The sequence below is a fragment of the Sminthopsis crassicaudata genome, chromosome 1 (genome assembly GCF_048593235.1).
Source record: "Sminthopsis crassicaudata isolate SCR6 chromosome 1, ASM4859323v1, whole genome shotgun sequence".
Lineage (NCBI taxonomy): Eukaryota > Metazoa > Chordata > Mammalia > Dasyuromorphia > Dasyuridae > Sminthopsis > Sminthopsis crassicaudata.
The window spans coordinates 616,288,432-616,432,610 of record NC_133617.1 but is presented as its reverse complement, the minus strand read 5'-3'; the positions used below and the strand labels follow the sequence as shown (position 1 = coordinate 616,432,610).

General features: G+C 33.9%; 1 protein-coding gene across 2 annotated transcripts; it reads left to right on the top strand.

Moving 5' to 3' along the window:
- The first annotated feature begins 36,844 nt into the window (after positions 1 to 36,844).
- On the top strand, positions 36,845 to 137,706 carry NNT (nicotinamide nucleotide transhydrogenase). 2 transcript variants are annotated; one of them, XM_074282560.1, is made up of 22 exons: positions 36,845 to 36,943; positions 47,995 to 48,178; positions 50,503 to 50,732; positions 52,674 to 52,891; positions 54,704 to 54,791; positions 58,515 to 58,603; positions 69,193 to 69,380; positions 78,140 to 78,273; positions 78,932 to 79,123; positions 79,357 to 79,510; positions 83,094 to 83,255; positions 86,056 to 86,166; positions 87,441 to 87,586; positions 91,765 to 91,960; positions 93,508 to 93,741; positions 94,970 to 95,130; positions 97,802 to 97,981; positions 105,077 to 105,236; positions 108,032 to 108,113; positions 133,701 to 133,819; positions 134,647 to 134,762; positions 136,630 to 137,706. In XM_074282560.1, exons 2-22 carry the CDS (start codon positions 48,028 to 48,030, stop codon positions 136,777 to 136,779), a joined length of 3,261 nt encoding a protein of 1,086 aa, XP_074138661.1. In that variant the 5' UTR covers positions 36,845 to 36,943; positions 47,995 to 48,027; the 3' UTR covers positions 136,780 to 137,706. The 2 variants fall into 2 exon arrangements, with proteins under 2 accessions (XP_074138661.1, XP_074138660.1); XM_074282559.1 differs by lacking the exon at positions 36,845 to 36,943 and adding an exon at positions 37,365 to 37,513.
- Positions 137,707 to 144,179: the final 6,473 nt, after the last annotated feature.

The window sequence follows — 144,179 nt, the reverse complement described above, 5'->3', positions numbered from 1 at the left end:
CTTCTTAGCTTTCCAATCTTCTTATACCTTACTGCCTGTCACTTCCCCCTATCCTCTGCAACACAGTAATAATGGCTTCCTTTTTATTCCATGAACATTTTTAAGTTCCTGACATTTTCAGTGATTGTCCCCGTGCCTGAAATGCTTTTCCCTTCATCTCTATCTCCTATCTTTTCTGGCTTCCCTCAAGCTCCAGCTATAGGAATTGCTCTACATAACCCCCACAAGAAGCTAATGCCTTCCTTCTCTTAAATATTTTCTATTAATCTTATATATAGCTTGCTTGTACATAGTTGTTTGTTTTCTCCTGAATCAGTTGTGAACTCCTGAGAGCAAGAACTGATTTTTAAAAAATCTTTCTTCATATCCCCAGCATATTGCACAGTACCTGGAAGTAAGTACTTAATAAATTTATATTGAATGGATGTTTGAAGGCAATAGGAGAGGAGTCAATTAATTGGTAAGTGAAAGACAGAAAATGATTTAGGATGGATTTTGTTGTAGAAAATGGAACGGAATAGATAAAATACACATATTAGCCTTGGCAAGGAAAAGAGAGTAGGTAATGTCAAAGGGTTTTGAGATGCAAAGAATGGGAGAAAAAAAATTCTCATCCAATGGATTCTATTTTCTTAGTAAAATAAGAGGTGATGTCACTAGTCCAGTTTAGGTGAGGGGGGAGTGGTGATGATAGCATGAGATATGAGAGGGTTGATGAGGGTAGAGAAAATTTAAAATCATTTCTGAGAATAGTAAGTTTATGAATCAATTTGGGAGGAATAAAAACACTATCTTATTTCCTAGGACCCAGGTGACATGAATTTGTAATGAATCCAGTCATCCCAGCTGTGAGAATTCCTCCAGCTGAGCTAGGAAGCAGGAATGGAGGAGGCAGATGATGGGAGAAAAAGGCAGATGGTCAGAATAATATGTGGTTGGGGTTTAGAAAGAGATGGGAATTGATAGGATATAAAGCAAGGAATTCAAGGATAGCATATTATAAAATTTAAATGGCTAACTATTCAGCTGACTGGAGAAGGAGTAAAAGGAAATGGAGCTGATGGTAATGGTTTGAAAAGGTGCTAAGAGGTGCAGGGGCTAGAAACTTTAATGAGGACAAAAAATGATGTATAAGAATTCAGAAGGTGAAGGGGGGAAAAGAGAGAGAGAGACAGGTGTAGGAGGTTATGGTAAGATAGGTAAGAAATATCAGAATTTCTAATAAGAAAATCAGAATATGAATGGGCAATGGTAAAATCTAGTTTAAAGATATTCCTATGAATAGCCAAGGTAGAATGAAGACATAGTATATGAGATTTAAGGAGGCTAAGGAATTTTTGAGACAATATCTTATGTGAACATTAAAGTCCCCTAGTATAAGAGCAGGAGCTGAGGAAGATAGTAAGAAGATGGTAAGCCAGGTACTGAACTCCTTGAGAAATGAGGAAGAACAACCTAGGAGTCAATCCACTATAGATACCATAATTTAGATGGAATAAATAAAAAGATTTTTTTCTGAATTTTGAAATGAAACTGGATGAGTAGTCTCCTGATAGTCCACTAATATATTTATTCAAGCATTAAAGAAGATGGACAGTTGAAGAAGATGAACCCAGAACTAAACAGAAGAAGGAAATTAGGTTGAATTCCATTTGCAAAATTGCTCAGTGTTTCAATGATCACAAATTATTTTCTGCTTCCATAAATTCCTGTCTCTAAATACTAATGTTCTTCTAGAAGTTCTTTTTACTGAGATAGTGCTTTTCCTTGATATTGGAAGAAAGAAAAAAAAATACTAAAAGAAACTCAAATGGCAAGGAAATTGCACATAGTGTGTGCAAATCACAAGCATGTTGCCAGTGTTGACTTGCCCAAGATATAAAGATATATCTTTCATTGCTAATTAAAATGGATTACTATAAAATACATATTGATCTGCTTTACTTCACACCTTTTTTGTTTTTCCAATTTCACCTACAAATTCTTTAGGGAAGAGCTGGCTTGGATCTCATGCGAAGATGAAGAACTCTATGAAGAAAGCAAGTGGTACAATTTTTAAAAATCTAGAATAAATAAGACCTGAATTCAAACAAACCTAATCACTGATAACTATCTGTATGATTTTAAGCAAGTTACCCTCACTGGGCCTCAGTTTCATTATCTGTAAAATGAAAGGTTTCAATTAGATGGCCTTTGAGTCTCCTTCCAAATATAGATCCATGATCCTATGAAAAGTTAACAGGTACTCAAGTAAGGTAACAGGTGGTACATTGGTACCTCCCAAGGTAATGTAATAAGGATGGATCATGGGGATCTCCTGTTCAGTTAAGTCCAACTTGATGAGGTTACAAGATTTAAAGGGCATTTAATAGACAAAGATTTTGCTTCTTTCAGATTTGGAGCAGAGTTTGTAAAGGATGTTTTGCTCTTTTAGGAAATATCAAGAAGAAGTTCCTCAATCAAACTTGATGGAAATATAGGGTGATTAGCTGTTGACTGATTGAAGAATGAATTTGTATCCATAATATCCCTTTTTAAAGAAACAACTTAGTGAGCTCTAGAGACATTCTTTCTAAGGGAATATCTACTAGTATAAAAAGTTAGTTTTGACAGCTAAGAAGAGAGCCAGCCATGAAGCAAGAATCCAGTTCTTGATAGGGAATTACTCTTTATTTTTTCCCTTGAGTCTCTTTCTAAATGAAGCAGATAGAAAGATTTAATTCAGAAAGATTTCTTTCCTTTTGCATCCCCTGTCATCAAAATGGCATGTATACCTCTGGGAGATAATACAAATAGTGGAGATCAGATACAGAGTATTACTTTGAACAGTAAAACTGATTATGAGGAAATCTTCATTTCGTAACTTGCCCAGCAGAAATTCCTTATCCAAAGAGAGCAATGTGAGAATACTATGAGATTAAAAAAGACATTAAGGTCCAAAGTGTGGGTTGTCTTGACCATATGTGTTGCCAAATGAGTATTTTTCTACTAGTATATTTTGGGTATGTGTTTCCATTTTTCCCACTGATTTTGTGTGTATTTGTGAGAGTATCTCCCTGATTTATAAGGAAAATTTTGCTAAAATTATTCACATTATGACACTTCAGGAAATGCCTTTGTTTTGAGCTAATTGTGTCAACTGGACTGTTTATACTGGTATACTGGTCGAGACTCCTGAATTACAGTTTTAGAAATGTGGACCTACAGTATGCTCTGAGATAGTTGTCTTCTGGAGAACCAGAATATAAACTAGATGGGGCCCTATAATAGTATAGATCAAAGCAAACAAAATATCTAAATATAGAGAGGTGGTTTTTTTTTGGGGGGGGAAACACAGATAAGAATCCCATAGGCTATAAGGATGGAAGGGTTTTTTTTTTTTTGATTGAAGTGAAGGTCTGTATCAATAAAATCACAGAGCCATCAAATTATCAGAATAAAATACCTTTCCTAATAACAAGGCAGTGTGAATATAGCAGCAAAAGCATTAGAATTGCAGTCAGACCAACTTTATTTTAAATTCTATTTCAGATACATACTGGCTATTTGGCATTGGCCAAGCCACCCCCACAGCTTAATTTCCTCATATGTGGAGGAAGCCGAAATCAATGACTACTAAAGATCTTTTTAGCTCTAAAATCATGATCATTTTAAGGTATTATGCTGGCTTTTTTTTTTTTTTTATCACATTATATTAGGTTGACAAATTCTTTAATCTAGTGACTTGACAATTGCTTTTCCTGAGTTATAATTTATCATGTTAAGTCCATCATCCTTTAAGTGCATTATCATCATTTTTTATTACATTTATTATCTTACTTTCCCTTTCTGAAGCTCAGCTATCACTTTTCTAACCACTCATATAACCTTTAGAGATCATTATGTAGTGGTTTATTTCTATAGGCTTGGCATATTGCCACTCTGAAGAGCTTGGAATTATATAGAAATTTAGAACTTTTACTCAATTTCACTTACTTTAACAAGCATTCAATAAGGCCTGAATATGTGCAAAACTCTGTTCACTGCAGGAGACAAAAACAACAATAACAAAATGTTTAAAAATAATTTTTTCCTTCATTAGAAAAATCTTTGCAGCAAATTTCTCCAATAAATATTTTATTTCTCACATATATAGGGAGCTGAGCCAAATTAATAAGAATAAGAGCCATTTTCTCAATTGATCAATAGTCAAAGCAGGTTTCAGAGGAAGAAAGCAAAGCTATCAACAGCCATATGAAAAAATGCTTTAAATCTATAATAATTACAGAAATGCATATTAAAAGGACTCTGAGGTATTTCTTCACACCCATCAATCAGATTGGTTAGGATGACAGAAAAGGAAAATTATAAATGTTAGAGGACATATGGAAAAATAGGGACATTCATGTACCTTTGATGGAGCTGTGTATTAGTCCATTCATTGTGGAGAACAATTTGGAATTATGCCCCCAAAGCTAAAAAATATATGCTTACCTTTTGATTCACTAGCTTAACCCCTAAGAAATAAAAAGAAAAGGATGCACATCTACAAAAATATTTATAACAACTCTTTTTGTGGTGGCAAAGAATTAGAAACAGAGGATGTCCATCAATTTGGGAATGGCTGAACAAGTGATTCATGAATGTGATAGGATACTATTGCATTGTAAGAAATAATGAAGAGGATGGTTTCAGAAAAAGCTGGAAAAAGTGAAGTGAGCTGATCCATGAAAACTACTTACAAGGAGTCATATTGTATAATTAAATTGTGAAAGACTTAGTTACTTGATGGATACAATGATCCATCATAACTCCAAGGAAATCATGATGAAAAATATTAACCACTTCTAGATTGGTTGGTTGTTGTCCTTTCCTTTCAAAAGAACCAAAATGACATCATTATGTTAGAGGTACAGTGTGTCCAACTGTGGCTGGTCAGAGGACAAATGAGCTTGCCACAGGTCAGACACAAATAGCCCAGGTGAATATTTGGGGTGGATTTTCTAAATTTGCTTATCTCGAAGTTTGGGTTTTTGTTTTGTTTTGTTTTGTTTGTTAACTACTTCAATTCTGCTTTGGTCTTAGAGCATAGTACCTTCTCTGATGAGGGTATGCCATACTGGCGTGGGGGAGAGAATCCTCCCATGCCCCATAATCAATTCTAAAATTCTAAAGAGATAGATTTTGAGAGAATTTTTTTTGTATTTGAGCTTATTTTATTTATTTTTTGTTTTCATTTTCCCCAATTACATGTAAGAAATTTTTTTGGGGGGGTTATACATATACATTCATTTTTTAAACATATTTTCTTATGAATCATGTTGGGGAGAGAAAAATCAGAGTAAAGGGAAAAAATCACCAGAAAAAGGAAAAAAACAAGAAAAAGGGAAAAAATAGTTTACATTCAGTCTCCAGAGTTCTTTTTCTGGATGTGGATGGTGTTTTCTATCCAAAGTTACTGCGATTGGCTTGGATCACTAAATCACTGAAAAGAATTAAGTCTGTCATAATTATTCATTGCACAAGCTTGCTATTACTGTGTATAATTTTTCCTGGTTCTGCTTATTTCACTTAGCATTAGTTCTTGTAAATCTTTCTGGGCCTTTCTAAAATCAGCCTGTTCATCATTTTTATAAAACAGTAATATTCTATTACTTTCATATATCATAACTTATTAGCCATTCCCCAGTTGATGGATATCTACTCATTTTCCAATTCTTTGCTACCACAGAAAGAGCTACTATAAACATTTTTGTGTATGTGGGTCCTGGGTCCTTTTCCTTCTTTTATTATTTCTTTGAAATCTAGACACAGTAGTTTGCACTGCTGAATCAGGGGTATGCACAGTTTTATAGCCTCTCCAGAATGGTTGGATTGTTCAAAATTCTACCAACAATATATTAGTGTCCAATTTTTCCACATTTCCTCCATTTATCATTATCTTTTCCTATCATCTTAACCAATCTGATAGGTGTGAAATGATACCTCAGAGTTGTTTTAATTTGCATTTCTCTAATCAATAGAGATTTTGAGCATTTTTCATGTTTATAGATGGTTTAAATTGTTTTATCTGAAAATTGTTCATATCCTTTGACCATTTATCAAATGGGAAATGACTTGTATTCTTATAAATTTGATTCAGTTGAGGACTTTATCAGAAATACTGGCTGTAATTTTTGCCCCACAGCTTTCTGCTTCCCTTCTAATTTTGGCTTGTGCAAAAACTTTTAAATTTAATTTAATAAAAAGTGTCTATTTTGTATTTCATAAGTTGTCTAGTTTTGCTTTGGCCATGAATTACTCCCTTCTCCAAAGATCTGATAGGTAAACCATTCCAGCTTTCTTATTTGCTTATCACCCTTTACACCTAAATCACGTACCCACTTTCACCTTATTTTGGTAAGGGGTGTGAGATGTAGTTCTATTCTGAGTTTCTGACATTAGTTTTCCCAGTATTTTTGATGAAATAATAAGTTCTCATCCCAGAAGATAGAGTTTGGGGGGGTTATCAAACACTAGATTACTATAGTCGTTAATTATTGTGTCATGTATATCAAATTTATTCCACTGATCCACCACTCTATTTCTTAGCCCATACCATATGGTTTGGATGACTGCTGCTTTATAATAGAGTTTTAGGTCTCATACTGCTGGGCTATTGTCATTTGTATTTTTTTTCATTGACCTTTTGTTCTTTTAAATTAATTTTGTTAATATTTTTCTAGCTCAATAACATAGGGTTTGGGTTTTTTTTTTGGCAGTTTGATTGGTGTGACACTGAACAAGTAGACTACTTTAGGTAGAATTGTCATTTTTATTACATTAGCTCAGCCTATCTATGAGCAATTGATACTTTTTCAACTGTTTAAATCTGACTATTTTTGTGAAGTGTTTTGTAATTTTGTTCATATAGTTCTTGTATTTGTCTTGGTATGTAGATACCCAAATATTTTATTTTGTCTACAATTATTTTAAATGGAATTTCTCTTTCCTTTAGAACCTCTCAAACACTGAGCTAGTTCTGACAATGATGTGTCAACCTCATTATTCTTTGACATATTAAGGTACATAAACTTAGCCACTGCATTCAAAACTTATTCCTTTGTTGTAATCAATGGATAGTGTGGCACTAGTTAATGGAGCACCCATATTTTCTTTCTTTCTTTTTTTAAAATTTTCTTTTCTTTTTTTTCCCTGGTGAAACAGGGTTATATGACTTGCTCAGGATCACACATCTAGTAAGTATTAAGTGTCTGAGACTGGATTTGAATTCAGATTCTCCTGACATTAGGGCCTGTGCTCTATCCACTGTGCCATCTAGCTACCCCCTAACACCTGTGTTTTCTTGGGGGTTAGGAAAATTGGCACAAATAGAGAATCAATCCATATTTTGTGGCATCTCAGCTTCAGAAACTACACTGAGTGTACAATCATCTGCAAACAAAAAATCATGTACCAGCATCCCCTTCACTTTAGTCTTGGCTTCTTAAACCTTTCAAGTTGAAAAATTTACCATCATTTACATCATTTACATTTACCATCAATGTGATAATTGTGTGTTTGTTTTCATTGAAGGTGTTTGATAATGATTAAAACATCATGCTAAACAGCATGGAACAAACGCACCTTCTTGGTTTATTCCACTGGTGACTGGGAAAGTGTGACAGCATTGTCCATTATCCAGAACCTGATGTCATGAAATTGATGTGCAACATTGACGAACTTTTTTGGGTAACTGAATTTTGACATTATTTTCCATAAGTCCTTATGTATCAAAGGCCTTAGTCAGATCTATAAACATTGTGTACAGGTTTCTGTTTTGCTCTTGGCATTTCTCCTGGAGTTGCTGGGCAACAAATATTGGAAGCCCCACTGGCTCTCAGGTAGATGACCATCTTCCAGGTAAAGCTACAGGCTGTTAAGGAGAATTCTGGCAAGAATCTTGCCAGCAGTGACTAAGAGAGAGACTTCCCCCACCTCCATGTGACTTGCTCAGAATCACATATCTAGTTAGTGTCTGAGGCAAGTACAATCTATTCCCTTTGCCTTTATAGAGATGGACAATGGAGGTATCCTTGAACTCCTGCTGAATGATCTATTCTTGCCATATAACCCAGAAAATTTTGGTTAGCTTTTGTTTGAACAGAGAATCCTCACATTATAACTTTCAAGTGGAATAGAACCAGTACCAGGTGCTTTCTCACATAAAAGGAATCTAATAACATTCAAAACCTCTTTTTTAGTTGAAAGTTCAGGTAGGGAGAGATTGAATTTAATCTTAAGTAAGTGGTCAGTGGTTTCAGAATTGATTGCTGATGGTCTGTTAAGAACAGTATGGAAGTGTTCAGCCCATCTCTCTAGGATATTGTCCTTATCACTAATCAATGTGATTCTATCAGCACTGAGTAGTTGAGATACACTATAGGTCTTTGGCCTATGAAAAGTTTTCAAGAAATCATAAAAAGCACTTTTGATTGTCACTGGATTTCAACTATTTTCTTACTGAGCCAAGAATCCTGCATCTCCCTAGTTTTGCTTATACTTTAATTTTGGTGAAATTAAATATTGTATTCTTAGGAATGGATGAACTATCCTGCTGGTACCCTGTGGAGTTCTTGTTTTTTCATTTAGCAGTTTTGAATTTCCTCATCATTTTCATCATGCTCATCTTGATATTTTCTTGATGATAATCTACCTCTAGATAGAAAACTGATGGACTCAGAGTGCAGATTCAAGCATTTTTTTCCTCTTTTTTTTTTTTCTTTGCAATATCAATGGATATTGCATTTCTTGTCTTTTCCATGAGTGGGTGAGAAGGGTAGAAAGAGGGAGAGAATTTGGAATTGAAAATAAAATAAAATTGAATTTTGAAAAATTCTGCCTTTAAAGAACTTATGCTTCACTAGAATAGTACATCATTAATACATGTAAGTAAAGACAAGATAAATAACTAGAGGCAATAAAGAACACTCACAACTGGGGACATCAGAGAAGTCTCCCTAGAGGAAGATACTTTGAGGAAATGAAGAGGGAACATTTTTTAAGCATGAGAAATAGTTTCTGCAAATGCAGATCTGAGAAATAGAATGTTGAGTTAAGAGAATAGCCATCAGTTTGGTTGGTAGAACACCCAGTGCATTGTTTCAATAGAATTTTAACAAAAGGTTAAATTGAGGCAGATCACTTAGCAAGATAACATTTATTAGCAGTGGCATGCTACCTGTTAATAAATGGGTCTATTGCTTGCCTCTGTTAATACCAGTGACTCTAAACAAGAAGATAGTCTCGCTTATATAGGTTATTGGGGAATTTAGAACAAAGAACAGAGAAAGGTTGATGACATTGGAATTAAGAGCAAAATGACTGGTTACAGAGCTGAGGTTCAGGGAATAACATGTTTGGTTCAAAGTTTGGTAAGGGGTTTATCAAAGACTTTTCTTCTCTCATGAGACTAAGAAGACTCTTTGTTTGAGTCCAGGCCCAAGGAAGTGGCCCAGATTTTTGGACAATAAATTAGAGATCCTCGATAGCTTGGTGGGGGGAAAAAAAGATATCAGGCACATTCGTCAAGATCAGTTAAATTCCTTCAGCAAGAAAAGAAAATTTTTAAACTTTAACCATTACAAGCCAGTTGAATTACAAACTAACTTCAGAAATAAAGAACCATGATAAAAAAGTTACAGGATAATATCAATTAATTGTAAATAGGATCAACAAGAAAATGAAACAGGATCAGTCTTAATCTTCTCAGCATAAAGAGGAATAGCCTACTACCAGACTAGGAGGAAAGTTAGTACTAGATTGTCTTGAATGATTAATAAGGAGTTTTCACTTTATCTCAGAAATTATTGTGAACCAGAGTGGGGAGTGATAGCTCAGATAGATGATTTAAGTTGGCAACAGGATAGAAGATAGAAGATGGAAAGGGAAAGGTCTGGAAACATGGAAACCAGTTATAAGGCATAATAATATTAGCTAGCATTTACATATTACTTTAAGATTTGCAAAGTACTTTACAAATATTATCTCACTTGGTCTTCATAACAGCTCTGCAAAGTAGGTACTATTATTATCCCTAGTTTTAAAGATAAGGAAACTGAGTTAGGCAGAAGTTAAGGAACTTCCCCAAGTTATACAGCTAATAAATATCTGAGTCATATTTGAGCATTTTTGAGGTGGAAAGACCTGTAGGTCCAGTACTCTATCCACTATGCCATCTAATTGCTTCCAATAAAGAAATACCCCAAGTAACAGATGATAAAGGCCCGAAGTAAAGTGTTAACCATATCAATAGAGAAAGGCAAAGATATATTTTAAAACAAAAGTATAGAGACAGAATCAATTGTTCTTGGCAAACGATTGAATATGATGGGTGAAATAGAGGGAAGAGTAAAGGGAAATTCTTCTTCCTTATTCAAATCTAGCCTCAGATACTTGCTAGCTGTATGATCCTGGACAAGTCCATTAATTCTGTTTGCCTCCTCACCTGTAAAATGAGCTAGAGAAGAAAACGACAAATCACTTGAGTACCTTTGCTAAGAAAATCCCAGGATCGAATAACAACAAACTGGAAAGGTGGCAGTACCCTTAAGAGAAAAACAAAGCAGAAAACGAGAAAGTTCCTTTGAGCTCAGTTCCCCTCAGAAACACCCCACCAAAGATCTGAAAGGATAAAGTTATGATACAACAAATTCAAAGAGACACCAATAAACTCTTTCAACCAGTCCAGGACTAGACAAGAAACTGGCTGGAAGCCTAGGAAACTTGCCAGTGGGGTTGAAACTATTATGATCTATGATATCATATAAACTCAACCTGAAGGAAACCCAGCCTGTCAGAGCCTCAGGAGGGGACTGTGCAAAGAGATGGAAATGGAGATATGGCAGAGGTGTTCTAGGCAGCCTGTACTGGAATCCTCTAGGAGTCCTGAAGCCAGAGCCATGTCTATTTTCCAATATTCTGGCAGATCACAGTGAAGGAAAAATCAATTTCTAATTAATGATTGACTTTGAGGAGGATACAGAGACAGGGAAGAGACTGAGGATTAAAAAAAAAGGCCAGGAATAAAGCAGAAGGGACCTGATCCTAGTTTAGGGTCCAGCTTCCTGGAAAGGATGGGTTTGAGAAACTTCTACCCCAATCAAAACTTTCTGAAGGCAGGAGAAGTGGTATACAGAACCAGCCCTATCCACCTTATTCAGGACTGAAGGATGGAACAGAGCCTGAACCCAGTGCAAAGTCCCAATTCAAAAACTGAGGCCTAAAATATAAGCGAACTAAAGAAAATTTCTAACAGTGGAAAATACAATAACTTAAGATAAGTCCAAGAGATAAACCTGGAAAATGAGAGTATTTCCACGCAACAAATACAAGTACAGTCTCTAACAACAACAAAAAACTTTGACTATAAAGACTCTTAAGGTAGATGGGTTTAATCAAGGAAGATATTTTATTTTTTTCTTTTTTATTATTAAAGCTTTTTATTTTCAAAATATATTCATAGAAGATAATTTTCAACATTCACCCTTGCAAAAACTTGTGTTCTAAATTTTTTTCACTCCTTCCCCTACCTCCTCCCTTTGATGGCAAGCAATCCAATATATGTTAAACATGTGCAATTCTAAGAAAGATATTTTTAAAAATGAAATAGAGCACTTGAGGAAAAAAATTCGGGATAATAAATTACTTAAAACCAAAGGTAGAAAATATTCTAGTAAGAAACTTCCAGAAAAAATAGAATGAAATGAACAATTTAATGATATAACAAAGCCAAAAGTCTTTATCATTATATAATTCAGTGGGGGTTGGGAAGATAGGGGTATTTGGGGTTGGATGATTCCCTAAGGAATCTTATTCTACTTAAGTGTAGGGAAATGTGAGTCCTAATTGACAGAGGCTAACTAAAGAGAAAGAAATGGAGTTTGAGAGACGTAGGATATGTTAGGCAAGGCATAAATTCTGAATGGTAAATGATAAATGGAAGAATGGAAGGGTACCACTTTCCACCCCTCCCAACATCTCCTTTAATTCCTAATCCTGCAAAACCAGAGACTTCTAAGAATGGGCTTTTTGGATGAATTTTGGATGAAATTATTCTCCCCTTGGCTGATCTGTGATATCATCTCACTCGAGTCCAAAAGTCAATTTACACCATGTACTTTATTATCTATACTGATCTACATAAGTTGCCTGATTTCTGTTTCACTTTTAACTTTGAGAGTTAGGCTTGCTCACTACCCATTACTGCTTTCTTATAGTAACAAGTATTTGGTAGAAGGGAACCACATTGATCAAGAGTTTGATTATAATTACCCTTTCAATTTGAAATGGTAAAACTTCCCACTCTGAGTGACCAGGGAGTGGCTTTTAGGGCATAGTACTCCTGGAATTAAAATATCTGACATGTATATAATATAAAATGTATATAATGTAAAAGTAAATGTATATAATTCTAGCTCTAATATTCTTCTTTTAAAAAAATAACATATTGAATTTATTATGTACTTTAAAAAAAAAGCTTATATAATAGTCACATTCTGACATGTAACCCTTTTTTTCTGTTCTACTTTGTTATGGAAAAGCTTTTAATTTTGGTATTCATTAAATTTGGAATTTTTTTTCTAATACTCTTCTAGAAGATAGGAGAGAAAGAGTGATCTCCTAGTTATGGATGTCTTCCTGTTCTCCATTTAAATACAAATCACTTTTCTTTGGATCTTATACATTTAAATTTATCCATGCTACATAGGCTGTCTCAGCTTATATGGAAACATAAGTAAACTGAAGAAAAATTCTAACAATGAAAAATACAATATATTAAGACAAGTTCAAGAAATAAACTGGAAGATGCGAACAACTGCACAGTTGCTGTGGGGCAATCATAAGTCATAAAATATAAAACAGACCCAGTTTTTGTTGTTATTCTGTTCAAGTCTGGTTAGAGCATAGACTAACTCATCCATCAATGCATCCCTGAAAACAAGGACTTTACTCTAAATTCCACTTTCTGCAGGATTTCCACAGGAATACTTCTATCTTTAAACTTTTTAATTTGTTGTAGTTAGAAGACCCCATCATTATAGGCCCCATGTCTCTGACAAGTCACTAATATAATCTGTTACAAATGAGCCTGTCAAGACTTTATAACAAGTCTTTCTACTATAACATTCCTTCTATCTTCAATAGGGGTCCATAGCACATTTAGAAATTAGAAGAACATATGAGGTTTCCACTCTTTGACCTAAGAAATAGGTCAAAGAAAGATAATTTAAGAACTATAGGATTTCCTGAGAAATGACTCAAAACAACAAAAACCCTGGATATTATATTTTTTGAAATCATAAATTAAGGCCTTACTCCATTTCATTGGGAAAAATGAAAATAGAAAGATTTCACCAGTCACCTGCTGAAAAAATCTCTCAAAAGAAAACTCTCAGGAATGTCATAGCTAAATCCATAGTTTCCTTTATCAAGGAAAAAAAGTAGTGCAAAAAAAAAAAACACAGAAAAAAACTTCAAGTAGTCAAGAAACCAGTTTAGGTTCACACAGGAACTGAGAACTGCTACTATTACCATTGCTGTTGTATAATATAGGTTCTGGAGCTACTTTCCCCCAACTCCCACTGGTAATGGCAGATTGAACCCCCCAGGATTTCACTCCCCTGAGGGTTCTAAGGTTACCACAATCAGAATAGTAATTCTCTAATATTATCACTCACAAGGCCCTCTCTGGTGTGTTCTCCCTAAAATCAATTAATTAGTTGATAGCACCCTACTATTAATTAACCAATTAATATAAATTGGCTTTAAAAGGAATACTTACTAAGAAAGTATAGTAAGGATCAAAGTGTATCAAACCTAGACTCCACATACCTACTTGGTCCTTAGGGATATTGGATTTAAACTTAAAGGAATTGCTACAAAATATTGTCTCCCCACTCTTCCTACCTTGGTGGGGGTGGGGGGTATTTCCTGGCAATCTGATTCCTTTTCTCCCTTCCTGGAAGAAAATGTTCTAGTTCTAATGAATAAATTGCTCCCCTGCTTAGTTGGGCTGTTTCCTAAGTGAGCTGGGTCAAACCCCTCAGTGCTGGCTCCTCTTCAGTGGACTTGGTCTCTGTGACTACAGGGAGATTAAATTCTACAGTGACCAAAGCATCTTCATAACTGTGATAACTGAGTGGGGAGACAAGGCAGCTATAGCTTTTTAAAAATTGCTTTTTCTCTTACTCAGGAATCCATAGCATTTCTTTTTCTATTTGAAAGACTTTAGGGAGGAGAGTCCATGTGCCATCAGTTTCAGCTCAGCAGCCAGTAAAAGGTTTCTTTTTGTTATATGAGGAACAAATCAGAGAATAAGAATGTTCTGAGATGGTTCACTGAGCCTCCATGGGAGTTCACACAAAGCAGGGCATATTGTACATGCTCTAAGGACTGTACCTTCATTGGCCATTACATTATAAAGTAGATAGATGCATAGTAATGTGCCAGGCACTATTCTAAGTGCAAGCAACCAAGACAGTTTTTGTTCTCAAGAAGATCTGTTGTAATAGCAAAAGATCATAAAGAGGACTTAGAGAGAGCTATAGGGTAGGCAGGCAGTGGCCTGGTATGAAGCTGGCTAAGAAGTATCATGGTGGTCTTATTCAGTAAAAAATGAGGCAAGAGAGGCAGCTAGGTGGTGCAGTAGATAGAGCACCAGCCCTGAAGTCAGGAGGACCTGAGTTCAAATGTGACTTCAGATTCAACACTGCCTAGAGCTGTGTGACCCCTGGCAAGTCACTTAATCCCAATTGCCTCAGCAGAAAAAAAATGAGGCAAGAGATCATTTAGACTCTGAATTCTCAGGACTAGAATGTAAGGTTCCAATGGAAAGGCTATGAGGATAAGAATTAGAGTGAAAGCAGCAGGATATGAGGAGAAAATCTTAGGAGTGCATTATTCCAAAAAAGAAAATATGAAGGCTTGAAATCAAGGATAACTTTCTCAGAAGGACTGATCATAATTTTACTGGGAGGGGGAATGGGCCTTTAAATCTCTAACAGATTTTCAATATTTCTTTATGAAAAAATCAAAATTGAGTAGAAATTTAAACAAGTGGAAGTTAGTAGAAAGGGGAGAGATTTTGGTCAGGCATTGTGTAAACTGCTTTTCAAATATCTCATCAAACAAGAGTCAAAAGCAATCTAATTAGAAGAGACTAAATTGTAGTGCTTATATTTTACTAGAGGGATAAGAGACACTAATGTCTTCAAGAGTGACAGAGGGAGTTGATCAAGATAAAAAGAGGGATGGGAGGTGATTAGTATTTTTTTTAATTTAAAGCTTTTTATTTTCAAAATGTATGCATGATAATGTTCAACAGTCATCCTTGCAAAACCTTGTGTTCCAAATTTTTTGCCTCCCTTCCCCCATCCACTCCCCTAGATGGCAAGTAATGTTAAACATGTTAATGTATGTATGCTATGTTAATGTAATGTAATGTAAAATACATTAAACATGTACAATTCTTCAATATATATTTCCACAAACATCATGTTGCACAAGAAAAATTGGATCAAAAGGAAAAAATGAAAACAAAATGCAAACAACAAAAAGGTTGAAGATATTATGTTGTGATCCACACTCAGTTCCCACAGTCCTCTCTCTGAGTGCAGATGGCTCTCTCCATCACAAGATTGCTGAAAATGGCCTGAATCATCTCACTGTTGAAGAGAACCATGTCCATCAGAATTGATCATTGTACAATCTTGTTGTTGTCATGTATAATGATCTCCTGGTTCTTCTCATTTCACTTAGCATCAGATTATGTAAGTCTCTCCAGGCTTCTCTGAAGTTATCCTGAAGTTATCATTTCTTACAGAACAATAATATTTTATAACCTTCATATACCATAACTTGTTCAGCCATTCTTCAACTGATGTGCATCCACTCAGTTTCCAGTTTCTTGACACTACAAAAAGGGCTGCCACAAACATTTTTGTACATGTGAGTCCCTTTCAGAGGTTTTGTTTAGTTTTGATGTTCATAAGAAAGAAAAGAAAATGGAAGGAAAAGGGAAGGCATTAAGAGAACAAATAAGAAAGAAGGGTTGACTCCCATGTGCACTACTAGTAAAAGTAGCATAAATCTCCAAAGAAAAAAATCAGACAAAAAACAATGATACTGGACAAGCTTCCAAAATATTGCCCATGGAATTGAAACTGATCTTGGGCATAATAGACTAATTTAAGTCTTGGAGGCTTCTCTCTCATAATAATCTCTATGATTCATTCATCATTGGACACAGGTTCTTCCTTGGAAAAATAAAAATCCATCTATTTCTTTCAAAAAATCCTCAGCTCTCCTAAAACTAAGGCTAACCATGTAAATTTAGATAACTGAAACATTAAGCAGAACATGTTTATCTAAGGAATGATTAACTCAGCAAGACCCATAGCAAAGCAATTTCTGAGCCCTTTCTGATTAACCTCATTTCCCTCCCTAGAAATTAAGCTTCTAACTCTAAATCATAATATGGTTTAGTAAGTCCTTACAATCATGAGTTGAATCAGAAGGCACTTCCATTCAGTCTCTGGTGAGTCAACCATGGATTCAGATTTCTGTTCTCTTCCTCTGGATAGACCAAGCTTCACTCCTACACTCTCCACACATAGCTCTCCATCTGCCACACAAGCACCCAGTTTCTCCCACATAGCATCCCAAACCATCCCAGTTTGTACCAAGTTTCATTCCAGCATAGATGATAATATAGAACATTTAACTACCTTTTAAGGAAAACAACATCAACAAAATTAATCTAGCCAACTTGGTACATGTTGTTTCTACAATAGCAGTGTTTCTGGAAGGATTCTTGGAAGATGGAGGAGTAGGCCAGTAAATTTAATGCTCTCCAGATTTCCCTCACAAATAGAACAAATTTATGCCTCAGGATGAACATAGACTGGTGAAAAATAAAGAAGATTTGGGGCAAAACAGGAGTCCTCTTGGTACACATCCACTAAGATCCAAAGAAAACCCTAGACCAGGGATTAATCAGTGTGAATGGCAAACACCTCCAGGGTAGCTCTGCAGAAACATTAAGTGGGATCCCCTGGGGTGAGCTGGGTTTGGCTGGAGCCTCAGGAACTACAGAAACTTTTACCTCCTGGACTGTGGAGTCCAGGAAGACTGAGTGAACCTCAGCTGATTAGGAATTCCAGGCCCAGCTGTGCTGCAGGGATTCAGCCCTGGGTGAGAAGGAGCTAGTACACTACCCCAGGAATGCAAAAACAGTGGGGCAGGGATACTGTTGGCTGCGGACACTTGCAGGACTGTGAAGCTCTTGCTATGGGTTTCCAGATCAGAGAGGGGAACTGAAGTGAAGCCAGAGGCCCCAACCCCCACTCCACATTTTGAAGGCCTTATACTTATACTTCTCATTAAGAAAAAAAAAAAGTGAGCCATCAAAGAAGAAAGAACCTTACCATAAAAACTTACTTTGGGAACAGGGAAGACCAGGGTTCATCTTCAGAAAGGAACACTGAAGTTAAAAAAAGTTTCTTCTACTCCAAAGAGTAATGTTAAATGGCTCCCAGCCCAGAGAGAATTTAAGGGAAGAACTAAAAAAATTTTTTTAAATCAAATGGGAGATACTGAGGAAAAACTGAAAAAAAAAGATAAAAACCATCCAAGAAAATTATGAAAAAGGTTCCAATTTTAAAAAGAGATATAGCATCTTAAAGATGAAAATAACTCTTTGAAAATTAGAATTGAGCAAGGGGAAGCCGATCAAGCTATGAGAGACCAAGAAATAACAAAATATATTATAAAGAATGAAGAAATAGAACAGAATGTGAAACATAAGGAAAAAAAGATTTGGAGAACAGATCAAGAAGAGAAAATACAAGGATAACTTATCTCCCTTAAAGCTGTGATTAAAAAAAAAAAAAAAAACTTTGACACAATAATGCAAAAAATAATCCAAGAAAATTGTCCTGGAGTGATAGAATAGGAAGGAAAAATAAAAATGGAAAAAATCCAACAATCATCATCTCAATGTGATTCTTTGTGGAAAACACATAAGAATATTACTGCCAAATTTTGGAACCCCCCCCCTAGATCAAAGAAAAATTTTTGCAAGAAATAAGAAAAAAAACAACACCAATTTAAATATGCTGGAGTTACAATTAGATTTGTAAAGGACTTATTAGCAGTTACAATAAAAGACAACAGGTCCTGGAATCATACATATTAGCAATCAAAAGAACTAGGCTTGTGGACAAAAATATTATATCCAGCAGAATTATCCATAATATTGAATGGAAAAAAATGGACATTCAATGAACTTGCAGATTTTCAGAATTTTTTTTCATTCAAGCCCAAACTCAAAAGAAAATTTATTCTAAAAGTCAATATCAAAGATCAATTTCAAGGAACTTAACATGGTCAAGTTGTTTATGTTTTTTACATAGAAATGTATAATACATGTTTAAGATTGACGCAATAGTGTAGCTCAAAAGAAAGATTGGGGCAGACTTAAGGTAAAAATAGTAATTATGTTATACAAATGAGGTGCAGAAGAAAAATAGACAGAACCATTGCAGGGGGGAGGAGGGCTCATACTTCTGAAAACCTCACATCAAGAATGAATTAAAAAGGCAACACTACCTACATATAATGAAGGGTATAGCACCTTCCAACATTTATAAAGAAATAAAGGGAAGGGATAGGCAGATGGGGAACTAAAGCGTGAAGGAAGAAGACAAGGGAGAGATCTATGGATGGAGGGAGATTAAGTAATAGCAAGGCAAGTTAAGGAGCAGAATTAAAGCAAAGTCAGCAGAAATAGGAAAGTGTGTGTGTGTGTGTGTGTGTGTGTGTGTGTGTGTGTGTATCTTTATATGTATACATAAATATAGTCTTGCTTAACTATAGCTTGTTTGGAGGAGGTGGGGGAAATGGAAGGGGAGAAAAAGATTAAATTTAAAAATTTTTGTAGTAGAGAACAAAAGAATAACTTTCAAGGAAGGAAAGAAAAGATGGACACTCATGAATATAATTTCTTCTATTATGTATCCTTTCTTGAACTAATAATATATTGTTATATATATTGAATCCTCTCTGCTGGGCACATGACAATATTCTGTTCTGTTTTGTTTTATTTTGTTTTGTCTTCTTTTTCTGTTTTTCTGTTTTCTAAAATACAAATCAAAGCCATACAAAACAAAACCTAAAAACCAATAATATTTCTTTTCCCATAATAATCTACTTGGATTCATATCATTTACCACATTATACATGATTTTGGAAGGGCCTCCTTTGCTCTCATTAACATCTATGGAAACTCCAGTTCTACACTAAACCTAAGACAACCCCAAATAAGGAGAGATAAAGCACTTCTTTGCCATGCCACAGGCTGCCTGGGATTAGAAACCTCTTTTATGGAACACTCTGCAGTAACCATTGTTAAATTGTACCAGCCACTATTGCTATCCATTCTCTCCTTACCTCTTCTAGTAAATTGGCATTTTCCTGATTCTGTGGCTACTACATTTCTGCCTTCTACTCTGTCCCTACCCTATTCAAAATTGCCAAAGTGAAAGAAAACTCTCTTCATCTGATATATCTTCCTCTATCTCATCTCTATTTAGCTTACCTGCCTTTTTTCTCAGTTCTTATCCTCTTCTACTCACTCCTTTTACTGCAACTTCAAGAAATGTACTCATTCTGTATCATTTAACCACATTTCATCTCAGCTCTCTTCCTCTCACATTCTTTTCATCTTTTGGAATCCTTGATAACCTAGTTATCATTAGATGTTTTATTCTTTATCAGAATCTCAAGTGCTATTCACCTCCACTCTTAAAGTAGATTCTTGACTGAAAAGAAATATTTTATTTTATAAATATTTTTGTGCATATAATTTCTTTTCCATTTTCTTTGATATCTTTGAAATACAGACTGAGCTAAAGAGTTTGCAGAGTTTTATAACTCTTTGGGAATAGTTCAAAATTGTTCTTCAGAATGTAGAATTCTACCAGCAGTTCACTGGTGTACCTATTTTCCCATATTGTCTCCAGTTTTGCTATTTTTGTTAGGTATGATGTAGTATCTTGGAGTTGTTTTAATTTGCATCTCTCTAATCAATAGTGATTTAGCATCTTTTCATATTATATGAATATATATTAATATAGATATGGATACCTTCTATTGCTTCTCCTAAAAAACTTGGAAACTGCCTTTTGAGATTCTTTCACTATTTATCTGTTGGGGAATGGCTCTTATATTTATAAATTTGACTCAATTCCATATATTTTTGAGAAATGATGTCTTTATCAAAGACACTTGTCAAAATTTTTTGATATCATTTCATTGTTTATGGTACCTTTTAGCAAAATATAGATTCTTTTATTATCTCTTTTAATTAGGTCCATTTTTGCTTTTGCTTTATCTGAGATCATGATTGCTCTGCTTACTTTTTAAAAGTAAAAAGTAAAAAAAAAAAACAAAACAAAACTTCATCTGAAGCATAATAGATTTTGTACCAGCCCCTTATTTTAACTTTTTTTGTGTGTGTGCTTTCTGTTACAAATGTGCCTCTTGTAAACAATATATTGTTGGTCAGTAGTTTTCTAATCCATTCTGCTATCTACTTCCCTTATATGGGAGAATTTCCCATTCCAATTTATAGTTACAATTATTGTGTATTTCCAGGAGTGTATTTTGCCTCTTTCCTTTATTCATTCTCTTTTTTTGTTACTCTGCCCTCTAATTTTTTTCTCTTATTCCGTTAGATAAGATAGATTTCTATACCCAGCTGTGTGATTGTATGGATATGTGTGGGTGTGTGTATTCTTCCTTCTGAATCAATTCCACTAAGAGTAATGTTCAAACACTACCTCCTCCATTTTCTCCTCCATTGTAAAAGCTCTTCCTTGCATGCCTTTTATAAGATATTTCCCCTTTTCTCTCTCTCCCTTCAGTTATTTGCTAGTGCATTTCTCTTTCTCATCCCTTCATTTTTTTGAGATTATCTCAACATAATTGACACACTCATGTGTTCTTTCTATATAGATTCCTTTTAAATTCCCTAATAATAATAAAATTTCTTAGGAGTTATATGTATCATTTTTCCATATAAAAATATAAATCATTTAACCTTATTAAATCCTTATGATTTGTCTTTTATATTTATCTCTTAATGCTTTTCTTGAACTTTGTATTTGAATATTAGGTTTTTAATTCAGTTCTGGTCTTTTCATCAGGAATGTTTAAAAGTTTTTTTTTATTTCATTAAAATCCTTTCCCCCACCTTAAGGATTATACTCAATTTTGCTGGATAGATTATTCTCGGTTATAATTCTAGCTTCTTTGCCTTCCAGAATATCATATTCTAAATCCTCTGTTCCTTTAACATGGAAGTTGCTAAATCTTGTGTGATTCTGATTTTGACTCTACCATATTTGAATTATTTTTTTCTGGTTACTTGCAATACTTTCTCCTGGGAGCTTGGGAGTTTGGCTATGATATTCCTAGGGATTCTCATTTTGGGATATCTTTTAGGAGGTAATTGGTAGATTCTTTCGATTATTATTTAGCCTTTTGAATCCAAGACATTAGTGCCATTTTATAGTTTCTTGAAATACAATGTCTAAAAATCATTTTTTAAAAAATTATGATTTTCAGGTAGTCCAATAAATCCTAAATTATCTCTCCTCAATCTATTTTCTAGGTCAGTTATTTTTTTCTAATTAAATATTTCACATTTTCTTTTCTTTTTTTCATTTTTGACATCATTTTGTTGTTTCTTGATGCCTAATGAAGTCATTAGCTTCCACTTGCCCAATTCTAATTTTTAAGAAATTAGTTTCTTCCTCTTTTTCCATTTGGTCAATTCTTCTTTTTAATGAGTTGTTTTTTTTTTTTTCCTTCAGACAATTTTTGTGCCTCTTTTACCATTAGGCCAATTTTGTTTTTTAAGGTTTCTCTTTTGTACTCCTTTTACCAAGTTGCTAATTTCTTTTTTTTTTTTTTTATTAAAAAAAATTTTTTTTTAGACATGTGTGGTACGGAAATGGTGAGGAGTCACCATTTAATAAAAAAGCTGGAGAGATCTCTAGAGAAAATCAAAGTTTATTGTACATTCTCCAGAGAAGGGCATCTCACCTTCTAGCAGACAATCGAAGAGAGGAAGTGCCTCCTGTGGGCAGGACAGCACCTTTAATCCCTAACACAAAACACCCCCTCCCACCACTGACTCTCATCCTCATTGGCTGAGAATCTTACATTCTAAACACGAGATCTGCCCATGAAATTGACTTGACCAATAAGTACATAGTTGCCCATATTTGACTGAAATAGGGAGGAGATATCACGAGAGGGGAACGAAATTATGCCCTTGACTTGATGTTCAGAGTCCTTCAGGATACTCAAATATTGAAGTAGATGAAGCTTTACTCGATTTTCACAACTGTCTTGAAAGATCTCACCTCATCTCATTCAGACATATTTTAATGATAATTTATGTGTAAAAAGAGCAAGATAGTCACAGTTATCATTGAGGACTGTACTTTAGCATGTGTTATGTAAATAAGAAATAATAATACCTATTACTTGATGAGAAGCAAAGGTTCTCACTTCAGTGTTATTTCTTTTTTTTTTTTCAAGTTGCTAATTTCTTTTCATGATTTTCTTGCCTCATTCTTATTCATCCCTCCCCCATTTATTTTCTTTGCTACTTTTATGTCTTTAACTCTTCTAGAAATTCTTTTTGACCTTGAGTCAAATAAGCATTTTTCTATAAGACTTTGCTTATAACTGTTTCAATGTTGTTTTCTTTTGAGTTTGTCTTGATCTTCCTTCCAACTATAATTGCTTTTTTATAGTCAAGTTCTTTTTTTTTTGTTTGTTTCCTCATTTTTTTTTCAGTTTATTTCTTAACTTTGAACTTTATATTAAAGTTGGGTTCTGCTTACCTGGGGGTGAGGAAGTATTGTCCCAAACTTTGAACTGTGACCAGGTTCCCTACCCCCTTACAAACCCTAATATTAGTGTTTCTTTCTCTTGAAATTATGAATAGGAAATGTCCCCTGTTCCCTTGTTATCCACCATAAGTGCTCCTTTCTGTCTTGGAATTGTGGTCCAGAACTCATATGGACAATAGAGTTGCCAACTAGTGAAAGGCCCTGTACTTGATGCCAGTAAAAGGTCCTCTGTAATTTCTTTCTGTCCAATTATCTATACTTTACCATCTATAATCTGAGAACTCCCAATGCTGCCACTGCCACTATTCATGGCTGCTCCTAAAACCTACAGCTAGTATCACCAAGTATGCTTCAGGGTAATCCCCATTGTGTTATCACAGACTCTCCTTCCAATATCCTATATTGTCTTTGTCTGAAAAAATGTCTCATCTGGACTGGCCAGTCCAGAATTAAATTTAAAGTATTATTTAAAATTACTTGAAAGGGAATGTTGGGAGAGTTCAACTGGTTGCTATCTCTACCTTGCCATCTTGGTTCTGCTTCTCTCCCATTAGATTGTAAGCTTTTTGAGAACAAGAACTGTCTTTTGCTTTTTTTTTTTTTTTTTTTTGTATCCTCAGTGCTTGACATATTCTAAGTATTTAATAAATGCTTATTTAATGACCAAATTAACAATTAAAAATCATATTTTTATTATTAACTTAACAATTATCCATTAATGTGAATATTTCAGTATTCAAAAACAAGAAATAATGATTGTATTTGAAAGCATGAACTTCTGTTACAGTAATTTTTTGTTTTATTAACATAACATAAAAATAGTAAAATTGTATGTTTGTAACCCCTTCTGAAATTGCATTTGCTTTTTTTCTGAGCATTTTAATGTTTTATTAATATTCTTTTCTTTCACTCTCAATAATTTTTAACAATGTAAAAGGCCTAAGATGTTTGAGAATCATTGTTTCAGACAATGAGTAAAGAGTGTAAGAATAATAATTAATAACCAGTAAAGTTGTAGTAGACAAAATAAATTCTTAGCACTGCTATATTGTACTAACAAAACTAGGAGGAAATAATAAAAAGAAAATTCTATTTAAAATAACTATAAAATACATAAAATATTTGGTAGTCAACTTCTAAGGACCTAATAAGACACATAAATAATAACTCTAAAGTATAAAATATATATATTGCATATACTGCAATACTTTATGCAATACAATACACAATATTTGCATGTACTGCAAAAGTAAAGTACAAGAAATTATTCCTCTAGTCACCCAATGATCACCATTTAATGGACTTTCTTTTAATTTTACTCTCAACGTCTGACCATAGCAGATGTTTGTTGATAGATGAATGGATGAATTGATTGATTGATGGCTACAAGAGGGGAAGATTTTTAGAATAGTTACAAAAGCTTCAAAATCAGCCATCTGCCTCCCTCCCTTTACTTAATCTTCTCCTCTCCTACTTCCTTGTCAGTAAAACAGATTTCTATATTCAATTAATTATGTATAATATTCCTCTTTGAGCCTATACAGATGACAGTAAGGTTCAAGTGATACTCACTATCCAAGCTCCCATCTTCTCTTCCACTATAATAGATCTTTGGGGCCTTTGTGTGTGAAATAATTTACACCATTCTCCCTCTCCCTTCTGCATCCAGTGTGTTCCTCTTTCTCATCCCTTAAATTTTTTCAAGTTATTTCCTCAAATTCCCCTTATACTTGTATTCTCCCTCTATGTATATTCCTTCTAGCTATACTACACGTGATATAATTATTAAAAATTACAAGTATCATTTTCCCATGTAGGAATGTAAATAGTACCTCTACCGAATCCCTTGTGTTTTCTTTTCCTTTTTTTTTTTTTAAACCTATATATATATACACTTCTATTGGATATTGTTGATATTAGAAGTCAAATTTTTTTTACTTAACTCAGGTCTTCTTATGAAAGCCTGAAATCCTATTTTACCGAATAACATTTTTCCCCTTGAAGTATGCTTGATTTTGCTTGGTTGTAGTCCTATCTACTTTTCCTTCTGGAATATATATTCCATGACCTCTAATCCTTTAATGTTGCTGCTACAGGTCCTGTGTAAAACACTGATTTTGACTTTTTCTAGCCACTTATAGTATTTTTTTCCTTGACCTGACAGTTCTGTGAAATTTGGCTATAATGTTCCTTGGAGTTTCTATTTTGAAATCTTTTTTATGAGGTGATCGATGGTTTCTTCCAATGACTATTTTCCCCTCTTGTTCTAGGACATCATGGCAGTTTTCTGTGATAATTTCTTGGAAGATGCTGTCCAGGTCCTCCTTTTGGTTATGGCTTTCAGGTAGTCCAGTGATTCTGATATTGTCTCTCCTGTATCTATTTTACAGGTCAGTTATTTTTTTCATGAGGTAGTTTACATTTTCTTCCACGTTTTCATGTTTTTGAATATGTTTGATTCTTAATGTCTCATAGAGTCATAAACTTCTACTTGCCCAATTCTAACTTTTAAGTGTTATTTTTCTCTATTCGCTTTTGTATTTTCTTCTCCATTTAGCCAATTGTACTCTTTAAGGATCTGTTTCCTTCAGTGGATTTTTGTATCTTCTTTGCCATTTGATCAATTCTAATTTTTAAGCAGTTGTTGTCTTTTTTCAAGCTAGTCCAGTGATGCTCATTTTAAAAAATAATTCTCTTGCATCACTCTCATTTTTCCCCAGTTTTTCTCCTCTCTCTCTCTCTCTCTCTCTCTCTCTCTCTCTCTCTCTCTCTCTCTCTCTCTCTCTCTCTTTGTCTTTCTCTCTCTCTGTCTCTCTTATATGGTTTTTAAGCTCCTTTTTGAACTCTTCCATGAGTTCTTTCTGAGCTTGAGATCACATTTCATTTATCTTTGGGATTTACCCTTAGATGTTTCGACATCTTCTAAGTTTGTGTCTCTGTTTTTCCTGTCACCATAATAACTTTCTATGCTCAGTTTCTTTCTTTCTTTCTTTCTTTCTTTCTTTCTTTCTTTCTTTCTTTCTTTCTTTCTTTCTTTCTTTCTTTCTTTCTTTCTTTCTTTCTTTCTTTCTTTCTTTCTTTCTTTCTTTCTTTCTTTCTTTCTTTCTTTCTTTCTTTCTTTCTTTCTTTCTTTCTTTCTTTCTTTCTTTCTTTTCTGTTTTTCCTTTGCTTCTTACTTTCTTGCTCTTGCTTTCCTTTTCTCTTTCTCTTACATTTCTGCTCAGCTCTCCAGGTGAAAGGAATACTGTCTCAGTTTCTTGTGTGAGAGTCTATAGGCCCTGCTTGTTTATCAGTGCCTTACTGATGTTTTCCTGAGGCTCAGGGGGTACTTTTGTGTCTGGCGATGACAGAGGGCATGGGATGAGGGGTAGCTGGTGGAGCTTGAGTCTGGAGGAAACTGGCAGCTTAACTGGTGCAGAGCTGGAATCTTAGTGGTATCGTCCGATATGTCCTGAGTCCAGGTAGAGAGTTTCTGTGTTTCCTGGGGGTTACACCCAAATATGGGGTAATCTGGATTCTGGAGGTCTGGATTCTGGAGGATGTCTGCTTTCCTGGGGCTGTGCTAAGGTTCATGGAGATCTGACCACTGGGGGGATGCCTATTTAGCCAGGACTACACTGGAGCATCTAGTTATTCCAGGAGCTGGAATCTGTTGACTTCCTTGGTTTTGCTGGACCGGTCCTTGGTATTAGCCCACTCCACCATCCTGGGGCTCAGGATTTCCCACTGATTTGCTAGGTGGAGTTTGCTGCCTGATTTCTGGGGAGCTTCCTATCTTGAACTGTGCTCCCTTCACTTACTCCCTTCCTCCCCCTAATTGCTAGTACTCTTTTAACTTTTTGAGCTAAAAGATTATTTCATCGTCTCCTTACTGGTTCTGCAACTTTAGGATCAGTTTTGGGGTGCTATTTTATAATTGCCTGGAGATGAATATGGGTTACAACAATTCACACCATCTTTCCCAGATAAGAAGAGATAACTATGGGGGGGGGGAGCAAAACAACCTGGAATACATAGAGTAGAAAGTGAGAAGATTGAGGATTTGGCATATAAATTAGTAGATACATTCTCTGAGATACTAATGGGAGCAACTTCAGTTCTTGATCTGTAGTAATTGCTCCTGATCCCTACTTGGAATTGAGCATTACCCCCATGGCATAGTTACCTTTTCTTCTGCTGATAACTTTTTCTTGAGGGAGATGATTGTTTTGTTTTTTCCTTTGCCTGATGAATTTTTGTGAGGGAGGTATACAGCTTTGATGACCCAAAAAGTCTCTGATGTTCTTTTGAGGAAATGTCAGACTCTCTGGGGGATGAATTGTCCCTTCTTATTTCTTAATGCAATGAAGATGAAGGCTGCTAGATCTCAGATATGGGATCTTGTAATTCTCAAGTATTTTTGGTGAATTCTTCTGTAATTTTGGACTGATCCTCTTGGTTTGGCTTCAGTCATTCAATAAAGAATTTATTAAGTGGATGCTAAATGTTAGGCCCTGTCCTCCCATGTTGGGAATATAAAGAATAATAAAAGTTCCTGTTCTCAAGAAGATCACAGTTTAATTGGGGAGACAATGAAGAAATAACAATTTTCAATTAAGTTTTGTTTAGTATGAATTGGAAATAATCCACAAAGAGGAGTCACTAGAAATAAAGGGGATCAAGAATGTCTTCCTGTAGAAGAATCTTTGCTGGAACTTGATAACCAGGTAAACTAGAATGAGGAGGTGAAGAAGAGGATCAAATCAGTCATTGAAAATGGCAGGAGTCAGAGCTTACGTGTCTTGTATGGGGAAAAATTAAAAATTACTGTTTTTTTTTTTTTTTGTTTATTTGTGTGTGTGTGTGTGTGTGTGTGTGTGTGTGTGGTATAAGAAAACTGGAAAGATAATAGGGGGCTAAGTTATAAAGGCCTTTGAATACCAAGAGAGGATTCTACATATGATCCTTTGGGGATAACACTGGAATTTAATGAATATAATGCATGTGACATAGTCAGATTGTACTTTAGAAAAACCACTTTGACAGCTGAATGGAGGATAGAGTAGAATACGGAAAGACTTGTGGTAGGGAAATCAGTCAGCAGTATTGCAAAAGATCAGGCATGAGATCATAACTGTTTGTACCAATGTAATGGCAATATCAGAGAGAAGGAGGCATTATATCAGAAAGATGTGAAAGATAAAATCAACAATCCTTGACAATAGATTTATCTCCCCATTACGGGGAGTTAAAATATACGTGTGTGTGTGTATATATGTATTTATTTTAGACTCAGAATTATTCCACGAAACCACTGAAACATTTTAAATTACCTCAACAAACGTTTGTAATTGACTCACTTAATGTTCACAATGCAAGTTCAGGTAAGACAAATTGGGCAAGGAAAACTTTACAGATAATACACTAGTGCCACCTTATGGTTAAAAATTATAACCTCAGGAAAGGAAAAGAATATTGCCAAATACTTATATTTAATCCAGATTTGAATAACTAAGGAGAAAAAGGACCCGTGCTAAAATAGAACTAGATGTACATGCTGTTCTTGTCCAAATCTAGGATAACTCCCTAACCCGTTTGCCAAAAGGCATCAGTACTGAGAAATCCCCCCGAAATTATGTCATTTCTTTATATTTCAATTCAACAAAAATCTGCGTACAAGACCCTATGCTAGGTGCTAAAAACAACAACAAAACAGTTTTTATTCTTAAAGAACTTAGATTCTTTTGGAGGGTATAAACTGTAATAGAAAATAGGGAGGTTTCTGTTTTTTAATTAATCAAACAAGTCAAATTATACCATTTCTAGATGATCACTTTACCTCAATCATTCAGCAACTTCTCCTTTGAAATTCACTTTATCATTCTATACAAATCATGTAGTGTTGTCTATTAAACCCTGGACCGGATTTTTGCTGGAACTTGATGAAAACCAGATCATGCTCCCCTTCTCAACTCTTATATTAAGAAGCCTTTTACATAATGATGATGCTTCCACAAACCCACCTGAACCTCTTACTTCCTAAATCTCTTCACATTCTTTGACCTATTCTTTTACTCTATTTAGCTATTGCTCTCAAGAGTCCTATTTCCTTGATCAAAAACTGGCATTTCTCTACTTGACCATATTCCTCTTTATTTACATTTCTCTTAAGCCTCATTCCTCTTAAATTTATTCTAGGGCATTTTTTCATATGATGATAGATGGTTTTAATTTCTCATTGGAAAATTGTCTGTTCATAACTCATGACCACTTATTAATTGGTGAATGATTTGTATTCCTATAAATTTGAATCAGTTCTCTATATATTTTAGAAACGAGGCTTTTACACTGGCTGCAAAAATAGTTTCCCAGTTTTCTGCTTCACTTCTAATCTTGGCTGCAGTTATTTTGTTGTGCGAAAACTTTTTAGAGCCTTTTTATTTAAAATTTTGAGTTCCAAAAAATTATCCCTTTCTCCCTCCTCCTTCCCTGAGATGATAAGGAATAAGATATAGGTTACACATGTACAATTATGTAAAACATTTCCATATTAGTTTGTATAAGATTAGAATAAAAGAAACTAAATGAAAGAACAAAAGTAAAAAAATAGGATGCTTGAGTTTGTATTCAAACAATATCAGTTCTTTTTTTCTGGAGGCTGATGGTGTGCTGCATCATCCATCTTTTGGGATTGTCTTGGATCATTGTAATGCTGAGAAGAGCTAAGTCATTCACAAATCTTCATTGAACAATATTGCTGTTACTGTGTATAGCATACTCTCCAGAATGGTTGGATTCTTTCACAACTCCACCAACAATGTATCAGTGTCCCAGTTTTCCCACATCCCCTCCAACATTCATCATTATTTGTTCCTGTCATCTTAGCCAATCTGACAGGTGTGTAGTGGTATCTCAGAGTTGTCTTAATTTGCATTTCTCTGATCAGTAGTGATTTGGAACACTCTTTCATATGAGTGGATATAGTTTCAATTTCATCATCTGAGAATTGTCTGTTCATATCCTTTGACCATTTATCAATTGGAGAACGGTTTGGTTTCTTATAAATTAGGGTCAGTTCTCTATATATTTTGGAAATGAGACCTTTGTCAGAACCTTTACTTTTAAAAATATTTTCCCAATTTGTTACTTCCCTTCTAATCTTATTTGCATTAGTATTGTTTGTACAGAAACTTTTTAGTTTGATGTAATCAAAATCTTCTATTTTGTGATCAATAATGATCTCTAGTTCTCCTCTGGTCATAAATTCCTTCCTCCTCCACAGGTCTGAGAGGTAGACTATTTTCTGTTTCTCTAATCTATTTATTATCTCATTCTTTATGCCTAAATCATGGACCCATTTTGATCTTATCTTGGTATATGGTGTTAAGTGTGGATCCATATCTAATTTCTGCCATATTAATTTCCAGTTTTCCCAACAGTTTTTTCCAAATAATGAATTTTTATCCCTAATGTTAGTATCTTTGGGTTTGTCAAAGATTAGATTGCTATAGATGTACCCTTTTTTGTCCTTTGTATCTAATCTGTTCCACTGAACTACCGGTCTATTTCTTAGCCAATACCAAATGGTTTTGGTGACTGCTGCTATATAATATAGTCAAGCATCATCTTTGCAAAGCCTTTCCTGATCTCCCAAACTTTTATTACTCTTCTTTTAAACTATCTTTTATTTGTTTTATATTCTCTATGAATTGGACTAACCCTGTTGGAAAGTAGTTTATATTTATTCAAATAAAGTGCCCTTTGATCTAGTAATTCCACTGCTACACATATAGCCCATAGATTTCAGAAGCAAATAAACCCCATATGCATTAATCTATTTGTGGTAGTATATTTTATACTAGTGAACAACTGGAAATATGTATTTATTAAATACCTATTATGGGTCAGGTATTATGTCTCTATCTTCTGTGTCTAGATTTCCCAAGTACAAAGTAGATGCTCATTGATTGAAGAATGGCTAAACAAGTGAGAAATGATGAATTTAAAGAATACAGAGAAGCATGGGAAGATTATACAAATTCATGCAAAGTAAAATAAAAAACAATATGTACAACTATAATATAAATGGAAAGAAAATACTATTGGAAAATTAAAAGGACAACTTTTGAGAAATTTCTCAGCCTGTATTTCTGGAATTGCTAGAGATCATCTTAGCCCCCAGGAGGATCCACTAAAAAAAGATTTATTAGTATGTTAAGCATGACTATGTGCTGGTATTAACTTCAGCATCTTAGGACACTGATTCTGTTTTTATAACTTTTTAGGCTCACTTAGTATATATTGCCAATCAGCAGCATTCTGCAGCAGTTTAGAATAACAATTTCTATGGAAGAGGAAAGGATAGAGGAAGAGGGAATCAAAGAGGGAGAAAAGAGAGATTGTGTGGAAAACATTTAAAATGCAACTGCCAGTATTTGTGTGAATGAGAAAACATTCCTTGTTCAAGGGCTAGAAAGAATGAAATATTTTTATAAATATTAAAGGGGTTCTCAGATGATGAAATTGAAACTATTTCCACTCATATGAAAGTGTTCCAAATCACTACTGATCAGAGAAATGCAAATTAAGACAACTCTGAGATACCACTACACACCTGTCAGATTGACTAAAATGACAGGAATAAATAATGATGAATGTTGGAGGGGATGTGGGAAAACTGGGACACTGATACATTGTTGGTGGAGTTGTGAAAGAATCCAACCATTCTGGAGAGCAATTTGGAACTATGCCCAAAAAGTTGTCAAACTGTGCATACCCTTTGACCCAGCATTGCTGTTATTGGGATTATATCCCAAAGAAATACTAAAGAGTGGAAAGGGACCTGTATGTGCCAAAATGTTTGTGGCAGCTCTTTTTGTTGTAGCTAGAAACTGGAAGTTGAATGGATGTCCATCAATTGGAGAATGGTTGGGTAAATTGTGGTATATGAAGGTTATGGAATATTATTGCTCTGTAAGAAATGACCAGCAGGAGGAATATAGAGAGGCTTGGAGAGACTTACCTCAACTGATGCTGAGTGAAATGAGCAGAACCAGAAGATCACTATACACTTCAACAACAATACTGTATGAGGATGTATTCTGAAGGAAGTGGAAATCTTTAACATAAAGAAGATCCAACTCACTTCCATTTGATCAATGATGGACAGAAATAACTATACCCAGAGAAGGAACACTGGGAACCGAATATAAATTGTTAGCACTACTGTCTATCTACCCAGGTTACTTATACCTTCGGAAGCTAATAATTAATGTGCAACAAGAAAATGGTATTTACACACATATATTGTATCTAGGTTATATTGTAACACATGTAAAATGTATGGGATTACCTGCCATCGGGGGGAGGGAGTGGAGGGAGGGAGGGGATAATTTGGAAAAATGAATAAAAAAACAAATAAATAAATAAATATTAAAGGGGATGCAGGCCTCCATGTTGTACAAAATGGGGTATCCAGAGTAGCTCTGATTGCATAAGCATAATCTTCATAAAATTATTTATTTATAACTTCCTTCCAATTGCTACACAGAAGCCAAAGCAATTAGACAAAAAATAGTGTACCATAGTCCTACCAACAATGGGAAAACTCACCATGCTAATAAAAAATATTTAGTTCAGAGTTTGGAGTTTATTGTGGCCTTTTAAAGCTATTGGCCTATGAGAACTTTGAAAAGAAAGGACAGTCTCACTTAGATGAAAGAGGAGCACAGCCCAATGGCAGGGATGGTGGGGTCTCTTGGCCACAGCACAGATCAGCAACCGATATACTTGATTACTACCTAATTAGGACTTTAGCACAGCAAACCAGTTGTGGAGCCTCCAATACCAAAACAGAAGGCAGATTGTTTACTCTGGAAACCAGATAATAGACAAGACTAGATTGGGTTACCCTTCAGTGGTGTAACAAGTTACCAGCTATCAGAGGCTATTACACTCATAGCCAAAGCTCAAAGTACTCCCAAACTCAAAGAAACTCAAAAAGCTTGGGACAATATCTCTTGTGCCCCCAAGAGCAGAGTTCAACTTTAAATAAAGCTATGAAATAGGCCCCCCTCCAAAAAAAAAAAAGACAGAAAGAAGAGAAAGAAAAAAAGAAAGAAAATGAACAAGAAACAAAAAAGAAACTTGACCATAGAAAGCTATTATGGTAACAGAGAAGATCAAAATACCAACTCAGAAGAAAATAAAATGCCTGCATGAGAAACCTCAAAGTGGGATATTAATTGGTCTCAAGTCCAAAGAATCTTCTTAGATGAGCTCATAAAATATTTTAAAAGTCAAATATGAAAGAGAGAAGAAAAAAGTGGGAAAAAATGTGAGAGTCAACAGCTTGAAAAAGAAATGAAAAAGTTGACTGAAGAAAACAACACTTTAAAAAATAGAATCAGCCAGATGAAAAGGAAATACAAAAGGTTACTGAAGAAAATCATACATTAAAGACTAGAATTGGGCAAATGGAAGCTAATGACTCTATGAGACATCAAGAATTAGTCAAACTTTTAAAAATGAAAAAAAATAGGAGAAAATGTTAAATATCTCATTGGAAAAACAACTAACCTGGAAAATAGATCCCAGAGAGACAATTTAAGAATTATTGGACTACCTAAAAGCCAGAACTAAAATAAAGAGCCTGGGCAGCATCTTTCAGGAAATCATCAGAGATATCAGTCTAATATCCTAGAACCAGAAGAGAAAATTGTCTTTGAAAGAATCCATTAATCACCTCATGAGACAGAACCCAAAAGGAGAACTTTAAAAAATATCATTGCTAAATTCTAGAATTATAAGGTCAAAGAGAAAATACTAAGCTGCCAGAAATAAAACAATTCAAGTATTGAAGAACCACAATCAGGATTATCCAGGATTTAGTAGTTTCTACACTAAAGCATCAGAGGTCCTGGAATATAATATTCTGGTGAGCGAAGGAGATTGGATTACAACCAAGAATAAACTACCCAGCAAGACTGAACATAATCCTTCCAGGAGAAGACATGAATCTTCAATGAAGTAGGAGACTTTCAATCATTTCTAATGAAAAGACCAGAACTAAACAGAAAATTTGATTTTCAAATATAAGACTGAAGAGAAGCATAAAAAGGTAAATAGGAAAGAAAAAATGTTATTTAAATGTTAAACTGTTTATATCCTTACATGGGAAGTTGACACTTGTAACTCTTGAGAATTGTATCTTTATTAAGACAGTTATAAGGGGTACACATAGACAGAAGATAGGGGTATAAATTGACCTTGATGTGATGATATAAAAAATACATTAAGGGGTAGAAAAAGGATTGTACTGGAAGAAGAGGAAAGGGGAGGTACAAAAGACCTATCATGGTAGAGGGAAAGAAGAGAGGGAAATAAGCACTGTTTAAAGCTTAATCTCACTGGATTTGGCTCAAAGAGGTAATGACATTCACACTCAGTTGGGTGTAAAAATTTATCATACCCTCTAGGGAAGTTGGAGGAGAAAGGGGGAAAAAAATGGAGCTGCTGGATATAAAGCAGGGCAGAAATAGTAGGAGAAAGAGATAAGAGAAGAGAGGAGAAATGATAGAAAGGAGGGTAGATTGAAGGACAGAATAGTCAGAAACAAAACACTGGTGAGGAGGGACAGGGTGAAAAGAGAGAAAAAAGGTATAAATAGGGAAGAAATTAGGATGGAGGAAAATACACAACTGACAATCATAATTGTGAATGAGATGAACTCTTCCATAAAATGGAAGCAGATAGCAAAGTGGATAAAAAAATCAGAATCCTATGTTTTACAAGAAACACATTTGAAACAGAGATACATATAGAGTAAGGGTAAAAGGTTGGAGCAGAATATATGCTTCAGCTGAAGTAAAAAAGAAAGCAGGGGTAGCAATCGTGATCTCAGAGAAATCAAAAGCAAAAATAGATCTAGTTAAAAGAGATAAAGAAATAAACTACATCTTGCTGAAAAATAGAGATAATATAGTATCAATAGTAAAAATATATGCACCAAGTAATATAGCATTCAAATTCTTAGAGAAGAAATAAAGTCAGTTAAAGGAAGAAATAGAAAGCAAAACTATACTAGTGGGGGACATCAACCTCTCCATTTCAGAATTAGATAAATCTAACCCCAAAATAAAGAAGAGAGAAGTTAAGGAGGTGAATATAATTTTAGAAAATTTAGATATGATTGAGAAAATTGAATGGGGATAGAAAGGACTATACTTTTGGAGAAAATTGAATTGGCGTAGAAAGAATATACCTTTTCTTTGTAGTAGATGGCCCCTACACAAAAATTGGTCATGTATTAGGCATAAAAACTTCAGTCAAATGCAGAAAGGCAGAAATATTGAATGCCTTTTCAAATCATGTTTAGACATAACAATGATTTTGCATGTATAACCTATTTCAGATTTCTTGCTGTCTTAAGGAGCAAGGGGGATAAGAAAGGAAAGCAGAAAAAAATTTTGGAATTCAAAAATCTTACAAAAATGAACGTTGAAAACTATCTTTACATGTAATAGGAAAAATATAATACTATTAAAATTACAAAATAATATTTACTCTGTGAATTGACAAATTGAGATTCAGGGATTGGAATGTTTCTATATATGGGATGTTTCTCCCACCTGGGACAAAACTTGCCCAGACAAAATAGTTAATGATCCTGATGATCTGTGCAAAATCCAGGTTAGTACAGATGCATTTGGCATGAGGTTGAATTTGAGCAAGAAGAGAATTATTTTTAACCATCTCATAAAATCTAGCCGCAGTGAAAATGGAGAGAAGAAAATGGAGCCAATCCCCATCTCATAGGCACTGCAGATTTTTGGTTTAGTTGATAATATTCAGCTCTAAATTTAAATGAGAGATTACCAATTTCCCCTGAAAATTTAAAACTTATTTAAGGGTATTTTGAATAAGCCTGTTGACTTTTGTTCTACTGCTGATCAAATTGAAATGTTCACATACCAAATCCCAAATACTACTTTTTCCAATCTTATTGATGTCTTTAGTAGGCAGTCAACGATGCAATATACAACTGAATTATTGTTGCTGTTTAAATTCTTCTCACTTCATTCAGCCTCAGCGCATGCAGGTTTTCCAAAGTTTCCCTGTGGTTGTCCTTTATGTCACTTCTTCAAATATCATAGTTGTCTGAGCTGTTTCCAAGCTGACTGGTACTTAATGGTTTCTTCCTTTCTCCTCCTCCCATCACAGGGATTGCTACTATGGATGTTTTTTTGTATACATGGATCCTTTTCCTTTTATTTGATCTCTTTATATATACTTAACATAAGCATAATGAAAACTCAGAGATTCACTGTGGTCTTTTCTATCTGAACTGCTTTTAGTAGCAACTTAATTGCTTTGATCTGCTATAAGTAACTACATTCAATGTTCTCATTTCTGTTGGTCTCTTTTCACTTTGTATCAAAGGATGTACAGTATCCTTCCCTTTTAAACCCTTCCCTTTTAAATACCAGTCAAAATATCTAAATTCTGCTTTCTCTTCATAAATATTTAATATAAAAGAACCCTTCCCTTCCTTTAAGTACAAGACATTCACAGATTAAATAACAAAATTGCAACAAAGTTTAAAGATATATTTCCCTCATTTGCTAAATGAGTAAGTTGGACTAGGCTACATCCTATGAGTCTATCCATTTATATGAAAAGAACAGTTGATATTATATTGTGTTTTAATTTCCTTAGGCTTTGACCAAATTAAAAAGGGAGTCGTCAAGAAATTTCATAGAATGTTCACTCTGAAAGAAAAAGAGGTATCCACTGGCACCTAGGGAAAGTATGCGATTTCCTCTAGGGTAGACTTGATGCCTGGGAACACACATGCACATTACATTTCAGAACTCTGACATAGTTTCCTAAGCATTTAACTCCTCCTCAAGTGGAAAAACAACTACCCTATTCCCGCCCTTTATTCATAGCTCTCCCCTCCTCCCTCTTTTATATCCAATTATGATTCAGTTGTGATTTTCCTCGAAAGCTTGGGAATTAAGGTAAATTAGAAAAGTCCAGTTATTTTATACTCTTCTTTAGTCTGGAGAAGAACCAAATAGGAAATCCGAGTTTGTAAGTAAGCTTTTTCAAGGACAGAAGTCAGTCAAGCTAACTTCTACTCAGACTGCTTCGGTAGTTGGCACGCGACATGATTGACAAGAACTGGTAGAAGGAAACTGTTGTGAGAGGCGGGGGATTGGGGAGGAGAGAGACAAAGAGGATTTTGCTGGTATAAAACGTTGTAACTAGTCTAGGGTGGGAGGGAGGTTGTTCGTTTCAAGAAGAAGCATTGGCTGAAGAGGATTATTTTCCTTGGGTTTATCTTTCCCCTAGCTAAAAGGGCAAAGAGGGGAGAGAGAAAAACTGGGGGCCTGGGAAGAGTGGGGTGGGGAAGGGGGTGGGGGCAACCAGCAAAGCGTCACGTGGCAGTTCTCTGAGATCGGTGCTGCTCCAGGGTTTCTACTGTACTGTTCTTCCGGGTTGAAGGTGCAAACCCTGGCTGGGTTCGGAGCCTCCAGCTTGCAATCACCGGGTCCCCTCCCGGGCAGGCTCTCCCCCTCCAAGGAAAGGTCAGTTTTGCGGAGGTGCTTTCAGATTTGCTGCAGGTGCAGGCAGTGTGGCCGTGGGCAGGAAGCATGGAGCAGCTGTTTGGGTTGAAGCCACGGAAAAGGAGCTCAGGAACCTTTACCAGACTCCCATTTCTTTGCTCTGGGAAAGAAATTAATTTCGATGCAAAAGGGGGCGGGGTGGTTAGAATCCGACAAAATGTAATTTGTTGGAACTGGAACTCCGAAGCCAGTTCTGTTGCTAGCGGGGAAGGGGTTTGTTCAGAAACAGCGCCGGAGTTGGAGGTGATGATTGTATGTGCGCGGGAGATGGCAGGGGGAGGATGATAAGAAGAGCTAGATTCTGCAGACTTATGAGTCGGGTATGTCATTAGCGGAATAAATGATGGAAAGCGGTAGCGATAGGGAAAGGGAGATGAGAGACAGAAAAAGAGACGCAGAGACAGAGACAGACAGAAACAGAGAGACAGAGACTGAGGCAGAGACAAAGAGGCTCCCAATGTTGAGTGCCCGGGCTTTGTACGCTTTATGGCTGGCGGGCGGTAGTCTTTAAAGGATCGTACACTTCAGAGGCCCAGCTCCTCTCCACTGCTGGAATGGAGCTTAATAGCTGCCCTTAGTTTAATAAATAAGGAAACTAAGGGCCAATTAATGACTTGCCCAGGGTCACTCCGGGAATACGTGGCCGAGCTGGAATCTGCACTGAGATTCTTCCAAGTTCAGCCCGCTTTCTACTTTACCAGCTTGGTTGCTAGAGGGAATAATTCTAGTAGAGCTAAGGCAAAGAACGTGATTTTAACACCTCAGATTGCGTAGGTTGTGGGCATGTGTGCTTCTGGAGTGAGATCTGCCTTACATCGCCCACTTGACCCGTGAAGGAGACTGAAGGGGAGGGGGTCCTGGTTGTCTGGCCATTTAAAGGAAGGTTACATTCCCGAACTGATAAAAGAGGGACCGGAGCTGGAGGCCGTCTGCATGTATCTAATTTAAACTCCTAGATAGAAATGACTATTATGCAGCAGCAACCAATCGGCGTCCAGGGGAGATTAAAAATAGCGGTTTCTTTCAGCTGTCTACGTGGTGGGAATTTCGGAGAGCACCTAGGAAGTCCGTCGTGGGAGGGACTAGCGGAGGCGGTGGCCTTGGACCTGGCGGTCTAGTTGGGGCCAACTCTCGGATTAGAGCTAATGTTTGTTAGGCAGTCATTCCTCCGTTGGTATGTTTGGCATTGACCACATGATCACTTTTTTAGCATGTCCTTTATTTGCCCTCTTTGCCCGAGGCATTCATACATAAAGTTCTCAAAATGACTGATTGGAGTGCTGGCGCAATTCAATGTTAAGTATGTCTGTCCCTCCCCCTTTATTATAGGCTAGCGAGACTAGGTTCGGTGCTCCACTTTTTTTCCTTTGTAAACTTTGTTTTGACAATTAGCCTTGCCCTTAATCTCCACCTTCCCACCACCTGAACCTTTAGTGTCTCTTTGTGTGTGTTCCCCTTTTCCGATAAGTCAGTTTTCAGATAAGATTAAGCCGGACATTATTTACAAAAGAATTTTATTAGCAAATGTATTATTCAAACATTTGTCCTTTTAGCCTGCAGTTCCACTCCCACCCAACCCTAATCACTAATTAATTGGGCAAATGACTTTTTTTGTCCCCGTAGGGGACAAAATAAGTTTTGATTTTTCTAATGGAACTGACTAGTAAGGGGCATGATGATCTAAAGGAGGAATGTGAAAGCGAAGTGAGAGAGGTGCAGAGTGATTGTAGAGTTCAGAAAAGGAAATTCTTTTTGGAATGGTGTAAAACACTCATGAAGGAATGAGGGACATAACAGTTCACACTTCAGAAAAGGAAATTCTTTTTGGAATAGTGAAGGAATGAGGGACATAACAGTTCACACTTATGTAGTATTTGAACATTTTCCAAATCTTTTACTTTCCATTCTTGACTTGAAATTGGACGCTAAAAGATGGATAGGGAACTGGACAGGTGGAGGGAGGAGAATGGAAGGACATTCCAAACATTGGGAACATTGTGAGCAGTTAAGGAGGCAGAAAGTTAGGCCTGTTTGGAAAACAGGTTTAGGTGGAGGGAATAGAATACAGGGTCAGAAAGATAGTTGCTGGAGCCCGTTTGTAGTTTATCTTGTAGGCAAAAGGGAAATAGTTTTCTAATAGTTCTGATATGATTAGTTTTGAGAATATATAATGGTATTTTTATAATATCAATAGCAGCCTAATAAAAATCATCCTATGAATAATGTAGTAGTAATTATGTATACATACATATATATGTATATTTAATTCAGATTTGTGATTTCATTGGCATAGGAAACTCCTATTACTACTCTAGATCGTCAAATCATCAAGTTTTTATTATTGCCTACTACATATTATTGCCTATTACTTGCTAAGTGCTGGTGATGTAAAGAAAGGCGAAAAACCAGGTCTTGCTCTCTAGGAACTTACATTTTAATGGGGACAACATATAATCATGTAGGATATATACAGGATAAATTTGAGGTAATTTATAGAGGAAAGGTGCTGGAATTAAGGGGCTTTAGAAAAGGCTTCTTGTAGAATGTAGATTTTAGCTGGAACTTGAAGGAAGCCAGGTAGGAGAGTAGGTGAAGATGAGGAGGGAAAGAAGTATGTCCATGAGCACAATCAGTAAATTTGAGTAGTATTATATTTGATAAACAACAAGGAGACTATCACTGGATCACAAAATATTTGAATAAGGTATAAAAAGACTGGAAATTTATGAAAGGGTTTAAAGTTATGAAGGGTTTTAAAAGCTAGAGTGCTTTTTATTTGGTCCTGGATATAATAGGGAGCCAACTGGAATTTCTTGAATGTAAGTAGGGAGGGGAGGGAAAAGTTGACATAACCAGAACCGTACTTTATTTAATTATTTATTTGTGTGTTTATTTTTATTTTTCCAATTACATGTAAGGATAGTCTTCAACATTCATTTTTGCAAGATTTTGAATTCCAATTTTTTTCTACCTTTGTCCCATACCTCCCCTCCAAGACACCAAGCAATCTGATATGGGTCATACATGTACAATCATTTAAACATGGTTCCATATTAGTCATGTTGTAAAAGAAAAATTGGAACAAAAGGAAAAAACTGTGAGAAGGAAAAAACAAACAAAACAAAACAAACAAAAAGGTGAAAATATTATGCTTCCATCTGCATTCACTCTCCATAGTTCTGTTTCTGGATTCACATGGCTGGGCATTTTCATCCCAGCCAATCTGTGATTTAGAAAGATCACTTTGCTGAAATGGAGGATGGATTGTTGAGGTGATCAGCAACTATTCTGCAATTTACAATTTTAGTTACCTCTGGCATTGAGAAAAATAAGTGACTTTCCTTGGGTTATCCAGACTGTGTGGGACTTTAAAAACCATTCATTTGAGAATGAGGCCTACTTTCTATCCACTACTACAAATTGAAAGATTACTTTTGTAGCAATATGTAAGAATAAATTGAAGAATGGAGAGACTCAATAAATTTAGACATTGGAAGGAAATTGTGAAGTTGTCCCGGCTAGATGTGATAAAGCCCTTAATTAGGCTGGTTGCTGTGGGAATAAAAAGGAGGGACACATGGAGTTGTAAAAATTCCTTTGTTTATCTGGGTATAGGGTTTTCTCTCACAACAAAATAGAATTTTGTAACTGGCCTATTTTATGTTTCTTGTATGAGACTTCCCACATCTCATTTCTGTGCTATTGTCTCTCAGGATCTGTTTCCCTACCTTCCCAACTCTTAAAATCCATAGCTTCTTTCAAAGCTCAATTGGAGGACTTCATTTCCTTTTCTGGTTCTTCTCATCCTTAGTTGTTAAGACCCTCACCCCCAGATTATTTTGTACTTTTTTTGGTATATATATATATATATATATATATATATATATATATATACTTTTCTAATTTATCAGTATACATTGTGCATTACCTCCAGCCTCCCAATACAGTATAAGTTCCTTGAGAATTGGTGACCTTTTTAATCTTTGTTACTCTTCCAGATAGTTTGGAGGCTGGATCATAGTAGGCACTTGATAAATGTTTTAATCAGTGAATACAAAGTATTGGGTTAGAGGGTATAAGAAAACAACAGTGAACAAGATGTGATTCATACATAAAGGAGCTTACTGTATATATATATATATATATATATATATATATATATATATATATATATATATATATAGTAATGGGGAAAAGACATTTTCATAGAAAACAAACTACATGATATATATCATAAACTCTCCTGAAAATTGAGGGAGAGGAGAGGAGAGGAGAGGAGAAGAAAAGAAAGGAAAGGAAAGGAGAGAGAGAGAAAGAGAGAAAGATAGATAGAGAGAGAGAGAGAGAGAGAGAGAGAGAGAGAGAGAGAGAGAGAGAGAGAGAGAGAGAGAGAGAGAGAGAGAATAAAAATGAATTTTGAAAAAGCTAAAGTTGTTGACCCATTCTTTTTAAAGTCCTTCCTAGAAGCTCCATACTACAGTGTGGAATTTTAAAAATGTGAAATGCATACCCTTGGCATTGTAGTCCTTGGCAGGCTCTCTGTTAAGGAAACTCTGGGACAGTGGCAAATCTCAAGGGTTTTGCTTGAGTTTATTGAATAGGGGATGACATAACTTTGGAGACCAAATAGAGGATGACTAGATTGGGCAGAGACTTGTGGCAGATAGAGCAACCTGCATGTTCTGGTAGTCCTCCAAGTATGAAGCCATCAGGGCCTGTATCACAGTGGTGGCACAATTAGGGGAAGGAAGGGGATGTATTTGAGAGTTATTGCAAAGATGAAATCTACAGACTCTGATAGCAGATATGATATAGTGAATAAGAGATAGTGAGGAATGGAAGATTATACGTAGATTATGAATCTGGGAGACTGGGATGATTTGGGTGCTCTTGGCAGTACTAAACAAGTTTGGATAGAGAAAAGGTTTAGGGAAAAAGATAGTGAATTCTGTTCTGAACATGTTAAGTTTAAGATGTCTCTTGGATATCCAGTTGGAAATGTCTGAAAGGAAGTTAGAGGTGTGAGCTATTAGGCTGCTTAAGAAGATTTGAGATGCCAGTTAAATATGAAAGTTGATGAAATCACCAATTGAAGTAGTGTCTGGAAGAGCAGAAAAGGGCCTGCACAGAGCCCTGTGGGATGCCCACAGTAAGTGGGAGGAGGACTTAGCAAAAGAGACTAAGAAATTCTTGATGATTCAGTGTCACAGAAGTATCTAGGGAAATGTCTCAGGGATTTGTGCTTGGCCATGTACTATTTAACCTTTTTATCAATGCCTTGGGTAGGAATGGAGTGCTCATCAGATTTATAGATGATAAAAGGTTTCTAGGACTAGTTAACATGGTGGATTACAATGCCTGGATCCACAGGAGAAGCTAGCAGGGATGGGAAACCTTTTTTTCTGCCAAGGGCCATTTGCATATTTGTAACATATGACAAAGGCCTTATAGAATTATCAATTTATAGAACTCAAGGTAGTGACAGGTTATTATATCTAGCTTTCAGGTCATTATCATCTGTGATTGTCTTAGGAAATTTCAAAGGCCTTATATATCTGATCAGGTCAAATATTCCCACCCCAAAGAACTTTGAGGAACAATCCCATTATATTTTCTTCATCACCCCTAATAGGGATATTTTTGGAGATTAAAATTTAAGCAAGACATGTATAATTTCGAGAGTATACAGAGGACTTTTACTGGGATAGTGAAAAATCTTGAGGCCATATCATATGAGGACTGATTGAAGGAACTTGTAATGCTAGTCTGGATAAGAGAAGACAAAAAGGAATATGATGCTGTCTTCAAGAATTAGAAGGGTTAGATTTATTCTCTGAACTCAGAGGGTAAAGGCAAGAGCTGAGGGTAGAATTTGCAGAGAGATTAATTTAAGTTTGATGTGTAGAATGGTGAGCTCCCTTTCTCCTGAGAAGTTCTGGCCTATCAGGTACATCAGTATTTTATAAAACATCAAATAATTATGAAGATAATGTGGCTCAGATTGCAAGTATGACATCAGCATAATAAATTTATTGTCAATTCCCTTAGTCTTAACATGACATAGGATGAATTAAGAATTTCTTTAGCAGCTGGTAAAGTTGAATTGGCAAAAAGTATTTATGATAAAATAGCAAGTGTTATATGCTTGGCTCAGAATTTATCAAAGATGCCAATTTGTATGTCAGTGGATTTTTAAGGACAGTGACACAAAAAGATGTGGAAGACATATGGTCAATATTTGGATGCAATATGAATACCCGTGTAGTTGTGAATCAGATAACAAGTTTGTCCAGTAGTTTGCATTTATTTGGTTTGACAAATGATCAGACAGTAGAAGAGTCTATTACCAGTTTTAAATCCCTCTTCCTTTCCTCCAAATTACAATAAAATTTGTAGTTAACCCTAACCAGAATAAAAATGGGATGCTACTCTCCCAGATGTGTCACTCATTATTTAGGCAATTTGGAGAACTACTTCACTATGAGGTACAAAGATTCTGGTTCTCCTTAATGGATGTAGATCACATGGCTGGACTTTTTTGTAAGTGTCCCAAGAAATGCATCTTCTGGCTAGTGTTATCTTCATTTACAATTTAGGCTTGATGCCAGGAAAAAGGTCCTAATAAAGTTGTCCAGAAGTGGAATGGGCTGTTTGAGAAGTAGTTGGGTCATACTGCTTTGTTTAGAGACTATACTACTTTTTGGAAGAAGTAATACCTTTTGTGTATAGATTTGATTAGATAGATCTTGGGATCCCTTCCAATTCTCCACCAGTAAATTTGGGATCTATTTGATTACCATTAAAATGCTGTGAAATAGGTACTACAGGTGTTAACCGTTTTATAAATTGGGAAAGTGAGATTCAGGTAAAATTACTTATGGTCAAAACCAAATGTCTGAAAATTAGCATTCTTATTTATTTCACCATGCTGCTTCTCTGAACATTCATTCCAATGAACAAAGCTGGAAGAAGAGTAGGTAATAATGGAGAAGACATTCTTTTGGTGGTGTCTATAATCTTTCCTGAAATATTGTGGTGCTTAAACGAACCTTTTTCAGGTGGGTGAGTGAGCTAAGACTCTGAGAGAAGGAGCTATTTCTCTAAGCTTATTCAATTAAATGTTGTTTTATTTAGTAATTTGTAGATAGCCAGACTCTTTTACCTTCTAAAGAGTGGAAAAGAAGAGATAAACAAATCCAGAGTGATGGTAGTTATTTTATACTGTCCTTGGGAACCTCCTTAAGTCAATTGGGAACATAGTGGCCAAAAGTGCCCCAATAAAACCCCTCTCCTCCCTATAAATCCAGATATTCTTTGGAAAAATTGTGGGATTAGATTGCAGAGAATGCATTCATAGTATCTAATTAAGCCTGCTTCTTAAGAACTAGCATTTGAGATTTTTATTTTTAAAATTAAGATTAAAATTAAGATTGCAACATTTTTTTTGCCCTTTCACTTTTTCAACTTCCAGATTAGCCTAATGAAAATCACAGAAAGGAATATGCAGGCTTTCAAAGGATATTTTCTTTAGAATACTATGTATGATCCTACAACCGGAATGAAGAATGTAGAGTCTAAAACTCTTCTTGTTGATTAAAAAAAAGTTTCAGATGAACTAAATGTAGCCTTGAAGGATATTGTCAGATAAAATGATTCTCATGTGTATGTAAATAATTTTTCTCTCTCTTTCTGAACTGTGGAAGTAATTTTGTTCTATGATCTGAATATTTACATGAGAGAAATTAAATTGGAATTTACAAGAGAAATTAAACATGGAAACATTATTGTCATTAAACATCCATAGTATATGGGTCAAATAAAGGGATTTGTCTGTTGAATGAATTTCTTCAAATATTTGAAAATGACATTGTACTAATTACATCAAATTCTGATATACTGGTACATTTCTTCCCTCCCTCCCTTCCTTCCTTCCTTCCTTCCTTCCTTCCTTCCTTCCTTCCTTCCTTCCTTCCTTCCTTCCTTCCTTCCTTCCTTCCTTCCTTCCTTCCTTCCTTCCTTCCTTCCTTCCTTCCTTCCTTCCTTCCTTCCTTCCTTCCTTCCTTCCTTCCTTCCTTCCTTCCTTCCTTCCTTCCTTCCTTCCTTCCTTCCTTCCTTCCTTCCTTCCTTCCTTCTTTCTTTCTTTTTTTCCCTTTTATTTACAAGATATATGCATGGGTAATTTTTCAGCATTGACAATTGCAAAACTTTTTGTTCCAGTTTTTCCCCTCCTTCCTTCCACCCCCTCCCCCAGATGGCAGGTTTTCCAATACATGTTCAGTATGTTAAAGTATAAGCCAAATACAATATATGTATACATGTCCATACAGTTATTAAGAATTATTAAGTTATTAAGAATCGGACTTTGAAATAGTATACAATTAACCTGTGAAGAAAATAAAAAATGCAGGTGGACAAAAATAGAGGGATTGGGCATTCTACTCATTTCCCAGAGTTCTTTTGCTGGGTGTAGCTGGTTCAATTCATTACTGCTCTATTGGAACTGATTTGGTTTATCTCATTGTTGAAGATGGCCACATCCATCAGAATTGATCATCCTATAGTATTGTTGTTGAAGTGTATAATGATCTCCTGGTCCTGCTCATTTCACTCAGCATCTGTTCATGTAAGTTTGTCCAGGACTTTCTGAAATCATCCTGTTGGTAATTTCTTACAGAACAATAATATTCCATAACATTCATATACCATAATTTATTCAGCCATTCTCCAATTGATGAGCATCCACTCAATTTCCAGTTTCTGGCCACTACAAAGAGGGCTGCCACTAACATTCTTGCACAGGTCCCTTTCCTTTCTTAAAGATCTCTTTGGAATATAACCCCATTAGAAACACTGGTGGATCAAAAGGTATGCATAGTTAGATAACTTTTTGAACATAGTTCCAAATCGTTCTCCAGAATGGCTGGATGTATTCACAATTCCATACTGGTGCATTTCTTTAGTGAAATTCACAATAATGTAAAGAGAAGAGTTTAATCATCCACATTGGAAGTAGAAAGCAGCTTAAAATATACACTGGTTGCCCAGGTTTTATTTTCCAAGTTAGTAAATAATCTGTGGAATTAACCCATCAATGTAAGTATTTCTAATAAACACTCAAAGTGGACAGAGACATGGGACTGGAATTGAGCAGGAAGAGGAAATAAAACTGGATTGAATTTGGGAAATTGGGTAGTGTTTTTAGTAACAACTCTGCTTACTGTAGAAGTGCTCCTTTTAAAACTGAATATTTTGGGTTAGCTTGATGGCATAGTAGATAGAGCACCAGCCTTGAAGTCAGGAGGACCGAAGATCAAATGTGGCCTCAGACATTTAATACTTCCTACCTGTGTGACCGTGGTCAAGTCACTTAACTCCAATTGCCTCAGGGAAAAAAAGAAAGAAACTGAATATTCTATATTTTATTTTCTATAATATTTTATAAAGCTGCAAATCTTGGGGTATCAGGATATTAGAAAAGTAAAAATGTTAAATAATCTAATGTAAGTATAGTGCTGCATGTTAGCAGTTGTGATCCATGTTTAATAGTGTGATGGAGAGAGTGTTGATTTTGGGATCAGGAATAAAAGCAGAATTCAGACTTCAGACAATAGTTGTTAACAACCTGGATAGACCACTAATTTCTCTGTTACCTTATTTGTAAATTGGGGATAATAAAGGTAGTGTCATTAGGGTTAAATGAGGGCAAACTTTAAAGTGTTGTTTAAACAATTACTACATCATCTAAACTATGTATTACCAGAAAAGGAGTCATGTTTGTCATGTAACAAGAGTGGGAGACAATTCTATCCAAGCATTTGTACCCTTGAGATATTAAGAGAGCAAGATCACATTCTTCATTCAGAAAGAATTATCTGTGCTAGGTGCTGGGGATAAGAAAACTCCAAAACAATTAGTCCTTTCTGTAAAGGAATTTATGTATTGTTGATTGGAAACATTGTATACCCATAGAGGAAAATACAAAATATATATCAAGTAGTTTCTGAGAGAAGTGCCCTCAGCTATGGGGGTCAGGATGGGCTGCCTGTAAGAGGAGGTGGTTTTTGGGTTTGATTGCTGAAGGAATCTAGGGAATGGAGATCCTTGAATAAATTGAGTAGGTTTCTGAGGGAAAATGTTTGGGAAAATTTGGACTATGATTAGATAAGGTTAGAAAGGGGAGGGGATACCTGCAAAAGTATGTTGTTGAATGAGTTAGACTTTGCTAAACAACTTTGGGAATTGCACTACAATGTTGCTATGGATTGTGTTCTGAGTTGCCAACAACTGACTTATAGACCATGTTTTAGCATATACCTGGTTTTAAAGTAGGAGGCTTGCTGTTTATGAATACAACAAATTTTTTGTCTATTTTTTGAGACTTCAGAAGCAAAAAAAATTAATTTTTCCCCTTCTTTCTTTTTCTTTATTGAACTCATATCCAGTACATTGGAGGGGATCACTACATTAAGACCAACATGGCAAGCATACTGAAAACAGTGGTGACGAGCTATTCAAGTCCTTTACTCATTAATTTGGGATCATTTAAGGTGCTACCTGGGAAAACAGAAGTTTTACGAACTTTTCACACCCATCAGACCCTATGGTGTAAAGCTCCTGTAAAACCAGGTAAAGTTTAAGTTTTATGTGAATCAAAATGTGAAGTAATTTTAGAAGATTCCTAAAGAGAATCAAATATTGTATGAATCAAAGAATAATAATGTAGTACCATCAGTCAGTTCTAGTTCTATGTTAATTATCTTTAGATACTGAGAAAGGGATTGTCTTATCAACTGGTTTTCTTTTGTCAATGGAGAAGATCCCTTGCAGAAAAATGGAGATAATTTTCATAACTGATATGCATGCATGCACACATACACACACAAACATATGTAAATGTATATGTACAAGTCTCTATAGACATTTGAGTTCCTTCAACTGGAGTATAACAGAAAAATGAACATTTTCCTAACTCTCCTCCTGTCGGTCTTCAGAAGATGAGAATATTTATTGCCCAGTTTGCTTGAAATTACCTACTAGTTTATGAGCTTGGCAGAGAGTTAGTGGTTTGATTTTTCCCAAACTTAAGATCCTTATTTCTTTCCAAATCTTCTCCTTTAAGACAATTCCTTTATCTGCTGACCACAAGGAATCCACGCTGATGGAATATTTTGTAGTTTTCTTTCCCCATCTTCTTTATAAATGAGGCAATGATTCCAGAATGCACCAGGGGACCTTTGGTTTAAATAATTCCTTTGCTAAAGGGATGATTCTCTTTGTCAAAGGAATAATCACAACTCCTTGTTATTGCTTCTATGATTTGGTCAAACACAGTCTAATATGAACCTACTAGAAATATTGTCTAGAGAGTAGAGATTGGACTAGGAGGAGACCATGTTATTGAGTAAATGGCTGATTCAGAGTTGAAAAGTAATAAATTAGGTTAGGCAGACCAACTCCAAATGAAGAAAGTAGTCACTCATTCTCTTGTATTACTGAGTCTAATTACTGGGTCTCTCTAGCAGCATTAAAGTAGTCTTATTAACTTAGAGCAGGGCTTCTTAACCTGAGGTACAGGGGCCCCTTGGAGTCTGTAGATAGATTTCATAAGGTCTGCAAACTTAAATGGAAAAAAAAGTTACATCTTCGTTTCGCTATAATTTGTTTCCTTTGTAATCTTATGCAAGATATAATTTATGCATAAAAATTATTCTGAGAAGTGATCCACAAGTGATGTCACAGGGATCTGTGACACATAAAAAAAAATTATTCTCAGACCTAGGAAATCTTTGATCTGAACAACATTGTGTCTTAGTAGTATGGATTAAATAAAAGTCACACATATGGAAACATGCACATTAAGGATATTTTAGCATAAATAATATTTATTTAAATAAATAAAAAAATAAAATAAATTAAATAAAAAATTGGTGTGAATGAGAAAATTTAGCTTCAATTCAAAATTCTTAATAAGCATAAATCTTTAGATATAAAAGAGATGTTTTCTAGAATTTTGCTGCTGTTTGGGGAAAATCAGTCTAACAATAGCTTCATTTAAACTTTAGGGCAAAGAGTAAGGGTAAGGAAAAGACTTGAGAAAAGAACTGGAAGATAAAGCGTTTGGGAAGGCCTGAGAAGACGAAAAAAAATGAAACAAAACAAAGCTAAACTTCTAATCCGAAAATGGAGAGTTATTCTTTTAGATTATCTAATGAACAATAATTTAAAGTTACTTCATGTAAAATCTTATGAAAATTGTATGTTTTATAAGGCATTCGATTCACTAACTACTCAATAATCAAAGACTTGATTAATGAGGAAATTAATTAATTAATTTTTAAATTAACTTTTAAAGTGAAATAATCTCAGAATTTATATAGTTGGTTTAAAACAACTAGTCAGTTCTGATACCCAAGGATCATTATCCAGTTAATAATAATAGTAGCTCATACATATGAAGGGTGATAGTTGCAACATGTTTTACACATATGTCTTTGATACTCACAGCTTTGTAAGATATTCAGGGTGAATTTAATTTTCTCATTTTATAGTTGAGGAAATTAAGTGGCAGACAGGTGAAGGAATTTGTTTAAAATCATACAGTTAGTGACAGAACTAGTTTATTCTCATCATTCTATCATTTTTATTGCATGACAAATGACAAAAAGTATGTGAACTTGTCATGTGGTAATGGTTAGTTGGGAAATTGGCTGTGAGAGTTTTCTGTCACTTGAGAAAGCTACTAAATAGAACATTTATTTACATCATTTAGTTTAATTAATTCCATTTTATTTACATTATTCAGTAAGGGAAAATAAGTCTTTTGCAAGTGGTGAAAAATTTTTGTGTACTCAACAAGAAAATAGCCTTTCTCTATAACAGAAATCTGTTATTCAATCATTCTTCTTTGTTTTTATTGAACCAAATGTGTTTTTTCTCTTTGTGTGTTATAGGAATTCCATATAAACAGTTGACTGTGGGGGTCCCCAAGGAAATTTTTCAAAATGAGAAGAGAGTAGCTTTATCACCAGCTGGTGTTCAGGCCTTGGTTAAACAGGGTTTTAATGTGGTGGTGGAATCAGGTGCAGGTGAAGCCTCCAAGTTTTCTGATGATCACTACAGAGCTGCAGGAGCTGTAATCCAAGGGACACAGGAAGTATTAGGATCTGACTTGGTTGTCAAAGTAATTGACTTTTTTTCTTTGTTTTCCTCATTTGCCTTGTATGCTAAAATAGTTTTATAAATGTGCTTTATTTTATATGAAAACTTACAATGTCTTTTAATTTAAATAAGTGGCTTTTTGCTGTGAATTTCAAATTCCTATGTAACTTTTATTAAGTGTAAAGAATGGAAAGGGAAACTTCTGTGTTATGGAAATGTGAGGTTTTTTTTTTATGGCTAGTGAAATTTTACATGCCATCAGGTTCTATCTTTCTCAAATATTTAGAACAAGTATTTATGTGATTTTGGAATTTAAAAAATGGTACATATTGAAGCCTGGATCTTGCTGACCCATAATCTTTTAATAACTAAAAGACATCATGATTTAAAGTGTGACAGGTGCTATTTGTAGGGAATAATTATGCCAAAGAAAGTAACAACAGATTGAATGACAGTTTATATTGTTAATATGTTAGTAAGTTTGCAGAATCCCCAGATTTTAGAGGTGGCACATCAGTCTAATATCTTCACGTTACCAAATGAGGAATCTGACCTGATCACCTATTAAAAATTGATATAATAGCAAGTTTCTCTAACAAGCTTAAAAAAAAAAGGTTAGGGAGATAAAAATTACTTTCCTCATTGGAATACTTATAGCTTATGATATTTCTTAGAAATTGTCTAAAGGTCTAAAGCAAAGTATAGTAAGGTCATAATTGCTAATAAAGTCAGTAAGAAAAATTTACAATTTCTGATTTTTGGTGATGCTCTAGTTACAATTTAAATAATTTTATGTGGCGGACGTCTAGATGGCACGGTGGATAGAGCACCAACCCTGAAGTTAGGCGCACATGACGTCAAATGTGGCCTTAGACATTTAACACTTCCTAGCTGTGTGACCCTAGGCAAGTCACTTAACCCCAATTGCCTCAGCACAAATATATATATATATATATATATATATATATATATATGTATATATATGTATATATATATATATATATACATATATATATATATATATACACATACATACATACACACACATATACATATATATACACACATACACATATACATATATGTATATGTGTATGTGTGTGTATATATATATATATATATATATATATATATATATATATATATATATATATATATATATATATATATATATACACATACATATATGAATTCCAAGCACCAGTTTAAAAATTTAAAATTTAGAGTATTTATGTTTTTTCAATTATTAAGGGACAAGAATCTGACATTTTAGTAATATGGGAAATTCCCTTTATTTATGCAGGTTGGCACCTTCTCTACACCTTATAGTCTTTAGAGAGTTGCCCAAACTAGTGTATCAAATACTAATTGAAGCTGACCCCTTATAGACTAAGAAAACTACAGATTCACAATATGTATTATATTTTTCTTTGCTTTGTTGAACATTTCCCAATTATGTTTTAATCTTTTTGTGTTACATAAGACTTTGTAATTTCTGTTAACATTGAATTCTGCTAGTTCTTCAATATGGTTTTAAGCTGCTTGGAAATATAGGTGAAGAAAATTTCTCAACTTTCAAATTTCACTTAAAAAAAGTAAAAATTTATAATAATAATAGCTAGCATTTACATAACACTGTCTTCAGGCACTATGCTGAGTGCTTTAATCTTGTCTGATCTTCATAGAAGTTCTGGGAAGAAGGGGTTATTATTATCTACATTTTACAATTGTGGAAACTGAAACAGTGAAGAGCTATCAGAATTCAGTGTTACCAGAAATTGTGATTATGTCTTTATCCTTACCCTTTAATTATGTCCTTATTGATATTTTTTTGTGAAATATGAAAAAAGATATATATATATATATATATATATATATATATATATTTTTTTTTTTTTTTTTTTTTTTTTTTTTTTACATGTTGTAGTTTTTAATCATAAAACTGTTGATCTTTTTTCTTCAGGTTAGAGCTCCCATGCTAAACCCTGTATTAGGCACCCATGAGGCTGATCTTTTAAAGAAATCTGGCACACTGATTAGTTTTATTTACCCAGCTCAAAATCCAGACTTGCTGAAAAAACTTTCCGAAAGAAAAACTACAGTTCTGGCAATGGACCAGGTTCCAAGAGTCACCATTGCTCAGGGATATGATGCTCTTAGCTCGATGGCCAACATTGCTGGGTAGGAATAAATATTTATTTTAAGATTAAAAATAAGTAAGTGTAAGTTATAGCAGAGCAGTATTATAAAAGCATTTTCATTATAATTCCAATCTTATGTGTTTGATTTTTTCTGTATAGTTGTTTCTGATTTTTGGCTTTTTGCAAATAATTTAAGAGTTAGTCTTGTTTCATTTTATCTTAGAAGGTAAGTGATTATGTATCTATATCTGTATCTATCTATGTCTTTCTTCATTTAGTTTGTTAAAGAACTGTCTTTTTCATTTCTTCTACAGTTATCTTTCAGTTTGTTTTCATTAATGGATGAATATAAATAATCTGAATAGGTACTAATAATTATTTGAAATTTATTATATGTATACATATATAATTTCTGAAGATTTACTTCCTTAATGATGTTTCTTTAATTAAGAAATCAGATGGTATTTCTTGAGTTTTTGCTTTGTACTGGGGATGGTGCTTTATAAACATGTTGGGTGTCAGGGGGAGGACTAGGCTGAGGGAAAAGCCCATAAGTGGGTTATCTCTACCAATAATTAAAAGTTAACTTGAGGTTCTATTTTTATTTTTTTATTTTTATTTTTATTTTTTATTTTTTATTTTTTTTTAATTTTTTATTATATATATATTTTTTATAATATTATCCCTTGTATTCATTTTTCCAAATTATCCCCCCCTCTCTCTATTCCCTCCCCCCGATGACAGGCAATCCCATACATTTTACATGTGTTACAATATAGTCTAGGTACAATACATGTGTGTGAATATCATTTTCTTGTTGCACAATAAACATTAGAATCCGAAGGTACATGCAACCTGGGCAGACAGATATTAGTGCTAACAATTTACATTCACTTCCCAGTGTTACTTCTCTGGGTGTAGTTATTTCTGTCCATCATTGATCAACTGGAAGTGAGTTGGCTCTTCTTTATGTTGAAGATTTCCACTTCCATCAGAATACATCCTCATACAGTATTGTTGTTGAAGTGTACTTCTGGTTCTGCTCATTTCACTCAGCATCAGTTGATTTAAGTCTCTCCAGGCCTCTCTGTATTCCTCCTGCTGGTCATTTCTTACAGAGCAATAATATTCCATAACCTTCATATACCATAATTTACCCAACCATTCTCCAACTGATGGACATCCATTCATCTTCCAGTTTCTAGCTACAACAAAAAGAGCTGCCACAAACATTTTGGCACATATATGTCTCTTTCCGCTCTTTAGTATTTCTTTGGGATATAATCCCAGTAGTAGCGCTGCTGGGTCAAAGGGTATGCACAGTTTGATAACTTTTTGGGCATAATTCCAGATTACTCTCCAGAATGGCTGGATTCTTTCGCAACTCCACCAGCAATGTATCAGTGTCCCAGTTTTCCCACAGCCCCTCCAACATTCATCATTATTTGTTCCTGTCATCTTAGCCAATCTGACAGGTGTGTAGTGGTATCTCAGAGTGGTCTTAATTTGCATTTCTCTGATCAGTAGCGATTTGGAACACTCTTTCATGTGAGTGGATATAGTTTCAATTTCTTCCTCTGAGAATTGTCTGTTCATATCCTTTGACCATTTATCAATTGGAGAATGGTTTGGTTTCTTATAAATTAGGGTCAGTTCTCTATATATTTTGGAAATGAGACCTTTGTCAGAGAGGTTCTATTTTTAGATAAACTTTAAAATGTCTTGTGTAAATAAAATGTGGAATCATTCTGGCTTTCACTGTAGCAATAGTAGCATGTGCTGGCATTTGGGTATTACTTCAAAGTTTTTGGAAGTAATATTGCTTATTTTATATTTTGTTGCTTTCCCCCAGTTACAAAGCAGTTGTACTAGCAGCAAATCATTTTGGACGTTTTTTCACCGGCCAGATTACAGCAGCCGGAAAAGTTCCTCCTGCTAAGGTAATAAACAAGAACTCATTACTCATTAAAAAGATGATTTCTCTGCTTTTGAGGTTTTGAGGGAATAATTTAAGTTTATCTAATATAATAAAAGTATGAGTATTTTTTTTTAATTGGTGAATTGCTTTATTCAGTGGATTAGAAGACATTTTTTTTTTATTCTCCAAGAAAGAATAATAATTAGGCATCAAGCCCACAGATCCTGAAGAATCTTAATAGAAGCTCTCTTACCTGTTTCTTAGCTTTCATAGGCTCTTCTCTTTCCCTTTTGCATCTTTTCCCCTCCCATGTTCCCCAGGAGCAAAGGAGCTTTTGTCATTATTGGGGAAACTTAATGCACTAAATTTCTCTCTCTCTCCCTTCTTTGTGCAGTTGCTAATATTGTCATCCATATGCTACTCAGGAATACCCTATCTATAAGTCCCATGGGTGTGTGCCCTTTGAAGTGCCAGGCTCATTACCATTCTATGCACAGATCACCCTTTTGAAAGGATATTGCACTTTTTGTGGACCTCTTCTCTGATGGAGAGGTAGTGATAAATACGACAAAGTATGAGTATTTTTGAACTACTGTATTAAAAGCACATTATATAGAATTTCCTTTGCAAGATTCTTTAATAATTTCCCACTAATTTGTTCTTCTACCTCTCAACATTCCTCTAGAGACATGGTAGGCCTTACACCTTGAATAGTTAAGTTTTTGCCAAATGTGATAGTATACATGTGATGGTGTACACCTATAATGCTCTTCTGTTGGGGGAGGGGAGGTTGGTGGATCTCTTGAGCTCAGGAATGATTGTTTACATTAGATCTGATCCCAATATGCAAGCCTCTGCGAGTAAGGGGCCTACCATTCTGCTTAAGGAGGGATAAATAAATCAAGATCAGAAAGGAGGTCAGAACTTCCCAGGCTGATCTATACATAGCCCCCAGTACTTCTAACCTTGGAAAGAGAGGGAGGCCCAGTATATATCCCCACTCCTGCCCTTTAAAATGTATAACTAAGCTTGCTTTGAGACTGTAAGTTGCAAAATTTTCTTTTTTCCTTTTCCTATCTCCATGGTTTCTTTTATTGTGTTTTCCTACCTCTAGTCTCTTCTTTATCCTAATCATTCTTTACATTGATATCATAGTAATCATCTTAATGCAAAGATCCAGCAGTGACCTAGCATAGATGATTGTGTGCAATTTTAATTTATCCAATGAGCAGTTGAATACCACAACTTATCACTTATGACTTTGGCATCATTGGGAAGGATGGTTTGTATAAAGAAAAATCAATTAGACTTGTATAGTAGTTCAAGTGAGGAGAGGGTAATGAAGATCTAAACTAGGTTTAAGGCAATGTGAATGGAGTGGAGTGGAAGGGAGAGAAGTTGGGAGCTACTTTGAAGGTAGAAATGCCAGTAAAAATACAATTGGTCATTTAACTGGATTATATGGGAAGGGGTGAGAAAGGGGAAAGGAGAAGGAAGTGGTTATAATCAGCACTGACAGATGCTAAGAGAAATATAGAAGAAGCACTGAGAAGAATTCACCAGTTTTGTCAGGTTGGTATCTATCTATGACCTTGGGAAGAGCAGTCTAGAGTTAGTGAATATGGATTGCTGACATTTGGAGGAGAAAGATAGTATGATAGATTGAAGGGATGGAAGGATCAAAGAAAGTATTGTTTCTTAGAATGATCAAAGAAAGTTACCAAGTTCTTTTCCCTCAAGAGCATGGATTGCAGGTGTGTACCATCATACCTGCCATCATATGTCTTTTTTTTTTTTTTTTTTTTTTTTTTTTTTTAATAAAGACTATTTAAAAAGTGTTTTTTTATTATAAGATATTTTCTTTCTTTTTCAAAGGTTTTCTACTGATAGCTTGTTTCTACATTCCTTAAAATTCCCTTTACAAGCCTTCTCCTTCCCAGGGAATAATTTCATATAACAACAAAAAATATTTTAAAAAATAAGAACAATAAAAAGAAGAGGAAAAATCAATATGACTAATCAGCACATAAAGAACTCTGAAAGCATAATTAAGGTTTCACTTCATTGATCTCCATTTCTGTAAAGGAGTAGAAGTTATTAGCCATATCTTTTCTTTGAGGCTATGCTTGTTCTTTTTCTACATAATATTTTCACTAGTACCTGGGAATTTCCAGTTCTAGAATTCTATGATTCCGAATTATCATCTAGTCCATGTAATTGTTAGGTGCATATACTTGTGAAGGATTTTGTTTATAGCGTCATTCCTAAATTGATGGGAGGATATAGGATGAGACACAAATTGGTGAAATTACAAATTGGTTTGTAATTATTCAGCATTTGCTAAAAGTATATGGATTATTTAGCTTGGAAAAAAAAAGTTGGAAATGTGCTCTGATAATGGTGAGTAGTTCTATTTTTCCACTGAGACCAAAACAGTACTAAAAGTGTTTAGCCTGAAGCATGAAGGATTTAAATAAGATGCAAAAAAGAATTTCTCAACAGAGAAGAAAGTTAGATACTCAATTAAGTTACAAAAAAAGATGATCTTTAAGCATGAATTCCTTCACAAATAGGAATAATTCTCTTCTGTTGAAGTTGGTCTTAAATGTAGTCCTTTCTATAATCCGAGAATTAACCCAATACTCTTTCTAGATTTTGTTTCTGTATTGGAGTCAATTTTGCAGCTGCTGGAGCCCCTACTTCCTTTGCTATTTCTGGATGCTATTGCCCAGGATGACTGGAAATGAGGAAGTTATTGACATTTGTGGGTTGTTGTATGTTTACAAGCATCATTAATTCAGTGAATACCAGATAATTCCTGAGGAACATTGTGTTGCCTTTAATTGCACGATTTATGGGCAGTGTATCTGTTAGGCTTTCTTTCCAGCAATACTCAGGAATTCATTTCTAAGGTTCATAGAACATGAAACAAGTTCTTCCTTGTCTCTGGGAGAATAGGTAGGTTTTTCTATCAAAGGAATTATAAATTCTTGGGATCTCTTGAATTATACCTCTAAATAGTGAACCGGTTGCCATTACTTAAACTTTAGGGGCATATTTAGTTTAGTAGTGTAGTAATGCTTTCACTTTATATTTGAGGTAAGCAGTGAGGAGACACCTCACTAAAGTTATGCTTTTCTTGAATGTCTTAATATTCCTTGAACTTACAGGAACTATGTGGCTCAGTGAATAGAACATTGGGCATGGATTAAGGAAGACTCATTTTGAGTTGAAATCTGGTCTCAGATACCTACTTTCTGTGTGATCTTGGGCAAGTCATTTAGCTTTGCCTTGGTTCTGTTTGCCTGAAGAAGGAAATGGCAAACCACTTCAGTATTTTTGCCAAGAAAAATTCAAATCAGGTCATGAAGATATATATGCTTGAATGATTGAACAACAGCAAAATTCCCTGAATTTAGGAGATGTTGGAATTTCAGGAGAGGTAGCTAAAATGTCCGCAATTGAGGTTTTTGTGGAAGTGGCTTTTCTAAAGTAAGAACAATTTACTAATTTTTAGATATTTTATAATATTGATATTGCATTAGTTTGTTGATTGAAATGCTAATTGTTAGATTGAATGGAGACAGGTGATTAGTTAAACAGTTTCTATTTTGAAAATCCGTTTAAAGAAAAAAGTTGATTTTACTGCCTCCTAATGCAGTCCATTTACCAGCTAATAATCTTTCAAACATTTTTGATAATGAATTTTGTTTTTTAAAATAACAGATTACACTTCCTAATCTAGATTCTTATCATTGGTGGTGGAGTTGCTGGGCTTGCATCTGCTGGAGCAGCTAAGGCTATGGGGGCAATTGTTCGAGGGTTTGATACCAGGTGAGTATTTTGTGATTCTATTAAGAGGACAGTTTTTTTTCCCATTTAACTATTAGAATACCTTATTTTTGTAATCTGATTGCCTAGTAAATTGAAAATTTTTCTTCTTTATGAAATAGCAAATTGAAAACTTTTCCCTCCTAAACTCCTTATATGCAAATGGATTTGGGTTCCCATAAATCTTGTAGTTCCCTTCAATAATTCACCCATCCCCACCTGTCTGTCCTTAAGTTACTGATGTCTGTATCTTCACAAAAATTTACCACAGAAGGTCCACCCATAGAGTTGGTAGTCATCTTCATTTTTTCGCTACATTGCAAGATCAGCTTGTATGTGTATTTATGTATCTATATGTAAATATATATGTACATAATTTTATTATATGTTAGAAAATAAATAAAACTATCTAAAGATTTTTAGAAAGTAAATGTTACTACCTAAAATTTTAAAAAATTTCTCCTGAAAAAAAAAAGAGCAATTTCAATAAAGAGCAAACAATGTGCATTATTAGTAATTGAAACACAAAAATAACCAACCCTCTCCTATTATTCTCCAAACCTCACACCTTATAAAGCTGCTGGTATTATGTAGATTGATAATGGTACCAGGGTTGCATGGAATCTCAAAATTTCAGCATTAAAAGGAAGCTCAGTGACAAATTCTAATTCTTAGCTCCCCAAAAGATCTTTTCCAACAAACCTGAAAAGTGGTAATCTAGACTTTTTGTAAGCTGTAGGTTGCTCAGTGTCACATGGACTGTAATAAGTTGTTAGTAACATAAGAAGATTGGCACTCATGACTTCTGGTTCTTAAGCTAATGTAGTTTCCAGTACCTAACAGTATTAGGCTAATCTTAAAACTTTTTTTTTTCTCCCATGCTAAATTTCCCTAGAACCATCATATAACCTTCAATTATGTGTATTGTCTCTCCCAGTTAGAAAGTGAGCGAGGGCAGAGGCTGTCTTGCTTATTTGTTTTTATCCCCAGAACTTAGCAAAATACATTATAGATAGTAAATGTTTATACCTAAGTTTCTGTTTGTTTATTCTTCTGCTGATGATGTGGCATAAAGTCCTGCTGCCATTTTATTCGCCCTGCTGATCATAGTCTGGTGTGTCAGTAATATTTAAAAAATGCTTCCACATCTGAACATACTATTGTAGGATGTGATTGGACCAGGGTGATAGAGTAAAATGATGTTCATCTCTCATTCAGTAAATATAGGGCAATTCCAGAAGAGAAAAGCAGTTTGTAAACTTTAAGGCACCATATAAGTGTTGGCAATAATTATCATCTCCTTTGTGGTGTAAACTATACTTCATTTAATGTGCCAGAGATTGTATTGGCTTTTTTTTTTTTTTTTTTTTGTCAGCTATTTAATACTTTTGTCTGATATTGACCTTGAGTCAGCTTTCTAAGGTCTTTGTCATGTGAACAGGCATCTAGCCACAACTTCCTCATTCCATTCTGTACATTTGATATTTTTAACCTAAATGGAAGACTTTACATTTGTCCTTATTAAATTTCATTTTGTTAGATTTGTCCCCATCATTCAAGTCTGTTGTGTGTTCTCTTTGTATTCAGATCTTTTAATTCACCCTGTCTCCTCTCTGTCTGTCTGATTTCTACTTCTTTGGTAGCAGACAGATACACATCACTTGGGAGATATATTTTTTAATTTAAAATTTATTTATTTATAATTTAAATATAAAAGAAAAAGAAAAAAGAAAAGAAAAAAAAACATTGCTATGTGCACGGAAGAACATAAGAGAAGATTCAAAATATGACAATAAATATCTATTTAAGGAAAGCCTACACATTATGTTCAGAGCTGTCAATCTTTGTTTCTTTGTAGGTTTTCTTTTGTTCTCTGATATGCACTTTTTGTTTCTTTTTTCCACTCTTTCCACCCCTCTACTTCCTCTAAGAAGGCTGCAATTAAATGCAGATATACATACACATATATATGTATATATCACATTTACAACACATGTATAGATATTTATATATATCTATAATCATATACATATATACACAAATACATTCATATATATCATATACATTAAGACTGTAGTATGTTTGTCCTTTCTCTGAAAGTATGTAATATTTTTCATAAATTCAAGTGTTAACATATTTTTCTAAATCCACCAACTCATCATTTTATACACCTTAAACTATCTAGTTATTTTAAATGGTCTAAAACAATATTGATTAATGTAGTTGACAGAGTAATTTTCCTATTTTTCTCTTTTGACTAAATCTATTTTAGTTTTAACTTTGAGATCAGTGATTACTATCCTTGCTTCTTGTTTCTAATAAATTCTCCTGATCATTATTATGTTTGTGAATATCTCTTATTTTTCCTATCTCTGCTTTATTTCTCATTGCTACCTTGTTTGGTCATTACTTAATCTATTTCCTTAGCTCAAAGGATATCTCCATTATCCTCTGCCTTTACCCTTTCCTTCCCACTTAAACCCATTCCAATTAATCTACATACCTTACCCCATTCTGTTAAATTATACACCCTTTTATAAGCTTATCCTATTACCTTATCCCCTTGTTTGTTTATAAATTTAGAAGACTTTTATATCAGTCTAGATATATATACATACTGTTCCCTCTAACCCCATTCCCATGTGACTAGGATTCCAGAACTACCAGCCCTTCTCCCTCATCAAATTTTTCTGTATCATTTTTTCTTCTTGTACCTCATTTATATAACATAATTACTCTTTTCACCTTTTTCTGTAGTTTTGTTTTTTAGCATCATACTCAGTTTTACCCCAATCTTTCTTTCGAACTACCCACTTAATACTGACAATTTTAAGACGTTATTTACATATTTCCACATATAAAGCCTAAAGTTTGTCCTTGTTGAGTCCCTTGAAATTTGTCTTTGATGTTTACCTTTATTTCTTTTAGATTTTATGAACTTGATAGAAAATGTGACATATATTTTTGACCACAACTGTAGTTCTTTGCTTTTTGATTATACAGTGTTCCAAGACCTGTGGTCTTTTAATGTAGCCACTGCTATGCCTTGTGTGATTCCAATTGTGGCTGTAACATATTTGAATTGTTTTTTTCTTGTTGTGCATAATCTTTTTTCCTTGACCTGTGGACTTAAGAATTTGATTATAATATTCCTATAGATTTTCCTCATGTGATGATCATGGATTTTTTCTATTTCTGTTTTTTCTTCTTGTTCTCACACTTCAGGACAATTTTCTTTTTTTATTTTGAAAGTTCACAGCTTATCTTTCATATACATATCTAAGTAGATGGTTTATAAAGTCAACATTACACATTTTACTTTAAAATGCCCAATATATAGAGAAATTCTAATTGCATATTGTCCATAACAGAAACATGTTCAAAGAGACAAAGGTAAAAACTATTATTCTCAGAAGGATGATTTTCTTTACTTATTTCTTGTATTACTATATCAAAAATTTTTCTTTCTGCAACTTTCAGGTATTCTGATGTTCTTATGTTTTCTCTTTTTAATCTGTTCTACAGATCAGTTGTTTTTCTTGTGAGATACCTCACATGTTCCTATCTTTTCCTTCTTTATATTTTGTTTTTATTATTTTTTGGTCTCATAACTTCACTGGCTTCCTGGCCTAATTCTTATTTGCAAGGAGTCATTTTCTGCCTTAAGATCCTGGATCTTCTTTTCCAGTTGGTTGACTTTCTTTTCATAATATTGTTTTTCTTGGATTTGTTGTTGTTGTTGTTGTTGTTTTTCTTCAATTTCATTTGATTTTAAGTCTTTTTTTTTTTTTTTTTTTTGAGTTCTGTGAATCCTTTTGGGCAGATGACCATTTAACTTTACTCTTTGGGGTAAGAAAGGCTTTTTTTTTTTTTTTTTTTTTTTTTGCTTCAATATCTTTCTATGAAGATGAATCCCAGTCTTCCCTATTCCCCTAGGAATTTTCAATGTTTGTTGGTTCTTTCTCCTATGCCTGCTTATTTTTTTATTTATAGCAGATTAAAAAAGGTTTTTTTATATGTTATTTTATATATAGCAGATAGTTGATATAATCACTTCTAGTCCTGAATTATGGGGGATGGTGCCTCTGGCCTTCCTTTGGCTTGAATCCCCAAACCAAGAACTCTACCTTCCTTTAAGTGCCCATAGCCAGCAGCATCCTGTCTCATTGCTTCTGCCCTTACTGGGTATGTACAGGTTCCTTCTTGCCCAGGGCCATGACTGGGCAGCCTAGCTAGATCTGCAGTTCCTTGTCAAAAGAGGTTCCCTAAATCGTCCCTGATTGAGGCACCAACTCCCCACACTGGGAGGTGAAAATTCTTGTGCCTGTAGTCCAGGCTACCTCCTCACCCAGCTAGCCCTAGAGTTCACTCAAGGCTCTTTGCTTGCTGTTTCAGTGGAGCTAGCTTGGATGGAGGTATTTATACTTCACCGGGCAAACTTCTGTGTTGATATCTTTCTTCCTATCTTCTCTGATAGTCTCACTGTTCTTCTTCTCTTATTTGTTTTTAACTGCTCTTTGTTTGCCCTGAAGCTCTTTTTTTGTCTCCTGTGGTAAAGAAATCTGGAGAGCTTGGAATTTTTTTACCCATCCCATCATGTTCCCAGAATCTTCTCTTGTAACACGGTTAAACATGAAAAGCTCATTTAAGAAATTTTCTATTGTAGGCACTGGGTTTTATAAAGCACTTGGATTTAAAATAATGTTGATATTTTGTTCAAATCATTGAAAAATTAAGTACACATTCAGATGAGACTTTGGATAGTTGTGGCATTTATTTGAGATAGGATAGGCAAGAAGTAGAGTTGGAGAGAATATCAGCCTCATAACTAGAAATTTTTCATAAAAGGTTAAAAGACCTGGTTCCTCTGATTGTGATTATTAGCAGTAGTGTTGTGGCTAATAAAAAAGTCAACTAGCTGAAGTGGACAAATGAGCCATTTTTAAAAGTAAATAGGGTTCAAATCAGATATAATTGAAATTATGTTTATCCTATTTGCTTTTTACAACTTATCTTTAATATTTTATATGTATTACTGATAGAAATTTTCTCCAGAACCTCCACATTAAAATTTTCTTCAAAATAAATAAAAAATTTTGAAAAGCTTTATTATTATATTTGTTATAATTTTATTTTAATAATCATTTGGACAAAAACATATTACACGTAATTTAATTATAAACACTGATGTGTAATGTGTGCTTTAAAGCTTACAAAGCACTTTATGTACATTATTTCACTTGATTTTTATAACAACCTGTAAGGTAGATCCTCCAAGTATTATTTACTATATTTACCCCTACTTTATAGATAAGGAAATGAAGGTTCAGAACATTTAGATTATTTGCCCATGGTCATACAAGTAGAATGTCAGTGGTGAGATTTAAGCTTAGTTGTTCCTGATTCCAACACTAAATTCATTATGTCCCATTGCATAGTGTTAGGATTACAAAGTGATAACTCAGGTTGTCTAAACAATTCTCTAGCTCAGAATTCACACCTTTAGTTCAAACCTTTAAAAGGAGTTTACACCTTTAGACTTCTGAAAAGGATTTTACACCTTTAAAAGGAGAAAGTTCATTGGTTGAAGTATTTCCCACAAGCCCCTGAGTTCTCACAAGCCCATTCTCTGGGAGGATAAAAGAGGCAACATTGAGCCTGGAGAACCGTCTAGACTGGGACATTGAGTTGGGACAGCAGTCTAGATTGAGCAGTCTAGACTGGGAGAAGAACAAGACTTCCCAGGAGAATTTCAGGGAAACTGAAGGAGATTCAGAGCCAGGATTCAGGAAGAAGAGGATTCGAGATTCTACCTTCGCTCTGGCTGGAGGCTCCCAACAAACCTGCTCACAGAGGAAAAGATTACACAGAAAAGAAACCTCCTCTCAGAGAAGGATTACAACTGAGAGACGACAGAACTTTACAAATTGGCACCCACAACGTGGGGCAAAGACTTTTGCTTATCCTGACAATGACTTATTCTGAGCCCTTCAGAGGAGCTAGCCCAGACCTTCACAATATAGGAGATAGTAGTATCTAAATCCTAATGAGTATTTTGACCTTTGGATAGTTCAAGGCTATTGATAACAAAAGCTTGAATTCCTATAAATATTTAGTAATTTTCATTGTTTTGAAGAGGTTAGATGTTTCTGATTCTGATACTAAATCCATTATGTTCCATTGCTATATAGAAGATAGTAATATCTAAACCCTAATGAGTATTTTGACTTAATAATGATTTTGAACTTTGAATTGTTCAAGACTATTGCTAACAAAAGCTTGAGTTCCTAGAAATATTTAATTATTTTCATTGTTTTGAAGAGGTTCCAGCATCTATGATGTAAATGTCAATCATTTATTAATTTTTAAAATTGTTTTTATAGTCTAATTTTATCTCCAAATTCTTACAGGTTTCTAGTGGAGCAAAGATTGCTTTTTAGGGATGGCAAATAGAATATACAATTGCTGCAAAAATGACATGAGCACTGGATAATGGCAATTAGTCCACTTTGTTAATTTCAGATTGGGGCTAATTCTCTAACAACAAGATTTATTTATTGCTAAAATTTTCAAATCGCTTTTTACAAATCATCTCATTGACATTTCACAACAACCCTGTGAGACAGGTATTGCATGTGTTATTACCTACATTTTACAGATGAGGAAACAGATTCAGATTATGTCTATGGCCACATCAGAGGTAGGATTTGAATTCATGACTTCCTATGTCCAAATCCAACATTCTGTCATAAGAATGTATTGGAAGATAGTTACTATAAGATGATTTGGGACAAAGCTGTACTATAAGATTAAATATTATACTTATGCCAGTTAAGAAATGTAAGGAACTGAGAGTTCATTGCATATTGACATAAGTTGAAAAGGTGGGACTTATCCAGAAGAAAGGAGAGCTTTCCCTTATGCTTAATATTGTTATTGGCTAATGTTTGTATTGTAATATTTTGACTAGACTGATCTGAGAGAGAAAAGTGAAGCAGTGATATATGTATCCTAAGATATTTTAAGAGGTTATGTACTTGCAGGAATTTTTCATTTTAGTAGAGACTTGATTAAGAGATTTGGAAGTTTTTCCTGCTTTTTATATGGTTTTTAGTAGCTCACCACTCTTAAATAAATTGTCTTAAGAGTTTTTATTTGAATACCTAATTCAGTGAAATAATGCAGGACCAGATTAATTTATGTATATAATAAATACATATATTTAATAGTAAGAAAATAAAGAGAACCCTAAGTAATAGGAACATTGACAGAAGAAAAAGCTGCTGGAAGGAGCTCTGAGGTATTTGGTCCTTACTGTCTGAATGAGGCATGAGTCTTGCCTACAACCTTCCTGCCATCTGTTCAGCCAGATCCTCATTGAAGGCTTCTAGTGATGAAGAACTTTGCTGCCTTCCAAGGAAGCCCTTGGTTATTTTACAGCATTGACAGTTGCCAAACCTTTTGTTCCAGTTTTTCCACTTCCCTCTCCCCCCGCCATGGCAGGATGACCAATACATGTTAAATATGTTAACATATATGTTAAATACAATATATGTATACATATCCATATAGCTATTTTGCTGTACAAAAAGGATCGGACTTTGAAATAGTGTACAATTAGCCTGTGAAGGAAATAAAAAATGTGGGCGGATAAAAATAGGGATATTAGGAATTCTATGTAGTAGTTCATAGTTCTTTCGCCGGGTGTAGCTGGTTCAGTTCATTACTGCTCTATTGGAACTGCTTTGGTTCATTTCATTGTTGGAGAGGGCCTTGTCCTTCAGAATTGACTGAACCTATTTTCTTTTATGAAGTGTTAATGATGTCATTCCTTACTACTTAAGTTTGTTATGAGGAAAGAACTGTATAAACCTCAGAGTGCTATATAAATGAGGCATATTTAAAGGTACGGATTGTGTTTCCTCAAATCTCTCCTTATCAAAGTTTAAGTTCTTTAGTTCTCATATGGCAAGATTTTGAATTCCTCATTATCTCAGTTGTTCTTGGCTGGGAGTACTGTAGCTTGTCAACATCACTGGGGACTTCCGGCCAAGATGGTGGTATGGAGGCAGACAGCTGCTTGAGCTCCGCATTTTCTCTCAGGACTTACTTCATGACAAGCCTCAGAGTTAATGCTTGGCCGGACACCCCCCTCCCCCCACAAATAATCACCAACAGAAGACATCTTGAAATTCGCCATAGAAGGTCTGTGTTTCCTCGGGGAGGGTCTAACAGACTGGGCGCAGAATTGAGGGCAGGCAGCCAGAGCGAGACAGGTAGCTCACCCAGCTAAGGCCGGAGGGGGGAGGGGTGCGTTTTCTTCCGTTTCTTTGGACTGGGCCTTTACCCCAATGGGGATATTCCGTCTTGGCAGCAAGCCAGGAGCAGTAGAGAGGGTGTAAACACTGGAGGTGAAGAATAAAACCCTGGAAAGCCCGTTCTTAGAGCCTCAGAGCGCAGACGCAGCTCAGCCATTGCTATCCTGTTAGTGTCTCTCTGCTGTCTCCCACAGTCTGTAGAGTAAGCTCGGTAACACCATCCAGCCCCCCCTCCCCCCAACAGACCAATTGTTTCAATTGTTTCCCCATGCTGGGGGTGGGTGGGTGGGTCTTGTACTAGTGTGTCTCATGTCCCATAATCAATTTCAAAATTCATTTTTTTAACATTTGTTTTTAAAACTTTGATTTCCATATTCTCTCTTCCTCCTCCTCCTCCCCCCCCAATCATTGAGTGAAGTTAGGCAAAACATTTCCATAAAAGTCATGTTGTGAAAGAAAACAGATCTCCACCTCTAGTTTAAAACAAAACAAAACAAACCCTCAAGGAAAATAAAGTTAAAAAAAAAAAGTATATTCAGTCTGTATTCAGACATAATCAATTCTTTCTCTGGCTATGGATAACATTTTTCATCATAGGTCCTTCAGAGGTGTCTTAGATCACATCCCAAAATTCTTAAGAAAGACTTTGAGAGATTCCCTTCTATTGCTTTTTCTGAGCATCATGTGAATATTTGTCCTGTATGAGTTCTCTGTATGTATATTTAGTCCAACAGAGTTGAATTCTCTGTAATAGATTTTGAATGCTTGGCAATTTAGTTCAAGAAAAGACCTAAGTAGGGGCAGCTAGGTGGTGCAGTGGACAGAGCACCAGCTCTGAAGACAGGAAGACCCGAGTTCAAATGTAGCCTCAGACACTTAACACTTCCTGGCTGTGACCCTGGACAGTCACTTTAACCCCAACAAGCTCAGCAAAAAATAAATAAAAAAAGAAAGGACCTTGTATCTTATCCTGCCAAGTGACCTTCAGAATCTTCCTAAACAATTCAAATGGAAGCAATTCAGTTTCCTGGCATGGTGCTGGTACACTGTTTAGGTTTCATAGGCAATGAGATGAGTACCCAATCTTTAGTTTGGTTGTCAGTCTGATAACTCCTCTCTCCCACACTTATCTTCGGAGCCTCCCAAACATTGACATAGCTCTGTCAATGTGTGTGTGTCAATTGTGTTTTTCCTGTGTACATCCTTGGAAAGTGTACTGGCCAAAGTAAGTAAACTTATCTACAGTATTCAAAACATCCTCATTTGCTGTAATCAATGGTTCTATAAGTGAGTGGTGTGGGGCTATCTGATGGAGCACTTGTGCTTTTTTGGTGTCCTTTGTTATGGCAAAATTAGATTAAGTAGCAGAGAATTGATCCATACTTTGTAGCATCTCAGTTTCAGAGGCCGCATTGAGAATACAATCATTTGCAAACAAAAAGTCATCTGCCAACCCTTCCTTCACTTTAGTCTTGGCTTGTGGAAGAATTTCCCATCAGTGTGGTAACTTGATGCTATTTGTCATCATGGAAGTCCACTTTACACACCAATGAAAATACACCACCCATACTGTTTGAGCTTTTGTGCCTTTCTCAGCATCTTATGGCAACAGGCAAGTAATGAAGCAGCAGGTGCACATACACTGGGAGCTGTAGTCACAGTGCTGTACACAAGTGGACCAGGCCATAAAGTCATTTTCTCACTAGAAGCAGAAGTAGGATTCAGCAGCTTTTTACGAATCGCATTGCTTACCTTCTGGTATGAGCAGGGAGCTAGGAAGGGTGCCCTAAAAATTGTCTGCTTACCCAACCCTGGCCAGATTACTGTGTCCGGCAGAGATCCCACTCTGTGGTTGAGATACAAAAATGTGTACAAAAACTTCTGCAAAGATGATTCACTCACCATTGGTACATGGAATGTACACACACCTATAGCCACCACAAAAGACCTGAAAAGTGAAAACTCTTGTTATAAGAGAACTCATCAAGTATGGCATCCATATAGCATTTCTGAGTGATACAAAGCTGGCAAATGAAGACCAGCTTGCTGAAGTAGGAACTGGGATACATGACTTTCTGGAGTGACTGTGGTGAAAAAGGAATGCTGTGAAGGTAGGATAGGCTTTATAATCAAAACTAATCTAGTCAGCAAGCTTGTATGCCCACCAAAAGGAGTGAATGATGGGCTCATGACAATGTGAGACATATTTTTCAAAATGTTTTGAAAGCTTACTTTTCTTTGACCATGAAAGGTTTGTATTTGTTTTTTTCTTAGAGCTGCAGCTTTGGAACAGTTCAAGTCTCTTGGGGCAGAACCTTTGGAAGTGGACTTGAAAGAATCAGGAGAGGGACAAGGAGGATACGCCAAAGAAATGTCCAAAGAATTCATTGAAGCAGAAATGAAACTTTTTGCCCAGCAGTGTAAAGAAGTTGATATTCTCATTAGCACAGCCCTTATTCCAGGTAATTCATTTGTATAATTGTATTTTTTTCCTTTTCATGAATCATTTTTTTTTTTTTTCCAGTGTATGATCTTTTGTTCTTGACAAGCTTCTGGTGATATTATTATATAGAACTGGCCAGTAATCAGATTCCTGAAAGGTGATTTTGAAATTTCCTTAGGGATGAGAGGAGTCTATATGCCACGGAACTTATTTCTAAAATGGTTAAGTGATTTTTCAAGAAGCTTGTGAAAATGTAAATTTTGGTCTCTCCATTTTTCAAAAAAGTATCTTCTGGACAGTAGGTATGCATCTGATATTTATATGAATGTATGTTTTAGGTCTCTATAAAAACTTTTATAGACTTATAGATATACATATATACATACATGTGTGTGGGTGGGATGTGTGGGTGTATTTAATAGAGTGGTGATGATGCTACCATGACTCACAAAATAATAAATCAGTGTTGCTGTTGTCCAGGTTGACTCTTGGCTAAAGGAGAAATGTCATGGACGGAGCCAGGGAAAAGCTTCCATATAGTTTGTCACTCATCTTATTTGCCTTAAATCTTCAGATAAGCAATTACGTACTTTTTAAAATTTCTATTTGTTTATTAAAATTTTATTGATGATTTTTGTGTTTTATATCCCATTCATTTTTGAATATATCCTACTTCCCTATCCAGTAAGTAATGTATAGCATGTACAGATGAATAGGGGCTTTTCTTATTAAGAAGAAAAGCTATTTTCTGATTAATAAAAAATAGAATGATCTGAAAGTGGGGATGTCTTTCATTCTGGTGACCTCAAGATATGGCCTGTTTTATATTAGGAGAATTTCTGTTTTTGAAGGAAATGGAGGGAAAGAAGAATGAGAATTGTAGAGGAGATTTTATTTTGAATTTAGTAGATGGAAAGAGGAAGATTTACTGTGGCCCCAGAAGAAAATTAGGATGAGAGTGCTTTTTCTTTTATGGCTTAGAACCATAGTTCAAGTGGTGGAACAATTTTGCCAGGTGTGCTGCGAAATTTTGAATTTGTTATTGCATATTGCAAAAGAAAGTATAAAAATTTTTGTTTATTATAAATTTTATTTATCTATCATATGTAGTATGGTAAATCTAGATTCACAAAACCACAAAACAAATGTATTAACCTCAAAGCAAGTTAGCTCTTGAAGTTGCAAAGAACTTAACAAAAACAGCTATTTTATTGAAGGGGAATTATTCATGCAAAAGTCTTCTAACTCTCCCATAAATGTCCAGGTATTGCTATTCTAGTTGTACCATAAACGAAAAAGTTTGAGATTTATTTGTCAATTTGTAAATATGGAAAGAAGGTGAAAATCCAAAGGAAGAGCTGCTTTTTAATTACTTGTTTTTCTTTGGAGAACCTCAAATGGCCTCAGTTTTCACATCTCTAATAATAAGATGGTTAGGCTAGGTCTCTTTTAAACGTCTTTCCTGATCTAGCTTTATGACTAGAGTGTGTGTAGAGGTGTCTAACACATCTAAAGTAGCTTTCAGTTGAGATCAAGCTTATTTGGGAAAAAGGGTGAGTCCTTTTTAGATTTCGTGCTTCTTTATTTGCCACTTTGTGGATGAGTTCAAACCATTCACCTCTTAAAATGTCTTGAAAACTTGCTTGCCTTTGACTATAATTGAGTTGTATTTGATTTTCTTTTTAGAACTATGGCTTTGAAGCAATTTACATCTCTTGGGGTTATAATTATTATGATTATAATTGTTAATTGTGTTTCTCCAAGACATCCTTTCATACCTTCTTTCTGTTTGCTTCCTATCTTCTCTTTATAAAAAAAAGATTATGAATGAATAGGAACATGATTAATCTGGAACTAAATAGGTTTTATCTTATGCCTCTGCCTTTTTTCTTCACCCAGTCCAGATCATAATCACTAGTTCTTATGCCTTATCTCTTTTTTTAATTGTCAAAAGATAATTTTGCTTGTAATTTTTCTCTAATGTATTTCTCTTTTCCTCTCCTAATTCTCTACTGATTTTAATATATTTAATACATTTCTATGCCACACTCTCTTTGTATTTGTTTTCAAGACTCCTTTGCCTAATTCTGATGAGTAAAGGTAATGAGAGACTTTCTTCCCTTACCCTCTCCTCCATACTTGCATTGTCTTCTTTTCATATGCCATAATTATGAGAAAAATTAAGATCCTTCTCTTCCTCTTCCCCGAGTTTTCCTTCTCTTTTCTGAAATCAACAAAATGAAATAAAACCACCCTCCAGTCCTGTATTTGTCTATTTTTAATCTGAAGATCTGATTCTAGAAGTGGTTATCTGTGTAACCTTAGGCAAGTTGTTTAAACTTGGTTTGCTTTTGTTTCTTTGTAAAAAGGGAATAGGAATAGCACCTGTTTTCTAGGTTTGTGAGGCTCTAATGAGGTAACGTTTTTGTTTATAATCAATGTTTTATTATTTATATTTTATTGTTGCAGAACACTTAGCATAATATCTGCCATGTAATAATCACTATAAATGGTACTTTTTTACATTCAGCATTTTCTTCATATCTCTAGCTTGAGTTTCTGAATTGGGTCTTTATGTCAGACCAAACTTCAGCCTCTTTCAGATTGGATGGAGTATCCCTGTTTGGTCCTGATGCTGTTGCTGCAGTTCTAAATTATTTGCCTGGACCAGGTCACCAGTACTACTGTGTTATAAAAAAAATTTCCCCTTGGCTATGCTGCAATCCTGGCTTTTGCTTCCACCTCTCCCTTTTTAAGTACAGTTTGAGTTTATGGTCTCAGCCTTTCTCTTCCTCCCTCCCCTTGCACTATCTCCATTTTGGAATTGACTCTAAATGCTGTCCTGATAGATATTAAATTGTACTGATCTTAGGGTTCCTCTAAGGTTTCCCCATTGCCTAACTGCTGAGCTGATCCTATCTTTTATTGTGACACTGATAGTAAAGCTTAATTCAAGGCTTTTAGAGAGGTATTTGTATCTTATTATGAACGTAATCAAAATCCATGAGCATTTCAGTGTGCAAAAAAAAAAAAAAAGATTGAATATAAAAAAGTCATGAACTTCTATTATGTAGTGCTTTTGTTTTTGTTTTGTTTTATTTTATTTTTAGGAAAAAAGTCACAAGCTTAAAAATGTGACAAAACTATATCCTTTTATGAATTTTTATTTTTTTCTGTATTTCCTTAAAAATTCTTTTTCCCTATCTCTTTCTCTCTCCCTTTCTCCCTCCCTCCCTCTTTTCCTCCCTTCCTCTCCTTCTCTTTCTTCCCTCCCTCCTTCTCCAAATTAAACCCTTGTAGCAAATAAATATAGTCCTGAATCTCTTTTGTGTATGAGGTTGTTGTATCCTTTGGAGACGAGGGAGCTGGCTTTTTTCACAAAAGGCAGCTCTGTAGATCTTGCAATGATAGTCATTAAAACCATTAGCATTCCAGGGTCTCTTTCTTAGCATAAATGTTCCCACTGATTTTTGGAGGAGGGTCAATCTGTAACATTTTTCTCCATATAGCTGATCTCCCCCTGCATCCAGGTAGCAAAGATAACAACAAAGGAAGAGGTCCCTTACCATAGTAATAGCCTGACTGTAATATTCTTCTTTAAATGTAATCTTCTCTGGGAGCAGGTTTCTTAGGGGGCTTCTGGAGGCAACCTTTGTTTCAGCTCAATAATCACCCCAAATGCAGCCAGGCATTAAAGTCCAAATCCTTTATTGTCTCCTTCAAAGTCTTGTCTCTTTCACTTGGGACTTGGCTAGTTTTTCTGGAGGCTTATCTCTCTCCGTGGTTCCAAGAGCTTCTGCTCCTGCCTGCCTTCTCTGGCTTCTGAATCTCCCGACTTCAAAGGTTTGTGCTTGAGCCTCCGGCCACAACAAAGGTGGAAGATGGAATGAATCTGTCTCAGCCTCCAAGAGCTTCTAGTGAGTTTGTCCTTCCTGGTCCTGAGAGCTCCTCCTTATATGCACCACACTGAGTATATACCAATCATTATATCACTAGGAAACCATTATTTATTGTAGGATTAAATGAGTGCTAAACTAGATTTAATCACTGTCTCCTCAATTACACTTAGTATCTTGTTTCAAGTTCTGGCCCATAACATCTGACATTGGTGAAGCAGCTGTGACATTGAGAAGGAAGGAACGATGATCTTTCATCTGACCATGCTTTTATTACGTGGAACTTTAGTTAGTTCCTGCCTTTCCTCTGAATTTTAACAAATATATTGAATGTCTTTATTCAGCAGCATGGAGCCAGGAGGGGGAGCTAAAAGTCTACAAAGAGAACCCATACTCTAGTGAAGAAGTTTGCACATAAAATGAATCTTTGACAATTCTACTGCTCTGAAGAAAGAATCTGATAATTTGGACATATATTACTGTATTGGTGTTGATATTAAAGGTTAAAAGTAATTGCCTGGAATGTTATAATGTAATATAGATTGTAAACTAAAGGAAAATAGCTTTAATTTTTGAGGTATTATTTAATTTTAACTTTTATTAATTTGAATGACAAGACTCTTCTCCATTCACCTTACTTTGGATTAGTCAGTTTTTCTATAGAATATATAAACCATTCCTATAATGTATGATCATTAGAGAGACTTAAAGATGTATAATGTCATTATTCTTCCAGTTGTATAAATCCCAGCATATCCACAATTGTACAATTATTGTTTTTTGCTTAACTTTAAATCCTTTAGAGATCTCAACATGCTGGAATCTTTTTCTGTGTTTCTGAATATTCTCTAGATACCAGCCTAGTACTTCATCTGTTCACCTGTTATATCTTGTTCTTACTGAGTAAGTGGCTCACCTTTTCCCACTATATATTCCCTGGATGCCTCTTTCTTCCTCAAGTCATCATCTGGTAACCTACTTAAAGCTGCCACATATCTCAATTGGCCTTTAGGTCAACCTGTATTTTTGATTTGTTAGAGATTGTAGACCTCCATGATTTGCAGTCATGTAGTATTACTAGAGGAATACTTTTGTTAGATGAGTTTTTGTTTCAGGGAGCATTGTAAAATTTTTGTTAGGGAATTTAGCTTGTTTTGCTCCTGTTTAATTCTAGGCTCTTCAGTTCATTTTCTCTCAGTAGTGCTTGTTCAAGCTACATATAGATATTTATTGACTGACCAACTCAGTGAGCTCTCTTTCAAATTGCATATCATAGTATATAGCTTTGCCCTTCTTTTGACTGTTAGAATTGAAGTTCTTTTGACTGAGTAAAAAGTAATTCTTTTTTCACTTTTTTTCCTTTTTTATCATAATCATCATCATTATTAAGCCTATCTCTTTTTAAAAGCTATTCTTGATATATTGTTTTTATATCCCTCATTTCTTAATGTATCCATCTTCCCCTCTTTACTGAAATATTCACTGAAACAAAAAATAAAAAAAGAAGAAAAAAAGTAATTCACCAAAACCCAGCAATATATCAACTGACAATTATAGTATGGTATATGCAGTAATTCATGTATATAATCTTCCACCTTTGCCAAAAAGGGAAGGCGATGTGTTACTTTTTTTCTTTAGCTTTTCCCTGGGGCCAGACACTTTGGTCAGTATAATTACTTAGCACTTGGTTTGTTTCTCTCCTTGTCTTTGTTTGTCTTTGTTTGGCTCTCTCTCTAACTCTCTCCCTTATCCTGTCTCTTTCCATCTCCATCTTTCTTTCCATTAACATTGCTATATAGTTAAGGTATATATAATTTTCCTATTTCTGATAGCTTCATTCTGCCTGAGTTCACATAAGCCTTCCCAAAGCAGATCTCTCAAGTTGTGACTGATCTCTTTGAAAAGTCTAGTATTCTAGGTCTTAATGCACTCAGCAGTATGTCATCTGTAAACAGAAGCATCTGGAGGACTTTACTCTCCATATAGAATCACAGTATGTCTTCCATGATAATGGCGAACATCCTTCTCAAGTATATGCCTCCCTGATTAATATCTATCCTGATGCTGACAATTATCTGTGTGTTTTTTTTTCTGACAAGGATTCTTATGTGATCTTTATATATGCAAGGGAGTCAACCTTTTGGAGGAAAGCCTGTAAGTCTATATTTTGTTCTATATGTCAAATGAGAACTAAAAGTTTTGGGATCCCCTGAGTTTCCCAAATACAACTAAAAGTCTAGGGAGGTAGAGGAAAAGCCAAATAAAGGGAAAGGGAAAGGAAAAAGTCACAACAAAGCATAAAAAGAAAGATCTTTTAGTTCTTATAGTAAATAAAATGTTGGGCTAATGTCCCTGTGTTAGCAAAATCAGACATTCCTAAGGATTATTTGTTTAGAAGGAAGTGAGCTAATCTACTCCATCCTTAAAATATGTTAAGTATCCTTATACCAATGTGATTTAGAACTTTCTATAGATTGTGACAAATGACACTTTCTATACAGTAGCAGGGTTTATTTATTTATAGTTTTTATTTACCAGATATATGCATGGGTAATTTTACAGTATTGACAATTGCCAAACCTTTTGTTCCAGTTTTTCTCCTCCTTCCCCCCATTCCCTCCCCCAGATGTCAGGTTGACCAATATATGTTAAATATGTTAATGTATAAATTAAATATTATATATATATATATATGTCCAAACAGTGTTTTGCTGTACAAAAAGAATTGGACTTTGAAATAGTGTACAATTAGCCTATGAAGGAAATAAAAAATGCAGGCAGACAAAAACAGAGGGACTGGGAACTCTCAGTGAAGAAATTCCTCTAACAGTTGAGGACAGAACCTTCTAGTAAGCTTATAAGTGATAGATCCTCCCCTGCAACATGGAGAGGTCAAGTAGCAAGTACTCATATAGCCAGCATGAGAAGTCGGAATGAAATAAAATATTATTGTGCCATAAGAAACAAATGACTATTAAGAATTCAGAATATGGAAAAACTTGCATAAACTGATATGAAATGAAGTTAGAACCAGGAAAAACGATATATACTGACTATAATAATAAAAATGGAAAGAACAAAAAAATCCCACCCAAAATGATCCTGTGTCATTAGAATGCCTATTGGCAATGTGGAATTCCTGGTGAAAACTGCTGCAGTATATTCTAAGACTCAATTGCTGTGTTGATTAATTTTGCTGATCTGAATTCCCTCATTCTTTTTTATTCCTTATTATAAAGAATTATTTTTGTGATGGGGAGGGAGTAAGGGAAATATATATTTGGAAATGAAAGTATTATTCAAATATTCTTTTACAAAGGAAAGCTTTGTAAATTGTGTCAAATGTTGAAATTCAAAAAGGACAATTGGATTTGGTTCTTAGGATATTAATACTAATCTTTGAGGAGTTTCCCTAGGAATCGGGAGGTACAAGCATTTTTGTAATGGGTGGTTAGGTAGTGATTGCAGCCTATTTTTTTTTTTTTTTAAACTTTGGCAGTGAATGAGAGGAGAAGGAAGAGATTGAAAGCTCAAGAAAGCAGAAGGGTCATAGAAATGCAATTTTAACTTTTTAGTTTGAACATATTTGTAGGCTAAAGGGCTAGTTGAGAAGAGGAATAGTTGATAGAGTAAGATTCCAGTGAATAAAATTAAAAGCATTGGCTCCTTGATAAAAGCATTGGCTCCCTTGACACAATAGGACAGGAGAAAAAGGAAAATGAGTAAGAACACAGAATTTTTTAGGTTTGGAGGAGGGAAGTTGAAGAACCTTCTAACAGCTGGCTTTTTTTCTCAGGAAGAGATGAGGTAATCCACTATGAACATGAAGGGGCTCAAGGAATTGAGCAAAGAGACAAAGAGACAAAGGTTTTAAACCATCATAGAGGGCAATGGGAAAAGGAAATGAGATGGATAATAAGATTGCTGAGTTCCAGGAGGGAGACCCTTGCTGAGGATCTTGCTGTTAGGATTCATTTGTTCTGGAAGCAGATATCACAGGTTTTGTAATTTTTCTCCAACATATTTTGGCCAGTAGGGAATTGGAACAGAAGAGATCAATGGTGCATTTGACCAGAATGGTGGGAAGGAATGATGACAGTCAAAAGGGATGAAAAATTCAAGTGGAAAAAATACATCGAAATTATTGATCACTTTAAGATTGGGTAGGGAGGGAAGTGAAGTAACATCAGTTGTGTGATAAATTGGACAAGTGGAGTGAAGTAATATACGTCAGAGAGATTCTCAGCTTTTATGGCTTCATAGGATTTGGAGCTAGAAGAGATTTCAGAGATGATGCAGTCTATTGTTCTCTTTTACAACTGAAGTATCAGAGGAGCAGAAGAGGCTAAGTGATTCATCCAAAATTTACCCAATGGCAAACCTTACACAAAACCCAGATCTTCTGAGCTACAGCATTTAATTGTTTGAGTTCATGCTGTTTTCTTATTTTTCTACAAGTGTTGTGTGGCATATATCTGCTTATTTCAATTCATTTAAGTTTAGATTATTAGAAAAGTTTGAAAGTTTTTCAATTTGATAATCATAGCTCCTATTTTATAGCCCTTTACATTTTACCACATGCTTTCCTCCCAGCAAACCTCTCATTGTATCGCCATTTTACAGATGAGGAACCTGAGACTGAAAGCTAGCATTGAAATCCACATCTCTGACCGTCAGCCCAAGTCACTTTCCTTTGCACCACATTGCCTGTAGATTATTGGAAATACCCAGTGGTTTGGGATCAGTGCCCTGTCTCCAAAATTATGGTGTCAACATACAAGAGGATATTGCCATAATCATTACAAGAATTTTTGGCCTAGGTTGCCTGGTTTTAACGTATGTAATTTGGACTCTTTTCTTTATGGTTTTATTTTTTTCCTAGGTAAAAAAGCCCCAATTTTGTTTACAAAAGACATGATTGAATCAATGAAAGAAGGCTCGGTTGTTGTGGATTTAGCAGCTGAAGCAGGGGGAAACTTTGAAACTACTAAACCTGGGGAACTTTATGTCCATAAGGTATTATTAACAGTAGTAATGGTTACAGTAATGATGCATTTTGCTGATGCAGTGTGTCTTTGTTTAGGAACCAAAATGTTGCTTAAAACAATATCACTACAAGTATTTATTAAGCATTTTCTCTGTACTTTAATAACTGTCATTATAAGGGATGCAAAGAAAAAAAATGAAACCATTCCTGCCCTCAAGGAGCTTGCCTTAGACTTGGATTTGTGTTTGAGGCTGTAGGCTGAAATACATGTATAAAGATACATGAATACAAAATACATGCAAAGTAATTTGCAAGAGGTGTAGTTGGACTGAGGCTTAGCAAACTCAGTGGTCTGCCCTATCTGGTAGTTTTTTCCTTTAAAAGGATTTTTAAAAAATCACATTGATGTAATGTGTTTATAGGAAAAAATTGTTGTATATTTTAAAAACATTTAAATATATAGGAGTTAGCTATAATTATAAAATACCATTTAGATTGTGAAATCATTTAAAGGCAGGGACTTTTCTTTGGATCCCTTAGCATTTAGCTCAGTGTCTGGCACAACATAGGAGCTTAATAAGTATTTATTTGACTGAATGAAATTAAAGCTATGTTGTATTTTAAAATTTGGTGATGAGCTTTATTAATTCTGTTTTTTTTTTTTTTTTTTTTTTTTTTTTTGTCTAGGGAGTTACTCACATAGGCTACACAGACCTTCCTAGTCGAATGGCTACCCAGGCCAGTACGCTGTATTCAAACAATATTATCAAACTTCTAAAGGCAGTCAGCCCTGACAAAGATAATTTCTATTATGAGGTGAAAGATGACTTTGACTTTGGCACAATGGGCCATGTTATTAGAGGGACTGTGGTAATGAAGGTAAGTAAGCCTATTAATTTATGTCATATGGATTATCTTTTATGGATTTCTGTTTAAGACAAAATATTACTTTGGGTTTTGCGGATGTGTTGTAACAAAAATTTATGAGTGTTTGAAAAAATAGTTTTTTAGCAAAACAGAAAAAGATCCAGCATCATGACTGTTTACTTTAAATATTTTTGTTATTCTGATATTTATTTAATTTGTAAACCCTCTTTTCTAATTTCTATTAGGATGGCAAGATAATTTTCCCAGCACCAACACCAAAAAATATTCCTCAGGGAGCCCCTGTGAAACCAAAGACAGTAGCTGAACTTGAAGCTGAGAAAGCAGCTAGTGTTACCCCATTCCGCAAGACTATGACTACGGCATCTGCGTACACAGCAGGTAAAGGGTAGTATATTTGCCTCTCCTGTTCCCTCCACTCATGCCTTCCCCTCCCCCATTGGGAATTATTTAATTTGAGCTTCATAAGTAATACATTAAGTACCAAAATTATTTATAAATCTTCCAAAAGGCTTATATTGTTCATTAGATTTCATTGGCAATTGGATGCTTATAAAATAATTTTCCCTTAGAGTAGGAGTTCTTAACCTGGGGCTTCTGAACTTAAAAAAAAAAAAAAAAAAAGTTGATGACTTTTTGTTTGTTATCCAATTTATGGTATTTTATTCAATGAAAAATGTGATTTTGAAAGTGATTAAGATCCTTTGCTCTAGAGGAAGAACTTTATGAAATTCTTTACAACAATTAGGGTGAAATAGTTATAGGATTTTGGCTTTTTTGAAGTTGCAGAATTATAATATATGAAAATACATATTGAATCTATGAGGATTTATTCATTTTTTTTTTTGATGGGTATAAAACCAACCAACTATGATTGTCTACACAGTTGGGTATCACTGGGGAATCCAGGTATATGTCTTGAAGAATAACATCTGGGATACAGGTATAGCTCTCATGTATTTAACATGTTAAATGTTAGCCTCATTGAGGACCTTTTAATTCTTGTCTTGTTTTACAACTTATTAGTCATTATCTGTTTCTAACTATGACTTAGTTATAGCTTTAAGATGTGGTTATGGAAAGTAAACATGCTTACTTGTTAAACTTGTTCCCCTTGGAATTTTTAATATTGGGAATGATTGCAGATAGGTTTTTGGTTCTTTGGTAAAAAAATTTCCCTTTTAACTTAGATTTCTGCCTGGCCAAAAGTAGAAGCATAATTATCAACAAGTAATAGACAAATTTAACTTTTGTATTATTAGATGCTTTAAAATTCCCTAGCAGATCTTGGGATCATCCATCTATCCATCCATCCATCCATCCATCCATCCATCCATTTATCCATCCATCCATTCATCATTTATTTATTTATTTATTACCAAGCTAAACAAACCACTATCCATCTATGAGGGATTGGAAATTCTATGTAGTGGTTTATAGTCATTTCCTAGAGTTCTTTCGCTGTGTGTAGCTGGTTCAGTTCATTACTGCTCTATTGGAACTGATTTGGTTCATCTTATTGTTGAAAATGGCCACATCCATCATCATATAGTATTGTTGTTGAAGTATATAATGATCTCCTGGTCCTGCTCATTTCGTTCAGCATCAGTTCATGTAAGTCTCTCCAGGTCTTTCTGAAATCATCCTGGTGATTGTTTCTTACAGAACAATAATATTCCATAACATTCATAGACTGTAACTTATTTTAGCCATTCTCCAATTGATGGGCATCCACTCAGTTTCTAGTTTCTGGTCACCACAAAGAGGGCTGCCACAAACATTCTTGCACATGGTCAGTGTATTTAAATAAACATTAAGGTAGTGAATTCCAGCTTTAGAAAGGAAGGCCTTTATTGCATTTCCTTATCCTTATGAAATAGTGTGTACCTTATCCTTATTTGCATATTCTAGTGAATTTAAATAATTGATCAGGGGCTGACTAAATTGTATTTCTCAAAATGGGGAACTTAAAAAAAATCTACATTGTTTTTAGATAACCCAGGTATGGGAATCTTATTTTTTTCCTTAGTTCACCTTTCATATATCATAACATTTTAAGTTGTTTACAGTGAAATGACTTCCTTGATCTTCATATTAATCTTGTGAAGCAGAGAGCACAGGGATTATTATTTCTATTTTATAGATGAAGAGTCCTAAGGATCAGTGAGATTATAGGCATGCTGAAGGCCATACAGCCAATAGAACTGGGATACAAAGATAGTCTTATGATTTTCATGTCCAGTGGGCTGTTCCTTATACCATGTTGATTTTTTGTTTACTAACTGAATATGAGATGTGTCCATCTTTTTAATGTACCTTTTATTTTGTTCTTTCAAAGAGATCAAAGAAGCAGCATAATAGAAACCATTATAAAAACCTGCCTGAGAGGAAAATATTGTTAAGTTTACTCCAGTGTAATAATTAGAAAGAATAATTTCAAAATGTCACTTTGTTTGTGTGAAACATGAACACATTAGGGAAAAAAAATCTTGGCGAACTATAAAATTTAGGTACTGCTTATCTATTATTTAGTTATTTTGCAAATAGTTAAGTAGCCAGGAATTTTCAAATAGTGTGTCAGTAGAAATAGTACAAGAATATTACACTATGCTTCTGTCTTATTATAAAATAGTAGATTTAGAACTGGAAAGAGGTTATTGAGCCTAGCTCTCTCCTAGGACCATAGCTTGAGTTGGAATGGCTCTCAGAGGACGTCTAGTCCAATCTTTTCATTTTATTGATAAGACAACCGAGATCAAATTAAGTGACTTAGCCAAGGTTACATGACCATTATGAAAGAGCGCTGGGATTTGAACCTAGTTCCTCTGAATGCGAGCTTTCCTAAATACTCCAGTTGCTTCATCTGTAGAATGACATTTCCTCTCAAGAAGATTTCTCTGTTAAGAAAGTTGAGTTCTCTTGATATCATTCTCCCTCTTCTTCCCTTCTTCACTTACCGCTAGGTAACCCTGGTCTTCTGTGGAGAATAGCCTCACATATGTTTGTTATTAAGGAAGGCGATAATTAAAGATGTATGTTCAAAACTGACTGTATTCTTCTGCACATTCTTAATTTAATTTGTGTTTTTTTTTCTTTTTAAAATCACATTTGCTGACTTGGTGCTGAAGCTGGTGCTCATGGCCCTGGCCAATAGAACAATCCAGATTCAGGAGCAATTGCAACACTTTGGCTCCCTGGGCTGGTGGACACCATATGTTTTAGGGAGGTGCCGGAGTGAATGAAATCCTTCCTACTCCTTTTAACCTTCTTCCCTCACTCAGCCAAATTTTAGAGTGGCATAAATTTGGCTTTTTAAAAGCTATATCCTTGCCAAACCAAAAAATGCCTTGGTGCATTGTATACAGGCCTGTGATTTGGGGAATAAGAAAATTTGTTTAGCAGCTAGATGGCCCTCTCTATGTTTGATAGTCAGAATAGAGAGCGAGTGGGAGAGAGTCAGAGGAAAATGTGTAAGTTATTGCTGAAATGATTCATAAATATTAGCATCTTTGAAATTTTCTCCTTTTTTCAGATTGTTAAGGAGCTGGATTTTGATCTCAGGCTCCTTTTCTTTTTTAAAATTAAATCCATTTTGTTTTTTTTTATTGATGATAATTATTTTTACTTCCTAGTCTTTTCCAAGTATTTTCCATTACTCTGGTTTTGTCTTCCCATATTGCAAATTTAAAAGAAGTTATACAAAACTAACCAACATAAACATGTGAGTCAGCACAAGTGACATTTTAGTACTCCCATTTCTGTACCTCCATTGGCCTCCTGTTATTAACTGTTGAATTTTTGCTTTTCATTATTTAAATAAACAAAAATTCACTATTGGTTGTCTGGGAAGATAATTAAATGTACTTTGAAAGCATTGACTATGTTATATATCTTCCTTAATGTGGTCATTAACCTTCTTAGTTCATACTTGTAATAATTTTTTTTTAATGTTGTCTTTCTCTAGGTCTGACCGGTATACTTGGATTGGGCATTGTAGCTCCCAATTCAGCTTTTTCTCAGATGGTGACAACTTTTGGATTAGCTGGCATTGTGGGCTACCACACAGTTTGGGGTGTCACTCCGGCTCTCCACTCACCTCTGATGTCTGTAACTAATGCTATCTCAGGTATGGGAATTTTTAGTCTTAAGTTTTCTTCCAGGCTAGTTCATCAGTTTTTTTTTTTTAAGATTTCAATCTAATAATACTTGTACTTTAAGCAATAACATACTTAAAACTTATGTGAGTGCATAAAAAGAATTGTTTCAGAAAATTTTGGTGTCTTAGGTAGTGTGTTCTGCTTCCTGGTAGAAATTAAATGCCATTTTGGGGGATTTGGTGATGTGAACTATTTTAAAGTTTTTGTTGTGGATGTTGCAAATTTTGGCATTTTAATGTGTTTGTGCCAAACTACTTGGCAAAGTCTGAAAATATCTAGGAATCAATTGACCTGTAATAAAATTAGCATTGATTAGAGTCTAATATATTTTAGGAGTGAGAGATACTGTGAGATATAAATTAAATAGTTCCTGCCCTCAAGGAGTTTCCATTCTCTTTTGAGGGGGTGGGATTAGATATGTTGATCTACATAAAACTATATTACATAAAAGCAATATCAAGTATGAAAATCATATTGAATAGCATAACTTAAAGTGAGTGGAAATAGTATTCTTAGAAAAGGGGCCTGATGTGCTGCTCATGGGGTTCTTAATATTCCCTGAGACTAAGAGTAGTTTTAGTAATGTAACATTTGACATAGGTTGACCATGTCAAGTTATAATAAGATATAAGGTCCTTGTTGACTGGAATCTTTTGTGTCTTAGTCCCACTGGAAAGCTGCACAGAGTGGCAGAAGACTGAATCCCAGAATCCCAGGATGGGAAAAGTCCTCATAGATAATTTGGTCCAAGACTCAGAGCAAGAATCTCTGTTATGATTAAAAGGACTGAGTTTAGGTCGTTTCTCTGCCCCATAAAAGTCATATGATCTTGGAAAAGTCACTTTTTTTTCTTGGCTTTAGTTTCTCATCTGTGAAATGGGTATGATAATAATTGCATTATCCATCTCACAGAGTTGAGTTGAAGAAAATGCTTGTAAGCCTTAAAGCATTACTAAAATGTAAGTAGTTTTTATTATATTTGTATCCTACAAAGGACCCAAGACTGCTTTACATATAGTAGGTGCTTAGCAGATGTATGTTTCCTTAGTGGAAAGTAGATAGGAAACAGCTCTTTTAATAGGTCTATATGTTCTCTTACAAAAGAAAATTTTAAGCATATAACTTTCCTTATATGAAACTCTGAAAAATTAATAACCAGAATGCCTTCAAACTGTCAATGAATTTGGTGAATCCTTGGGTCATTTTTCAAGGTTTATGTTAAATCTTATAGGGGGATTAGTCACAGCTTTAAAAAATAATGTTTTTGTACTTTTGCATATTTAAATACTCTTTCCTCCTCACTAAAAGTATTGTTCAGATATTTTATATTCATCTTGTAAAATATCTTCATGTTCATTTTCTATGTCACAGATGTCATCTATAAGCCATTTTATTTCGTTTTTAAATCATCACACAAATTACAAAGTATGTAGATGAAATCAGTATTCTGGCATAATAGAAACAGCTGGGTAACACTGAATACAGCACTGGTCTTGGAATCAGGATGATTTTAATTCAAATATGGCCTCAGATACTAACTGTATGACTCTGGGCAAGTCATTTGATCTCTGTCTACCTCCATTTCCTTAAGTATAAAATAATTAATATAACCCCATATATTTCCTAAGATTGTTGTGAGGATAAAGTACTATTTAAGTACTTGGCAAAATGCCTGACATATAGTAGGACACTTAATAGATACTTATTTTCTTCTTCCCTCCCTCTCCTTCCCTCCCTTCTTTTCTTTTCCTCTGTCCATTCCTCCCTCTCTTTCTCTCCCTCTCTCCTTCCCTTTCTCCCTCTCCCTCTGTACCCCTCTCTCCCTGCCTTCCTTTACCTCTCTCCTCCCTCTCCCTTCTTTTTCCCTTCCCTCTCCCTCCTTTCCTCTCTCTTCCTTCACACTCTTCTTTCCTCCCCTTTCCCTCCTTCCTTCCCTCCCTCTCTACCTCTATCCCTCCATTTCTCTCTCTTTCTCTCTCTCTCCCCCTTCCTCCTCTCCTTCTATTTCCTCCCCTCCCTCTCCCTCCACACTTCCTCTTTCTCCTCCCCTTTCTCTCCCTCCTTCCTTCCCTCCCTCTCTACCTTCATCCTTCCCTCTCTTTCTTCCTCCCTCCTTTCCCTTTCCTGTTTTTCTTCCCCGTTACAGATTTTTTTCTAATCAAAAAAGTACATCTTCACTTCAATGAATATTTATTAACCATATATTATGTGATTAGGTGCTGAGGATACAAAGACAAATGATTTATCCCTGATCTCAAGAATATTGGTGCGATTTGGGGGACCTTAGCATTCTTTTAATACAATTTCTAATTGTTCATATGGTCAACAGGTTTTTATTAAGTACCTACTGTGTGTCAGACACTGTTCAAGAGGCATGCCCATTTTATGGGTGGAAAATATTTGGTCCAGATTGAGGTTGTGACTTGTACAAACTTAAAAAACTAGTAAGAGAAGAAGCTAGGCTTTCAAATTCAACAAACATTAATGAGTCACCTGCTGGTATAGCTCTTGCTACCTTAAATTTGACTCCTAGACCAAGACTTTTTCTGTATTCCCATTCCAATCCTGGAAAAATGCTGCTTAGCCAGGCAATCTCAAATTATTATCTATGCAATTTTTATGAAATAGTAATTAGAGTTTTGTTGCCTTTTTAAAAATTGGAGTATGTTTTCTGTACTTACTACACATGATTGAAGTGAGATGGGAGCATTGTTTTGATTTGGGAATTTCTTTATCTGTCATTTTACTCTGTTTATTCTTACTTCCTAGGTTTGACTGCAGTTGGAGGGTTGGCACTAATGGGAGGACACATCTATCCTTCTAATACACCTCAGGGGCTTGCTGCACTTGCTGCTTTCATATCTTCTGTCAATATTGCAGGTACCTGGATTCTCCTCTTGGTGATACAGTACCTATGAAACTCCAGCTCCCTTGTTCATTTACTGTTATAATTAGAAAGTAATAAAAGCACAAAGGTCATGCTGTTTTTTAAAATGGAGATTGAAGAACTTATATAGATCAATAGCAAGAGACTGAGTACGGTCAGCTATACAGGAATTCAATTGAGAATTAAGAAATTTTGTCCTTTAAGTCATGAAACCCCTTTAAAAGGAATGTCATACTCATTTGTTTTTTTAAAACTATATATATTTCCTGGAAGTTTCTATGACTAAAAAGAATTTCTTTCCATGGATAAACTGGAAAATTATTTTAGATATAGATCTGAATTAAACTGGCTCAGACATATCATTATAGTATCTATAGATAGGCTTAGGAATTTTTCTGAAGCTGTACTTATCAATCTATTAGTATCAATGATTGTTCTTGAAAATAGAAAATCTGGCATGACTTAGAGTTTTTTCCGCACTGTTTAAAGAACTTTAATATACTGTGGTGCCATTGGAAAGAATACTGATTTTTGGGTCACAGGTTGTTGTTGTTCAGTTGTTTTTCAGTCTTGTTCAATTCTTTTGCCCCCATTTGGAGTTTTTTTTGGAAAGGTATTAGAGTGATTTGCCATTTCCTTCTCCAGCTCATTTTACAGATGAGGAAATTGAGGCAAAAAGGGTTAAGTGAATTGTCCAGGTTCACACAGCTAATAAATGTTTGAGGCTGGATTTGAACTCTGGTCTTTTCAACTCCAAAAAGTAGGATTTAAATCCTGGGTCTGCTATTTGCTATTTGAATTTGTTAAGATATTAACCTCTCTCGGCTTCAGTTCTTACATGTAAAATGAAGGAGTTGGATCACATGACCTAATTTGGAAAGTAACTTTAGATCTACAATGCTGTGAACTCTTGACATAGTGTTCTTTTGTTTTATCAGAATTAATTATAATATTGTTTAATAAGCAGAACAGCAAATTAGAAATAGATTCATGACCTTTTAGCTTTTGTGTTTTATTCTATCTGAAATGCTATTATTTTTAGTCATGTGGAAATAATTGGTTCTATACTCCGATAACATTTTTTTCTGATTGAACTTGCTTCTTATACAATATACTTCTTCATGTGTTATAGTTATAAAACAGGTTAAATGACTTGTAGGTTATAAAGTTTCCTTTAAAAATAGAAATAGCATTGTGACTATTTAAGTAATTTTCTTCTTCATTGAAATAATTTCTTTAATTTTGAAATTTTATTTACTCTAATTAGGTGGTTTTCTGGTGACCCAAAGAATGTTAGACATGTTCAAACGTCCAACTGATCCCCCTGAATACAATTACTTGTATCTGCTCCCAGCTGGTACATTTGTTGGGGGTTATTTAGCTTCACTCTATGGTGGTTACAACATTGAACAGGTAAGAGGCTGATTCACTTTTTTTTCAGCAATACACACACACACATATTAATTAAACTTTATGTCGGGGAGTATGTGACCATCTGTTGAACCAATCAAAACAATGAAGCTAAAGGCACTTGAATAGAGTAGAAAGAAAAATGAGGCTGAGTCGTAGAACTATTCTTGGTCTTGCCATTAATTAGTTGTGTAATGGGATAATCCATTTATCTTTTCTGGTCTAAGTTGCCCCATTTGTAAATGAAGCATGATAGTTTTGTTGCTTGGTCATTTTCAGTTGTGCCTTACTCTTTGTAACTCATCTTGGAGTTTTCTTTGCGAAGTCACTAGAATGGTTTGCCATTTTCTTAGCTCATTTTATAAATGAGGAAATTGAGGCAAACAGGATGGTCTTAGGTCTAATAAGTATCTGAGGCCAGATTTGAACTTGGGGCTTTCTGATTCTAGGACTCTAGGGCTGGCACCTTATCCATTGTGTTACATACCTGCCCTTCTAGTATGATGGTACCCTTCTGCCAAGCCAACTTACCTCCTTTGCAGGATTATTGTTTTTTTTTTTTTTAATGATAATAGCTTTTTATTTTTCAAAATACATGCAAAGATAGTTTCCAGTATTCATCTTTGCAAAAACCTTATGTTCCAAATTTTTCTCTCGCTTTCCTCTTCTCCCTCCTCTAGATAGCAAATAATCTAATATAGGTTAAACATGCAATTCTTCTAAATGCATTTCCATGCTATATTTATAATGCTATACAAGACAAATTAGATCAAAAGAGGAAAAAAATGAGAAAGAAAAAAAAACAAATAAATAACAACAAAAAGGTGGAAATACTATGTTGTGATCCACATTCAATTCCCATAGTCCTCTCTCTGGATGCAGTTGGCTCTCTCCATCATAAGACTTTTGGAATTGGCTTGAATCACCTCATTGTGGAAAAAAGCTATGGTCAACACAGTTGATCATCACATAATCTTGTTGCTGGGTACAATGTTCTCTTGGTTCTACTCACTTCACTCAGCATCAGTTCATGTATGTCTCTCTAGGCCTTTTTGAAATTAGACTTTTGCAGGATTATTGTGAGAGAAGATAAAAATAGGTGAATTTTTTTTTTAAATATTGTTCTTTGAAGGTGTATTTATTATTCTTCAAATGCCAGATATTTGAATTAAAATAATCTTTTGTGTTCCTTACCAAACTCGAGCCATTTCTCTTAAAAATTTGGTCATTCAGTTTGATGATCATTTCTTATGGGACTATTATAACAATTTCATTATGTTGTGACTAATATGATACTATCCTTGCTACTCTGGCTGCTAGAAAAAGATTATTGTCATTGTCGTTGTCATAATCATCATCATTATCCTGCTAGCATTTATAAAGTAATTTATAAATATTATTTTACTTTGTCCTCACAACCACCCTGGGAGGTAGGTGCTGTTATTATTTTCATCTTGAAGATGAGAAAACTGAGACAGAAGTTACATAATTTTCTCAGGTTACATGTCTAATCAGTATCTGAGACCAAATTTGAACTCACTTCTTTTTGATTTTAGGCCCAGTGGTCTGTCCATTGTACCACTTAGTTTATATTAGAATACTGATGTCTATTTTAAAATAGGTAAATTATTTTTTAAAATAATGGTTTCATAAAAAAACTAATATGGATCCAGAATTAGGTACATCATGAGTATATTTAAATTAAATTCTTAAATTTGCTGTTAATCTTCACATATTTTATATTCATTTATATTATAATAATTATTTATGTTCATATTGTTTTCCCCATAGAATATAAACTTTTAGCATTACATGTATTTGACATGTCACATTTTTTGACATTATTTTTACAGATTTTTTTCTCTTTCTCTTTTTAAAAAAGGATGTAGGAACTATTTTTGAGTTCTTTTTTGTATTAATAGATTAAATAGTCAAGCCAGGACTTGAAGTTAAGTTCTAAATTGGAATCTGTCAATACTTAAAAATATTTTTGAGCTTAAAAAGAAAGAAGGAAGGGCTTGGGAAAAAAATGTGACTGAATTTCATACCTTCTTCTAGAGTGGAAGGATGATGAAAGTGACTCATTTAAAATGTGCCATAGTGAATGGAAAGCATTCATTCACTATAAAAGTTTATTTTGATGACTATTGAATACATAGTTCTTATTTGGGCTTGGCAACTTATATGAAACTTTTAAGCTGTGATCTTCAGAACTCAGCTCAGTACATAGACATGGTAGCATTTTATTTAATATTCTTTTAGAGCCACAAGGCTACTCAAGATTGGTGTAACTCCTTTATGTGAACCTAGAGAAACCATTTTGTTTTAAAAATCTCATATTTTATGTATTGTTTTAAGTGTTTATATTCTCACTTTTATTGGTATAAATTTCAATATTGTAGTAACAGTGTTTACAAATAGAGGGCAATGAATAGAAATCTGGCTTTCATGTTGAGCACCTGAGTTTGAATGTAGGCCCTGTCACTTACTGTTTGTATGAGCTTAGTTAATGACAATATCTGTGGGCTCATTTCCTTATATTTAAAATAATTGGTTTGGACTGGATCAAAGGCATCAAATGTGTTGCTGAACCAGATTTGAAATGTAATTTGATAATACTTAACATAATAAACATAAATAAAATAAAACATTGATAATGTTAATATGTGGTTTTCTAAGTCAATATATGGCCTTTGGGTATACTTTTCATATGGTTTAGTGGATCTCTTTTTGTCGGTTTGACATGACTGGCAAGACCTTTAAGGTCCATTCTAGAGCTAAATTTATGGTGTTCTGATTGTTTTTCTACATCAACATGCTTCTTCAAATAAATCATCTGAATTGAGTTGAATTGCTAGGCTTTCTTTATATCAAATATCATTTTTTATTTTTTATACATTTGTATTAATTTGTATTTTATTTTCTCAATTACATGTAAACAAACATTTTTAACATTCTTTTAAAATAAATTTTGAGTTTAGAATTCTCTCCTTTCCTTCAGCCCCACCTATTTAAAAGGTAAGCAATTTGATACAGAGATTATACGTGTGCAGTCATGCAAAACATTTCCATATTAGCCTTGTTGCAAAAGAAAATACAGACAAAAAAAAGCAATAATCCAAGAATAATAAAGTAAAAACAACTGTTTAGATTCCAGCACTTCTCTCTTTTGGAGGTAGATAGCATCTTAAATCATAAGTTGTTTTGACAATATATTAGTGATAATAGCTAAGTCATTTATAGTAGGTGATCATTATTCAATATTGCTGTTGTACTATGAACTCACTTCTTTTTGACTTTAGGCCCAGTGGTCTGTCCATTGTACCACTTAGTTTATGTTAGAATACTGATGTCTATTTTAAAGTAGGTAAGTTATTTTTTAAAATAATGGTTTCATAAAAAAACTAATATGGATCCAGAATTAGGTACATCATGAGTATATTTAAATTAAATTCTTAAATCTGCTGTTAATTCTGATTATTTCACTTTGCATCAGTTTGTGTATACACATTACTCAAATTTTTGTTTCTCTGTGCTTAGTATATTGAAGAACAGAAGTACATGACACATATTTGCCTTGTAAAATAAATATTCTCTTAAAAATAATTTTTTAAAAAAAATTAAACACTTTATAAGATTGATATACTTCTTTTTAGTAACCATTAGGTGGCACATTGAACAATGTGCTGGATCTAGAATCAGAAAGACCTGAATTCAAATTTGGCTTCAGATATTTAAAAACTATGACTCTAGGCAAATCACTTGTGGCACTTACATCCTAGAGTGGTTGTGCGAAACAAATGAAATGTTTGTAAAATGCTTAATATTGCACTTAATAATTGGTTTTTTCCTCTCTTTCTCCCTTTCCTCTTTCCTTCTTTATTGTTTTTTCTCTCTCCCTTTCCATCTTCCTTTTCCTTCCTGTACTTAACAAATAGGACAATAATTGTCCTTTTTAAAAAGTACTTTCTTAATCGTCTTGGTTAAAATTAGAATCTGGCTTTGGAGACTTGTGACTTCATAAGAGCAATTCTTTCTTTTCAAATAATAATAATTATTATTATATATACATAGATATATATGTACACACACACACACACATATATATATATATACATATATATATCTATATATATCTATAATTTCTGACATTATAATCTTTTTCTCCTTCCTTTTAAAAGATGATGTATCTGGGCTCAGGTCTGTGTTGTGTTGGTGCCCTGGCTGGTCTTTCCACACAAGGAACTGCTCGTCTTGGAAATGCCTTGGGCATGATTGGTGTTGCTGGAGGTTTGGCAGCCACTCTGGGAAGTCTTAATCCCAATCCAGAATTATTAGCTCAGATGTCTGGGGCAATGACTCTGGGTGGAACCATTGGTAAGCAATCAGATATTGTGATACTAAAGAGATCACAACCCTTAAAATGAGTCATTAAGAGGGTTTTTCTCTTCTTCCCTCTCTTCTTTTCTTTCTTTCCTTCCCTCCCTCCCTCCTTTTCCCTTCCTCCCTTCCTTCCTTCCTTTTTTTCCTCCCCTCCCTCCCTCTCTTCCTTCCTTCCCTCCCTCTTTTCCTTCCTTCCTTCTTTTTTTTTTTTTTCCAAAGTTCTGTGGTTACTGAGTAGTTCTAGACTTCTGAAGGCACATTTCATCCCTGCCTCATGCTACTGTTTGATCCCTTGGGAGAACATTTAAAAGTATTGGTCTAGAAAATTCCCAGGGACATTGTCTTCTGTCATCTTCCCTAGGGTCCATAAAAAAAAATAAGGGAAGTACTTTGTCAAGAAAAATGTATACTCTTTCTTTCTTCTGCCTAATGAACTGATAATAGAATAAAGTGCTACAGTAATTATCTAATTATACCAAGCTAAAATGTTATTCTCTTGCAAAAATGCAGCCAGGATGAAAATTAACCTCTAGCTGTAAGTTGGCATTAATTTAAAAGTACTTTTTAAAATATATTTATTCCTATATAATCATTTTTAAAAACAAATCTAGATATTACTATATTTATCCAACATACACCTTCAGTTTTTTTTTTTTTTAATAGGACCACACATTGTTTTATTCATATCAATACATATACTACTTGCTGGGGATTACATTTTTTCTTTTTGCCACAGGAGTGCTTTGGCCCTGATATATAGGATATTCCTCTTGAAGGACAACTGAAGGAACAGTTGCCTGCTTGAATAGGCAATCATATAGTAGAGGTTAGCAAATCTGGTTAACAAACTGGTCCAGTGTAAAAGTTTGATTATCATGAACTCCATTAGTATTATTATTTCATAAACCAGTTGATATTCTCTCTCATCTCTTTGCCTATTTCTAGCGTGCATTTCTTTCCAGAATAGCCAGGTTGCTCTCTTACCATCTCTAACCTAGTAATTGAAGTCCTTGTAGACTCCATCTGTTTGTTGTTTGGTGGGTTATAATGGGACCTGAATAGGGATTTAGAAGGAAGTACAGAGTTATAGAAACTGGGGAAAGAGAGATGCTGATTTCTAGATTATGCCAAGGAAAAGGTAGGAATTGAAGGGGAAAAGGGGAAAAGTACATTGAGAGTGAGAAATGGATATGGCAAAAAGACCCATCGATAAAAGAGTTATTGTGACCTGGATTCTGTTTCCCAGGTGGTATACTGAGAAATGTGTGCAAGAGTGTAGCAGAGCTAGGTACTTTCTGGGAAGATGGCAGAGTAGATCATAAATTTCCAGGCTCTCTAAATTTCCTCCATCTACCTTAACATCTTTGGAATCCCCTTCAAATGTGTCTCATTTATTGTAGGATGCTTAGTAAATAATTGTTGATTATTATAATAATAAGTAACTTTAATTACTTTTTGTTTCAGTTGCATTTTGTTCTAGTTTGAAAGTTGGCAAGCTTTATTTTTGAATATTCTCTTTCTTTGTCTTTGGGCCTTCACAGGTTTGACAATTGCTAAGCGTATCCAGATTTCTGATTTACCTCAGTTAGTTGCTGCCTTCCACAGTCTGGTAGGTTTGGCAGCTGTGTTTACATGTATAGCAGAATACATAGTCGAGTATCCACATTTTGCAGTGGATCCAGCAGCAAATCTCACCAAAATTGTGGCATATCTAGGAACTTATATTGGTGGTGTGACTTTTAGTGGCTCACTCATTGCCTATGGAAAATTGCAGGGTAAGTGTATAAAGTTGGAGCTGAATGCATTTGTTTGCCTTTTTTTTGAGTTCCAAGTTCTTTAGAATTTGTTTAAAGCTTTGAAAGTATCCTAACAAAATTTCTAAAAGTTATAAAAGGAGCATTAGTTATTTAATACACAACTGCATTTTCATCTTAGAAAATAGCCTGTATTCATCCGTTATCATGTCTCATAAATACGTGAGTCTATAAAAAGCATAAGCAAAGAGACTGAAGTCCCAAAACTTGCTTGAATGCATAGATTTTTAAATATCAAGGTTATTTAGCTCATATTGTGAAGACTTAAAAAAAAAAAACCAAACAAACCATTACAGTCCTTAATTAGAGAGCTCTTAGACAGTCCATCAAGGACCAAAGTTGGCATTTGCACTTTGATATGTTCCTGAAAGATAGTATGGATGGCAGCAGAAGGGACATTTTAGAATATTTGTGTGATTGCTGGCACCATATGTTCTCTAAAAAAACTAAACAAAAAACTTCTACTATAATATTGTCAACATGGCAGCATTTGGAACTCCTAAATTCAATCATGAGAATAATAGAAATAGGGAATAAATCACATAGACTGTTTTCAGTGTTGTCTCAAGAAGGCAAACTCTCTAGAGATGCTATTTAAATGTCTTTCCAAAATTTATAATTTAAAAAAATCCCTTCTTGCCTTTCCATAATCTGTTCATTCAACTTTAGTTTGAAACTTCCACAAAACTTAAAAATCATAAAAGAACCTCAAGCCTGAAACTTTCTTATTCTCTTACTGAGTCTTTAGCAACAATTAAGCAACAAAGACTCTCCCTTGGGCTCCACTGATATAATCTGGGATGTTCTGGACTAGGAAAGATTCATTTAAAGATGCAGTATTGAAGTTTTTAAATAAACAAAACCACACTTAACTAGTAATGTGTTGTTCATACCAGAGTAAAATCACTTTTTAAGATTCCAAGACAGTATTACAAAGGGTAAAGAAATGGTTGTGTTTCTGATCAAAGCAGGAGAAAAAAAACAGTTAAGTTAAACCAGACTATGAATTTTCCCTGCCCCCATCAAAGTTCATTATGAGAAAGTACTTGAATTCCTTCTGTGTTTCAGTATCCTGTGTCATAGAGTCAATGTTCTGAATTTCCTTATATTAGTTTTACTTTTTTTTTTTAAAGGGGAAAATAGTCTTAGCAAAGTTTCTAGATTCTGAAAAATATGTATTTGTTTCCAGGAATACTGAAATCTGCCCCTCTCCTCCTTCCTGGAAGGCATTTACTCAATCTAGGCTTGTTGACTGCTAGTGCAGGTGGAATAATTCCATATATGCTTGATCCAAGCTACACTATGGGAATTACTTGTCTGGGTTCTGTGTCGGCCCTGTCAGCCATCATGGTAAGTAAATGAGGAATGGAATAAGGACATTGAAATTATTCTATAAAACTATATTCTACTTATGTTTTATCTGTTAAATTTCCCTGGTAGGGCTAATTCAGAATTGTTCATCTTGTTTTCTGACTTCATTCATCATTTCTAAAGATGTATAATGTTGTCCTTGACCTCTTATGAACGTGTAGGTATTGTGGAGTCTTTTTGAATCATTGAATTGAGCCAGTAATGGGCTTTTTATATCTTGTGAAGTCTTTCTAATTGATTTATTGAGGCTATATTAAATAAACCTAAGTACTTCCCAAATAAAGAACTATCATATGATTTTGAGATCTTATATTAGAGCAGGAGGGATAAATTTGAAATAAATATCCTGACTTTGAGCTTCTTGAGAGCATTTCTTGGTATCCCCTGCACTTTACACAGTGTTTGGCACAATGGTACTTAATGCCTTTTTATTGATTGACTGAATGTAACATGAAGCATTTATTACACATTGTATTTTCAACTATCAGCTAAATGTATTTTATTTTATTAAAATGTTTTATTGTTTTTTTTTTTTTTTTTACATTGCTGTTCTGATGTCTTTTGTATCATAAAAGGATTTTGGTAGGATTCCTCCTTTGCTTATTTTTCAAATAGTTTATATAGTATTGGGATTAATTGTGCTTTATGTATGTTTGTGAATCCATTCTGATGTGCTTTCCTTTTAATTATTGACTTTATTGTGTAAATTATTCTTCCAGTTCTACTTACTTTACTTTTCATCAGTTCATATAAGATTTTTCTAGACTTCTCTGAATTATTTGGGTTTATTGTTGTAATGTTCCATTAGACAGTATATATATTTTTCCAGACATTCCCCAAATGACAGGTATTCACTTTACCAATAACTACAAAAAGTGGTGCTGAAAACATTTTTGTATGCATGGGGTTTTTCCCTTTGTTCTTTATCTCTTTGTGATAAATTTAGTTGTGGCAGTACTGTTTAGGAGTTGGAGTTTAGTGACTTTTATAAAGGAAGTGAATTTCCATAATAATTCTAAAGTTGAAGCCATTATTATAATACATTTAAGATCCAGGAAAGAATTCTACATTGCATTGTTTTTTTTTAGTTCTGTGTTTGGTTTCTTTGTTTGTTTGTTTGGGTTTTTTTTTTTTTTTTTTTTTTTTTTTTACTTAATTGAAGCTCCAAGAAGGAAAATCATTGTGTTGTCATTAATGGAGATTCATTTTCTTGTGAAAACTTTCTAATTGATTTGTTCTGAGGTTAACTTAAGTGTTTCTCCAATAAAGAACAATTAAATACTTCAAAGATCTTACATTTAATATCTTACATTTGAAAAGAGATGAATTCTAAAAGAATTGCCTGAGTATAATAATGAACTATCTTTTGCTTTTCTTTGGCTCCCAGCTTTTAGCATAGATACCTAGCTCATAGTAAGTATTTAGTACATTTTTTTTTTTTTGATTTACTGATTGCTTACCATGAAACATCTAAGAAAAGTATCTATAAAAGAACGAAAGCACCCTGAATAGTCCAACTATTCCATTTAATCTTTATAAGGTGCTTCTTAGAATATCATGAACTGTAATTTTTTTTTTTTTTTTTTTTTGCATATTCTGAAGCTCCTAGAAGGCAGGAACTATTTTTCACATTTGAATTTATATTATATGGAATAAAAACCTGTCCTTAGAGCCAGGAGACTCTGAATTTAAGTCTTATCTTGAACACATATTGATAGAGTGACCCTGGGTAAATCATTTAATCTTTGTTCTAGACAACTCTCTAAAACTATATATAAAACACTATTAGATAAGTAGTTTCCTTATCGGGAAGCTCCAGATCACAATGAAATCACAAGCCCAGTTCCTATCTCTTTGTATCCTTATTATCTGTCAGACTATCTTATACATATTTGGTTCCTAATAAGTGTTAGATTGTTGGATTTATTGCTTGGGAGAAGGGCTAATAAGATTGTATGAAGTACTTAAATCTGTGTCATAAGAGGAACAGTACCATATGCAGAAGTTTTGTTTGGAAAAGAGAGAACCAGGGAAGGTAGCATAGAACATGTGTAGCTGTCTTCAAGCATTTAGAGTCCATTTCTGAATGATTTTAATAATTCATGTATAATTTTAAAATGTCATACTTTGCTATATTGGTTAGCAGATTTAAATCATAATTTTTTTTGCTATTATTTTTGTATGAGATTATGATTGCCACCTCTGTTTTTTTTTTTTTTTTTTTGAATTCACTTGAAGCATACATGTTAAATTTTGCTTCAGTGTCCCAAAACACTTCAAGATTTTAATAGTAACTCCATTTAATCATAATGGTCTAAAAAATGTCCACCTCTTAAAAGTCTAAGTAAATTTTAATTCCTTAGAAACATAATTATCTATTCATACTGGAAGATATTATTGTTTATACTTTATAAAAACTCTATTTAGATTTTAGAAAAGTCAGACTTTAAAATAGATACTACAGCTCTGATTTGAGATATAGCTGAACTATAGGAAAAGATTCAAGTAATTACATTACTTTTTGACTAGATTTGTGACTTATATTCAGACTAGTAAATTTCATCTACCTGTATGCTGTTGTTGAGTAAATTGTTTGAAAATCTTACATTGCTTCTTGTGTACTAAATTGTTTTTGCTTTTCCTTTATCAGGGTGTGACTTTAACAGCTGCTATTGGTGGTGCTGACATGCCTGTAGTTATCACTGTATTGAACAGCTACTCAGGATGGGCCCTGTGTGCTGAAGGTTTCCTTCTTAACAACAACTTGCTCACTATTGTGGGTGCTCTGATTGGCTCTTCTGGTGCTATCCTTTCCTACATCATGTGTGTGGTAAGCAAGAAAACAAGTATTTGGGGAAAGATATTAAAGTGACATTGAGAATTTGCAGTGAAAAATCAGAATATTTGTTATTTTTTTTAAGAAGAAAATCAGTTTTATTTTTAAATGTTTTACAAAAATGTTAATTAAGGTCAAAACTAATCTCAAAGAATCTATCTATCTATGTATACATATTCATATGTATATATATTTTGAAAATTCAGTTTTCTTTTGTGATTTTATTTCTTGATGACAAAGGCATTATAAGTCACTGAATAAAACTGAATTGTTTTCTGAAGTAAATTTTATTGCCCAAATAGGATCTCATGTCACTGATTAAGAAATAGTGATTTTAGTTTTACAAATAATTCAGAAAGGAATATGACACATCCTTGTTTCTTCAGTTCTCAGTATGAAATATATTTTGGCAGTTCATTTTTTTCTTTTAATTTAAATTAAAATTTCTTTGTAATATTTTTGGGAGGCTGGCTTTGTAATATATTTGGGAGGCTATATTATGAGATACATAAAGATGTCATTGTTATTTTGACCATACTATAAAATAATTTCAGGATTTTGATACCTCACAAAGTTCTGATTTTGATGGTTGGGTTAGGATTTTCATATTTTTAATATCAGCACTATTATGCCACTTGAGATTTCTTTATATTTATATGAAACCTTATGAGGAAGAAATTTCTAATGTTACTTTGTATTTTTTAAGTTAAAAAATTCTTTAATTCTTTGAAAATGGATGTGATCATATGAACTAAAACTTTAGATTGGTCTTGCTTCTTTGAAAAAATACTGATGGCCAGCAGGGGGCAGAAGATTTGCATTATTACTACAACTGACTTGCTATTTTAAAAGTTAACTGTTTTTAATCTAACTGCTAATACACTAATTTTTTGTAGCCTCATAGCCCTATCAGTACTAGTCTCTGTGCTTCTTGTCTTGACATTTCTGGGAAAAAAGTCTTCCCTATGATCTTTATATTTGTTAATGACATTTCTGACACATCTCTGTTGGATCCCTTCTTTTTTTTTTTTTTTTTTTTTTTTTTTTAAATTCTTTTTAATTTGGGATGTAGCCGATAACCTTATCCTATAAGATAATGATAAGGAATCTATAGCTCCTCTCTTTCTCTCTCTCTCTGTCTTTTTCTGTCTCTCTCTGTCTCTCTGTCTCTCTCTTTGTCTCTCTCTGTATCTCTCTGTGTCTCTCTCTGTCTTTCTCTGTCTCTGTCTTTCTGTCTGTCTCTCTCTCTCTGTCTCTCTGTGTATGTATTTATATGCACATATATATTTTCCCCCCATTGGGTGTTTTTTGACATCTTTCTTCCCTCTTTTTCATTTAATTTCCATATTTCTATTTCTTTTGTTTTCTTTCAACTACTAAGTCTTCAGATTTCCTATTAGCATTCATTATACCTGCTTATTGTACTATAAGTATCCTGTTGAATCTTAAGGGAGAATATAAATGTAACAGCTCAGCTCACTCCATTATTCTATTTCTGGTAGCATTATCAATTTGTGATAATTTGTTTCTAAATTTAAGAAAATTTTATTCTTAAGGTAAAATTTCTGTTTCTTGTTCAGTTTAACTTAATTGTGTTACTTTTTAATTGATTTTCTTTGATTTTTATTTCATATTTTTAGGTGTAAGAAATTGACCTTGCTAAGGAGGTGCTTAGAAACACATGGGAAGGAAATTGGCTGTTTAGTCAGGAAACCACAATAAAAGCACAATTTTTATAAGTAATTATTTAAAAAAGCTTTCACCAAGAGTAAAATACTTAGGAAGAACAGGCATATGTTACTTTAAGCAAACCAGATATAGAAAAAAATTAAGATTACCAGCCCTGAAGTTAGGAGGACCTGAGTTCAAATTTGATCTCAGACACTTTACACTTCCTCGCTGTGTGACCCTGGGCAAGTCACTTAACCCTAATTGCCTCGGGTGGGGAGGGGGAAAGAAAAGAAAAGAAAAGAAAAAAACATCTTAGGTAGGTTACACACACACACACACACACACACACACACACACACACACACACACACACACACACTTCCTTTACACAAATTTGAATTAGAAAAACTCTTCTCCATGCTGGCCAAGGTTCTAGCTCTGGCTCCTCGGTAGATGGTGGCAGTGGAGGTGGTGGCAGGATAGGTGCCACTTTGTTCTGGCTGAAGGGCCCTATAAAACCTCTGTCTGTAGGCACCTCAGAGCTGCAGAGTGGGTGAGGATACCATAGAGCCCTGTGAGGAGTCTGCAGGATGGTCCTTAAATGTATATGGGAGACGAGTTATCTGTGTCTTGCCTGGGCAGGAAGTATAGCTACCTCTCCTGGGCACAATCCCACTGCTGATTGGTTTGGAAGCATTAATGGGCTCTTTTTCTGACCTGGACTGGCTAATCCTGTCTTAGGCAGCCTGAAAGGTTCCTGCTTTTAAGGCTCACATGTTGGTTCTGTCTTAGTGTGGACACTTGAGCAGCTTTAACTATAATGCTTCTCAGAACTATCAAGCACAAGCACTCTGCCAGCCTTAGACTGTCCCGGAGTAGGGAGTACAGGAGGGCATTACCATATTTGCCTCAGATATATATTAAGTGTTTATTTTGAAAAGAGAATCTTAATTCTATAAAAATTCACTGTGTGATTCCTTTATCAGGATTCCCGAGTGGATTTAAGATGTGACTCAAGTTTATAAAAATTTGATTCATGCACAATTGGTCTGGAACATTTCTGTAGAAATTTCTGTAGAGGGGGAAAGAGGAAGACAGAGAGAGAGGGGAGAGGGGAGGGAAAGGCGGCAAAGAGAGGAAGGGAAAGAAAGAAAATATGCATTCATTTGCAAAGAGAAGTGTGGCATAGTAGAAAGAATGTTAGGATTGGAGTCAGGAGATCTAGACTTAATTTGGAATTGTTAACACTTAACCCTTAATTTGGAATTGTAATTATAGGGAAGTTAGTCTCTGTGAGCCTCAGTTTCCTCATCTCTAAAATGAGGATGATAATATTTGTAATCTCTATTTTCTATTGTTGTTGTGAGGAAAAATGCTTTTTAAGCCTTCATTCTTTGTATAATTCTAAGTGATTATGCCTTCTCTTTTTTTCATTTAGGCTTTATGATGAAAGAGTAACACAAAGGTGCAGAGAGTCTGTTTTTGCACTACAGAATTGTATATCAGATGAAGAGCAGATTCTAAGTGATCTGGTTATTTCATTATAGGATCCAGGGACAATTTGTGAGTGGAATAAAAAGGACATGATTTTTAAACTTCTGGAAGGCAGGAACTATTTCTTCTTTTTATCTTCAGAATCTCATATGGAGTAGGCACTTCATAAATGAATGGAAGTGAAGGAGTTGAGGATAGTCACTAGAGCCAGGGGGCTGGACAAGGGATAGCCTTCTTTTTCTTTTCCTTCAGCTCTGCTTGATCCTGCCTTTTCCCTTTGTGTCCCTGAAGAACCTATCCTGCCATAACCGTGGGGCAAAGCATAAAAAGATTTGGGTGATGATCTTAGTCAGCACCCGTTAAGTCAGAGACAACAGCTTCATTTTCCTTCTTTGCAAAGTGCTACTTTTTAAGGTCAGTATCCACACAAGTTGGTCAAAGGAAGATTTTGCCAAAATGTTACCACATCTTGAAGTTGTCTAGAGGACTTGGTCTATACTTTCTCATTATATACCATTTGTTGACATGGTCAAAAAAAGCAGCAAATGAAGCATTTTGTCAGCTAAAGCAGATTTTATGCATGAGGAGACTGTTTTAGTATTAATTAATTAACACTTAGAAAATGTTAAGAGATGGATGCTCATGCATTACATAGTTATTACTCTGGCTGAGATCATTGTAAGACTTTCTTTTGTTTTCAGATTCATTTCTAATAAAATTATTTGGATTTATGTGAATTAAGAGATTCTTAATGAAGTATGATTTTTATAATAGGTTTAAATCACTTGAAAGGATCTTTTTGTAGTCATATAAATGCTTTTGTCTTTCTCAGAAGCTAAGGACTCTTCAGTATTTAGTTCAGTGGTCACAGGAGATCACTTAAGTGAAAAAAATCACTTAATCATTTAAGGGTTTATAAAGAATCTATTGAAAAACTTATTACAGTGTTGCAATGGTAAATTCACAGAATTGAGAAATAATTCAGTTTTTAAGAGACCACATGAAATCGGTCTAACAGGGTTTTAATTGTGAATACACATTAACAAGTGAACTTGATTGTTAAACCGCTGTGGGTTTACTTTTTTCCCTTTTCTTTCTCTTCCTCAAATATAGCTAGACATAAAAAAACTTTGTTAATTAAATATCTATAGAACTCTCATTTCTTTTCCTTCAAATTCATTCAATTTTTAAAGAAAAATAGCTCATTTTTAGTAAGATTAAATTAGTTTTGTCCTTTCATAATACTGAATTGGAGTTAACTCCAAATGAATTATTCTATCCTACAATAGTGAAACAGAGCTTTTTTTTTTTCATGAATTGTTTCCTAAAACTTCCCCCCAAATTTCCTAGAAAATACATATTTAACTCTTAAAACCCCCCCACAAACTTGTATCAGAAATGCTGAATCTGATTGTACTCTTTGCTGCACTCGAAACACATCCTGTGCTATCTGTATTGTCTCATTTTTCTATCTCTCATGCTGTTTCTTGTATATGGGCTCATTCCAGATATGTTCCTGTTGAGAAGCTCCTCTTTTTCATGACACTTTCCTTGATTCTCAGCTAGCATATCAGGTTCTTTTTGCTGTCAATCTCAAATTGAATTTGGTTTGCACCTTTCTAATCTAAAGCATTTATTGAACATAATTTTGTATTATAGTATTTTACGTCACAGGTTTTTATATTACTCTATGCCTGATTTTGAACTTTGCAGCTCTCTTATGACTTATATAGTGCTTTATATATCATAATCCCAATAAACAAAATTGTTGAACTATCTTTAAACCATTCCTCAGGATTAAAAAAATTGTTTACCTAATTTATTGATTTAAGTGTAGTCACAAAAAGGACTTCCAAGAATGTCCCGAAACAATTAAAAGTGGAATAGGTTAGAAGTCTTAAATATATTCTATTTAGGTTTTCACCTGGGATTTAGTTTTAAAAGGATGAATTGAAGATTTTAATCTTAGTGGTCCTTTGTGATAATTAACCAACCCTAAATCGCATTAATTTTTTTTTTTTTATGTGAACCCTTGAGTACTTAAAAATACCTTTATAGGCATTCCAAATTTTAGAGTGTCATACTCTCAAAGAAATTTGCTAAAATTTTGGAATGCACATTTATCTGGTGAACTCACTTTGATTCAAACAGTAGATTGACCTTGGAAAATTAGAGGTCAAATACTGACTGTGACTTGCACTAATTATGTGACTATGGACATTGTGTCCAGTGTAACCTCTAGTGTCTGAAGCAACTCTCTAAGAGTATGAAGTTATAGATGAGTTGTCAGTTTGCATAAGTGGAGAGAGTTTGCACACTAGGAATGACCTCAACTAAAAAATTCACAGCCTCCTAACTACAACTACTCCTGGCCATGTTCTGATGTGGGGTCATAAGTTTAGAGCTAGAAGAGGCTTAGAACCCATCAAGCCCAACCATGTTGTTTTACAAATAAGGGAATCGAGGAACAAATATCTGAAGTCACTTTGCCAAAATAACTAAGTTATTTTTAAAATTTTTAAAATTTTTTTTTTTTTATTCATTTTTCCAAATTATCCCCTCCCTCCCTCCACTCCCTCCCCCCTATGGCAAGTAATCCCATACATTTTACATGTGTTACAATATAACCTAGATATAATATATGTGTGTAAATACCATTTTCTTGTTGCACATTAATTATTAGCTTCCGAAGGTATAAGTAACCTGGGTAGATAGACAGTAGTGCTAACAATTTACATTCGCTTCCCAGTGAATAACTAAGTTTTTAAATGTCAGAGCTGACATTTAAACCCAAAGTCCTCTGGTTTCAAAGCCAATTGTACCATGCAGTATCTATTAGCTTTGGTATCGGTGCTGCATGTTCTCAGGCGGCTTTTAATAATTTAGCTTGTGTCTCCTTTTCTTACTGTTATATTCTTCTTATCCCCCTTTAGTCTTTTTCTCTTCAATATTTCCTAAACAAACTAAAATATTATGCTAGCCTTTAGATAGAAAGCTGTCTTTTTTTTTTTTTTTTGCCACTGCTATGCTTGCATTGTAAACTACCAGAATTTTTTTTAGAGAAAGAGCCTTTTTTTACATTCTGAAACTCAATCAGCTGTAAAGTAGCATGAAGATGTTAGTCGCAAAATAGAATGGGAGCAATTTTAGAATTATTTATAAAGTTAGCAACTGAGTTATAGTACTGTAATACATTCGCATAGGACCAGTAGCCTTTATTGTGTATAATTTGTCTTTAGTTAACTATTTTAAATCACATGTACATCCTGTCTTTCAAAAACATTTAAATACTTTATAGGCATTTTTCTGATATATGTTGCATAGTGTTCTAGTTAAATCATTTTTGTGCTGCATGTTTTGATGGCTGAAACTATATTGTATTGAAAGTGTATATAGGCTTAGTATAAAAAACAGATAATGAACATGCATCAGAAAGTGAGAGGGCTATACTTCCTTTTGTTAATGACAGGGGGCAGCATTACTCCAGTGAAACAGCTTGGGCCGGCGTGCTTTCCCTGAGTTCTACTATCTCTACTTTGCTGTTCCCAGCAGTTCTTATGAAGGATTTATTGGGAGTCACTTTGTAAAATTCCCATTTCCTGTGATTCCTTGCTATCATTGTTTCACCCTGCTGGAGGATCTGTATATAGGTCAGACAGACCATGCCTAATCAGGATTAAGACAGTTAATGGGTGTTATCTGAGCTGGAAATTTTTCATTAAGCTGTTTGCATCTTATCTTTTATTGAAGCATGCATGGAAAAAGCCCATCTGTATGATGGTGATAATTTTAACAGGTGAGAGTAAAGTAGATTAAAACTGCTGGCTTCTGTCTTCTGAGGAATTTGATTTTTTAAGTTGAATAAGCAGTTTTTTCAGTTTAATTTGTTGTCTGCTCTGAAACTCCAATGGTTTTGAATTCTAGGCCATGAATCGTTCCCTCACTAATGTAATCCTTGGAGGCTATGGCACAGCTTCGACAGCTGGTGGGAAACCTATGGAAATTTCTGGCACACATACTGAAATTAATTTGGATAATGCTATTGACATGATAAAAGAAGCCAATAGCATCATCATTACTCCAGGTAAAAAAAAAAAAAAAAAAAAAAAAAGAACCAGTTGATTTCTTTTTACGAACTCTTTAAAGTGAAGGATTTTCTTTTCTTTTTCATAATTTGAAAATATTAAAATAAAAAAAATGAAGAATTCAATTCTGAAGGATAGCACCCAAGTTTTGAGAATTGCATGGAGACTAATACAAATGCCCCTTTAGGTTCCCAGTGAAAAATTTGATCTTATTTGTTCTTCCTCATTTCCTTTATTTATCCCATAAGTTTTCTGAGCCTGAACAATCTTCCTCTAAATGGTAAACATCAGCCTTTTGTGGTCTTGCCATTCTTGACTAGAATGATGGTATGCAAATTTCATATAACTGAATTTTTTTAAAAAAACATGACAGAATTTGCAAAAAACTAAACAAAAATAACAATGAGAAACGGAAACAAACAAAACAACACTTTATTTCAGCATCTTAAAAATATATGATTTTGGCCTATCACTAAGCAATAATGTTAAAGGCTCAATTCAATCAGTCTGTAAATATATATTTGTTAAATGCCTACAGTGTACCATAGTAGAAGTTGAGTGAATTGTACACAGTCAGATAGATAATGTTAGTGGGTTTGGATTTGAAATCAAGTCTTCCAGACTTCAGATCTAGCATTCATTCTGCTTTGTCTCTTCAAGAAAGCTCTATGGGTTGCTCACTGGAAACTTCTCTAGTTGATTTGTTCTGAATTTGTGGTTTCACAGAAACCGTAATTTAAAAAATTCCCATGAATCAGGAATTGATATGGTACAGTACAAAGAACATGAGATCCCAAACAGGAGATGTACTTTCTTCTGTGCTAAATGCTTAGCTGCTATGTAATAACCATAAGTCAATTATTTAACTCTTTTGAGATTTCAGCAATTTCACCAACATAATGTTTTTCAGACTGTGTTTTGTGGAATAGTGGGATCCTCCAAAGTAATTCAAGGAATACATACTTAATGCTTATTCTTTTCCCTTAAGAAAAAAACATTCAACAATCCCTTTTGCTTAAGTTTCTTGAGAATAGGAATTGTTTCATTTTTCATAATTAAATTCCCTAGCACATAATAGGTGCTTTTGGATTGCTGTCTGTTTTGTTCATGCTCAACATTTACTCAGTAGAAAAATCATTGGAGCATGTTTCTTACTGGTCTTGAATTAATCATTTTATTTTATCTTTTCAAATATAATTAATTGACCAATTTAATATTTTCCTCCAGTTACATTTAAAATAATTGTTTTTTACATTTGTTTTTACAACTTTTGAGTTCCAGAGAATTAATCATTGTACTGTCCAATAATAAATGAGGCACTATCAATGAATGGATGACTGTGTAAAATAATGGTTGTCTATCAATTTTTACTTAATAAAGTTTTTTTTATGTGTGTGTGGCAACACCAATTATGAAATTTTGAATAAAACTCGAAGTACAGGAAAAACAAGCAATAGGAACAGATTTCCCATTTGGGCTTATTTCTAATCATCCTGATGCACAGGTGTGTGTGTGTGTGTGTGTGTGTGTGTGTGTGTGTGTGATATTACTAGATTTTAATAAATAGTTCCACAGTCCTGACAAATTTACAAAAGGATTAATTAGCAAATTCTAGTTTAAAAACAAAGCTCTCAAATTTCTTAAGTGAAAATGTGATGAATGAGAAACTTCCAAAAATACTAGCTTATTCAATTCAACAGGCATTTCTTATGTAAGTAAAAGAGAAAATGAAAATTGTTTTGAAACTTCTTACAAAGAAAGCCGTACTATATAACATCATTCCCAGTTATAAAACACTCATGTTTAATAAAAAATCATATCCCCAGTTTTTTGTAATGGTAATAATTTCAGAATAAGATTGTTCTGAAAATATAAGATTTTTAAAAACCAAGAGTTGTTATTTGATGAATAATGTTAAAAACGGGATGTTTTTATCTTTTTTTTTTTTTTTTTTTTTTTTTTTTTTTGCCAGAGTTTTATCTTTAAGCACTTCACAAAATTTGGAAATTATTGAATTAGCTTTCTAAGAGAGTCTGTTTTATTTCATAGGATAAACTCTCATCTACTTCCTTAATTTTTTGAAAGAACCTTTCATCAATATGTATATTCTATCCATTGACATAACTACTGTGATCAAAGGAATTTGTCATATAGTTGTCCATCTGTTTATAACAATTTAACAATTTAGCGAGACTGGATCTTGGATGACAGATAGGTAGTCTCTTGCAATATCCATGAATGAAGACTTTTTGGTTGTAAGGCTTTACTAGAGATAACATTGGATCACTACATACTCTAAAGACCTATCCACACTATGAAGAGACTTCTGAGGACTTTAGATCTCTAACAAGCACTTATATATCACTGTTATGACATATGTGATGATACTTTGAAACAATTTTTTGTGGTATTTTCAGTATCTTCTTAATGTCTGAGTTTAATAAGAACTTAAAAGATTTTTCCAAAGTGAAATTTAAAATTTTTTTTTTAATAATGATGTTATCACTTGTGAACTGATTATCTAAAAATGTGAACAGTACAATAAAATGTTGGTTTCTACGTTAGCAGTTCCAAGTTATAACCCCCCTTTTAGATTAAACTCTGAAAAAGACAAAGTTAATCATTTCTAAGTAGGCCTGGCATTGATTATTCTTTGTTCAGGTTAAATAATTTTTGGGTTGGAAAGCAAAATGGGCAATTAGATTTCACAAAATATAAGAGCAACTAAACTTAAAACATTTTGAGATTAAAGTAATTGTTATACATTCTTAAATGTTATAAATATTTCTTACAGGCTATGGTTTGTGTGCAGCTAAAGCCCAATACCCTATAGCTGATTTGGTAAAGATGCTTACTGAACAAGGGAAAAAGGTCAGGTAAGTGATTTTATGAGATCAGGAAATAATTGTAAGGAATTTTTTTTTTAAATGTAATACCTCTATTTCTGTCTATCCAGCAATCTATGTAGAATTGTAAAAAAGGAAGAGATGGCTTTTGTTCTTTTTGAGTGGAAGTGGGGTAATCAGAAAATCTTGATACAAAATAGCCATGAGACTTAACCTCTTAATGCTGTTCTCCATCTAGGTAACTCTTAATTTAACACTAAGTTGCAGAGGGGCAGCTAGGTGGCACAGTGGATAGAGCACCAACTTTGAAGTCAGGAGGACCTGAGTTCAAATGTGGCCTCAGACACTTAAGAAATCATAGCTGTGTGACCCTGGGCAAGTCACTTAACCCCAACTGCCTCAGCACCAAAAAAAAAAAAAACTTAAAAAAAAAAGACTTAAAAAAAAGAAGGCTAAGTTGCAGAATAGGTTCTGACATGCTGATAAAGGATATTCCCTTATCTAGGGAGTTTCTCCTACTAAAGAAATTAAGATCCACTTCCTATATCCCCTGTATAGCCCCTGTCCTCTTTAAGATTAATTACATTTAGGTATGATCCCAAAGAAGTTGAGCATACAATTAAAAATCCATTTAATTAAATGCTTCTATGATTTTTACTATTCATAATATTGACTATTTATTGCTAGTAGAAGTAGGAAAATAAAGACCAAGTTATTTTACATTATTTCAAGCTAGAAATAACATAAGAAATAAAAGCATAATCATGTGCAAAAGTGTTAGACCCTACCAGACTCCATTTTAATTGTGAAAAAGGCTGACTTGACATATCCACAAATACATAGACTGTATCTCCACATTTATAGAAAGATACATATGTATCTGCCAGGAAATCTGAGTAAGGTAAATGCTGTAACTTAAAATTTGGATGAAATATCCATTAAAAAAAAACCAAAAAATAAAATAAAACTAGAAAACTTGAGTTGTCAAAAAGTAGTAGGTTTGGGGGATTTATAAAGGCTTTTGCACCCTGTGATGCATTTTGACTCAATCTTTGAAATATTTCTAGAATTCAGCCCTTTTTCTCTAATTTCCATTGATAACATTCTAAGACAGGCTTTTATTTCTTTCTCCCTTAATTACAGCAGTTACCTCTTAATATGTCTCCTCATTTTAAATTATCTATCACAATACTGCTGCCAAACTAATCTTTCTTGTTCTATTCCTTATAATCTGTTAATTGCACTCAGTGGAGATCTTTTATGTTGAGGGAGCTATGTATATCGGCAAGCAGTTAGCAGTGACTTCTTGGTTGATTTTCTTTAGTAGTAATATAATAGATTTTTGTTTGTTTGTTTGTTTGTTTGATATCTTCTTCTTTAGATTATTTTGAGAATCAGTTTCTCTGTTTCCTCAAAATTGTATCACATTCATGTATATCTCTGTACACAAAGTCCAGTTTTGCTTCTTTTTCACATTTTTGTTTACCTTGATGACATTTTAACCTTCTTCAAAAGCACATCTGGGACTGAAATTTTAGTTCAGATATGCTAACCCCAAAGAGCATGATAGTGAAAAGAGTTTGTTATAAATATCTTTTCAGATTTTTTTCCATCTTTCATCTGTTTATCTCCTCCTTTTAGTTTCATCCTTAAATGCCCCTCAGATGACTTGATTTAGCTGAATCTCTTGCCAAGTTTCTTTAAACAAGTTTTTCCTTCCACTGTTTCTTGTTATTTTATGATAAACTACTGCTTATTATTTCCCATAATTTTTTTCAGCGGGTTTTATAAATGAGATTACATTATAAACTGGTGCTGTATTTGGGTGTAGTGTTTCTCCTTGTCAATTAACCTAATGATTCCTAAATCAGTTTTTAGACTCTCTGAGTCTCTTCCTCATATCAGATCAAGTAAAAGACATTGACACCAACAATAAATAATTTTTTCATTAGTATGATTATTATTGTTAATATTAATGTTTTTTACTTGATCTTTTCCCCACATTTACACATCAATAGCTTATTTAATTAAATAGGTCAAGTTGGAGGTTAATTGCTGCCATATCTTGATCTATAGAAGCAACATAATGGTTATATATACAAGTTGACCTTGTACTTAGGAAGACTATGGTTTGTATCCTATCCTTGACATAATTTTTGCCTGTATCACGTGATGCTGAGCAAATCACTTAATGTCAACTCCCTAGACAGCTTTCTCTGATTATTGAGTTATAGTATTTATAGAGAAAATTTCCTTATCAGAAGTAAAATCAAAGGTCCAGAGCAAAAAAGAATGTTTTTTCTTCCTCAGTTTTGTTTCTCTAGATTTGTATTAATTTAATTGTCTTTGCTTTAAAAGTTGGTGGTTTGGTGGCTGATTCAGAAATGTATTTTCTAATTAGTAATGAATGACTTCCTATCAGTTAAAATAGACTTAATATATAATTTTTCTGATATTATTTGATGTTTACTATGTTCAGTACCTTTTATTTCTTTTCTTTAAAAAAAATTTCAAGGCATATATGCCTGAAAGTTTCTATGCCTTGACATATCTGACATATCTACTTTCTTTCTTGATTTCTTTCTTAATCCCTCCTTCCTTCCCTTCTTCCCTTTCTCTTTCCTTCTCTCCTTCCTTCCCTCCCTCCCTTTCTCCCTTCTTCTCTTCCTCCCATCCTTCGTCCTTCACCAGTGCTTTATCCACTGTGCCATTTAAATATCTCTATCTCTATCTTTTTTTAAAAAATAGTATTTTATTTTTCCAAATACATATATAAATAGTTTTCAGCATCTATTTTTCCTCAGGCAATTGGGATTAAGTGACTTGCCCAGGGTCACACAGCTAGGAAGTGTTAAGTGTCTGAGATCAGATTTGACTCAGGTCCTGCTGACTTCAGGACTGATTATCCACTGTACCACCTAGCTGCCCCACAGCATCCATTTTTATAAAACTTCATGTTCCAGTTTTTTTTCCCCTTCTTGACTTCCCCTGTTCCTATCACAGTAAGCAATCTGATATAGGTTAAATGTATTCAATTCTTTTAAATGTATTTCCATATTTGAATATTGTATAAGAAAAATCAGATCAAAAGGAAAACCATGAGAAATAAACAAAAAGGTTAAAATGCTATGGTTTCATCCATATTTAGTCTCTATAGTTCTCTTTCTGTTATAGATTGCATTTTCCATCCCAAGTCTATTGGAATTGCCTTGACTTATCATATTGTTAAAAAGAGCCAAATTTATTCATAGTTGATCCTCACATAATTACTATTGCTGTTTACTTCATGTAATATTCAATTACATCCATATACCAGAACATAATCAGCCATTTCCCAAGTGATGAGTATGTACTCAGTTTCCAGTTTTACAAAAAGAGCTACTACAAACATTTTTGCACATGTGGGTCCTTTTCCCTTTTTATGATTCAGATCCACTAGAGACACTGTTGGATCAAAAGGTATGCACAGCCCTGTAGGCTTTTGCTGTTCCCATATCTCATTTCTTAATTCTACACTATAATTTTTTTTTAACATTTGTTGCCATTTTAACCTATTCCTACTTTAGTACCGAAGTTTCTAGTTCTTTAGAGCGCCAAATGCCCAATATTTCCGTGATACAGGTAGCTGGCATACTATCTCATCTAACTGTTAGATGCCTAAGGTACACAGGGATGATTAGCTCCCATATTTTTACATGAGGTAACCTTTCTAGTAAAGGAACACTATTATATAAGGTATAAAATTTTGCTTTTCTTTATGTATATTCTTTTAATTTAATGATTCTTTTGATTATTAAGAAATTGACAAACCTAGAAATAGAAAAGTTTAGTAAATAAACTTTTATTTCCTTAAAAAATAAAATATTGGGTCAGCTAGATGGCTCAGAGGACAAAGCACTAGCCCTGAAATAAGAAGGACCCGAGTTCAAATCTTGCCTCAGACATTTAACATGTACTAGCTGTGTGACCTTTTGCAAGTCACTTAACCTTGTGTCACCCCTTCTCCCCAAGAAAGTATCATTCTTCATTCAGTTAGTGTGGTTAAATGCTGAATTCTATCATAGAGTTTGAATGTTGTTGAGGTTAAATGGGCAATCAAACTAAATTGAAATCACACTTTGAAAAATACTTTCTTGTAGTCCTAGGAAAGAAGGTTTTGTTTATGCAGTATACATCTTTTTTTTTTCTCCTATTTATCAGCCTCAGTGAAGTGCTAGGGAAAAAAATGATTAATTTGTTATTGGTCTTTAATTGGATGCATAGATTCAAAATTAGAGAATGTTAAGAAAATATTGAGCCAATCTGAGAGAGGGTGGAAAGAAAATGGCAGAAAAAGTGGGACTGAGAAGAGTGGTTTGGGAGGAATTGAGTTCATGTGGAGAGCAGAGGTATTTAAGAATAAAGAGAATTAGAGGGAGCCTTTTATTCTTGATGGAAATTTAGATTTTATTTATAGAAAAGTAGGCAATATTAGCAAAAGATTTTGAGAAAGTAACATCAATTACTAATTTCTCTGGTATTGTATAGAACAAGTAATTATTTGAAAGGGGAAAAAAAAAACATTCCTGTGGGGATACTTGGTATTTTCTTGACTTTAAATTTGTTTTTCCCACATGTCATTCAAATAACAATTAGTCAACTATTAGTTTGATTCTTGGTATTTTATATATATTTTAGGACATTCTTTGGTTTAAAGCATTTGTTTTCTAGGATAGGAAAAAAGCTGTTTGTTTTAGATAAGTAGCTCATTTTTATCTTTGAGACAGATAAAAGAAGAAATAAGTGATTTTATGCTTTTCATTTATGCATTTATTTCTTCTTTTTTTTTTTTTTTTTTTTGCTATAGTATGTTTGGGCTGTCAACATGGTCTGCAACAGATTTATGTAAATATTGCAGCTGAATTCCGTAAGGCCTTCTCCTTGCTAATGTGGTGACAGTGCATCATCATGTTTTTAGTTGGTTTTTCTTCATAGCTTCTGTGTGGGAGTTTTCCATTTAAAAGAATCATCAGAGATATGATTTTTTAAAAAAGTTTACCTAGCAGGTCATTCTTGAATAAAAGAGGCTCAGATGATGTTTAGGAAGTTATGAATACATACATACATACATATATCTATATATCTATATATCTATATATCTATCTATGAATCAGTATTTTTTTTGAAAGGGAAGGATGTCTGAACAAGAGATGACTGTAACAGTTACCTCGTGTTTTAATGAAATAAATCTGTATTTACAGTTTGCGGTAATTTGGTCCTTTCATCACTTTGTGGAGCTCCCACGGTGTTCATTGAGTACAGCTGCCGGGCCCTCTGGTTTCAGGAGGTCTGCTGTGCTTCAGGACCCCAGCATGCCCAACATCCAGATGTAATGACACACTTGCACACATCCGTTGTGGAAGAATGCCAGCATGGACATACGATTGTCATCAATTCGTTATGCCCAGACTGTGCCAAGAAAAATTGCATCTGTCACACAGTCTTTCTTGCTTCATGGCTTATGATTGATTTAGAGACACTGTTATTTTCCTTTATTTTAGCCCTAGCCATAACATGCTAGCAAAGAGCTGAGATTATATAATATGGCACATGATATTTTATGACTAAAACTTATTTTAGAAAGCCAAGAGGGTTCAGGAGCTCAGATTTTCTTTGGTAGCTGAACAGCATTACCTCACAGCTGCCTGAGAAGCCCCTGTGGCCTGTCTTATGCTTAGCCTTTAAAAGAGCTTGGTAAGAAATATGCTTATGCTGCAGGACCAGTGGACATTTTTCCCTTTACTTTTACACTCTAAACATATTGAACTCTAGTACATTTATTTTTGAACCAGAGAAATCATGCCCAATGAATGAATGTTTGATGGAAACAGCTGTTAGTGTTATTATTATTTAGCATTTAAAGAGCACACTTCAATAATACTTATTTTTAATGATGCTATTTTCTCAGGTAATAAACATTTGATTTTCTTGTCTCTTGTCCTGCCTTATAACAAAAAGGCATAGTCATGCAAATAAAGTCTGATCAAAGAATATTTTATCTTCTTTTAACAAAAATGCTTGTCTTACTGTGCATATTTATCGCCTCTTTATTAGGAAACAGGCAACGTTCTTCATCAATTGTTCTCTGGAGTTATAGTGATCATTGCAGAGTATAGTTCTTAAGTCTTCCAAACTTGCTAATATTTAAAATGTTATAGTTTAGGATGTTCTACTAGTTCTGATCACTTCTCTTTGCATCATTTCATATAAATCTTCCCAGGTTTTTCCAAAACCATCATCAAAGGGATACTTTTTGAAAGTTAATTAATTTTCAAGGTGCTTTTCTAATATAGAGGGTATTGTTTAAAGTAATAAAAATGAGTCCTCATGAGATCACACATTGGAAGTTTTGAGTTGTTGAGAAAAGAGCTGAGTGTTATTTGAAGTTTTTGCTTGCCTCTAGGCTTCAAAGATCTGTGATTTGATTGATATGACTACTTCCTTTGCAGACCCTTACTTCTTTAATGAGCTGTGGCCAAAAATCTTCATTACCAGGTAGCAATATCTCTAGTGTTCTTGTTATTTTTATCTCCACAATACCTTGCATCCATCTTCTTCTCATTAGTCACATAGATACCATGTAAGTTTAGGCTTTTTTTAGTTGTCACCTGAATTATTGTAATAGCATCTTAATCAGTTAGATTTACCTTGTCTCTCCTACAAGAATCCGTTCTCTGCACAGCTGTTGTTATTTTTTTCTAGAGCAGTGATCTGAACCATGTAGCTACATTACTCAGTAAATTTCATTCACTCCTTAATGTTTAAACTTATAGATCTTTTAGTTTGGTTTTTAAAACCCTTCACAATTGGCCTCAAGGTTCATTATAAATGAATTCCCCACCTACATTCTATACAATCTATACAATCCATCTACCTTCTTTTGAGTTGGTTCTTCTTCATTTCTGAAATGTACTTTCCTCACTTCCTGCCACATAGAATCTCTTATCTTCTTTTAACATTCATTTCAACCATCACCTTCTATAGCCTTTCCTGATTTCCCTAATTTTTAGCATCTTCCTTCTCTTAACTACATTATATTTGTTTTGCATTTATTCTGCTTTTACTTATATAGGTACTTGTCTATTCTGAGAATATGTAGTCTTCTTGATAGTAGATACTATTTTTTTTTTTTTTTTAGTTTTTTTTTTATCCTTAGTGCCTAAGTATTTAGCACATTGCACGTATTTAATAAACACTTGCCTCAATGGTGACTCTTTCTCAATTATTGCAGGTAGTTTTCAGATAGCAGAATTGTCCGTCTTTGGACCTGTGCTTAAAGCCTTTCTGATAGGACCTCTTTGAGCTTTGGCTTTGTTAAAGTTGCCTTTTAGAACTTAGGGTTCTAAGTGTGGATTGCATCCATTCCTTGAAAGCATTGATTGGAGCAATACTTGAACCTAGGCTATAGCTTATATTTTATATAGGGCTTTATGACTGGACTAAGGGCCCAGCCTGTGATGTTATTTGTATTGGAATGTTAGTCTAAATGAAGAGTGAAGATTAGGAGCTTTCAGTTACCTAGTAGTGCATAGTGGAAAGAAAGATCTGCAGTGTCTTTCTGGGTAATGGCATGCCAGATAAAAAGGGCCATATAAGGTGAGGGATATCATTTATACTGGAAATAGTTTGTCTTGGGAAGAGATGTTGGGTGGGCCTTGTAGTAAAGATGACAGTAAGTTGATCATGAACCAGCTGATCTCAGACTGTATTCTACAGCACCACAAACAGATTATGAAGAATTCACATCATGTCCTTGAGAGTTATGTTATGTTTGTATTAAGTCACTCTGTGGTTTGGCCCTTTTTGATTTGGGTAGGTTAAGAATTGCCTTGTGATTCCAAATGATAGCATTAAAGAAGAAGCAGCATAAATTTAATAACCATTTATTTTAGTATGCCTACAAAACTTGTTGTTCACTTATTTCAGTTGTGTACTCTTTGTGAGCTCATTACATTTTTTTTTTCCTTTGGCAAAAATACAGGAATGGCTGGCCATTTTCTTCTGTCTTACTTTATAGATCTGAAGAAATTGGGAGTTGAGTGACTTGCCCAACATCACACAGCTATTAATTGTCAGAGGTCAGATTTGAACTCAGAAAGATGAGTTGACTGATTCCAAGCCTGGCACTGTATTCTGCAAAGCTAGTTTTTGGCAAAAACTAAACAATAGATTAGATATTACTTTTACATTTGTGAAAGAAATTAGTTACTAGTGCCAAATAATTCCTCAGGGAGTTTCTGCATTCCTTTATTTATATACACTGCAAGTTCACCCCTAAATCTATCATTTCTTCTGTATTTGTCATGGAAAATTATGGACATTCATACTGTTAATATGGTTTGTTAAACCATTGGACCCTCAAAGAAATTGGGAACTGAAAATTATAGAAAATGTTCATTTTTATTTTTATCCACATCCAACCCATTATGTACAGTTGCTACTTAATATTTAATTTGTGACACATTTTGTTCATCATCAGCAGTTGTTTCATCTGCATTGACAGAATACATACAGTCTAATGCAGATGATTGGTGGCATGAATAATGTCTGAGAGGTCTTGTCATGCTGAGAGACTCAGCCTAAATGTTGCCATCTGAAAGGTGCCTGACAGGAATTTGGCTTTGCTATTTTCTTCCTCTTGGCTGAAGCTTAGCTGATATTCATCAAATCAGCCTTGCTATAATTTACTCCTTGAATTTGGGACATCATTTAAATACTCTGGAATTCAGCTTCCTCCTCTGCAAAATAAGATAATGGGAGCCATATAATTGATAAAAATTTTCTACTACTCCAAATTGGAATAATAATAATAAGTTCCTTTTCTTGGAAATTAATGGTATATGTAGATATTCCACTCATTAGGAGTAGCCTTGAAATTGATAAAATGAATCTCTTACCACTGGAGTCTGGTTATTTTTAGATCTTTTAGTATAGGGTATTTTTGTATTTTTTCAGAGCCTTATTTTCTTCAATGTAGTTCATATAAACAGCATAAAATATAAATAAAATCCTGCCTCTCAGTCCATGTGCAAAATGTTGTATGTCTTGGTTACAGTAATAATTTTATTTTGTGGTGCCTACTAGCCATAGCATTTGAAGAGCCATTATCTGTAAATTTTTCTGAATCAGTATATGTCAGGATGTGACATCCTGGAATATTAATTAAATGAGATAATGTATATAAAATATTTTGTTGGCCATGAATGTAAACTGCTTATCTTTTTAATAATTACTAGCTAATATTCTCATGTAAGATTATTATTCCAAATTTTCTCATACATTTCTTGATAGTATCTTTAGGTTACGTCTATGTTGTTTAGACACAAAAACAGTGTTTAGTCATCAAGCTTTGTTTTGAGACTTAGCAAATCACCTTTCATCACAGAATCATAAAGTGGGTGTAAACTTCACACACCATCTTCTACTACCCTTGACTTTGCCAAGAATTTTCTCTGCAACATAAGTAACTATTGATAATCCAGCTTTTTTATGAAGAATTCCAGTGGGGAGGAGAGGCTGGTGTGAGTTATAGAAAGTCTTTCTACCTGAGGGAGCCCATTCCATCCTTTAGTTAGGAAAAGTCATTATTATTACAGATTTTGAACTTAACTGTAACCAGTTTCCTCAAACAGAATCTGTATTGACATGTGTTTATGTGTATGTATGTTTGTGTGTGTATAATCATAGGACATTCTTTATTAAATACATGTTATTGATGATTTTTCTTTTTGAGTGCTCACTATGTGTTGGGTACATGTATACATAAGAGCAGATGTAGGAAGTGGTTTTCTGGAAGCTATATCTTAAGTCTGCCCATGGAACAGACTTATCTTTTAGTTCCTGTTTCCTATGATAATTTTTTCCTTCTTGTACCTTAGAATTACCTTGATAAACTATTTAGTATTCATGAATTTATCCAATTTATAAAATTAGGGAAGGCTGTGAGCACCTTATCTTATTCTTGGTATCAGTTCTTAAAATCTGAGAATAACAGACCTATGTAGTTGCCCAGTTTCCTAAGTAAATGAACTCTTGGGGGAATGTTCAAGTAAATGGAATAACTTTTCTCCCCCTCTTTTTCAGTATCATAGGTTTTAGTTAAGCTAGACTTCTTAATCTAGGGAGGCTTCTACTTAGCCATTGTAGAGAGATAGGTATCACTTAAGGGTCTCTTGAGAAGTTGGTTCTATAACCTTTCACTAATCCATTTCAGAATTTAGAAGCTTTCTGCTAGCAGTATGATTTTCTATTTTTCTTACTGTTTCTATTTTAAAAATTAGCCCCTAACCGCCTTAAAATCTGGGGTCTTTAAACTTTTTAAAAATTTGATAACAATTTTCTTTATTATCCATTCTCCATTCTTGGTTGGTTCCTAATGTGTTGAATGACTTTGGGATCTAAAGTAAAAAAAAAAAAAAGAAACTAAAGATTCTTTATTAAATGGGAGACTGGACCAATTGAATTCTTATTTTAGAAGCCTTCTTAACTGTTATTTTATAAGTATTTCTTTTCTCTTATGACACTAGTGCAGCAGCTCTAATTTTTGAAAAAAGACACCCCTTTTACCTTGTGTTTCACTTCTTTTGCTTAATGAATTTGTTGGCATAGATGTTTAGAATTATTGCTTATTTGAGAATTTTTTCAGGAATTGGCATTGGGAATGGTAGAGCTCTGAAAAGTTATATTCAGTCATCCTTCAATATACAGTTTGATTTTGAATAGTTGAGCTTAGTAAATAATAGATTAATCATTTAGAAAGAAAAAAAATTTACACAATGATTGAAAAGATATATTCTCTTAAAGTTGTATTCTAAGAAGAGCTTATAGTCTGCTTTTTTCCTTAAATATTGGTGCTTTTGAGAAATTTTCTTTTTTCTTTTTTTAAATTTTTAGTGTGTTTTTCTTTTTAAATTTTAATGTGTTTATATTATATTATATTAGTGTGAATATATTATATTCAAAAACTTTAGAAATGTTATCCATAATTTTTGTCTTTGTCTCTGAATTAATGCCCTAAAGACTGTGGTTCCTTCATTTGATAAATTAGTGAGGTATATCTAGATATTTCTGTGATTCAAGAAAAAAATATAGTTTATTTTAATAGTCATGGTGGTATCCATGAGGTGAATGTTTTATCCCTTTAAATAGCTAGGCATTTCCAAGAACAGTTGCTTCTGTGAAGCACACTCAGTAGTACATATTGTATCCATGACCCATGCTGACAAAAAGTCAAGTAGCTGTGTCTTCCTCTGGAATATGAGGAGTCTGAAATGTAGCATAAGGTTGTAATAAAACTGTGTTAAAAGAAAAACTTAGAGGGAAAAGTCATTATCTTCTATGGTGTTTTTGCATTACTCTGGTCTCAGATTTTACTTTGACTACATTCATGGGTTCTTGTCTGGCTTTTCTATTTATTTATTAATCTATTTGTATCTCTGTTTGTGTATCTGTTTATTATTTAATTTGTTTCTTCATTTATTTGTCCGTTTATTACTTGTTTGTTTGTTGGCTGATCTAAAAAGCTGAAGAGATTAGGTCCTTAGTGAGAGGTTATTTTATTCATAGAATTTGTTTTTCTTTTTCCTTTAAAATTTTTTGTTAATATCTTTGTCTTTATATTGAAATCATTTCTTATTCCTATCCCCATCTTGACATCCATTGAACTCTTCTTTCAACAAAGAAATATAATTGAACACATACATGATATAGTGACCATATTTATTTGTCAATGTATGCAGTATTGTATTTTAGTAGTATAATCTCAATCTCTGCTATGTTCTCTGGGGATTGTCATTTCCCCCAATTAATTTGAAAGATATATATCTATGCAAATATGTTGTTGGAAGCTGAGTAATTATTCCCATATTTAATTTTCCTGGTTGACTATTTGTATTTTCTGAATATTCTATTGAAATTGTGGTTGTCATATTTTTTAATGAGGGAAATGATATAAAGAATTTATGTTTTCCCAAGTGGTTACTCAGATGACCAGAATAAATGGTAATTTGTGCATATTCAACTCAATCAACTGAACAAAGCCATTATTTGTTGCCATAAATATATTAAAAAATCTAGAAATAATAATTTGTTGATAGTTGAATTCAATGCCTTAAGGGTTCTTGATTGTGACCAAACTTAGAAATCATAACAGTGCTACCACTTGGCTTAGATGATTCTTTGAATGGATTTAAAGGCTTACAGTCTTTGGCATCATGAATTGGAGAGCTACTTTGATATAGCAGGAGCATGGGACTTGGGAGCAGAAGACCTGGATTCAATCATGTCACTGTCATGGTGACTCTAAGAAAATAATTTAACCTCTTTATGCTTCACTTGCCTCAGTTATAAAATGAGATAATTCTGATGTAAAGGGAAGTACTTTGTAAACTGCTAAGTAAATTTGAGCTCTAGTTATTAATAATTATCATTGTTATTTATAATTACATACTGAATATTCCTTTTTAGAGGTAGAAATTTAGCCTGGGAAATTTTGAAAAATTAGAATAAAATGTTTTTTATTTATTATAAAAATATTGGTCACTATGACTGTGACAAATAAGTATTGTTTAAAAATGTGAAAATATGGGCAGTTTTTATATTATAAAAGGCACAATGAAAATATCTGCAAAATGCTTTTAGGTAATCAATTTAAAGAAATTGTGAGAATCATTTGTTTCTGCAAACCAAATTTTGTACTGCCAAAAAATTCCCATACTTCTGTGTTTTTACTTTTTTTCTGTGGATCTGAACAAATTTATGATAATAATTAGTTAGATATAATTTCTAATAATTATTTTCTTTGTAACAAAATGTATTTTATCATAATTAGGGAAAGCTGCTTTTAAGTATTTGGTTAAGTACTCTTACTTTTAAATACAGTCCCCTTCTTATCGCACTGGTGAAAACTATGAGCTTGGTAGCTTTTCCATATCAAAATCCTGGATGATCTTCATATGCTGATGTAACATAATAATGTTGGGAAATCAGCTTTGGCCATCATTTCCTGGAAATTGCTGGTCTTGGCCAACCAGTGTCTGAAATAATTTATTTTAATACATATTTTGGGGAGTAGCCAGTTGCTTTGGCCAGAATTGATAGTTTCTTATGATTACAAATAGTAATTGACTCACTAGAATGTCTGTTTATATGTATGTGTTTTTGTATGTGTACTGTTGTTTTTTCCAAACTGGCATACTCCTTTAATACTGCCTAATGTCTCAACAACTTTAATGCTTTGAAATCTAGCAGTATAATGTATTAGGCAAATATGATCCAAATCTAAAGTTGATCAGTCCATTGGACTTCTAAGGGATAATGGGAGTAATATACTAGCTAGCTTGACTTTTTTATTTCTTTCTCATTAATTACAGAACAAAACCAAAATTACATATTTATATAATTTGAAGTTAAATGTCTTAAAAGATTTACTAGTAAAAAAATTTTTTTACAGTGGTTTTCTGATTTATTTCCTAGTGACCTCAGCTAAAGTATATGTGATCAAAAGATACATGGTATAATTTAAAATACAAAAAGAATTTATTAAAAGCCCTGTATTTTAAAGGTATTTAAGACATACATTGGAGAATCATGAATCAAAAGAAATTAGGTTAATCATTCAGTTAAAAGTGAACCCTTTCAAAGAAAATGATAATTCACAGAACCCTGGAATCTTAAGCTTGGTTCTTCATCCTTAAAGAGGATCCTATCATCAGGGAGGTGATGCCATGACAGGCAAGTGATTTGGATTTAAGTGAGGGAGAGGTGGGCAAAGTCACCAGTCTTGCTATCTCTTTTGGAGCCTTCTGGGTCCAGTGGTAAGGTAAAGATTAGGATAACTGGCAATGGCCCTGGATGCAGTGCTTTTTTAAGTGAGGTCTTTAATAGGTTTCAGCTTGACTGAGGCAATGTCCAATAGGTGACTAAGGCAAGGCAAAAAATGAGGCAGAGAATGGCCTCTTTTACCTAGTCAAAAAAAAAAATCAATCTGGGAAAGGACTCTAGATGGTAACCTCGCTTGTCCTTTTATCAATAGACTGCTCTACAGTCTGATGTAGTTGTGAGAGCATAAGGAAAGGCAGCCTGGTATAGTAAAAATGGTACTATTTCAGTGTAATAATTTAGTTCAAACTTGCTAACCAGTTGTGTGATCATGGAAATAATAATCCATCAAAGCTTCATTGACTTCATCTTCAGATGATGAAGTTATACTAGTTGATCTCCAAGACCAACTCTGTATCTTTAAATTCTTGATAGATTTTCATTCAACCTTTGTTCAAGTTAAGTTCACTTTAAAAATCCTCTTTTTTCAGTTCATTCTTGAAATCTGTTCCAAAATCTGTTTTTGAAATATCTAGTAGCCCTATTTTTAATCCATATTCTCACCCTTGAAAGCAGTCTATCTAAAACTAATTTCAGATGACTGTCTTTCTAACTTAACTTCAAGAAAATTTTTAATGAGTCACCCTAACATATTCAAACTGTGCTTTAAAATTTCATTTTTGTATTTAAATTACTTTTTTATATCTAATATTCATTATCTCAGGGTGAAAATAGGAAGTATTTGTTTATTCTCCTGTATAAAATATACTTGCAAACCTTTATTGTTTTATTTTTATCCCTTTTTAGTTAAATTATCTCAGCTTCTTTCTATTTTTATAAGTCACCAAAAGTGCTTTTTCAAATTAATACTTTTTTTTATAAAACATAATTTCCATTATTATTTCAGATCTCTAATTCTACCAAAGTGGCATTGCTCCTACTTTGACTTTGATATTTAAAGCCATCTCTGACTTTTACAAATTTTTCCTTTACTGATATAGACTGTAACCCCTCCATGATTTTTCCTTCTATTCAGTTCTTATAGCTGTATTTCCATAAACCTATGTAATCAATCCAATTCACTGGAAGTTATCTTCTAGTTCTTTTTATGTGTCTGGGGATGAGATGAGGGTTTTCAGTGTAGTTTTTGGAATATTTTTTCTTTTTTCTATTATTCTAGCTATGTAAGATAACCCATTTCCTTTTTTAGTTGTTTCCATGTTAATGTCTCTGTTATTACTCTTCTCATGCTCAAATTATTGTGATAACAGGCTGAATCTACTTAGGTCCATGTCTGTTGTGTATTTTTGCATTGTCCTTTTGATTATTTGTAATTTTGATCTTTTGAGATTATGGTCTCTCATGATTTATAGTTATGTAACATCATCAGGATAATATTATGTTGAAGAACTTTAAGGAAGTGAGTTTAGGATCATTTAAAAACACTATACATTTTCTTTTTTTAATTAATTTTATAATTATAAATTTTTTTTGACAGTACATATGCATGAGTAATTTTTTTTATAACATTATCCCTTGTATTCATTTTTCCAAATTTTCCCCTTCCTCCCTCTACTCCCTCCCCTAGATGACAGGCAATACCATACATTTTACATATGTTACAGTATAACCTAGATACAATATATGTGTGTAAATCCAATTTTCTTGTTGCACTAATACCGAAGGTATAAGTAACCTGGGTAGATAGACAGTAGTGCTAACAGTTTACATTCACTTCCCAGTGTTCCTTCTCTGGGTGTAGTTGTTTCTGTCCATCATTGATCAACTGGAAGTGAGTTGGATCTTCTTTCTGTTGAAGACATCCACTTCCATCAGAATATATCTTCATACAGTATTGTTGTTGAAGTGTATAACACTACACATTTTCACAGATGTGATTCAATTTGAGCTTTTGCATTTTCAGTTCTTGGCCCAAATAATTATCCATTTATTGTGTTGTATGTATTGTATAGCATGAACATATACTTTTAATATAAATATAAGAGAGACAGAGCAAAGAAATAAAACTTTATGCTAATATTCTTAATGACTATCAACCCCAAAATATTATACATTATCAAAGAAGCAATATAACAACACCTTTATCATTAGAAGGTACTGAGAGCATGAATGTAGGACTTCACATATTTACTTGCAATATATGTTTTAAAAAAATGTATATACACACATAAACATATTGATAAATTCAATCGTCTGCTTTATAACTACATGGCCCAGTTTGGTCAATTTGTATTTTTTCATATACTTTGTTTTTCAGGTATTGATAGTTACACTACTCAAGGGTCCATGAATTTATATTTTAAACTGGTCTTGATAACTCTTTTCACTATAATTGATTTCTTTTGTAATTCTATCACAAATGAAATCACATGCGTTTAAAATTCTTAAGTAATGGTTCCCAAACCTTTTGGTCTCAGACTTTACACATTTAAAAATTATTGAGGGCTCCAAAGAGTTTTTGTTCATATGGACTATATCAATATTTTTCAAATTAGAAGTTAAATCTGATAAATTTAAAAAATATTGTTTTATGAATCACTTAAAATAAAAGTAACTAAGCTCATTAGGTAACAGATATGAATTTTAAAAAATCCTATATTTTTAAAACAAGAAAAATTTAGAGAAAAGAGGAACATTGTTTTACATATTTTTGCTTATCTCTTTCATGTCAGGCTTAACAGAAGACAGTTGGATTCTCATGTGTGAATCTGGATTTGATCTATTCTATTATGTTATTTTTGTTAAAATATTTGAAGAAAACTTCTCCTCACAAAGATATGTAGTTCAAAAAAGGAATAAATTAATAGGAAAATAACACCTTAGTAATATATTATGAGCATTGCTTTGACCTACAGATTCACCAAAAGGGTTTCGGGAACTCTAACTCAAAGACTCCACAAATCATTCTTTAAGAACTGCTGTTCTGAAGTATATAAAACTTGTACATATAAATGAAGGACAATCTTTCTGATTAAATTTGGTCTCTTGGGCATCAGTGGTTAGAGCATAGACTTATATTACTATAATGTTGAAGTTTGCTTGGATTCAAACAGTTATTCTGATTTTTGAGAGTATATCCCAGCACCCTTTTCTCACCTTTTTATCGACTGTGAAGGCTACTTCATTTTTCCCATGGGATTTTTGTTTACAGTAGTAAAGTAATGACCACATGAATTAAATTCACTAGTTTCTGCTCATTTACATTCACTGACACCCAAAATATTGATGTTTAATCTTTTGTCTCCTGTTTTAATACATCTAGTTTACCTTGGTTCATAGATCTTACAGTACAGGTTCCTATGCAATATTGATTTTTGCAGCACTAGATTTTCCTTTTAATTTCCAGATATATCTACAGCTGATTTTTTTTTTTTTTTCAGCTTTAGCTGAGTCACTTCATTAGTTCTGGAGCTACTTGTAGTTATCCTCTCTTTGCCAGTAGCGGGCTCATCTTCTGGTGTTCTATTTTAAATCATTTTAATGCTGCCCAGGGGCTTTTCTTGGCAATGATATTAGCGTGGTTTGCCATTTCCTTCTCTAGTGGATCCCTTTTTGATTCTTACTTTATTCCTGGTTTTCTTAGAAAAGGTCTCTAGTATTTCTAGTTTTAGATATTTACTATTACCATATTAAGGAAAGCTCCATTTTTTAGAAATAGAAAATTTGGAAAAAATAGAAATGAATGCTGTATCTTGTCAAAACCATTTTTTGGACATTTACTGATATAATGTGATTTTTATTGTTTTTATTCTTTTCTATCAGTAATTTTTCTAATGTTAAACTAGTCCTATATTCATGTTCTCAGTATCTTCTAGTCATAGTTAAATGTGTTGTTATATTGCTTTTATGATAATGTGTAATATTTTTGGGTTGCTAATCGTTAAGAATATTAGCATAAAGTTTTATTTGTTTGCTTTATCTCTCCTATATATTATAAGGAGTATTTTTCTAGGATCATTTTCCTCTCTCTTTGCAAACAACTTATTTAAAATTCATTTTTTCTTTGAATATTCAATATAATTCCCTCATAAATCCATTTGGTCTTTTTTTTTTTCCCCCTTTCAGGAGTTAATTTATGGCTTGCTCATTTTTTTTTCTCCTGAGATTGGGTGGTTCAAATTCTCTTTCCTATTATGATTATCTAGACATATTATATTTTTTATAAATATTCTACCATTATATTTATTTATAATGCTATTACCATATAACTAAACAAATTCTTTTTTAATGATTTCCTTTATTTTCTCATTTTTTGTGAATTATTTTTCACTTTGAGATTGGTGCTGTAATATTTATTTTTGTCTCATGGAATCATTGAATTTTGAGTGGTCTATTTTGATTTGAAGGGCGTTCATTACTTGGTAATGTATTTTACCTTTTATTCTAAGACATGTTTTTCCCCTATTTTAAATAATTTTTTACCCAAAGCTCTTGTTATAATTTCACTTTTTAAACTTTTGCTTCACTTATTCTAGGTAATGATATATTCTTTAAGGCCAAACCATTTTTTTTTTTTTTCTCTTTAAAGTTCCACTTCCAGTTGCTATAGATTTATTTTCAACTTTGGGTTTATTGCTCGGATTTCTTTCATTTCAATATTTCTTCATAGTATTAGGTGTTGTTTTCTGTTTTCTTATATATCTAACTTTGGTTCCTGGTTTGAGATTTTGGGCCAGGGCAAGGCTTTTCCCCTCTCACACTCCTAGATAGAATCAGTGCTTGTTTGTTTGTTTCTGACCTTAAGTTCCTGCTACTAATTTCCATCTCCCTAGCATTTCTGTGCTCAGAATGCTAAATTCTCTGGATTTTTTTTTTTTTTTTTTGCTTATAATATTATGGGCATGCATCAACCCCTGCAGCTTTCATATCAAAGTTCTTCTGATGGCTCTTGACCCCAAGTTTCCAGTCAGAGCACTGTCAGTTTCTGATCCCTCTTTGCCATCTTTGGAAAGTTCCCCTTCTAAGCAATATAGAAACCTCTGGGAAGAGATGATTGCAGATTTAACATGAACCTCTAATGTCTCCAGTCGAAATGCTGACAGGCTTTTGACTTGATTTCTTGGCTAAGTGATCCAGCAGGATCTTGTCTCTTTGTTTAATTCTGGGTTTGATGAGATTTTTTAATTTTTCCTTTGGTTTCTTGATAGTTTTTCAATTTGGTGCTCTTTTAAAAATTTTTGTCTAGTAAATCTGGGAGAGCTAGACTTTCATATGACATTTCATGCTACCATTTTTACTATAATCAAGGATCATACTGTGGTTTGAGCTATAACACTTACTGTGATGGAAAATGCTTCTATTGAACTTTTAAAACAAGTTATTTCATGAGTGCAGTTTTTCTGAAAGGAGCACTAGGGTTGAACTAGGAGCTGAACCCCAGGTTCCCATCTCGATGGTGATTCTTTTATTGGGGAGAGAGGATGAGGCATTGGGGTTAAGTGACTTGCTCTGAATCATGTAGCTGGTAAGTGTTGTGTCTGAGATTGTATTTGAACTCAGGTCCTCCTGACTCCAAGGCTGGTGTTGTATCCACTGTGACATCTAGCTGCTCCTATATGGCTATTCTTAATACTTGGGTGAGTAGTTAGTTTTTTGGGATGATTTAGGGACTTTCAGATAGAAGTGAGATGAATAAGGACTTTTTATGATTTTTAATAATAATCTTTAATCACATTGCTGGGTTTCGTTCTCCCATTGACCCTCTTGATTATAGACTGGTTACTTATTGAAGATAGTCCAGGATTTATAACCTAGCAGTATTTGATCTTTTGTTTCTTTGTTTTCAGTGGCCAAAAAAAAAAAAAGTTTTTGGAACAATGGAAATAAATAGTAATGTCTCTTTGATTCAATTTCCTTGTTTCTAATTGGCATTGTAAAGTTATGCTTAAACTATCTCATAGAATTTTTATGGGGAGTAGAAAGACTATAAAATGAGGTGCTGTGGATGTGTGAAAGAATATGTGAACAGTTTTGTCTATAGTTGCTGCGCTCATTTGAAAATTTCCATTTCTTTTGTTAGCATTAGATTGCACTGTATCTTTTTCTATAAAGATTACTTAACCTAGCGTGGTTTTCAGAACACTTTTGGGGGCTAGGGTAGCTAGCTATTTAATTCTATTTTAAAACATTTAAAACATGTAGATAGACTATATTGATTTTTCCTATCTTTTCCTTTCCATCCTCAATTATAACTTTCTATTTAATCAATGTGCTAGAGTAAATTAGATTATTAATACTTTTCTAATTCTAAACCTCATATTTACTACAAGTAGAGGTTGGTTAAAAACAGGTGAAGTCTGGTAACTATTGGTAATGCTAGGGTTATGTTAGAACTTCTTAGGCAGTTGTGAAATAAAAGAGACTAAATTTTCAATACTTTATGTTAAAACTATAAACATTGTACTGTATTAGAGATTTAAGGGTAATAGCATAATAAAGCAGTTTTTTCCCCAGACTCCATACCTTAGAATGTCTCCACTTATCTAACATCAGAAGTTATTCCAAAATGTTTTAAAATTGAATTAAATTTAATTATTGATCATAGTTGAAAAAATAGACATATATCAATTTGTGGATAGGGATAAATTGTCAATAATTTGAAGATAATTACTTCTTTAACATACTTTCTATAAATGTCAACTACTACTTTCATATATAAAGATTTTTCAACTGAATTTAAACTCTCCCATCTGATTGCCTTCCTTCCTTCACGTCCCAACTAAGATCTTATCTTCTATAAGAAACCTCCCAGAAGTTTTTATCAAATAGTGAATTCTTATCCCAGAAACTGGTCTTTGGATTTATTAAACAATAGATGACTATAGTCACTGACTACTCTTTTCTTTGTGCCTAACATACTCCATTGATCTACTACTTTATTTCTTATCTAGTGCCAAATGGTTTTGATGACTGCCACTTTATAATACAGTTTCTGGTTTAGTATGGCTAGGTTACCTTTGATTGGTGTAGCTCAGAATAAGTAGATTTATTTAGATAGAAATGTCATTTTCCTTATATTAGTTCAGTTTATCCTTGAACAACTGATATTTTTCCAGTTTTATATTTGTGTGAAATGTTTTGAAATTGTGTTTTTATATAGTTACTAGGTTTGTCTTGGCAAGTAGACTCCCAAATATTTTATATTGCCTATAGTTATTTAAATGGAATTTCTCTTTCTACCTCTTACTACTGGGTGATATATAGAAATGCTGATTATTTATGTGGGTTTATTTTATATTCTGCAACTTTGCTAATTCTTTCCCCTAGTTTTTTAGTTAATTCTCTCAGATTCTTTTAAGTATACCATCATATCATCTTCAAAGAGAGATAGTTTTGTTTCCTCATTGCCTGTTCTAATTCGATTTCTTTTTCTTCTCTTATTGCTAAAGCTAACATTCTAGTATAGTATTGAATAATAGGCATCCTTCTTTCATTCTGATCTTACTGGAAATGCTTCTGACTTATCACCATTACTTGTAATGTTTATTGTTGATTTTTGATAGATGTTGCTTATCATTTTAAAGAAAATTCCATTTATTCCTGTGTTCTCTCGTATGATTTCTGTTAGTTTTGTTATTGATATGATCAATTATATTGGTAGTTTCTATAACATTGAACCATCCCTGCATTCCTGGCATAAATCCCACATGGCTTAAATGTATTGTCCTGGTGATAAATTGCTATAATCTTTTTCCCTAATGTTTTAATATTTTATATTCATGCTAATATTTTATTTAAATTGTTTGCATCAATTCTCATCAGGAAATTTGTCTCTAAATTTTCTCTTTTTTGCTCTTACTTTAGGTATCAGCACAGTATGTCGTAAAAGGAATTTGGCAGGATTCCTTTACCTAATTTTTTCAAAAAACTTTATATAGCATTATAATTAATTATTCTTCAAATGTTTATTAGAATTTAATTGTAAATCCATCTATCCCTAGAAATTTTTTCTTAGGGAGTTCATTGATTTTTTTTTTCCTAAATGGAATTATTTAAGTAGCTTAGTTCCTCTCTATTAATCTGGGGGATTTATATTTTTGTAACTATTAATCTATTTCAATTAGTTATCAGATTTATTGGCATATAGTTGGGCAAATAGCTCCTCATTATTGTTTTAATTTCCTCTACCAATGGGTAGTGAATTCATCCTTTTCATTTTTAATACAGGTAATTTTTCTTCTTTTTTTCTAATCAAATTAATCAAAGATTTATCTATTTCATTGTTTTTTTTTTTCTTAAAACTAACTCTGTTTTATTTATTAATTCAATAATTTTCTTACTTGGAGTTTTTTTTCTTTCTTTCTTTCTTTTTTTTCCTAAGGCAATTGGGGTTAAATGACTTGTCCAGGGTCACATAGCTAGAAAGAATTAAGTGTCTAAGGTCAGATGTGAACTCAGGGCTTCCTGACTTTAGGACTGGTGCTCTATCCACTGCACCACCTAGCTGCCCCATAATTGGAGATTTTAAATTTGTTCTTTTTCTAGCTTTTTTAGTTGCATGCTTGATTATCATATTCTAAACCCTCTGATCCTTTAATATAGAACCTGCTAAATAAGTCCTGATTAATCCTGACTGTAGCTCCTTGGTGTTTGAATTGTTTCTTTTTGGCTGCCTACAGTATTGATAATTTTTTGAAAGATGTTGTCCAGGCTCTTTTTTTAGGTTGTGACTTTCAGGAAACCAAATAATTCTTAAATTTTCTCTCCTAGATCTATTTTCCAAGCCCAATGAGGTATTTTATATTTTCTCCTGTTTTTTCATTACTGTAATTTGTATTGATTCTTAATGTCTCATAGAGTCATTTCCTTCCACTTGCCTAATTCTGATTTCTAATGAATTATTTTTTTCAGTGAGCTTTTTTTTTTTAACCTTTTTTTTTTTTCAGTTTTGCCTAATTTTACTTTTAAAAGAGTTATTTTCTTCAAATGGATCCCTCCTATTTTGCCAATTCTATTTTTTAAGGAGTTTTCTTCAGTCAGTTTTTGGACTTCTTTTTCATTGCTGTTGATTTTCTTTTCATAATTCTCCTACATAATTCATTTCCTTTTTTTTTTTCTTCTACATCTCTTACTTGATTATTAAAATCCTTTTTGAGCTTGAGACCAGTTCATATTCCCCTTTGAGGCTTTACATGTAGGCATTTTTTATTGCTGTCCTCTTCTGAATTTGTTAATATTCCCTGTTACCATAATAACTTTTTATGGTCGGGGCTTTTTTTTTTCTCTCTTTATTTTTTTAAAAAGTTGAGCTCTGCTCCTAGGGCACTGGAGACACAGTCACATGCTTCTTTTGCTGAAAGATAGGGGCCTGGAAGTTTGCCTATTGCCCTGGGTTGGCCCAGCTTCCTCTGTGCCACTGACCTGTTGAGCTAGGACTTAGAACTGCGAATAATAGACTCCAACTACATTACTTTTCTTAGCTTTAGTTTCCTCATTTGTCAGAGGGGAGAGTAATATAACCTGTAGTACTTGTCTCATAAGTTTGTTGTGAAGAACAATGGAGATGATCTACGCAAAGAGTTTTGCAAACTTCATTCAAAGCTCATTATTAATGTACAATTTGGTAGCATTAAAAAGTACATCAATAAAAAGAATATTAAAAACTCCACGTAGAAAAGCTAAGATGCATATATAGAAAGTACTTGGAGGTCAATTCTGGAATAATCTAAGACAAAACTTTCCAAGCATTATTTGTTAAACAATGTAATAAGAGTTATTGTGGAAAGCAGTGAGATTTTTTTCCATTGGGAAGACAACTTGAAGGTTGATGAGATTTCAAGAAATAGGTTTTATATTGTCTACCAATTAAACTAAGCATTCTTTAAATACTTCTCATTTGCTTGGTAGAGATATACTGTTTAGATAATACAGGGTTTGTTAATTTGTAGCTCTTAGGAAAAAGGATAGAACAGGTTGATAAAACTCCATTACAGAATAATATTGAAGAAATATAGTAGAGGAGTTCTAAGTTTTAGGTGAGGTCCAAGATGGAACAGCGAATGCAATGACTTGCAGGTGTATAATAGATACATAATAAGTGTTTGTGAATTGAATTATGGCTGAATCAGAGGATAGGAGTTCAGATGTGAACTTTGATGTTTACTTCCTGTGCACAAAACCACTTTGTTTCCATGAGCCTCAGTTTTTCTGTCTCAGAAAAAAAGGGATTGAATTAGATATAGGCCTCTGAGGGTCTTTCTATCTCCATTACTATAATCCTGTGAACCTATGTTGAGGAGATAGTAAATTACCAATATGCAGTGGGGAATAATATGAAACTTGACTAGAATGGGAGGGTGGCCCCAGATTGTGGAACATACTGAAACCAGGATACAGGGTTGTAACTTTACTCTTGAACTAGTACAGAATCATGTTTATGCTGCTAGGTTTATTTAGGAGGATTAGGCATAGTATGCCTTTTCTGAAAGGTTCCCAGCCTTTAATAGAGCTGGTTTTGATCAATATCATGTTTCTAGATTTTAATTTCTGTTTGGTCTATTCTAGGGCTCAGGGAGTCTGCTATTTGGGTTAGATTTACAATTTCTTCTTCCAGGCTATGTTCTCTTCTTTCAGATTTTTTTCTTTTTCTTTTTTGCTTCATTTCTTCTAGGTATTTATACAGTCCTTGTAGATAATCTCTTATTTCCCTTTGAATCTCTGCTTAGTCTTGTTGTAGAGTTATTGTCTCTTTCTTTTGGGGGAATCTTAAGATTTGCAATTGTTTTTGACAATTATTGATGTCTTTTTTTAGTTCATTCACTTCTTCAGCTTTAGTTCCTATATTGTGGCTTTTTGCTGGGGCCAGGCCCAACCAGATTCTGGGCTTTTGGGTGTGATGTTGTTTCTAATTGGTCTCAACCTGGATCTCCTGGGTTCTCCTGCTAACTTCCACTTCTTAAAATTAAGCTCCCCTGAATCTTCGACGTTCAGAGCACTGGATATTTCTGTCCCTCTGTGGCATTTCAGGATAGAATGGTAGGTTCTTGTAGTTCACCCATATTGTTCCAATGTTTCTCCCTCCCTGTTATACATGAAGTTTCAGAATTCTATGTCAAATCAACATTTCCTTATTTGTAGGTTGATTGCTTCATGGAAACTTTCTTGTCCTCAAAGCTTTTAATTGGTTTTGCGTTACCATCAGCTGATTTTTGCTCAGGGAAGCAAACTCATCTTTATATTAGTCAGAGTCAAACAATTAGGAAGAAAAACCTACTGCAAAAATTTATTTGTGCAAGCCACAAACCAATAAAGTTTTTGTGTTATTCACTGGTAAGAATTTTCTGTGCTACTACTGCCTTTCATTAGTATTAAAAAAAATAGGAAAAAACTTTGGACATGACTGGTTGTTAGTATTAAATCAAATAATGTCAGTGAAAAGGCTTTGGAAAGTTTTTTAAAGTGCTTTACTCGTGTATGGCAGCATTATTATTTATTTTTATTATCGAAGATTCATTGTGCTTATAACATATGCTTCAAAGGAAGCTCTCAAAGCCACACGTGTATTTTTCTGAGGGAAGTTATAGTTTGTATATACTTAGATATTGAATGTCCAAACTTGAATGTTTGTGAACTGCCCATATATCTGGACTAATTGTATTTCTGCCTGTACAAATCAGATAGTAAACATGCAGAAATATAGAAGCCAAGAACAATGTGTGCAGATTTGGAGGTGATGTTGGGGTCCCTTTGCAAATTTTGGCCCATAGAGTAAGGCCAGCTGTTCATTTGTTTCATGACTAGGTTTGGAATCCATCCAGTTGCAGGCCGAATGCCTGGTCAGCTGAATGTACTTCTAGCTGAAGCTGGGGTCCCATATGACATTGTGTTAGAAATGGATGAGATCAATCATGATTTTCCAGGTAAGAAGAGGTGGAGAAGTAGCTTCAAAAACTGTTTTAATGAAATTGTACTGAAGTGAGACAAAAGCAAGACCATGAGAATGATGAAATATTTGCTACTCAAAAAAAGACAATATTGCATAAAATAATAATTTTTTGTATGTTGGTGTTTTGGGGGGAAGACAACAAAAGGTTAGCAAGTCTACTTAACACTTGTCAATCTGAAATTTCCTTGTCTACCCTTTATACCAATTTATATTTTGCAGGATAAGTTTATAAGTAGAATATGATTTTATGAGTCTTAGTGCTAGTCTATTACTGCTATTGATTAATTTCTGGATGGTTTGTTATTTTTATGTTATGTGTAGCATTGCTGAAATTAAACTAGTTTGCTGTTCTGATAACTTAGTAAATAAAGCATCTTGAATATAGAAGGAGGAGGACAGCATGTATTTTAGTGACACTCTAGAATTGTTTTTATATTTTAGCCCTTAAAGATATTTTCATTTAGCTACTGTAGGAATTAATTTATTTGAATGTCCATGTCCACAAAGTTTTACTTTAACTAAAAATGACATTGAAAATAAAGAAAATAGTCAGAAAATGGACTTAATTGTGGATATAATTACAATGGATGATTAATAATTATTTCAGTGACCCTAATTTGTTTGTTGTAAATTTAAAAATGAGATAACATCAAAAATAATGCAACTGAAATATTTTTTGAAATTATTTAGATTAAGCTTGTCATTGAAAAGACAGCTACTGTAAATTATTAAAGGAAGAGTTAAAATGATATACTTAAGTATTTAAAATCTTCATTTTCTTTCTTTTCTTTTATCATGTAGATACTGATTTAGTCCTTGTAATTGGTGCAAATGACACCGTTAATTCAGCAGCTCAAGAAGATCCCAATTCTATTATTGCTGGGATGCCAGTTTTAGAAGTCTGGAAATCAAAACAGGTAAAAGTTCAGAGACCTATTTTAAAGAAAGTTTTAATTTACATTTTAAGGACCAAATTGCCTTCTATTTCATCCTATAAAATAGTAGGTGCCTAGATCTGTTATCGCAGAGGTGTTAAACACTGCTTGTGGTAGGCTGCATGTAACTCACAATACTGCCACAAGTATTGTCTGAACCAGATAAATGAGGAATATTTATCAAAACAAATAAAAATTCAATAAAACATAGATAGAATTACATTCTAAAGTTGTCAATATAAACTCCCTTAGAGAGGGATCCTTATGTACATTTTAGTGGCTCCAGTTTCTATTTGAATTTGATATTATTGGGTTAGAGCATAGTGTTATTATGAAATTGGGGTTTGGGTTTTTAATTTCTTTATGGATTGCATTGTGTTCCATGGTTATAAACTTAACTCAGGTGTATGTCTCTGGCTGTGAATATAAGTAAGTGAGAAGGCAGATTGAACTGTATAAATTCAGTACCTCAGCAGGAAAAATAATTTATACCATTTGACTATAGCTGAATGAAATCCAGATTGAGGGTGGTATAAGTAAGTAAAAACAACTGAATTATTTTGTGATAGCAAATCAGTAATGCCACTTTCATATATGAAGGATAGAATGTATTTTCCTCTGTTATTTTACAAGAGAGTTTGAATGTCATTGATATACATTGTCTTACAGAAAGGTGACCCAATTCTAAAAAAAAGGAGCTACTTTTCAATGAATTTAATTTTACTTGGACACATTATTTCTGAGCAGTTTAATGAAGGCAGCTTGTAGGAAATTCAAGGCATTTAGCAAACAGGTGTTTCTTTTTCCCACTCCAAATGTGATTTTGATGGCAATAGACATATTTTTGTAAATGGGAGAAAAAAACCATTTAAATTTATGTTTTTGTGGCCCAAGTTAAAACAAAACAAATGGAAACAATGTACTTTTGAGTTACAATAATATTCACCTTCACTTTGAGCTCATGGTGAGTAGATAGAGTTAGTCTCAGAGACAAGAAGACATTGGGTTCAAGTGTCACTTCTGATAGAAAAAAGCTTGGTGACCTTTGTCTAGTTACTTCAACTGTCAATCTCCTGGGAACTCTAAGTTGCAGAGAAAGTGCTGACCTGCATCAAAAGAGGATGTTTCCATATCCAGGAATTCTGTTTTAGTAAAATCACAGATCTGAATCCTAGCCATCCCCTATCTCTTTTATAGATGTAGTGTATTTAGGAACTAGGTTACAGTTTGTGTTAAGTAAATATAGATGATGTGAATCCTTGCATATCTGTGTTCAAAGTTTATTGCATCATCAATTTATAATTGCATGTCTCCTGGGGATGGAGAAGAGGAGTATAACTTTCAACAGTACTGTGTGTGCTATATATGAAAAGATTTTTCAGTATCTACTTTCTAAAGAATTTCATGTCCAAAAGCTACAGAAAGCTTGCTTATTTTTTTCTAAAAAGTGACAATAGTAACCATTTTTATCTAGATTGGCCCTAGACTTGCATCATGCTATATGTATGTGGTTATTGTAAGATATCCATAGCATATGAAATTAAAGTTTATCTTCGTTGTTCTTTTTATTTTGTTGAAATATAGTGCTGGAGTAATGGTCTCTTATTTTTTTCTTTTTGAAAGATTGAGTCTACCCCTAGAAGTCTTCTGTACTGGAAAATTTTGACATTTTGAAATCTAGTAACTAAAAGGTTGAATTAGAAATCCTACCCTAATTTCCTCTTAAATGTACCTAAAATTTTAAAATAGAAACTCATACACTCTCTAGTCCTCATTTATTTTGATGTCCTAATGTTAAAGGAATGAATGATTCATGTTATTAAAATAATAAAAAAACCTTGTGTTTCAGGTAATTGTTATGAAGAGATCTCTGGGAGTTGGCTATGCTGCAGTGGACAACCCAATATTCTATAAACCCAATACTTCAATGCTTTTGGGGGATGCCAAGAAGACCTGTGATGCTTTACAGGCAAAAGTTAGGGAATCCTACCAGAAGTAGATAATCTGTAGCCATTGTCTTCAACTAAAAGAAAAGAAGAAAATCTGTATATTATGTCTTTGAGAAAGACAAGACTCTGAAAAATATGAAGAGGACAGATACCATTCAATGTAATGAACTGTCACAGTTTTTAAAAGGAGTATTAAAGATATATCTTTCTTTGCATGTATTTGATATGATGAGTCAGAAGCATTTTACAAAAAGACAATATCATTTTAGGTGAAATTCAGTTGAGAAATTTTTTCTCTCTTCACTATTAGTAGCCAACAGTTTTTCAAAAAGGAAAAATACGGTATTTTAGAACATTTAGCATTAGACTAAAAATAGGTTGTGATGTAAACATTGTAATCACCTGTATTCCAAATTTTTTTTTTTTTTTTTAATCAAAGCTTTATCTACTCTTGAGTGTACCCTTAAGCCATATCCAACTTTCATTTTTTCAGTCTGCTATTTCAAAACCTGAGTTTTGGGGTTATTTTTGTATAATGTACTCTTAATAGCTCAGCTAAACTCTGAAATTCTGGAAAACATTAAAGTTATTGGCATTCATGTGTTCCACTGGAAGCTATGTGTTGAGCCATGATGAAATATACCAATTTGAAATCTGTTTCGCTTTTAAAATTTAACTCCCTTTATGATATTATAATAACTCTTTGAGTTCATATGGTAAGTTTAGTTGAGTACTCAATTTATATTGTGTAGGGCTGTTTTATTTTTATTAAGTGCACTTGAGTGGAATTCAAATATTTGACTAATAAAATGAATTTATCATGTTTGCATAATGATGTAGCAACTGTTTCTGGTGACAAAGGCTAAATACAGATAGTTTTACTTGTGTTAGAAAGCATTAACATCTGGGGAAGACATGCTACTATGAAGTAAATGAAATGAATCCATCTTAACTGTTTATAAAAATAATTTTTCAAATCATTGTGTCGGGTTTTTTGTGTGATGACATTTGAAAAAAAAAAGAGCACTTTTTTCACTACCTCTGTATTTATTCAAATACCAGTTAAAAGAAAATGACCCTCCCTTTTTGAAGCAGAAATATAGATTGTTGGTTGATCTTGTCTGCTATGCCAAAAGCTTCATATATTTTTGACTTTGAGGAAACAGTGTACACAAAGAATAAAAAACATTTATATAAATTTTGAGATTTATTTTCCTCTACAGAATTCAGCTATCTTCTTTTGTCAACAGTAGATATGGTATATAAAATCATGATGAAACAAAAAAAAATTTGTTTTCATCATGTCATTTGAAAGATTTACTTAGTAGGTAAACATTTTATGTTTCTATGTGCCTCATTAAGCTCAGTGTTTTCTATGAATAGGAAGGCATCTTTTCCTTTATATTTTAAGTAACAAATGTAATAGATCACAATTTACTTTTAACTTCAGTATTATATTTTATCATGAAAATTTCTTTCCTGATACTATTTCAGTGTGGTAGGGAAGTATATATGGGGGAGTGGAGACATTTATTTTTTGGAGATAGCTGTTAAAATAAGATTACACCAAAAACAGCCAGATTATACCTTAAATTATTATTTTTGTTGCCATTTGTAGTAGTCTTTTTTTGACAAATCTCTTTTTCCATCGGAAATTTCCAATGATCTCACACTTTTGCTACTTGATAATAAGCCTTTGTAATACAGTCCTGTTAAATGAAATGAAAATTAAATTCAAAGTGGTTCTATTTGATAGATTTATTTTTTAGTTTATTGCTTCTCTTACTAGTCTTTTTAAACTGGTGATCTTAACATTATGAATTACAGTAAAATTTTTAAAATGCTCAACTCATTTTGTTTCCACATAAGAATATCCACATTAGTGAATATTCTTTTTCACCCTCTCTACTGTCTTACATTTTGTAGTAGTGAAGCATTTGAGTGCCTCTATTATTCACTATATATTTTTGCTTCTGAGGCACACATGATGCATATTGCTTTCATATTTTGACATTCATGTAGTCTTTAGTTTCTAGTATCCATGGGTCCTTTGTGGTTTTCTTTTCTTCTGGAGTGGATTATTTGTTTTGGAATCAATCACTTTGCTAAATAGGCCTCCAAATGTTTTAATAAATGATGCCTAAAATGTTTTGTGGATTTAACTATTTTTTTCTTCATGAATCTCTAAGTCTTTCTGCTACAATATGAAACTCCTTTGCTAACATTAGCAATTTCTTCTCTTTGTCCAATAGATAGGAAAATTGGATTAGGACATGTTGGTAAATTGACTTAGAGCCTTCAAGAATGTAATACAAATCAAAGCAGAGACTTTAATTTTATATGTGGATAATTTTACATATGGAATCACTTATACAAATCATCTAATAGGAAGTTTTAAGCTAAAACTCAATCTGTCCAATCCCATGAATGTCCTCTTTATAGTTAATTTATCAAAACCCTTATGTAGTATGTTATCAATAAACAACTTTTCCAACTTTTCAGGCAACAAAGTCGATGCATTAAAACATTAGTTTTGAGAAGATAAATAGGGCAGCTCTGTTGTAAATCTAGAAAGATCGCTTCAAGTATTTAATTTGTAGGCCTTGCCAGTATTGGGGAAACTTCCAACAAATGTGATTAGTCTAGAATGGTAGCAATTTGTATAACCTAGCTGCTCTTGAGGTTTTTCAAAGGAAACAAGTATTAGGTTAATTAGCAAAGGAAAAATCCCTTCAAGGAAAGCTTTTTATAGCCTTGCTTTAATAAAGAGGCAGAAACTCATATTTGCATTTAAGAAACATTCAAGATCCCAGTGTTCAATCTGTTATCTCTTAAGTAACATCCAGACTGACCATTTATGAAGAAAAGTTTCATAGCAGGCTAAAGAACTGAACTTTCAGAGTTGTACTCCTTTATCCCCTATATCTAGAGGATCATAAATGGTTCATATTATTTTCTCCAATGTTGGAAATGAAAACTTTTCAATGGGAAAGAAAGTAACTTGTAATACAGGAATAAGGAAGCCAATATTTTAAAGCATAATAAAATGCTCATTGCTTGATTGATTTATAAAGCAAAATTTAAAGAAAGAATTAGGATTTTAAAATTGAAAGGGACTTTAGGTGTCATTCTGTTCAATTTTTTGCTTAAAAGCAGGAAATATCTGTAAGATCCCTGATAGGTGGTCTTCCTTTACTTGAATATTTCTGGGGACAAAGGACCTTTTTTTTCCCCCTAGAGACAACACATTCTGTTCTGAAGGGAGTTCATTCCTTTAGTGAGTTAATTAATATCTTTGATCCTGTAATGTTTATAATGTTTGAAATCAGTATCTAATCTCTCACCCACCTACTAGTTCTTTACATATTTGAAGATGGGGATTATGCCTCTAAATATTTTTTAGGTTAATTATTCCCAGTTTTGGCAGTTGATCTTATGCCATAGTTTTTAGTCCTTTCACTCTCCTGCTGACCCTCCTCAGAACCTATAATAGCTTTAAATGCAAAAGAACAGTGTGTGATAGGACTCTGTTCTCTTTTGCAAGATACTGATGATCCTTTAGCCTGAGATTGTATTAGGTTTTTCTTTAGTGCCTCAAAGGAAAACTATAGAATTTTTGCTCTGTTCTAGGTTGAAAGAGATCAATATCTGGAGATCTAGAGGGAAGGAAGAATGAAAAAAAAAAGATACTAGCATAATTGAAGTGGATAATTTTTTTGGGAAGTAGTGAAGAACTTAGAGTTCTGCAGATCTCTATAGAGTTGAGGCAGCAGGTAATGGAGATAAATGTTTGTTAGAAGATATTACATGAAAAAGAGCACTGAATTTAGAATCAGGAAAATTGGGTTTGAGTTTATTACACTTGATTGTGTGACCTGTTGTAAGTACCTTAATCTCTTTGTACTTCATAGTCTCTGTCTATAAAATAGGATCAAGAGCACTTACCTTACAATGTTAAGATCAAATGAATTATTTAGAAAACCTTGCAAATCTCAAACTGTTACATAAGTGTGTGCTATTATCATAGGAAGATTAATCTGTAGGTAGAGTATAGGTTGGATTAATTTGGGAAAATATAATAAAAAGAGGAAGACAAGTAATTTAGATTGCAATGGTTTAATCTAGGTATGGCTGATGAGGTCCTGGTTAAGGATGAAGGCCAAGGAAATAGAAAAGAGAAATCTCTTCTCACCCACCCCCTCCTAGTTGGTGATTTTATCAACTCATTTGGGTTCAATCCATCACATAGATTAGCATTTATACCTATACAGCATGTCCCAAAAATCTCAATGCCATTTTTAATTTTTAAAAGGCACTAAGATTTTTGGGATGCCTTCTATTTCCAATTCTAGTATCTCCCTTCACTTCAGTACCACATTTGTGTCCCTTGTGTGTCTTGGTATTGAATTTCATACTCAATATATCCCAAACTGCCCCTCCCATCTCTCACAAACCTGCCCTTCCTATTTCCATTGATAACAGGATTATCCTTTAACTTTTGACAATTCTCCCATCAGTTAAGTCTCTAAAACCTTCTAGCATTTAACCCTTTCACACCGACTCACAGTAACATAACCTTTCACCTAGACTATTATAATATTCTTTTAATTGATCTTCCTATTTTTTCACTAGATGGCACAGTATAGAACCCTGGGCTTTCCTCAAGAAGACCTGAGTTTGTATGTGATCTTAGTCACTTACTAGCTGTATGACTATGTGAAAGTCACTTAATTTCTCTCTCTCTCTCTCTCTCTCTCTCTTTCTCTCTCTCTCTCTCTCTTTCTCTCTCTCTCTCTCTCTCTCTCTCTCTCTCTCTCTCTCTCTCTCTCTCTCTCTCTTTTTCTATCTCTTTCTCTCTCTCTCTCTCTCTCTCTCTCTCTCTCTCTCTCTCTCTCTCTCTCTCTCTCTCTGCTGAGACAATTGGGGTTAAGTGACTTGCCCAGGGTCACACAGATAGGAGAAGTATTACGTGTCTGAGGTCAGATTCGAACTTAGGTCCTTCTGATTTTAGGGCTGGTGTAAAATGAGGATAATAGAAGCACCTAAATTCCAGGGTTGTGAGGATCAAATGAAATAATTGTAAAATGCTTTATTTAACATGATGCCTGGCATACAGTAATTGCTATATAAATATTATTATTATTATCTCCCTTCTTCAATCCAAACTTTACAAAACTGCTAACATAGTGTTCCTAATTTATAGAACTAACCATGTCATCCCCTTACCCAAAAACCTTCTGTGGTTCTCTTCTGCTTATAGCAGAAAATTCAAACTCCTTAACACAATATTTAAGATATTCTACAAAAAGACATATCTACATTTCTAATTTTATTTCATGCCACTCCCTTTCACACATTTTACTAAGAATCAGGCAAACTATACTATTTATTAGCTTTCCCCTAAACTTGACATTTGCCATCATTATATGTTCATGTAGACTATCATCCAGATTTAGAATATATCTTCTCAATAACTTTACAATCTTGCCCTTTTTTAAATCCTCAACTCATATGCCAACTTTGTGAAACATTACTTTATTCACTCCTTCTCTTCAGTGGCTATAAGTGTTTTTTCCTAAACATTTCCTAAAATACCTTGTCTGGATCTCTACTTTTCTTCTCTCTCCCTCTACCCCTTCCCTATTGTGCCTTACCTTATATTCTATCAAGGATATGCTGAATTCAGGTTCCAGTCACTTGTTAAGTTTTTAGTATGAGCATCTAAAGAACATTTGACTCAGATCCTACTACTAGGGATACATTCCCAAAAGAGGTCAAAGAGAGAAAGGTTTCAAATATATCAATATCTCTACAGCAGCATGAGTTTTTATAGTAGCAAAGACTTAGAAATAAACTAGATGGCCACTAGTTGAAAAATGGTTAAGCAAAATATGCTACATGAATGTAAGGGAATATTATTGTATTGTAAGAAATGATGAATATAGAAAATTGTGTGAAGGTTTATTTGACTGGTTGCAAAGTAAAGTAAGCATAATGAAAAAAACCATTATATTTTGACTATAAAGATGTAAGCAAACACTAGAAACAGAGTTTTGTAATTAAGATGACCATATGTGGCTCTAAAGAAATTAGGAAATGTTCCTGATGGATCCAACCATTTTGGATAGCAATTCAGAACTATGTCCAAAGAGTTATCAAACTGTGCATATCCTTCAGTCCAGTAGTGTTTTTACTGGGCTTTTATCCCAAAGAGATTTTAAAGGAGGGAAAGAGACCCACATGTGCAAAAATGCTTATGGCAGCCCTTTTTGTAGTGGCCAGAAACTGGAAACTGAGTGGATGCCCATCAGTTGGAGAATGGCTGAATAAGTTATGATATATAAGTGTAATGGAATGTTAATGTTCTATGAGAAATGATCAGCAGGATGATTTCAGAAAAGCCTGAAGAGAATTACATGAACTGATGCTGAGTGAAATGAGCTAAGTGAAATAACCAAGAGATCATTTTACACAGAAACAAGAAGATCATATGATAATCAATTCTGAGTGGCTCTCTTCAATAATGAGATGATTCAGACCAGTTCCAATGATCTTGTGATGAAGAGAGCCATCTATATTCAGAGAGAGAACTGTGGGAACTGAGTGTGGTTCACAACAGCATTTTTACTCTTTTTATTGTTGTTTGCTTACATTTTATTTTCTTTCTCATTTTTTTTCTGGTTTGATTTGATTTGTCTTGTGCAGCAAGACAATTGTATTAATATGTATATATATTGAATTTAACATACTTGCCTTCTGGGGAAAGGGGGAAGGGAGGTAAAATTGGAACACAAGATTCTGCAAGGATTAATTTTGAAGAATTATCCATGCATATGTTTTGAAAAAGAAAAAGCTTTAATAAAGAAAAAAATGTTCCTGCCTCCTTTAAAAAAATCAGCTATGAGGCACTAAGGTTGGGTAATATTACATATCCTGTAAAACTTAGTTGATAACTTTCTCAATTTTACTTGCTAAATTTCTTATCTCTATCTTGCTCATTATTATTCCTTGTTATGAATGATGACTACATAACTAGGAAAGGAATATATTTGGAAAAAATAAAGATGATATAGAAAACAAATGAGATTCATAAAAAAATAAAGTGTGGCATGTGCAAAAATATTTGTAGCAGCTCTTTTTATAGTGGCAAGGAATTGGAATTGAATGGATGCCCATCATCTGGGGAAAGGCTGAATAAATTATGTTATATAAATGTAATGGAATATTACTGTTCTGTAAGAAGTGACGAGCAGGCTGATTTCAAAAAAGCCTGGAAAGACTTACATGAACTGATGCTGAGTGAAGTGAATATAATCAGGAGAACATTGTATGCCATAAGAGTGAGATTATATAATGATCAACTGTGATGATCGTGGTTCTGAGCAATGTGGTGGTTAAAGGCAATTCCAGTAGACTTGTGATGGAAAATGTTATCTGCATCCAGAGAGAG

Bases quoted from the DNA above. Each gene is read 5' to 3' on its own strand.
- NNT (XM_074282560.1), top strand. From the start codon at position 48,028: ATGGCAAGCATACTGAAAACAGTGGTGACGAGCTATTCAAGTCCTTTA. The intron at 79,124-79,356 runs GTAAGTAAGCCT...AATTTCTATTAG, and splicing joins GAGGGACTGTGGTAATGAAG to GATGGCAAGATAATTTTCCC. The intron at 83,256-86,055 runs GTATGGGAATTT...CTTACTTCCTAG, and splicing joins TGTAACTAATGCTATCTCAG to GTTTGACTGCAGTTGGAGGG.